The sequence below is a fragment of the Carettochelys insculpta genome, chromosome 28 (genome assembly GCF_033958435.1).
Source record: "Carettochelys insculpta isolate YL-2023 chromosome 28, ASM3395843v1, whole genome shotgun sequence".
NCBI lineage: Eukaryota > Metazoa > Chordata > Testudines > Carettochelyidae > Carettochelys > Carettochelys insculpta.
Window position 1 is genome coordinate 14,966,043 of NC_134164.1, and position 140,240 is coordinate 15,106,282.

General features: G+C 55.0%; 2 protein-coding genes across 8 annotated transcripts; one reads left to right on the forward strand and one right to left on the reverse strand.

Annotated features, from left to right (window-relative positions):
- Window positions 1–7,532: 7,532 nt before the first annotated feature.
- Window positions 7,533–49,136, reverse strand: NMT1 (N-myristoyltransferase 1). Of its 4 annotated transcripts, XM_074978692.1 has the most exons (13): window positions 48,946–49,132; window positions 48,384–48,676; window positions 35,206–35,317; window positions 33,711–33,855; window positions 16,005–16,123; window positions 14,060–14,151; window positions 12,948–13,064; window positions 11,922–12,092; window positions 11,073–11,181; window positions 9,644–9,814; window positions 9,185–9,352; window positions 8,637–8,774; window positions 7,533–7,865 (listed from the first exon to the last, which is right to left on the reverse strand). In XM_074978692.1, exons 2-13 carry the CDS (start codon window positions 48,509–48,511, stop codon window positions 7,845–7,847), a joined length of 1,491 nt encoding a protein of 496 aa, XP_074834793.1. In that variant the 5' UTR covers window positions 48,512–48,676; window positions 48,946–49,132; the 3' UTR covers window positions 7,533–7,844. The 4 variants fall into 4 exon arrangements, with proteins under 4 accessions (XP_074834793.1, XP_074834796.1, XP_074834794.1 ...); XM_074978695.1 differs by lacking the exon at window positions 9,644–9,814 and having other exon boundaries at window positions 48,946–49,123; XM_074978693.1 differs by lacking the exon at window positions 48,946–49,132 and having other exon boundaries at window positions 48,384–48,784.
- Window positions 49,137–53,769: 4,633 nt separating this feature from the next.
- On the forward strand, window positions 53,770–82,677 carry DCAKD (dephospho-CoA kinase domain containing). 4 transcript variants are annotated; one of them, XM_074978696.1, is made up of 6 exons: window positions 53,770–53,799; window positions 60,550–60,638; window positions 70,753–70,870; window positions 74,388–74,591; window positions 79,291–79,378; window positions 80,452–82,677. In XM_074978696.1, exons 3-6 carry the CDS (start codon window positions 70,759–70,761, stop codon window positions 80,732–80,734), a joined length of 687 nt encoding a protein of 228 aa, XP_074834797.1. In that variant the 5' UTR covers window positions 53,770–53,799; window positions 60,550–60,638; window positions 70,753–70,758; the 3' UTR covers window positions 80,735–82,677. The 4 variants fall into 4 exon arrangements, with proteins under 4 accessions (XP_074834797.1, XP_074834799.1, XP_074834798.1 ...); XM_074978698.1 differs by having other exon boundaries at window positions 53,782–53,799; window positions 70,758–70,870; XM_074978697.1 differs by lacking the exon at window positions 53,770–53,799 and adding an exon at window positions 53,814–56,306.
- Window positions 82,678–140,240: the final 57,563 nt, after the last annotated feature.

Genomic DNA, 140,240 nt, shown 5'->3' on the forward strand with positions numbered 1-140,240 from the left:
CTTGAGTAGAACCCTCTCCCTCGGAGTTGCTCCGGCACTCTTTCCACTGCCCCTATAAGCATAAGATGGTCTACCTCCCGCTTGAGTCTCGCTTCGTGGGAGGCATCCTTTAGGTGGGGTCTGGGTGGAGGTCGTGGCGGTGGGAGCGACTGGAAGGGAATCGCGTAACCCGTGGCAGTACCCATTTGTCTGTGGTGATCTTTTGCCACTGGTCGTAGAATGGTTGGAGGCGACGGTGGAACAGTAGCTTCGGATGACATTGCGCGATGGTAGCGATAGTGCAGCCCTCGATCTGTGTGTCAAACTTGTGGCCTTCGGCCCTGCCCCGAGGACGCATGGCTCTGTTGAGAACATCGCCTGGGAGTTCTGTACTGTTGGTGCTGTTGATGTCGCGCTTGCTTGTAGCCCCTGTGGTACTGGGGACGCTGTGGTTGATGCTGCAAACAGCTTGTGTGTGTCAAAGGGGAGATCAACGATCTTCGCCTGCAGATCCCTCAGGATACCCAATGTCTGGAGCCAGGACTCCCTGCGTATGACCACTGCCGTAGCTGTTGAGCGTGCTGCCGTATCCACTACGTCTAGGGCAATCTGAACTCCTGTCCTCGAGGCTGCGTAGCCTTCCTGCATGATGGCCTTGAGCACCGGCTTCGTGTCCTCTGGAAGCGAGTACATGAGGGAAGTCAACCTGGAGTAGTTGTCGAAATTATGGTTCGCTAGATGCGCTGCGTAATTCGCCATTCTCAACAGTAGGGTAGAGGAGGAGTAGACCTTTCTGCCGAACAACTCTAGTTTCTTGGCATCTTGTCTGTTCCCCCTGTCTTGTACTGAGAAGTTTTCGACCTCTGTTGAGACGATTCCACCAGCAGAGAATTTGGCTGCAGGTGGCTGAACAGGAACTCCATGCCCTTCGTCGGGACGAAGTACTTCTTACCCGCTCTCTTGTTTATAGGTGGAGGGGACGCAGGGGTCTGCCATATTGTGGTGGCGGATTCCATGATTGCTTCATCAGCAGAATAGCTATTTTGGAAGAGGCCGGAGGTCTCAGGTTTTTAAGGAGCTTATGGTGTTTCTCCTGCACCTCTGCTGTTTGGATGCCTTGCGTGAAGGCCACCCTTTTAAACAGCTCTTGGAACTGTTTGAGATCGTCCGGAGGATGGACGTCCCCTGGGGCCATGGCCTCGTCAGGGGAAGACAGCGAGGAACTGCTAGGGTAAACCTCTCTGGACCCCTCTGGGTCCTGTTGACGGTAATACATCCTCTCGCTAGATACTTGCGAGGGAAAATCTCGGGGTTCCAGAATCAACTCCCCCTGAGATCTGCGTTTCCATCCCCGTCTGCGATTGCCCTCGGGGATATTGAACCATCTGGGGGGATCTGTCCCTGGGAGTATGCCGATGGTATCTATGCCCCGCGTGATAGGGGCAACCATGGCAACACGGGCACTGTTCCTGAGATGGAGACCTGGACCACTCTAGAGGCGCATACCCCCTGCGTCTGGGGGAGCGAGATCGTCTGGGTGATTGAGATAATGGAGAGACTGATTTGTGGCAGTACTCCAGGGGTTCAAAGCCCAGGAAGGGCGAAGGTGGTCCGAGCCATGGTGATGCTGGCTGTAGGAACGGGGATGGGGGCTCAGGGTATACTGGAAGTGACCCCTGCCGCCTCGTTGGAGTCCGCAGCATAAGTGGAGGGCTTAGAGCGAGTAGCCCTGCAGCCCTGTCTGGAGAAGGGCTGCGGTGCTGGGTTTTCTGTGCTGCCTTTCCCCTCCCCTGTGGGGCTGGCTCCGCCCCTTTCCACGTCGGGGATCTCGGCCCCGCTGTCTGTGCCGCGCTCAGCACGCTCCGCTGTGGTGCCGCGCAGGTGGTCTCCCCTGGTGCCTGCAGGCCGCGTGCCTGCAAGCTCTGCACCGCCGGTTCCCCGGGGGTCGGTGCCGCTAGCTGCGGTGCCGCCGGTTCTGGCGCTTGCCTGGCTGCCGCCCTGCCCTTGGTGCGGGGAGGCTGTTTGATTATCGGAGGCTCAGCCTCCGCCACGTGCGTCTCCGCGCCGCCGCCGCTCAGCTGTGACTGCGGCTGGGGGCTATGCGCTCCACCCGTCCCGCTCGCTGTGGCTGCTGGCAGGGATCGCGTTGGTGGAAGCTTCCTCCGTTTTTGTGCTGATGGGGTTAGGGAAGCAGCTTTCCTTTTATGGGCCCCTGCGGGTCCCTCCTGCTGCAGCCGCTCCGGCGCGTCTGGCTGGAGGGCCTTGTCAAAGAGCAGCATTTTCAGCGGCATCTCCCTGTCCTTCCTTGCTCTGGCGGTGAGCTTTGCGCAGAAGGAGCATTACTGTGCCCATCGGAGGCCGGCATCGCTTTGCGGCATGACTCACACTTTTTGAATCCTGAAGAGGACATTGCGGTGAGTCTTTGAGTTGTTAATAGGGTACTTAGCACCTTCTCTGTGCCTGTTCCCCTCTCGGACTCAGCCTGCCGTGGCAGGAGGCCTAATGGCCTTACGTCCCCAGGCCTCCACTGCTCCGCTTGCTACTAAGGCTGTAAAACTTTACTTTTTACTCTCTTTTCTTTTCTTTTTTTTTGTTTTTTTGAAAACAATAACAAGCTAACTTAAGCTAAAGACTGAAAAAGAAGCTCTAAACACTTTAAAAACATTGAATACGCTAACTCTGGCCGTAGCCTGAACGGATTCCGTCTGCAGCCGATGGCGGTTAAAGAGGAACTGGCGGGGACCGGACTGCGCACGCGGCCGGGAGCGGCGCGCGCCGGCACATGCACGGTCCGGCAGAAACTGCTGAAAAGATCCGACCTGCGGCGCCGGGGCGAGCCCGACACCTATTGTGGAGAACCCACGGGAACACTCGAGGAAGAATCAGCGTTTCATTAGCGTGCGGGCGGCCGCGGCACTTCGAAATTGACACGCCTTGCCGCCGCGCAGCTCATCCAGACGGGGCTCCTTTTTGAAAGGACCCCACCAACTTCGAAGTCCTCTTATTCCCATGAGCTGATGGGAATAAGGAGACTTCGAAGTAGGTGGGGTCCTTTCGAAAAGGAGCCCCATCTGGACGAGACACGTGGCAGCGAGGCGCGTCAATTTTGAAGTGCCGCGGCCGCCCACATGCGAATGAAGTGCTGAATATGCATTTCAGCACTTCATTAGTAAACTTCGAAATGGCCATTTGCGTGGCAATTTCAAAGTTTGGGGCACGTGTAGATGTAGCTTCTATGTCCTGAGCCGTCTTCCCTGTGGCTCTGAACGGCACACGCTCGGTAGGGGTGTGGGTGCCTGTCTCTATTCGGTGGACAGCCAGGTCAGTGCGTCCAGGTCTGTCAGAGAACAGCTGTTGGTGTGAATGCAGCACCTCCTTGATCTCCGTCTGCTGGGCAGGGGTCAGCTGGTCTGAGAGGGGAATAGACTCCAGCAAGGAGCTGGCTCTAGTCCCTTTGAGCAAATCCACCAAGGGATCATCCCCCTGCCCCTCCCAGTGTCTGCACACGGCCAGCACCAAGTTCTCCCTGTCCCAGTAAGGTTTCATCATGTTCACATGATAGACCCGGTGGCTGTGGGCCCGGTTCGACAGTTCCACCACATAGTTCACCACATTTAGCTGTTTGACGACCTTGAAGGGGCCATCCCAGGCCACTTGCAGCTTGTTCCGCTGCACGGGTACAAGAACCATCACTTGGTCCCCGGTGGCATAGGCTCAGGCCCAGGCGTTACGGTCATAGCAGACCTTTTGCTTCCTTTGGGACATGGAGAGGTTCTCCCTGGCCAGGCCCATGAGCTCAGTGAGTTTTAACCCGGAAGGTCAGTACACACTGTACCACTGACTCCCCTTCAGGAGAGGCCGTCCCCTCCCACTCTTCTCTGAGCAAGTCGAAGGGTCCCCGTGCTCTCCTTCCATACAGCAGCTCAAATGGGGAGAACCCTGTGGATTCCTGGGGCACCTTCCTGTATGCAAACAGCAGGTGGGGTAAGTACTTGTCCCAGTCTTGGGGTGCTGGTTCATGAAGGTTTTCAGCATCTGCTTCAGAGTCCCATTGAACCTCTCCACCAGCCCATTGGTCTGCGGGTGGTAGGCTGTGGCCCACATGTGCCGGACCCCACACTTGTCCCACAAGCTTTGCAGCAGGGCCGACATGAAGTTGGACCCCTGATCCGTGAGGACCTCCTTGGGGAACCCCACTCTGCTGAAAATGGACAGCAGCGCATCCGCCACGGTGTCAACTTTGACAGAGGTCAAGGCCACTGCTACTGGGTATCGTGTGGCAAAATCTACCACCACCAAAATATATTTCTTCCCAGAACACGTTGCCTTACTGAAGGGTCCCAATATGTCCATAGCCACTTTCTGGAAAGGCTCCTCTATGATGGGCAGTGGCCTCAGGGCAGCTTTCCCGTTGTCCCGGGTCTTCTCCACCCTCTGGCAGGGATCACAGGACAGGCAATATTGATGGACAGCTGCAAATACCCCCCACCAGAAAAAGTTCTGTAACAACCTTCTCCTGGTGCGGTGGATCCCCTGGTGTCCTGCGAGCGGGACATCATGGGCTAGGTACAGCAACCTGCGCCGGTACTTTTGGGGAACCACCAGTTGCTGCTGGACCTCCCATGGCTCCGCTTTGCATCTGGGAGCCCACTCCCGGTGCAGGAATCCCTTTTCCCACAGGAATCTCTCCCTGCAGCCCTCCCCCAGTGGTGGAGCTGGGCTGAGACTGGCCAGTTCCCTCAGCTTCTGCAAGGAGGGGTCTCTCTGCAGCTCTGCCTGGAACTCTTCGGTCGGGGCAGAGGCAGAAGCCACTTCCCCTTCCCTGCCTGGCTCCAGGACCACCGGCCTGTGAGACCTGGTTTTTGGGTGCCCCCTTTCTCCCAAGGTCAGCCCCTGAGGCTTCCGTGGCTTTGGCTGGGTATCTACCCCCGAACCTGGGGAGAGCCCCCTCGTTTTCTTTGGCTACGGGTCAAGACCAGGGCACGACGGTGTTCACTTGGCCAGTGCTCCAGATCACCCCCCATCAGTACATCCGCCGGCAAATGGCTGTGCACGCCCACCTCCTTGGGGCCTTCCTTCTTCCACCATTTCAGGTGCACCCTCGCCATGGGCACCTTGAAAGGGGTCCCGTCGATTCCCGTTACGGGAAGGTGGGAACTGAGCATCATCCGGCCCGGTGCCACCACCCCAGGCCGGGCCAGCGTCGCGTCCACGCCTGTTTCCCAGAACCCCGTAGCCTTTCTGCCATCCACCTCGAGGGGTGTGAGACACTCGCTCCGCAGAGGCAGCGCCGCCCCCACTCTGTAAACTGAGCCCTGTGCATTTGGCCCCGAGGAGCTGGTCTGGGGGGTGAGCTCGGCTCAAGCTGAGGACATGCTGTCGGTACCACCTGCCTTGGCCACCAGCCCCTCTGGCTTCTGGGACTCCCAGTTGACTCCACAACCCCCCGACCTGCTCAACCTGTCTGGGAACTTTGGGCACTGGGGTGATCTATGCCCCTTCCGCCCACAGTGATAACAGCCCGGGTCTTGCTGTGTCTCGCAGGCCGGCTGCTCTGTCCAGGCCCTGGCTGGCCCTGTGGGGGGGTGGGCATCCGGCCCCTCTTTCCTGAGCTTGCCCCATAGGTGATCACATCTGTCATACAGCCAGGAACCGGTCTCTCCGGGACTCCCTTTCAAACCTGGCCTGGCTGTTTGTGAAGTCATCCGCTAGCTTCCCTGCACTGTGTGGATCCCTGGGTGTCCGGTCCTTGAGCCACACCCTCAGGTCAGGTGAGCAAATCTCGTAGAATCGCTCCAGGACCGTCAGCTTGACCAGGTCCTTTACGCACTGGGCTCCCTTCCCGAACACCCACTTTTGGTGTATTGTGTCAGGTGGGAGGCCACATCTGCATAGGTTTCCTCTGGCCTCTTCTGCGCCTCCTGGAACAACTTCTTGTACATCTCCAGAGTCAGCCCGAACTTATGCAGCAGGGCCTGTGGTGCTCACGCTCGTCCTCCCGTTCCGGGGCCTCCAGTTCCCTCAGTCGCACCTCGAGCTCCAGCTGATGCAGCTCTGTGGCGGGGGACTCTGCCTGGGATGGACCACCGCTAGCTGAGTGTGACCTGGTGGGCACCACGTCTGTCTGACGGCGCTGAGCCCCTGCTCCTGTCAGAATCTGAAACACTCCCGGGGGTGACCAGCAACTTCCTGCTGGGACAGGCTCTGGCCCCCTGGATCGGACACTCTCTTCCAGCTGGGCAATCAGCTGGGCCTCGGTCGCCTTCCCTGCGGTCAGGCCCCTCTCTGCACAGCCCGGCAAGGTCTGCCTTCAGGAGTTGGGTATCCACCCACCGGCAGAAGCTGCAGCAGTGCAAGGTTCCCAAAAATCGCTTTGTTCCACCTCTGGCTCTTATGAGGCTCCTTCATTCTACTGAGCTCAGTCGGTCACTTCTTGGAGCTCACCTGTGGGTGCAGTGCATCCCACTCCTGACACCAGTGTGATGGAGTTCAGGGGTCCCAAGCTCTGCACCCCGTCTGCAGGCAGCGGTGACTCTCACTTAGCAGGAGAACAGGAAGTTTATGAGTCGACAGAGGCCCAGCTCAGCACAGGGGTGTCAGTACAGCCAGCAGAGACAGTCCTTCCAACCCGTCCTGGGGAGAGGAGCCCGAGGGGTGCCCCTCTGGGGTGTAGCTTCCCCCCTTGCCAGGCTGGCTGCCTTCCAACTCCCTCTCCCCCCAGCTTCTAACTGCCGCCTCTGATTCAAACCCAGCTCGGCTCCTCCCTGCTCTGCGTTCAGGGCAGAGGTGTTACCTGCCAGCTTAGGTTACAGCCCCAGGGGTCCTCCTTAGCCGCTGGCAGCTGCTCTGCCTGTCACACACACCCACCCTGAGTCTCAAAGGCACTCCCCCCACTCCATCACACACAGCAAGTCCAAAAGCTGATTCTTTGGGCAGCTCTGCAAACAGCTGCTTCAGGCAGGCCCAGGCTCAGAGGCTAACGTCTCCAAGGTGCAGTGGAGGCTGGAGGCCCAGGCCTGCCCTGCTCAGACACAGCTGGTCCTCAGCTGTGAGCAGCCAGTTACCTCCTGGCAGGCCGGCAGACCAAGCTGCCCCCCTGTCAGTGCAGGCCCCAGGCCAGGGCTAGACTGGGAAGAGACGAGCTCTGCTGGGCCAGTTCGGCCGTCTCACAGCAGCACCTCGCCATGGCTGGGCCTTCCGACGGCAAGTCATTTCTCCAGCCCTTGGCTGTCGCCACCCTCAGGTCCCGGACACGCAGGCCCAGCTGCACAGCATGGTGGGAGGGACTGGGGCCTTCAGGGATGGGGGGGCCCTGGAGACCGCAGGACGACTCTGGAGCCCTCCCCTATGCCCAGCCCCACTGCTCCTGCCCACACATCATCAAGCAGCAGGTTCCTTAGGGGCGACCGCCACCAAACTCATCCACACGGTGACCCTCAGCAGGATTGGAGCCCGGCCTGCAGAGTGGTCCCCTCCTGAACCCACTTTGTGAAGAGACGGGCCAGGAGAAGGGTCCTCAGGGGCAGGCAGCAAGAGGAAAGCGATTTCCCGTGTCTAGAATATAGACTTTTACTATTCACCCGTTAACTCCAGCATTTGCCAATCATGAGCTCGTTTGCAGCAGTTACATTCCCTTGATCGCGTCTGTAGGAGGGTGCAATTCACTGACACACAGGAGCCCAGGGCCGCTGCCCAGCGTGTGGGCTGGCGCCCCGGGATACAATCATTAAAATCAGGTGGTGGTTCAGTCCCAGCCCCTCTGCAGGAGGCTCCCGCGTCCAGGGAGCCCCAAGTGCCACTGGCAGGCAACCTTTGCTTCCTGGCCCAGCCTCTCAGAGGTGTCGCCGCTCCCCTCTGGGGATTGGTTACTGCAGCACCAGTCCAACCTGGGAGAGCCAATGGGAAGAGGTTAGGGAGTGCTAACGCGACAGATCTCCCTTTCAGAGCCCGCCTCGGGGCCCTGGTGCATGTTCCCCAGCACTGCCCACGCTGCCAGGATGCAACAGCGACCTGCTTCGCACAGGGGAGTCCAGCCGCGGCCTGGAGCGGACACAGGCTGGGAGACCCATGCAATGCGCCACAGCCCCCAGGGAACCTCAGCAGAAGCCTGACCCAGCAAGCACAGCGCAGGGCTGAGACCAGCCCCTGCTCCGCGACGGGGGGCAGACGTCCCCGTCCCCGTCCCCGTCCCCGTGTGGGAGAGCCAGGTGAGACACTGCTCCTGACACCTCCCCAACCAACCACAATTCCCTTCCTCCGACTGCACCTCCAGCACCACCGAGCGGCAGCCCGGCCGAGACACCGCGACAGCGTCTCAGGTGTCTTCCTTCGCCAGTGCCGTCCTGCTCTGCTGGGTGCCTGCTTTAAAGAGCCTGGGGGGACAGCACTTCTAGTCGCCCGGCCGCGGCCACAGGGGAGCGACTGGGATGGACGAAAACCTCCCCGCACAGGTGGCATCGGAGGGCCCAGCGACGCCTGTGGCACGTCCGGGTGCTAATTCCCAGGGGACCTGCCCGGGCTGGGCTCAGGAACAAGCGCGTTGCCGGCGGTTCTCCCGTCTGTTGCGGCTTCCAGGCGGTCAGCGCCCGGTGAGCTGCCTCAGGATATCTGCGAGGGCACCACTCCGGCGCCCGCCCAGCCGCGACTCAGGTACTCACCTTCTCTGCCCCCATGCTGGGGCACTTCCAATTGTACAGGTAATACTGCAGATTCCCATCCCCGATCCCAAACTTCAGCTTCTCCAGGAAGGTTTTGTTCTCCATGAGATCCAGTGCATTGAACACATCGAACCCCTTCTGCAGCGGGACAACGGGGGGCATCAGCTCAACTGCCCTGGCTGCGCTGCCCTCCTCTGCCCCCCGCCCAGCACTCTGCCAGGACAGCCAGGTAAAAGACCGCCCCCCCTCCCACTGGGTGAGAGCTGCTCAGGTGCTCCTGTTCTCCGGCTCTGGGCCTCTCCGGCCAGCACCACTCCCCAGCAGCTGGGCTGCAGCAGGCCACGTGGCTGTTCGTGGTCCCCCACAGGGCAGGTTCGTACAGCCCCGTGCACACAGCCGAGGCCTGTCTCAAGCCCCGGTGCCTGGTAACGGACGGATGGGAGGCCTGGGAGATCACCACCTGGGCAGAGCACATGCTCCTCTCAGCCGCAACCCCGCAGGGGCCCACATCTGGGCTCCCCCGGCCGCTCTGCCCCGTGCCCGCTCACCGCCTTGGCCAGGATGAGGGCGTCACTCATGAGGTCCAGCAAGGGGGTGCGGGTGTGGACGTTGTAGAAGGAGTAGGCGGCTTTCAGGCTCTTGTGAGTGGGGTGGTTCATGATGGTGGAGGGCAGAGTGTAGAAGCTCAGGAAGTCCGTCACCTCGCCGGCAGGGCTCTGCAAGCACAGGCAGCAGTATAGCCCCAGCCTGGGCAGGGCCGCACTACAGGCTGACACCTCGGCCTGGGGAGGGGCCGCCCGGGCGCGCGGCAGGGCCGCGCCACAAGCAGGCACCTCAGCACAGGGACAGGCTGGCGCCAAGACAACACAGCGACAATCATAATAACCCAGCCTGGAGAGCAGGCCCATGAGCCTGGCCCTGGCCTCTGCCCTCCCACACTTGCACAGCTCTGGGCCGAGACCCCCAGCTGGGCCTTCCGAAGGGACAGGGAAGGCCCTGGGGCTCACCTCCACCACAAAGGTGTCGATGATGTTCTCCTGAGGTAAGAACCAGTGCTCCACCTCCTCGCGGCTCATGACCGGGGTCAGGTGGAACTGCTTCAGGTACTCGGACAGGAGCTTGTGCACAGCAGCGACGTCTCTGTGCTCCATCGGCCGCAGGCCCGACGTCTTTGGAGTCTGGAGATGGGGAGCAGCTGTCCGCCCGGGCTCTAGAGCACCTTATTCCACACCCCAAGGGCCAGGACTGCCAATGAGAGGGACCCCCCGACACAGCTGCCTACAGGCACCCCACGCTGCTGCTTCTGCTCGTGGGGAGAGCCAGGGCGACGGTCGCTTCTCAGGGTGCCAAGTGCTCTGGGACCCGCTGGTGGACAGGGGCAGCGTCCCGTATACTGTGCTCCACCCCGACCTCCCAACGGGGTTCCCCGCCCCGAGGGGCCGAGCCCCGTGCTCCACCCTGACCTCCCGATGGGGTTCCCCGCCCCGCGGGGCCGAGCGCGGCCCGACCTCCTGAGGGGCCGAGCCCCGTGCTCCACCCCGACCTCCCGAGGGGCCGAGCCCCGTGCTCCACCCCGACCTCCCGATGGGGTTCCCCGCCCCGCGGGGCCGAGCGCGGCCCGACCTCCCGAGGGGCCGAGCCCCGTGCTCCACCCCGACCTCCCGAGGGGCCGAGCCCCGTGCTCCACCCCGACCTCCCGAGGGGCCGAGCCCCGTGCTCCACCCCGACCTCCCGAGGGGGTTCCCCGCCCCGCGGGGCCGAGTGCGGCCCGACCTCCCGAGGGGCTGAGCCCCGTGCTCCACCCCAACCTCCCGAGGGGGGTTCCCCGCCCCAGGGGGCCAAGCCCCGTGCTCCACTCCTACCTGCTGAGGAGGTTCCCTGCACCGTGGGGCCAGAGCCAAGAAATTGAGCTGCATCCCTGGGACCTCCCACACACACAAGGAGCACAGCGCCTGGCCTGGCGGGCCCAGAGCAGGGGGCTGGCTCGGCTCAGCGGCCCCCAGACAGCAGTGCCTGGGCAGACCCTGTCTGGGTCTCAGCTTCTATTGCAACGAGGGCATCCTAGGGTGGCTCGGAGCAGGGCAGCCAGACGTGAGCGCCCCACAGGCTGGGCGAGCGCTGGAGCAGAACACGCAGGCTCCGGGAAGGGAGCAGCAAGCCAGGGCAGGGAACAGACTGCTGGGGATTGCCCTGCTCTATAACTGCTAAAGCCGCCCCTTGCACAACGCTGTACTCTAAAGGCAGGGCCGGTCTCATCCTTGGGCTCAGCCCTCGGGAGCCAGCAAGCCCCGTTCCCAAGCAGCTTGCAAAGCGCAAGGGGTACGCTGCCCACGGTGGGGGGGAAGAGACAGCCTCAGCAATTTGCTTCGGCACAGGCAGCGCAGGCGGGAGCAGCCTGAGCCCCGCGGGTACCCTGCTCCATTTCTGAGCACACACCTCCGGTAGCCGGTAGAGCTTCATGGTGCGCTGCATAGTCATGTTCCTGCTCAGGTGGGAAAACTTGACCTCGATCAGCTTCCGAGGGTTGAGGGACCGGTGCCAGTACCTGCAGAAGCACAAGCCTAGGTCACTGGGGCAGGCGGCTCGTGCCAAGGCTGCCAGGCACACGCAGGTCTGCTCAGTGCCAGAGGCACAACCTTCTCCTGCCCATCTGTGGATCTGTCTCAGCCAGCCAGGGCCTGCCCCACTCCACCCATCCACGCCTGCCTCGAGGAGTGCAGCCCACCACCTGCCTCTGCAAGCCGCCCAGACCAGCTCCTCACCCGCCTGCCAATCCCTCCCTGGCTGAGATGCCTACACGACCGCCCAGCCCACGGCCCACGCCTGCAGCACCGGCTCCTGGAGCTCCGTCTCTAGCCACCAGCTGCCTCCTGCTCTGAGCAGGGACGGTCGCTGTTGTTCTGTCTGTGCAGCCCCAGTGCTGTGTCCACACTGGGGGCTCCTTAGGAACTATAAGACACCCACCTAGGGCAATGTGGGGCGCATGTGCCGGAGAGTCCTCCATACTGTATTGCTTCCTGCCTTCCGAGAGCCAGCCGCCCCCACCCCACCCCTCGCCCCGCTCCTGCCCCCACCCCCGCCCTGCCCTCCCACCCCGACCCTGACCTGCCCTGCTCTCCTGCCCTCGCCCCACTCCCGCCCCCACCCCCAGCTGCCCTCTCGCCCCCACCCCGAGCCACCCGCTGGTCGCCCGGAAGGACAGCCCCAGAGGTGGAGCCCCGGGACTGGCGGGTACGTCCGAGGGCTCTGCTAGCGCGCAGTGCTGCCTGCTGGAGCATCACTCACCTGCAGGTCCCCACAGGTTTGGGCAGCACAACCCCTGCAGTGTAAACAGCCTGGAAAATCCCCTCCAGGTGAACCCGCCGGGTGATCTCCCGGATCAGGACCGGGGCCACCCGCTTCGAGCGCAGCTTCTTGTGCACGCACAGGAAGTTTATCTCCACCATCTTCTTCTCTCTGGAGAGGGTGGCGCAAAGGGCCCATCAGACAGGGCTGCTGCAACCGTGCAGCCTCCTGGCAGGCCGGGGGCAGCCGGGGTCACCCTACGCCCCACAGGAGGGAGCTGGCACCTCCCAGGCACAGGCCACGCCGGGGGCAGCTTTCCCCAGCACCCACTACTCTCCCGTCTCCACCGCACGCAATGCACCAGCTGCCAGTGCTTGGGAGCCACACGGCCAGGCGTGTCTCCAACCTCTGAGCTGCACCAGCCCAGCCTCGGGCAGCTAGGGGGGGCGCAGCTGCTTAGGTGCTTTTGAGAACCTCACCCCGAACACACCAGGGAACGAGGAGCTCGGGTGTTCCCGCCAGTGCCCCTTCCTGCACCTGAGCGGCCGCTGGCCTCCTGAGGAGGTACCGACACGGCTGGCCTCGCTGTTTCTCGCCTGAGCCGGACGGGACAAGGAGCAACGGGCTTAAATTGCAGCAAGTTTAACTTAGGTTGGACATGATGAAAAACCTCCCAGCGGTCTGGGCGGTTAACCACTGGAATCAGGTACCGAGGGAGGCTGTGGAATCTCATCGCTGGAGGGAGGTAGACACCGGTTAGATCCCAGACACCTGTCGGGGATGGTCTAGATGGGGCTTGGTCCTGCCAGGGGGCAGGGGCTGGACTCGATGACCTCTCAAGTCCCTTCCAGTTCTCGTGCTCTATGATTCTTCCACGCACTGCACTTACCCACCCGCTCTCCCTCTGGAATAAGAGCTCTCCCAGAGCCCCCGGGGAGCAGGCCAGGCCGGCCCCCACGCAGCTCCTGCGACCCAGAGCCCAAGCCTCGGACCGCCCAGCAGGGGAACTGAGAACGAGACACGTACGAATCGTAGATGTGGATCGTTGCTGGAATGGCGCTGATGAATCCTACCAGCTTCTTGCTAGAAATGACTCGGACGCCACAGTGCCACTGGGGCAGCCAGCCAGGGGGACGCAAAGCCCTGGGGAAGGGACAAGCCTCTGTTAGGCCTAGCAAGAGGCGCTAGTTTGGAGCGTGCTGCTATCCCTGAAGAGAACAAGGGGCTTCCCTGGTCCCCATGGGGCTCTGCAGCCTTGGCCTGCAGCCAGGCAGATCCGGGACTTTCTACAGCTCCATCCGGCATTTCTAGGCTGCAGTAAGTTTCTCCCAGGGTCCTCCGTGGGGCCGACGTCTGCATCTCATTGGGCCCCAAAGGTAGGGGGGGAGCAGACAGCCAGAGACTCCCTCAGTGCCCAGGCATCCCACGCCAGCCCTAGAGAGTAAGAGGGTGAGACGTGGGAGTGCCCATGTTCCCCAATGGCTGGTGCTCAGTGCCCCACAGACTTCCAGGCGGGGCCAGGAGCCCATGGGACAGGAGACCCCTGCCCCGACTCACTTCTGCCATTCAGAGGCGACCCAGGCGTACAATGCCAAGGGCCCTGCTGGTCTCTGGCCAGGCCCCTCCCAGCAGCAGGGAATGCACGGAGCCGGGGGAGAGGAACCTGGCCGGGTGGGGGCAGCGGGGGCCCAGGCCAATCTCGGATCAATCACCAGCATTTACGCCAACTTGCTGAGTCATCTGTGACACTCTGCCCTCCCCTGGGACCACCGGGGCCTGGGGCTGAGGCACTGTGACGCCCCATGCAGCTGGCACGCCAGAAACACCCCCTCAGCCTTGTCAGCCAAGAGCAGGTGAACACTCACCTGTCTTCACCCGGCAGTGCCAGGGCAGTGGGGCACAGGCCAGGCCAGGCCAAGCCGCGCCCCCCCCCCCAGGTAGTCAGAGGCACCACGAGCTCAGAGTTGGGGTGTTTGGCCCTCCCCAGGCTCAGAGCACGCTGGAGACGCCGACCTTCCCGCCACAGTGCATGTGCCAGGATGGGGGCAGCAAGAGAGTGGTAGGGCAGGAGGTGAGAGACAGGACCGAGCTGCAGCAGCAGCTACTCAGGGGAGCCAGGCTGGCTCCCTGCTCCTCACCACAGAAGAAACTCGGGTGAGTAGTCGAACCGGAACATGTTGTCATCGTCTTCCACGTAGTTCTCGTTCAGCAGCGTGTACAGCTCCTTCAGCTGAGGGAGAGAGGAGGCGGCTGAGGCGAAGCCAGCTAGGCGACACCTGCCCCCTCGCCAGGCCCCAGCTGGGGAGCAGCACCGACAAGGCGACGTCCCATACGCTGGGGAAAAAAGACACCTGAGCAGGCCAAGCTAACGCCACCGGGACTCCACTGGGGGCCACCTCCTCCACCAGGAGACAGCTGCTGCCTGACGGCCATGGCGCACGTCCCTCTAACGGGCCTTCCCTCAGCCTACGCCCCTGCAACAGGAGCTGGGGAGTCCCTGGCCAGCTACTGCCATTGCTGGCACATGCCCACTGCTCCCTGGGGGAGAGATCGCTTTCCTCAGGGGGCCACGCCGACCGTTTGTAAGTGACCAAGGGCCGCACTTTCCTAATCCAGTCATTCTTCCGCTCTGCTCAGCGCAGACTAGACCTCAGCTGGAGTACTGGGCCCAGTTCTGGGCACCACGTCTCAGGAAAGATGTGGAGAAATTGGAGATGGTCCAGAGAAGAGCAGCAAGAATAATGAACTGTCTAGAGCACGTGAGCTGTGAGGGAAGAGTGAAAGAACTGGGCTTGTTTAGGCTGGAGAAGAGACGACCGAGAGGGGACGTGACAGCGGTTTTCAAGTACCTCAAAGGTTGTTACGAGGAGGAGGAGAAAACTTGTTCTCTTGGCCTCTGAGGGCAGGACAAGGAGCAATGGGCTTAGCCTGCAGCTGGGAGGTTTAGGCTGGAATTAGGAAAAACTCCCACCTGTCAGGGCGGTTCAGCAGTGCAGTAAATGGCCGAGGGGGTGTGGAATCTCCATGGCTGGAGACGTTTCAGAGCAGTTGGACACACGCCTGTCAGGGCGGTTCAGCAGTGCAGTAAATGGCCGAAGGGGTGTGGAATCTCCACAGCTGGAGGCGTTTCAGAGCAGGTTAGACAGACACCCATCAGGGATGGTCCAGACGGTGCCTGGTGCTGCTGTGAGGGGCGACTGGAGTCGATGACCTCTCGAGGTCCCTTCCAGTTCCAGTGTTCTGTGATTGTACAGTCGATGATGGGAGCTGGGGGGCAGGCCTGGGAGTGGGTCTGGTGCAGGAGGGGGGGTTGTATGCTGGGAGGGAGGCTGTGACCGGGGGCAGGCGTGCCAGGTGCAGGCTCTGGTGGGGAGGCGCTCACCCCAGGCAGCCGTGCCACGGCCCTATGAGCAGCTGCTGCTGTGTGCACACTCCATGGAGTGGGCAGCAGTTCTCTGCGTGCCGCCACACCCACAAGCACCATCCCTGCAGCTCCCATTGGCTGGTTTCGGGCCCATGGGAGCTATAAGGAGGGCAATGGGGTGGGAGCATCACATGGAGACCTGCTGCCCCCCGACCAAGAGACATATGCAGAGACACGCTGGCTCCAGCAACTGGCCACTGGGAGCGGCTGTGGGGCCACAGCAGGGTGGGTGCCCTGCCGGACCACGGGACACCAGTGGCCCAGAGGGTTGGGGTGGGCTGGATGCAGCCCACAGGCTGCATTTTGCCCACTGCAATGCAGGAGTAACCTCTTAGTTCCCATCGCATGTGCGGTGCCATCCGGGCTCTGGATTGCTGGGAACAGACACTCCTGCCACGGCTCCAGGCGCAGGTCAGACCCTAGGCAGAGGCCTGCTGGGTCACCCAGCCCCGAGCGAATGCAGCCGGCTCGAGCTGGCAAGGCGCAGAGGACACGGACACTGAAAGAGGCCGGACTGCTGGCCACAGGAAGCTGGGGACGTTGGGCAGAGAGTGGACTCCATAGCCCCAAGAACAACTCCATTAGCTCCTTCCTTAGGCCCACAACAGGGGCTCGCCACCTGCCCCCCAGACGGCTGGTCCTGCCTGCCCCCTGCTTACCACGCCTCGGTCCCCCAGGTCCAGGGCATCCCAGGTGAAGCCCGGGGGCAAGCTGTAGGGCTCCTGACGGATATTGTCTTTGTCTGGTTCCACCGGCCCATGAGTGTTCACCACTTCTCCTGGGGAGGAGAGAGGAGCAATGAGAGAGTCCCTCAGCCATTGGGACCCAACGCTCGCACGTTCCCAGAGCACTTTTCACCCCAAGGGGCCCCCAGCGTCACTGTGGTGCAGAGTGGGGGCGTTTCTCCATTAACCAAAAGCAGCCAGCTCCCGGGGGGAGCACAACAGCTGTAGAACAGAACGCAGCAACTCTGTGCTGGGGGTCCGAGGAGCTCGGTCGCGTGAGGCTGCAGGGTCAGGGTGCAGCGCCATGCTGCGCCTGGGTCCAGGCCAGCAGCCCGTTGCTTTCTGACCCTAGGTTATAACGTACTCTGCGGCATCCTGCCCTGCTCCCTGCAGAGGCTGGGCTCTTGCTCAGTTCCTCACCCAATCTCTGACCAAAGCCAACCTCCTGCAGGAGACAGATCTCACAGTCACAGCCTGAACTGGGGTTAGCTGGAAGCCATAAATAGCAGCTCTCTCCTTTGAAGTTTTGTACCATCCCCGTCCTTGTCCTACCGGCCAGCGCTTTCCCGAAACCCCCATTATCTGCAAGACCATCCGGGAAGGAGCAGTTCTCCCTGCCAGCTCCGGCCTCTGCCATCTGGCAAAGGTGGGGATTTCCCACCCCTTGGGCTTTAAATGCAGCTGAAATTAACAAGGCTACCTTTGTCTAACTAGCCTGACTCCTAAAGCACTTTATGGAGCCAAGGGACCTTGGCTTGGGCACCAGCTGTCCTGGGAGGTTAGGAGAGCTCAGGAAGTGGTGGTGTTAATTAAGTGCTGCTGAAAAGAAAACACAACACACTGTCTTCCTGCCTCCCCAACAAAAGACTTTAAACCTTTTCCATTAAAGAGCTGAACAAAGCGACAGAGAATTAATTACCCCAGAACCTCAGGGCCCAACACGCAGCTGGAGAAGCGCCCCCTGCTCTCAATGGATGCTGTGCGCCAGAAAACCTCGCCCCTCGCACCCAGACCACCTTTGTTTCCTGGATGCTAAGTAGCATCGGGCAGGTCATGCTGCATGTCTGACACTGTCCTTGAACCAGGGGAGACGGCCCGGGCTAGTTCTGAGAGCCAGAGTTGGGGGTGCCAAGTTCCTCTGAGCTGTCCCCAAGCTCTGAAGCAGCTGTGGCCAGCTGACACCAGCAGCAAGGTGCCCCAGGCAGGGGAAAGGGGCCCCTGCAGTCCTCAGCAAGGAGCAGCCCACACAAGCTCCCCCACTGACCTGAGCACCCTCCTGCATCCCTAAGTCCTCACCTCTGGTCCCACCCCAAAGCCCCCTTCCACATCCCTCAGCCCCACGCCTGCCACATGCACCAGTCTGAAGGTGATGCTTTGTCCGGCCCCTCGGCAGCGCTCAGTCCCGCCACATTAGGGAGCATAAAAGGGGTGGGGAAAAGGAAATGGACACTGCCCTGGAGCTCCAGTACTGATACCACCCCGGTCCCCGCTTTGCTCCCTGGACCAGCCCCGGGCCATGGTGTGCATCTGTGGGGATAACACCCTCCCCCTGCTTCCCAGGGATCTGAGACACTTCACTGACATTCACGAAGCCCTTTGGGACCCTCCCTGGCTGGGGGATGGGATTCCCACGCCCACGACGCTGGTACACGACAGCCCCCCGGGAGCCAGAGAAAGCCTGCGCTGGGCTGGTGAGGTGCCAGTGCTGACAAACGGCTCCAGAGCTAGCCAGACATGACCAGGGGAGTTGCACAAAGGCCTCTTCAGAGGAGCGCTGGCAGGAGCCAATTTCCCAGTCCTGTGGAGGGCTTAGGGACAAGCCCGGTCACTTGGGAAAGCTAGCAGTTTGGCCGCTGTGGTTGGGCTGGGAGCTGCCAGAGGCAGAGACAGATGCAGCACTGCAATCACGCAGACACCAGGGGTTTGTGCAGGGAGCGGCTCTGCTTCCTCTGGGACACAACGCCCTCCCCGAGACACCGCTCTGCACCACAGAGCGTCTCGTCCTTCCGCCAGCTAAGCCTTCTAGCTGGGTGTGATGGGGTTCAGGGTTCCCCAAGCTCTGCACCCTGCCCGCAGGCAGGAGTGACTCTCACTCAGCAGGAGAACAGAGGGTTTATTAGCTCACAGGACACAGCGTCGTACAGAAGTGTCAGGGCAGCTGGCAGAGACAGCCTGTTCAACCCATCTTGGGGAGAGGAGAACCTGAGGGCCCCCCCGGAACCAGGGCCTTGACCACTCCTTTGTCCCTCCCTCTCCAAGCCCAGACTCAGTGCTTCTAACTCCCAGTTCCAATTCAAACCCCTCAGGCTCCACCCCCTCCTTTGTCTGCAGCCCAGAGGTGTCACCTGGTCACCTCAGTTACCCCCAGCAGGAGCCTGGCACCCTCAGACACACACACACCTACCCCCACTCCATCACATCTCTCCCCTCTTCCAGAAGGAACTGAGCGAGGTCACTCAGCCGGTGACCTGGGGAAGCTCGGGACCCTCCCCATGTGATAGGGCACTGGCTGTACCATCGGTGTTCCCCTCGATGTGTACCACCTCCAGGTCATAATCCGGCAGGGGAGGCTCTACAACAGGAGCTTGGCATTGGCCCCTTTCATGTGATGCAGCCGGGCAACTTCCTTTAGTTGCCTTGGGTTGGTTGGTCTCCCTGCTACGGCCTCCGGTCCATCAGCCACATTCTCAAGTCGGGCAGGCAGAGCCTATACAGGTGCTGCAGCACCAGCAGATCAAACAGGTCCTCTCTGGTCTGGGCCCTGCCCCGTCTGCCCACCACTCCATACAGCTGCTCCAGCACATGTCTGGAATTCAGTCACTGTCTGGTAAAGGAAGGTACAAATGCTTTCCACCCTTGGCATTTAGCCAGACCACCAAAATGTTTGTGTGCCTCAGTTTCCCCTTCCATGCCACACAATAGGTTTGGAATGTTCCTGCTCATGTGAGAGGTTGCCAGACTAGTTACAGGGAACAACGGTGACATTTCAGAATTACAAACTCCTTCAACACACAGTTCATGCTTCTACATCAATGTCAACTCATCACATGGCTCTTTCCAAACATTCAGTACATGGCCCAATTCCACAGCTTCTGGCAGCAGCACCCATTGCTTACAGCAGTCAGCGTGAGTAACAAGAACAAACCCGCTGCCATCGTACATTTACGTTGCTCTTAGGTAGACCACAACCTTTGTGTAACATCCTTGAGAATCCGGCCTTCTGGGGCTAAACGGCTGAGGCCTTTCTTTGCACCACCAAGTTCTAATCTTCTCCCTTGCCCCGTGGGGTGGAAATCTGATCTCTCTGGGTGTGGCCTGCTTCCAGCAATAGCTGGGCCATTGCTGATCCTCGGGAAGACCTCCTCCTCCCAGCCCGTCTGGAAATTTGCAAACCAAACTGCTTTCTGAAAGTTGCTTTGTGAGTCCCAGACTCAGAATCCACATGAAGGGATCCCTGTTTATCCCTTACTGGTCCACCAGGCCCACAGCTCCTTTGTCCTTCCACCTCCAACTTCTGCCTGCCCATGGACTCAGAAGTGGAGTTCGTTACCAGGATACAAGTGTTCCCAGCATCTGGAGACGGGGAATTCCTGGTGCTCTGCGGCAAGTGACCTGGAACAGGACCACACTCCCAGTACGCTGGTCACAACCAGCCACTTGGTCATTACAGGGCTGCTCAAATTCCCTTCTAGCTTTCACTTTACTTGGACCAACTTCCTGGAAACCTTTACCCTGCCTGCTTTGGACCCTTGCAGAGCACAGCCAGTGGCTTCACACTCAGGCAGGTCCTGACCATCAGGAACTGAAACAAACTTCTCCCGAGGCAAAGGGCTGCTCTGGCTCCTGCAGACAAGCACCTTTCCTGTTCACTCTCCTACACCTCACTCCCATTTTCCACCGTCCCCACAGACTGCTCAGGAAAAGTTTCAGGGAAATTCTCTTCCTCAAATGCTCCCTCAAACAACAACTCACTCTCCTCTGGCTCCACAGGGGCACTGCTCCCTTATGACACAACCATTTCCAGGATCATTTCTGGCTCATAAGGTGGATTCCCACATAATCCCCACGCAGGCAGACAGCTAGTACCACCACTAGACCAAAACAAAAAGCAGTCAAGTAGCACTTTAAAGACTAGCAAAATAGTTTATTAGGTGAGCTTTTGTGGGACAGACCCACTTCTTCAGACCATAGCCAGACCAGAACAGACTCAATATTTAAGACACAGAGAACCAAAAACAGTAAACAAGGAGGACAAATCAGAAAAAGATAATCAAGGTGAGCAAATCAGAGAGTGGAGGGCTGGGGGGAAAGATCAAGAATTAGATTGAGCCAAGTATGCAGATGAGCCCCTACAGGGACTCAGGAAGTTCCCATCACGATTTAAACCATGTGTTAATGTGCCGAATTTGAATATAAAAGTCAGCTCGTCCACTTCTCTCTCCAAATAGGAGCGATAATGTCTCTTCAGTAACACACATACCTTGAGGTCGCTGACAGAATGCCCCAGTCCATTAAAATGTTCACTAACTGGTTTGTGGATCTGGAGTGTTTTGATGTCTGTTTTGTGCCCATTGACCCTTTGTCTAAGGGAGTTAGAAGTCTGTCCAATATACAAAGCACCTGGGCATCGCTGGCACATCATGGCACATATGATGTTAGTAGAGGAGCACGAGAAAGTGCCCGTGATTCTGTGAGTAACCTGGTTAGGTCCAGTGATGGTATTTCCAGAGAAGATATGTGGACAAAGCCGGCAGTGGGCTTTGTTGCAGGGAAAGGTTCCAGGACTGGTGTTCCTGGGGTATAGACTGTGGCTGTTAGTAAGGATCCTCATGAGGTTGGGAGGTTGTCTGTGGGAGAGAACAGGCCTGTCACCCAGGGCCTTCTGGAGTGTAGCATCCTGATTAAGAATAGGTTGTAGGTCTTTAATAATTCGTTGCAGTGGTCTGAGTTGGGGGCTGTAAGTGATGACCAGTGGTGTTCTGTTCTTGGCTTTTTTGGGCCGATCTTGGAGTAGCTGGTCTCTGGGTATGCGTCTGGCCCTGTCGATTTGTTTTTTTACTTCTCCTGGTGGGTAATTCAGGTTTATGAATATTTGGTAAAGTTCTTGTAGTTTTTGGTCTCTGTCAGTTGGATCAGAGCAAATGCGATTGTACCTAAGAGCTTGACTGTAAAGAATGGATCTAGTCACGTGTGCAGGATGGAAACTAGAAGGGTGTAGCTAAGTATAGCGATCAGTAGGTTTTCGGTACAGTGTGGTACTGATCAGGCCATCCCTGATTATTACTGTAGCGTCCAGGAATGTATCTCTTGCATGTTGTAATCGAGGCATAAGTTGATGGTGGGGGTGTAGATTGTTAAAGTCTCTGTGGAATTCTTCTAGAGCCTCTGTACCATGGGTCCAAATCATAAAGATGTCATCAATGCATCTTAAGCAGAGGAGGGGTAATAGGGGACGAGAGCTGAGGAACTGTTGTTCCAGGTCAGGCATAAATATATTAGCATATTGTGGGGCCATGCGGGTGCCCAGAGCAGTTCCACTAATCTGGAGGTATAAATTGTCCCCAAAACGGAAATGATTGTGTGTGAGAACAAAGTTACAGAGGTCAGACACCAGATTGGCTGTGGTGGCATCAGGGATGGTATTCCTGATTGCTTGTAATCCGTCTGTATGTGGAATATTAGTGTACAGAGCCTCTACATCCATTGTGGCAAGGATGGCGTTATCAGGAACTTTTCTGATGTTTTGTAATTTCCTCAGGAAGTCGGTGGTACCTCGGATATAGCTGGGAGTGTTGGTGGCATAGGGTTTGAGGGGGGAGTCCACGTAACTGGATAGTCCGGTGGTAAGGGTGCCAATACCTGAAATGATAGGGCATCCAGGGTTTCCAGGTTTGTGGATTTTGGGAAGTAAATAAAATAATCCAGGCTGCGGTTCAGATGGTGTGTCTGAGTTAATGAGGTCCCGAGTAGCAGCAGGGAGTTCCTTCAGTAGTTGTTGTAATATCCCTTGGAATTCCAAAGTGGGATCAGCGGAGAGAGGTCTGTAAAATGTGGCGTTGGAGAGTTGTTTGGCTGCCTCCTGTTCATTGTCTGACTTATTCAGGATGACAACTGCAGCCCCCTTGTCAGCTGGTTTGATTATGATGTCTTGGTTATTTTTGAGACTCTGGACAGCATAGCGCTCAGCATAGTTGAGACTGTGTCTCAAAGGATATTACAACAACTACTGAAGGAACTCCCTGCTGCTACTCGGGACCTCATTAACTCAGACACACCATCTGAACCGCAGCCTGGATTATTTTATTTACTTCCCAAAATCCACAAACCTGGAAACCCTGGACGCCCTATCATTTCAGGTATTGGCACCCTTACCACCGGACTATCCAGTTACGTGGACTCCCCCCTCAAACCCTATGCCACCAACGCTCCCAGCTATATCCGAGGTACCACCGACTTCCTGAGGAAATTACAAAACATCAGAAAAGTTCCTGATAACGCCATCCTTGCCACAATGGATGTAGAGGCTCTGTACACTAATATTCCACATACAGACGGATTACAAGCAATCAGGAACACCATCCCTGATGCCACCACAGCCAATCTGGTGTCTGACCACTGTAACTTTGTTCTCACACACAATCATTTCCGTTTTGGGGACAATTTATACCTCCAGATTAGTGGAACTGCTCTGGGCACCTGCATGGCCCCACAATATGCTAATATATTTATGCCTGACCTGGAACAACGATTCCCCAGCTCTCGTCCCCTATTACCACTCCTCTACTTAAGATACACTGATGACATCTTTATGATTTGGACCCATGGTACAGAGGCTCTAGAAGAATTCCACAGAGACTTTAACAATCTACACCCCCACCATCAACTTATGCCTCGATTACAACATGCAAGAGATACATTTCCTGGACGCTACAGTACTAATCAAGGATGGCCTGATCAGTACCACACTGTACCGAAAACCTACTGATCGCTATACTTAGCTACACCCTTCTAGTTTCCATCCTGCACACGTGACTAGATCCATTCTTTACAGTCAAGCTCTGAGATACAATCGCATTTGCTCTGATCCAACTGACAGAGACCAAAAACTACAAGAACTTTGCCAAATATTCATAAACCTGAATTACCCACCAGGAGAAGTAAAAAACCAAAATTGACAGGGCCAGACGCATACCCAGAGACCAGCTACTCCAAGATCGGCCCAAAAAAGCCAAGAACAGAACACCACTGGTCATCACTTACAGCCCCCAACTCAGACCACTGCAACGAATTATTAAAGACCTACAACCTATCCTTAATCAGGATGCCACACTCCAGAAGGCCCTGGGTGACAGGCCTGTTCTCTCCCACAGACAACCTCCCAACCTCATGAGGATCCTTACTAACAGCCACAGTCTATACCCCAGGAACACCAGTCCTGGAACCTTTCCCTGCAACAAAGCCCACTGCCAGCTTTGTCCACATATCTTCTCTGGAAATACCATCACTGGACCTAACCAGGTTACTCACAGAATCACGGGCACTTTCTCGTGCTCCTCTACTAACATCATATATGCCATCATGTGCCAACAATGCCCAGATGCTTTGTATATTGGACAGACTTCTAACTCCCTTAGACAAAGGGTCAATGGGCACAAAACAGACATCAAAACACTCCAGATCCACAAACCAGTTAGTCAACATTTTAATGGACTGGGGCATTCTGTCAATGACCTCAAGGTATGTGTGTTACTGAAGAGACATTATCGCTCCTATTTGGAGAGAGAAGTGGACGAGCTGACTTTTATATTCAAATTCGGCACATTAACACATGGTTTAAATCGTGATGGGAACTTCCTGAGTCACTGTAGGAGCTCGTCTGCATACTTGGCTCAATCTAATTCTTGATCTTCCCCCCCACCCCTCCACTCTCTGATTTGCTCACCTTGATTATCTTTTTCTGATTTGTCCTCCTTGTTTACTGTTTTTGGTTCTCTGTGTCTTAAATATTGAGTCTGTTCTGGTCTGGCTATGGTCTGAAGAAGTGGGTCTGTCCCACAAAAGCTCACCTAATAAACTATTTTGCTAGTCTTTAAAGTGCTACTTGACTGCTTTTTGTTTTGATAGTGTATAGACTAGCACGGCTTCCTCTCTGTTACTTGCCATTCCCAGTGGACAAGCTGCTTTCCTGTACAGGCACCTTCCTCGGCCCAGGCCTGGAAAGCTCTTTGCAGATCTGTCTTGGCTACTAGTAGACGCTGGGTTGGAATCACTCTCTCTCTCCTTGAGCTGCGGCAGGCCACTCGGTTCAGAGCTTCATGCAGTCCAGGGTTCCCTGCCCTGATCTGGGCTCACCTCTGCAGGAGTTCCCTTAACCCTCAGCTCTGCCATTGCACATCCACGCTGCCTTGTCCAGCTCCTTTAACCTCGATTCAGTTTCCAGGTGCTGCTGCTTCACAGCGGAGTTGCTGAGCGTGGTTGCAGGCTCACAGGCCGATGCCCTCTGCACCCCACGATTCCTGGAAGAATCCTTCAGTGTGCCAGGCTCCTTGCAGGTCACAAGCTCCCTGGGGTTGGGCCGTAGGCCCCTCCGCCATCTGGGACCGATTCCAGCAGACTCCCAGAGGAACCCCTTCTTCAGTGTGACACCTGCTCCCAAGGACCACGACCACACTCTCCTGGGAAGAACGTATCCAGCGTGTCAGCCTCCTCACAGGTCACTTGCCCTGGGGGCTAGGCCCTCGGCCCCTCCGCCCTTTGGGACCGATTCCGACGGACTCTCAGGAGCCACCCCTTCTCGAGGACCACGACTGCAGTTGCTCGGGTTCAGCCACGGACCCCTCCACCTTGGGGAACCACACCTCACTGCCCCTCAGCACACCTGGGTCTCACTGGCCCCCCTTCTTCCTTCTGCGCCCCCATCACTTACTGCTGGATGCTCCATCCTCGAGGTGCAGTACACCAGAGTGATGGGGTTGAGGGGTCCCCATGCTCTGCACCCGACCGCAGGCAGGAGTGACTCTCACTCAGCAGGAGAACAGCAGATTTATTAGATGACAGGACACAGCGTCTTACAGAAGAGTCAGTCCAGCAGGCAGGGACAGTCAGTCCAATCCATGCTGGGGAGAGGAGGCCCTGAGGGGCCCCCAGAGCCAGGGCCTTGCTCCCTCCTTTTGTCTCTCCCTCTCCCAGTCCAGACTCTCTGCTTCCAACTCCCAGTTCCAATTCAAACCCCTCAGGCTCCACCTCCCCTTTGTCTGCAGCCCAGAGGTGTCACCTGGGCACCAGGTTACCCTCAGCACGAGCCCCACACACTCTGGCCACTCTCATATCCCCCAGCACATCACACCAGGCCACAGAAGTGGCTTGTTACTGATGACAATCACTGCGGTCTGACCCCCTCAGTAGCACGTTAGCGCGAGGCCCTCACCAGACAGCGCCGGCTGGGGACGGTGCTGCTTTCCCACACCACTGGCATGGCCAGCTGACCTACGAGCACACGGGAGCCTGCCCTGCTGCAGAGAAGACTGACCGCTCTCCCCTTCTGTAGGGAGACAGAGGGCAGACTGGTGGGCATCAGGGTTCCTGGATTTGCCAGCACGGCTGTGACGCTTCCCAGCTGTTGTGCAAGGAAGCAGTCTCATGAGTACATACAGAGATCCCGGCACTTTCAGAGGTACGCGGTGCTACTGATTTATACCCTTCTAGCGAGACCTCTTAACCCAGCCTGCAAACGCTGCAGCTGAACACATGGCCACCTAGCCCAAGTGATCAGCAAAGAAGCAAGCAGGCATGTCATGATCATGAGGGTTAGCCAGCAGCCTGGGAGTAAAAGGGTTAACCTCCTTAGCCAGGTGGGGTTGGCCTATAGGAATGTAGGTAAGAATTGAACTTTTTGGTTGCTCCCTTTTTCTGTCCTCTGTTGCTGCCGCTTCTTTCCAGCCATGAGGGAGACAGGCACAGAATATCTCCCTCCAATCTTCTGTAAGTGGGGTAAAGTTTAGATAGATCCGTTAGCCTTTATTGTTTTATGGCTGGGAAGTGGGATCTGACGTCTGGGCACTTTTTAGAAATGTTCCTTTACTCTCCTTATAACTAAGTTCTAGGCCCATGGTGGAGACTCCCCACGTGTTTTACAATGCGACTCTTCCATCTAGTCCTGAGGCTTGCAACACGAATGGTGTTGTAATAATAAAAGTTCTCTCTTCTTCTTTTTATTAACCTCGTATTAAGAACATGAGAACGGCCATACTGGGTCAGACCAAAGGTCCATCTAGCCCAGTACCCCGTCTGCCGACAGTAGCCAATGCCAGGTGCCCCAGAGGAGATGAACCGAAGACAATGATCAAGCGATTTGTCTCCTGCCATCCATCTCCCGCCTTCGACAAAAGGCGAGGCACCATACCTTACCCCTTGCTAATAGCCATCTATGGACCTAACCTCCAAACATTTATCGAGCTCTTTTTTAAACTCTGTTAGAGTCCTGGCCTTTACAGTGTCCTCTGGCAAGGAGTTCCACAGGTTGACTGTGCGCTGTGTGAAGAAAAACTTTCTTTTATTAGTTTTGAACTTCCTACCCATTAATTTCATTTGGTGTCTTCTAGTTCCTATATTATGGGAACAAGTAAATAACTTTTCTGTATTCACTTTCTCCACACCATTCATGATTTTATATACCTCTATCATATCACCCCTCAGTCTCCTCTTTTCTAGACTGAAAAGTCCCAGTCTCTCTAGCCTCTCCTCATCTGGGACCCATTCCAAACCCTTAATCATTTTAGTTGCCCTTTTCTGAACCTTTTCTAATGCGAATATATCTTTTCTGAGGTGAGGAGACCACATCTGTACGCAGTACTCAAGATGTGGGCGTACCATAGTTTTATACAGGGGAAGTAAGATATCCTTTGTCTTAAGAACATAAGAATGGCCATACTGGGTCGGACCAAAGGTCCATCCAGCCCAGTATCCCGTCTGCCGACAGTGGCCAATGCCAGGTGCCCCAGAGAAGGAGAACAGAAGACAATGATCAACTGATTTATCTCCTGCCATCCATCTCCTGCCCTTGTACTGAAGGCGAGGGCACCATACTTTACCCCTGGCTAATAGCCATTTATGGACCTAACCTGCAAAAATTTATCGAGCTCTTTTTTAAACCCTAAGGCTACGTCTACACGTGCACGCTACATCGAAATAGCTAATTTCGAAGTAGCGACATCGAAATAGCCTATTTCGATGAATAACGTCTACATGTCCTCCAGGGCTGGCAACGTCGATGTTCAACTTCGACGTTGCTCAGCCCAACATCGAAATAGGCGCAGCGAGGGAACGTCTACACGCCAAAGTAGCACACATCGAAATAAGGGAGCCAGGCACAGCTGCAGACAGGGTCACGGGGCAGACTCAACAGCAAGTCGCTCCCTTAAAGGGCCCCTCCCAGACACACTTTCATTAAACAGTGCAAGATACACAGAGCCAACAACTAGTTGCAGACCCTGTATATGCAGCACGGACCCCCAGCTGCAGCAGCAGCAGCCAGAAGCCCTGGGCTAAGGGCTGCTGCACACGGTGACCACAGAGCCCCGCAAGGGCTGGAGAGAGAGTATCTCTCAACCCCCCAGCTGATGGCCGCCATGGAGGACCCCGCTATTTCGATGTTGCGGGACACGGATCGTCTACACGTCCCTACTTCGATGTTGAACGTCGAAGTAGGGCGCTATTCCCATCCCCTCATGGGGTTAGCGACTTCGACGTCTCGCCGCCTAACGTCGATTTCAACTTCGAAATAGCGCCCAACACGTGTAGCCGCGACGGGCACTATTTCGAAGTTACTGCCACTACTTCGAAGTAGCGTGCACGTGTAGACGCAGCTCATGAGTCCTGGCCTTCACAGCCTCCTCCGGCAAGGAGTTCCACAGGTTGACTGTGTGCTGTGTGAAGAAAAATTTCCTTTTATTAGTTTTGAACCTACTACCCATCAATTTCATTTGGTGTCCCCTAGTTCTTATATTATGGGAAAAGGTAAATAATTTTTCTATATTCACTTTCTCCACACCATTCATGATTTTATATACCTCTATCATATCGCCCCTCAATTGCCTCTTTTCCAGACTGAAAAGTCCCAGTCTCTCTAGCCTCTCCCCATATGGGACCCGTTCCAAGCCCCTAATCATCTTAGTCGCCCTTTTCTGAACCTTTTCTAATGCCAATATATCTTTTTTGAGATGAGGAGACCACATCTGCACACAGTACTCAAGATGTGGGCGTACCATAGTTTTATATAGGGGAAGTATGATATCTTTTGTCTTCTTATCTATCCCTTTTTTAATAATTCCTAACATCCTATTTGCTGTACTAACTGCGTGGATGTCTTCAGAGAACTATCCACTATAACTCCAAGATCCCTTTCCTGATCTGTCGTAGCTAAATTTGACCCTATCATGTTGTACGTGTAATTTGGGTTATTTTTTCCAATGTGCATTACCTTACACTTACCCACATTAAATTTCATTTGCCATTTTGCTGCCCAATCACTCAGTTTGCTGAGATCTTTTTGTAGTTCTTCACAATCCCTTTTGGTTTTGACTGTCCTGAACAACTTGGTGTCACCTGCAAACTTTGCCACCTCACTGCTTACCTCATTTTCTAGATCATTGATGAACAAGTTGAACAGGATCGGTCCCAGGACTGACCCCCTGGGGAACAACACTAGTTACCCCCCTCCATTGTGAAAATTTACCATTAATTCCAACCCTTTGTTTTCTGTCTTTTAACCAATTCCCGATCCATGAAAGGATCTTTCCTCCTATCCCATGACCGCCTAATTTACATAAAAGCCTTTGGTGTGGGACCGTGTCAAAGGCTTTCTGGAAATCTAGGTATATTATGTCCACTGGGTGCCCCTTGTCTGCATGTTTATTAACCCCTTCAAAGAATTCTAATAGATTAGTTAGACACGACTTCCCTCTGCAGAAAACATGCTGACTTTTGCCCAACAATTCGTGCTCTTCTACATGCCTTGCAATTTTATTCTTTACTATTGTTTCTATTAATTTGCCTGGTACTGATGTTAGACTTATCGGTGTATAATTGCCAGGGTCTCTTCTGGAGCCTTTTTTAAATATTGGCGTTATATTGGCCCTCTTCCAGTCATTGGGTGCCGAAGCGGATTTAAAGGATAGGTTACAAACCACTGTTAATAACTCCGCAATTTCACATTTGAGTTCTTTCAGAACCCTTGGGTGAATGCCGTCTGGTCCTGGAGACTTGTTACTATTCAGCTTATCAATTAACTCCAAAACCTCCTCTAATGTCACTTCAATCTGAGTGAGTTCCTCAGATTTGTCACCTAAAAAGGCTGGCTCAGATTTAGGAACCTCTGTAACATCCTCAGCCGTGAAGACTGAAGCAAAGAAATCATTTAATCGCTCCGCAATGGCACTGTCTTCCTTGATCGCTCCTTTTGTATCTTTATCGTCCAAGGGCCCCACTGCTTTTTTAGCGGGCTTCCTGCTTCTAATGTATTTTAAAACATTTTACTATCATTTTTTGAATGTTTGGCTAGCTGTTCCTCAAAATCTTTTTTGGCTTTTCTTACTACATTATGACACTTAATGTGGGAGTGTTTATGTTCCTTTCTATTTTCCTCACTAGGATTTGACTTCCACTTTTTAAAAGCTGCCCTTTTCTCTCTCACTGCCTTTTTAACATGGCTGTTAAGCCATGGTGGTTCTTTGTTAGGTCTCTTACTGCGTTTTTTTATTTGGGGTATACATTTAAGTTGGGCCTCTAGTATGGTGTCTTTAAACAGTTTCCATGCAGCTCCCAGGGATTTTAGTTTAGTTACTCTACCTTTTAGTTTCTGTTTAACTAGCTTCCTCATTTTAGTGTAATTCCCCTTTTTGAAATTAAATGCCAGAGTGTTTGAGCGCTGCGGTGTTCTTCCCAACACAGGAATATTAAAAGTTATTATATTGTGGTCACTATTTCCAAGCGGTCCAGTAACAGTTACCTCTTGGACCAGATCCTGCGTTCCAGTCAAGACTAGATCGAGAATCGACTCTCCCCTTGTGGGTTCCTGTACTAGCTGCTCCAAGAAGCCGTCATTTAAGGCATCAAGAAATTTAATCTCTGAATCCCGTCCTGAGGTGACATGTACCCAATCAATATGGGGATAATTGAAATCTCCTATTATTACTGTGTTTTTCATTGTAATAGCCTCTCTAATCTCCCTTAACATTTCAGCATCACTATCACTGTCCTGGTTAGGTGGTCGGTAATATATTCCTAATGCCATATTCATATTAGAGGAATGAATTGTTATCCATAATGATTCTATGGAACATTTTGATTCCTTTAGGATTTTTGTTTCATTTGATTCTATATTATCCTTCACATATAGTACCACTCCGCCACCCGCACGACCTGTTCTGTCTTTCCGATATAATTTATATCCCGGTATGATAGTGTCCCACTGATTGTCCTCATTCCACCATGTTTCTGTGATGCCTATTATGTTAACTTCCTCCTTTGATATGAGGTACTCCAGTTCATCCATCTTATTAGACACACTCCGAGCATTTGTGTAAAAGCACTTTAAAAAATTACCACTATTTATATGTCCGCCTTTCACAGACGCCTTGGATTTTTTTATATGCGATTGTTTCACATCTGATCTTGCCCATATATTATTTCCCACGCTCCCTATCTGACTAACTTCTAGGGCATCCCTATCTATGGAGCCTCGTGTAAGAGAAGTCTCCGTCCGATCCACGTGCTCCCCCGCACCAATCGGCTTTCCCCCACCTCTTAGTTTAAAAACTGCTCTACGACCTTTTTAATGTTTAATGCCAGCAGTCTGGATCCACCTTGATTTAGGTGGAGCCCATCATTCCTGTATAGGCTCCCCCTACCCCAAAAGTGTCCCCAGTTCCTAATAAATCTAAACCCCTCTTCCCTACACCATCGTCTCATCCATGCATTGAGACTCTGAAGCTCTGCCTGTCTATCTGGCCCTGCGCATGGAACTGGAAGCATTTCAGAGAATGCCACCATAGACGTTCTGGATTTCAGTCTCTTTCCTAGTAACCTAAATTTGGCCTCCAGAACATCTCTTCTACCCTTCCCTATGTCATTGGTACCGACATGTACCACGACCACCGGCTCTTCCCCAGCACTGCCCATAAGTCTGTCTAGATGCCTCGAGAGATCCGCAACCTTCGCACCAGGCAGGCAAGTCACCATACGGTTCTCCCGGTCATCACAGACCCAACTATCTATATTTCTAATGATCGAATCCCCCACTACTAAAACCTGCTTCTTCCTAACAGCTGGCGCTCCCTCCCCTGGAGAAGTATCCTCGGCGCGAGAGGATACCATAGCACCCTCTGGAAGGAGGGTCCCAACTATGGGATGGTTTCCCTCTGCTCCCATTGACTGCTCTCCTTCCCTGAGCCTTTCATCCTCCGTAACAGCATCAGGACTGTCGGATTGGAGGTGGGACAGCCCTTATGTCTTATTTTCTATCCCTTTTTTAACTATTCCTAACATCCTATTTGCTTTACTGACTGCCGCTGCACACTGCGTGGATGTTTTCAGAGAACTATCCACTATAATTCCAAGATCCCTTTCCTGATCTGTTGTAGCTAAATTTGCCCCCATCATATTGTATGTATAATTGGGGTTATTTTTCCCAATGTGCATTACCTTACACTTACCCACATTAAATTTCATTTGCCATTTTGCTGCCCAATCACTGTTTGCTGAGATCTTTTTGAAGTTCTTCACAGTCTGCTTTGGTTTTGACTGTCCTGAACAGTTTGGTGTCATCTGCAAACTTTGCCACCTCACTGCTTACCCCTTTCTCCATATCATTGACGAATAAGTTGAACAAGATTGGCCCCAGGACTCACCCTTGGGGAACGCCACTACTTACCCTCCTCCATTGTGAAAATTTACCATTTATTCCTATTGGTTAATGTTCATGTCCAGTTTTTACTTTTGGGGCTGAGGTTTCCCAAGTCGTCTCTCCCTGGTTTCCTCATTATTACTTGGGTGGTGGCAGCGAATTTCATCCCCAAAATCGAAGGTTTTTAGGATTTTTTGGGCAGGAGTTTATACCAAAACCTGGTAAAGAAGGTTTTGGAGGTACTTTTGCCTTTGTCTTGCGAGCGTGGGGAAGGAGCCATGACAAGGCATGACCTCCAGGAGGGTGGAGCCACTCGCTCAGCCATGGGAACAGCAGGGCGACTCATCCCACTGCCGTTCACCTCCTAAACAAGGACCATAACCAGTACCGCAGCCAGCTTCCCCGATGGGCAGCACTGGCTCAGGCTCACTGCCACACAAGGGATTTACAGTCACACACTAGGGAAGAAGACAAATCCAGCCTGACTCACCCAGCTGTAAGAGCAGCCACACTGGCTCAGACCAGTGACCAGCTAGCTCGGAGCCCTCTCATCCAACTGTGGCTGGTGCCAGATGCTTTCCAGAGAGTGACCCAAACAAGGGTTTTTCTTGAGTGACCCGTCTCGGTTGTCTGGTCCCAGTCACTGGCAGCCAGAGCTCTAGGGACACCCCAAGGGCTGTGTCCCCAGCCAGCTTAGTTAACAGCCCTCAATGGACCCGTCCTGTACGGGCCCACCTAACTCTTTTATGAGCCCAGAGAGGAGCCTTTGGAGCCTACAGCATCCCCTGGCCAGGAGTTCCACCGGCTGACGGGGCATTTGGGAAGAGGGGATTCCTTTTGCTTGTTTTAAACCTGCTGCCCTTTCCTTGTGCTGGGTGACCCTGGCTCAGGTGTAATGTGATGGGATAAATCTCACCCCCTGGCTCAGGTATTCCAATGGGAAAAGAGGGGACTGAAATGGCACGAAGAGGCTGTGGAGATTCAGCCGCCTTCCTTCAAATGCAGGCCCTCACTTGGTGGGTAAAGGCAGAACTCACCAAATGCTGGTTGGCTTCCCTATTACAGGAGCTGGCTGTTTCCACCGGCCCAGCAAAGAGAAGACAAGCACAAGCAAATGCTGCAGCCCTGAATCTTTTAGTTATTACCTCTACTGAAGCCAGGCCTTTGGGATCTCGGGTACCAACAGTTCTCCTGGGCTGGGGGACACTGTTATTAGGGCAACACACCAGAAAAAAAATCCGTCTCGGCCAGCCCAGACTCTGCAGTGATGAGTCCAGAAGGAGAATCTCAACAGAGACCTGCTAGCAAGTTATGCTGCCTTCACCTGTGTCTGGGTGAAGGGATCTCTTTGGGGAACACAGGGACACCCCTGTGCCGTGACAACAGTGCAAAACAAGGGAAGGAAGGACGGTCCAGAGGATCAGGCACTAGAGTGGCAGGCAGAACACCGGGGTTCGGGTCCTGACTCTGTCACAGACCCTCCATGTGAGCTTGGGCCAGCCATTTAGACCTACCACGGCTCAGTTTCTTCAACCTGTAGCCCAGGGATCAGGTTTCCCTCCCTTGGGCGCTGGGAGGACACGGCAGATGGACCCAAAGAGACTGGCCAAAAGCCCTCTGGAGGCAAGGCTGGTTGGTGGGCTCTGGCTGCAGCGTTTCGGGGTTTCCTGCTACCCAGAGCAGAGCCCGGGCCTCTCTGGGACACATAGGCCTAGGATGGGTGACCAGAAGGGACATACCTAGTTTGGGTACGGGCTGCGTGTCCCAGAACTGGTAGCTGCGCTTGCTGGCCTCCTCCATGGTCTTGGCGGGTCCCTGACCTACAGAGAACAGCTCGATGGCTTTCTGAATCTCCTGGATCCTCTCGGCTGGCAGCGCGTTCACCTGAGAGCAGAGAGCGGGGTGTAAGAAGGCAGGCTAGTGAGAGCCACACCACAGCCAGGAAGGGCAGGGCGGCAGGTCCCAGCACCTGGGCTGACCTTGCTCAGGGCCTCTGAAGGAGGGCTGAGCCCGGGGCGAGGGGGGTGGTGTTAGGAGGTGCAGGGAGCACACAGGATCTCGCCCCTCCTGCGTGGGAGGGAGTCTGCATGACGCCCTGTGGAATGACGTCAGCACTGCCCACCCCAGCCCGGATGCCAGCTGTGCCTGAGGCATGGCCGAGGGACATGCAGGCAGTGGGAGCCCGGTGTGCGAGGGCCGCGAGCCCTTCCCATGGAGAAGCAGCCAGCAGACCCCCACCCCCCGCATTCAGCGGTGATGGTGAGACCTGGCTGGGGCCCAGTTTACACCTCACATCAGGCCAGGGCTTCGCAAGCCGGGAAGCCCGCTGCCAGCTGGGCTGCTCCGCCATGCAAATGGCAGCAGACCACACTGGCCGCAAGCGCCACAGGAAAGGAGCGCGGCTGCCTGACCCTCTCCCTCCTCACCTTGCCCTGCCCCGCCCCACCTCCTCTCCAGCTGCGCGGAATGTGTGTTTGGGTGGTGCCTAGAGGCTCCAGCTGAGCAGATGACCCCACTGCGCTCGGAGCTGTACGCGCACACAGTGCCCGAAGACTAGACAGGGCAGAGCCATTATGTGCTCCAGGTCAGTGACAGGGCTGCGAACAGAACATGGGTTTCCCAGTCCCAGCCCAGTGCCCTACCCTTCCTTGTGCTACTGCCCGCCCCATCCCTGGCAGGGCCCAGCGCAAGCCCAGGGTAGGGAGAGAGCAGCCCAGCCAGCAGCAGCACTGTCCTATTGCCTCACCCGCACGACCCCCCCGCCGTACTCCACACAGCCCTGGAGGGACCAGCGCTCACTGCTCTGGGGCACAGACACTGTGAAGCCCTCGGAACCGTCCCAGCGGCAGAAAACGCTGTCACTGTCTGCACTGGGGGAAGGGAAGGACCTGCCAGCTGGGGGAAGCCTCTGGCTGGTGCAGAGCAGCGAGCCTCCCCTGGGCACAAGCGCCAGCCTGGGCATGCTTGTTACCGCGCTGGCACGAGGGGGGATTCCCTAGCAAAGGGCGGCCTCAGATCTGCCCCCAGAGGTCTCCGAACAGCACACGGAGACAGGCTGGGAGAGGGCCCTGAACTTCAGCACTCAGAGTGACAGGACACCAGCAAACCAGGGCATGCGTCAGCACCAACAGCCACTCTCCCTCCCCACATCCTCCAGGAGACAGGAGTGTGCACCATAGCCGTGGAGGGCAGGCTTCCAGCCAGGAGGTGACGCCCCAGCCAGGGGCCATTTACCTTCACTGGCAGGTCCTGCGCCGGATCCAGCTGTTCCCCTCCCTTCTCCTTCTTCCGCTTCTGTTTCTTTTTCTTCTTCTTGGCTCCGCTGTCGTCCACTGGACTCAGGCCCCTGGGGAACAAAGCGAGTATCACTGGGGGCTCTCTGGGGACATCTACCCAGTCGGTGCAAAAGGGCCCGGTTCCGAGTCGGGCCTGAAGGCGCAGCGCATCGGCTCTGGAAGCCCACCCAGATGCGGAACGCAGCCAAGAGTGCACTGCACAGGCTAGCTCCAGGCCCACTCCTGAGCACCAGCACTTCCTGGTTAGAAAGCCACCCTGCTGCAGGCTGGCACTGCCACCCAGCAAGGCAGGGCCTGGGCGCCTGCTGCCCAACACAGCCTGGCAAGAGAGAGTCCCTAAGCACCTTAGGCACTTCTCTGGGACCCACTGCCATAGACTCAGAGGCCCTCACATGCCTGGGGACTAAGGCAGAGGCTGACTGGCTGTCCACAGTCACAGGGAGTCTGAGGCAGAGCAGGAACTAAACACAGGGCTTTTGAGCCAAGGCTGGAGCCAAATCACACAGCCCAGCTTGTGCCAGGGCATGACTCCTGCAGCTAGGCGGGCTGGTACGGTTCACAGGCTCTGTGCACGAGGCAGAGAGGCAGGCGGTGCCTGGAGTGGGAAGGGGAGAAACCGATTCCCTTTGACTGCAACCTTGTGGGTGCTGCCTGGGGCTACGTCTACACTACGCGATACATTCAAATGTAAGGCACTTAGCTTGATGTTACCACGTGAGTGTCTTCACCATAAGCCCCATTAGCGCAGCTGAGGGAGCACTAGTATTGATTTCACAATACCATCGGTACCTCCTGGGTGCAGCGTCAAGCTCAAATTCAAACATTCGATTAAAGTGCCCCATCCTGAAATCGAGTTCCTTGGTCTCCAGCGGTGTCCCGTATGTACCCCCCAAAGCCCTCAGTGCTCCGCTCTGGCCACCGCTCTCCAGGTGCGCAGGAATTAGGTAGCAGGAAGACTGTGAATTTCAAATCAGGACGAGGAAGCCTGTGGCTGTGAGGTCATGTTTGTAGGAGAGGCTGTTGAAAAACGTCTCTTTCTTTGCTACCGGTGCTATGAGCGCATCCCCCCATTACAAACAGCCCCTGCAGGGAGTTCGTGGTTCTGCCTCTACACTTGGTATGTTTTCCTGCACTGCCTGGCACCAGCCGCTGCCCCGCCGCACCACGTGGCAACAAGGCTGTTGTGGGGGTCGCGCTGGCACAAGAGGCCGAGAAACTTCTTCTCAACAGTTGACATTTGTGAGCGAATCCCCCTCCCTCCCCCACAGGCGCCACGCAGTCAGGGTCATTCCCACGCTCAGCCACATCACATGGGTAGCGCCCAACCCAATGAAAGGATGTGCCTGCCGTTCGGTGCTGACCATGCTGCCAGGCAGAGCCGTCTCCTGGCTTGCATGGGTGTAGCGCTCCAACAGCGGAAAAGATTTTTGGGGGCTCCTAGCTGCTGGGGGGAAGTGTCCCCTGGAGACTAAGACTTTCAGGGCCTTTCTGATGCTAGGTGGAAGTCTCCCCCAGCAGCCAAGATTTCCAGGTGCTTGCTGCTGCCACCGGCCAGGCTGGGGGGCGGGATGTCCCCCAGCAGCTCAGATTTTCAGGGGCTTGCTGCTGCCGGCCAGGCGGGGGGGGCGGGATGGTCCCCAGCAGCTCAGATTCCCAGGGGCTTGCTGCTGCCGGCCAGGCGGGGGGGCGGGATGGTCCCCAGCAGCTCAGATTCCCAGGGGCTTGCCGCCACACGGGGGAACTACTTCAACTGTCCCCTCCCCCACCAAGGGCTCAGGGTCTATTTCTCCCCCGGGGGGCAACGACCTTTGGGGCACTGCTGCGATCCCCCGTGTTGGCAGTGTCTGTAGCGAAGAGGGAAGACGGAAAGCTTTTTCCTGGCCTTTCCTATCCTCTTCTACCTTTGCACGCTTCACGCAGGGGGAGAGTGGAGGGCCAGCTGAGAACACAGACTGTGCACAGAACCTTTATAATGAACTGGGAAGCCAAATACCCTCCCCTCAGCAACTCTCTTTTTTTCCAAAACTTCACTATCAACTCTTTTCTGTGTACTTTCCACTGCCCCTGTGTTATTTTCAGGGCTCAGATGCAATCAAAGGAGGGGGACAGTCAGTGGCCAGCCAGGTGAGAAGACGCACACCTGCTGACTTTTACAAAACCTTTGATAATTCCGTGACAAAAGAAAGACTGCGGTTAACTTTGCCATCTTTGTCGAGGCCCCATTTTTTCTTCCTTCCGACTGGAAAACCAGAGGTTTGCTTAACACGGGAGGGGAATGAGCGCAGTGCAATGCGGGACGATGGTGTCAGACACCAGCGAACATACCCACAATGCAATGGAGCTGAGGGAACCGTGGGACAGGCTGCAACAGCTGACATTTGCCGCTTGAGTGTGGCAGCAAAATGCGGACTTTGCGAGGAGCACGTGGGGAGGGGAGGAGAGTCACCCTGAATTTACAAAATCCAACGCTACAAACTCGGCATTAATACAGTTACGTTTACCTCGTGGTGTTGACGTAGCCTGAATCACTGAACTGACAGTCGTGAGAAGGGCACTGCTGTGAGGCTGAGACTGCTGTTCCACACCAAACACCTCCCCCTCTCCCCTACCCCGTCAGCCCAGTGACAAGAGCAAGGCAATGCGGGCACGTGGCTCGACCTGTACGCAGCGTGGTGCTGGGTAACCGAGGTGCTGACACACAGGAAAGGAGAAGTCAGTGAAGCAAGACTGGCCCAGGCCGGGTGTCTGGGGGACTGGAGCCAGGCAGGAGACTGCACGAATACAGCCAGAGGGGTGCAGTAATCGGCACTTTCAAAACTGGAGAGGGGGTTGAAAGCGCACTCCAGTAAACACAGCACCAGCTGGATTCCGACTCTCACCGCCGGGACTCGGCGTGGTTTCACTGCTGCCCCCGGGATGTCCAACAGCGGCAGTGAAACAGGACTAGACTGATCAGCTGTCACTACTGCAGCCGGGCAGGGCTCTGATAAGCAGCAGCCAGGCACAGGAACCCTGCAGCCCTGGAGAGACAGTGCTGCTCCAGCACGCGCCTGCTCCGCGTCTGGGAGAGTTTCGTCACACACTAAGAGCAGCTCCCTGATGAAAGCCTGCAGTCAGCAGAAGCTGCTGGCACTTGCCTGGGAAAGACTCTTACTCTGCTACCCCTGCTTGGCCCGTAGTGCCTCTGTGCCTCACAAGTCCAAGCCAGAGGTTCTGGGTCACTTCTTTTCTGGACTGCTAGGAGATTTGAAAGCAGGTTGCTAGGCCAAGAGCTGGGGCAGGTGGAACCAGCTCTTCCTTGGCAAACCGCACACTTCATGCAGAAATCATTTGGACACAACATGCGCCCCAACCATCAGACCACATGCCAAGTGGAACTGCCCTTCGCCAGGACGGGACAGAACAAGGGCCCTCAGGGCACATCTACACTTACTGGAAGATGGACGGGGTGGCAGGTGATCTTCTGGGGTTTGATTCAGTGCACCTCATGGGGCCATGCTAAACCAAACCATCAGGGCTCTACCACCAAACCGCCAGTGCTCCTCAATGTCGCTGCTGCGAGGAGTAAGAGAAATTGACAGGAGAGATTCTCCCTCCGACCTCCTGCCGTGGAGACAGCAGGAAAAAAAATCAATTTAGGGTACACTGGCTCCAGCTCCGCAATTTACATAGCTGGAGTTGCACATCTTAAATTGATTTTTTCCTTGTAGTGTAGTCCTGTCCTGATACTGGCCAAAACACAGGGGCTATGTACCCCAACTCCTGCAATAATCAACCTGCGGTACCTTGAGTAATGGCTCGGCCCAGGTTCAGGGTGCTCACATCTGGAGGTTTAAACGGGGATTGCCTCAGTTTCACCACTGGGCAACTGAGAGCCAGATTGAGAGCTGTGCTTTGAGGCCATCCTGGGCAGAGGGGCACCACTGCAGGTTACGGCCGATTTACAAACCAGTTATTTTAAATGCAGTCCATTTCCCTCAAGCCGCCTGAGACACCTCAAACGACAGAGCCGCTCCCAGGCCTCAGCATATTACCCCAGAAGATGTCTGAATGAATAGATGGGCGAAGCAGCAAGGAGTCAACCTATTGCTGTACAGTGCAGGACAAGTACAGATCACTCGCTTCACCCTGTTACTATAAGCCAGGCACGTCCTGGGCCACGTCAGCACCGCACAGGCCGAGGCGCTGTAGCTAGTACAGTGACAACGGGCTTTCTCGGTCGGCGCAGGAACCCTGCCCCTGGAGCGACAGCTGCATTCTTCCCTTCACCTGGCTCACTGACGCCGGGGAGAGGCCCGCAGAGCTGCTGGGCTCAGTTTCTTCACATTACGCAGGGCTGTTCCTGGGTCAGCCTAAATTTTAAGCACAGACCAAGCCTCAGAGATGCTGGAGCAGCCCCTTGCTCCTGCCCAGGCCTAGGCAGTGTGCACCTCTGCTTGTTTCACAGCAACACCTGCGCAGAAGACAACTGGCTCTCCAAGTAGTCTCATGACTCAAGCTACGGGGCAAGGGCGGGCTCTGCAGCGCTGACTCCAGAGGGTGGTTGGCTGAGACGCACCAAGCAGAAACAGACAGCTTGATTTTCTCGCTGGGTTTTTGGGTGGAAGCAGGTCCTGCCCTGACCTGCAAATGGAGCAAACGTGACAGAGACAGGCAGAGGGCACTGCTGCAGGTTACACCCAATTTAAAACCCAGTTATTTTAAATGCACACAGTGAAGCAGAGCTGGAGACCTGCCTTTCCAGTGCACCCACGTACTGCGGCCCAGGGAGACAGCCTGCAGTCTGGGGCGAGACATGACAGCCCTGGGGTTCAAAGGTACGACCGCCTGTGACTAAGCTCCTCCTCTTGCTGGGTGGGTCCCACCTTTTTGGTGGATTGTTTTCCTCAAAAGGTCACAGCGGCTCTTAGGTTGGACACACCAGTGGCAGCACAGGGCAAAGAGGAGAGCAAATTCCTAGTCTCTGCTGTCCCTCCAAGTGGTTCAGGCAGGACAAACCCCTCCCCGAACATCCGTCTTTCTCCTGTGCTGGCGAGGGGACGGGCGACTGGGCAGAACCTGGCCCACGCTCTACTCCGGGCCCCTGTGACAGCAGCTGCCAGCAGTGTCTCAAGGTCCAGCTGCTTGACAGCGATGATTCCCTACGCCACTTCCCCAAAGTGGTCCCCAGCACTCTGCTTACCACAACCTCTTCCCTCTGGGACCTGCTTATACTTGTTCCTCTCAGATTCTCTACAGCTCCTTTTCTGCTCTACTCCTCACACACACTGAGCCAACAGAAGAGGAGCCTTTTTAGAACCAGACTCAGCTGGTTCTTCACTGGTTCCAGGTGTCATGATTAGCCTGGCTCCCTTGAGTCTGGAAGCCTCCTAATTAGCTCCAGGTGTTTTAACTGGCTAGAATCAGTCAGGTCAATCAGGCAAGTTCCTGCTGGTTCTGGATGAGTTCTTGCTAGTTTGCTCTGGAAAAGGAACTGGTTTAATTTAGGGCTAATATATTTCCCTCCTCTCACTCTTTTGCAGTCCTCTGGCCTGACCCTGTCATATGCCCCATGTGGCAGACAGCAACAAGAAGTCCTGTGGCACCTTACAGACTAACAGATAATTTGAAGCATAAACGTTCATGGGCAAAGACCCACTTTGTCAGATGCATGAGTGGAGGGGGGTATCCAAGTAGGGTATAAAGAGGAAGTGGAGCCTCAGTCAAGGAGAGGACCAGAGTCGACAAGGTCTGTTCAGTTACGGAGGATGTGGCCCATTATAAGCAGTTCATGTGGAGCTGTGAACATCAAGGGAGGAGAAATCAAGTCAGTTCAGTCAGGGAGGATGTGGCCCATTGTCAGTAGCTAATGTGGAGGTGTGAACTTCAAGAGCAGAGAAACAGCTTTTGTGATGGGCCAACCACTCCCAGCCTCTGTTCAATGCTTGGTTGATGGAGTCAAATTTGCAAATGAATTGCAGCTCTGAAGTCTCTCTTTGGAGTTTATTTTTTTAAGTTTTTTCCCTTGTAGGACTATTTTAAATCTGTTACTGAGCATCCAGGGAGACTGACATGTTCTTCTATGTTACCGTTCCTGATGTCAGATTTATGTCCATTTATTCTTTTAAGTAGAGACTGTCCAGTTTGGTCAATGTCAGTTGCAGTGGGGCGTTGCTGGCACATAGTATATTCGTAGATGTGCAGGTGAAAGAGCCCCTGATGGTGTGGTTGATGTGGTTAGGTCCCGTGATGATACCACTAGTGTAGATTTGTGAGCAGAATTGGCAGCGAGGTTTGTTGCAGGCATTGGTTCCAGGTTTAGAGTTACTGTGGTGTGGTCTATAGCGGCTGCTGAGGATTTGTTTAAGGTTGGCAGGCTGTCTGTAGGCGAAGACAGGCCGACCTCCCACGGTCTGTGAGAGTGAAGGATTGTTGCCCAGGATGGGCTGTAGATCACTGATGATGCATTGGAGAGGCTTTAGCTGGGGGCTGTCTGTGATGGCCAGTGGTGTTCTCCTGTTTTCCTTGTTGGGCCTGTCTTGTAGCAGGTGGTTTCTAGGTACAAGCCTGAGTCTGTCAATCTGTTTCCTCACTTCTTTAGGTGGGTATTGCAGTTTGAGGAAAGCTTGGTAAAGGTCTTGAAGGTGTTTGTCTCTGCCTGAGGGACTGGAGCAAATGCAGTTGTACCTCAGCTTCTGGCTGTATAACCCCCGCACCCCTATTCATGCATCTGATGAAGTGGGTCTTTGCCCACGAAAGCTTATGCTCCAAATTACCTTTTAGTCTACAACGTACCACGGGACTTCTTGTTGTTTGTGAAGATACAGGCTAATTCTGCCACCTCTCCGATACTTGGCAACTTTGAGGTGTTCAGGGCTTTCACACGGCAGCTTCAGGAACTAAGGGCAAAACTAATCAAGAGATACAGGACTCCTAGGCCAAGAGAAAGCACAACATGAGCCCTGATCTGCCACAGAATTTAGCAAGGGAAAGAAAACGACTAAAACCCCCAGGTTCTTCTTTCTCCACCTGGGTGCTGGAGAACAGATAGGGCATTGTCTGCATGAGAGACATTTAACATCTTCAGACCCACGTGCTTGCCATGCGCACAAACAAGCCCCTCAACTCTCACTCAGATGAGCACTGTGGACAGGTGCCAACGACCATTTCTGTGCCAATGCAGCTGGAGGCTGATGGTGTAAGAGCAAAAGAATAGTACCACAGAACACCTGCAACCTCTCGTGAGCTCCCTGGACCCCATCTAACGGGCCAGAAAAGTGTCAATGCAGTCATGGGGCAGATCTGCCCTCACTGCATCTGTCTGAAGCACCGGGCTAAGAATACAAGAACAGCCATACAAAGGTCCACCTAGCCCAGCACCTGTCTGCCAACAGCGTCCAACGCCAGGTACCTCAGAGGGAGTGGACCAAACAGGTAACAATCAAACCATCTCTTCCCTGTCATCCATCTCTAGCCTCCGACAAACAGAGACTAGGGACACCATTTCTTACCCATCCTGGCTAATAGCCATTAATGGACCTAACTGCCATGAACAGATCTAGCTCCTTTTGAAACCCTGTTATAGCCCAAACCTTCACGGCCTCCTCTGGGGAGGAGCTGCACGGGCTGACTGTGCGCTGTATGAAGAAGAACTTCCTTTTATTGATTTTAAGCATGCGGCCCATTAATTTCATTTGGTGTCCCTAGTTCTTATATTATGGGAACAAGTTCACTTTCCCCACACCACTCAGAATTTCATATACCTCTGTCTACTCCTAAGAGGAGAAGAGGAGACTGGGGGGTATGACAGAGGTATACAAGGTCTTTAGTCTCTCTCCATATGGGTCCTGGTCCAAACCCCTCATCATTTTAGTTGCTCTTTTCTGAGCCTTCTCTAATGCCAATGTATCTTTTTTGAGACGAGGAGACCCCACCTGTACGCGACATCCAAGCTGGGGGCGCACCATGGTGCTTTTATAGAAGGGCAATAAGATATTCTCCATCTTGTTCTCCACCCCTTTTTTAATGATCGATTCCTGGCATCCTGTTCGCTTTTCCGACTGCTGCTGCGCACTGCGCGGATCTTTTCAGAGAACTGTCCACGATAACCCCCAAGATCTCCTTCCTGATTGGTTGTAACTAAATTAGCCCCCATCACACTGTATGTGTAGTTGGGCTCTCTTTTCCATTGTGCATTACTTTACATTTATCCTCATTAAATTTAATTTGCCACTTTACTGCCCGATCACTCAGTTCTGTAAGATCCTTTCAAAGTTCTTACCTTTGGTCTTAACTATCTGGAGCAGTTTGGTACCATCTGCAAACTTTGCCACTTCCCAGTTTACCCCTTTCTTCAGATCGTTTACGAATAAGTTGAATAGGATTCGTGCTGGGACTGACCTTTGGGAAACACCACGAACTACCCCTCTCCATTCTGAAAATTTACCATTTATTCCTACCCTGATCCCACAGAATTCCGTTTCCTCATCCCACCTCAAAACGAGGGATGTTAACTGGTTAACCGGTAAGCATAAGGCTTCCTGGCATGCTTAGCATTCACCCAGCCCTTGCCAGTTAACTCAGAGTACAGTCCCAACAGTCCCTGCTGTGCCAAGCGGGACCTAGATCAAGATGGTTAACCAGTGAAGTGCTAGAGTGTAGCTGGTTAACCATGTTACCATCTTTACTTAAAACCCCGAGACTCTCCACCTGATGGGGTGGGTAGGAAGCACATTTTGATCATGTTAGTGCAGGACACTTGCAACTTTCCAGACTAGCCAGCAGATATAAGCAGAAGCCGCCACTCCTCCCAGTGAAATTAATTCACCCCAATCAGGCTTTTAAGCTTTCTGCCTGGAAATTAAATCAGGTTCTCTCCCCTGAATGTTCCAGGCAATGGAAAGAGCAGCAAAGGCTGTGACTGAAAGAGCTGGCTCCTCCCACCCCACAGGCCCCCTACACACATACATCCCATGCGCACAGCAGGGAGAGGAAAGGAGCTGAAACCTCTACCTTGGAACAGACAATCAGACAAAGCCAGAGATATGATTTAAGTGAACAATCCAGGCGGGTTCCCAGGCTAGATTGACCCCGATGCAGCAGCACTCACTGAAAGGGGCATAATCAACCTTAATTGAAACCTGACTGAAGTGCCCAAAGCAACCCAAATCTAGAAACACACAGTCACCTAAGTGCCTGGGTGCAGAGTCAGGGCTGGAACGTCACGAGATTCCATGTTCACATCCCCCGCAACACCCTGAGTTTTGGAGAACGCGTGTTGGGAACAGAATCTTTCCAACTGCCATCACTGCCAACCCAAGCGGGATCATTAGGCCCCGGCTCAGCTGACTCTTGAGCTGATGTAGGGTGCAGAGCAGACTCCAGCTTACTCCCCCACTTGATTTTGTCAGCTCCTACCAGAAGGAACACTTTGCACCCATGAAGGCAAAGGGTGCGACGCAGACGCAGACAGAACAGATTGGGGAAATAGGGAGTTATTTTTTATAATCACTTTCTGACTCTAACCTGAAATGCAAACTGAAGTTCCCGGAGTTTATTAGAGTGAAAAAGAAAAAAAAAATAAATTCAGCAAGTAGAGGAAAGGAAACAGCACCAGACTCGGTCAGCCCTCCTCCAACCCTCCACACCCAAAAGCTTAAAAGGCAGCTGTAGAAGCTGATATAGGAGAGTGACGAACCAACATAACCTGTCCCAGCAGAACTGAGTGTCTTGGTCAAAAGCTGCCAGTCAGTCAGTCACATCATCCTCTGTCCCATATTTAGATACCTGAAAAATCTTACTGGCTAATCCGGCCTAATGCTTACACAGGTAATCTCATCAGCACGCAGAGGGCTAGGAGAAGGCAGGCTGAATGCTCTTTGTAAGAGGCTGTCCAGCTAGCCAATTACACGGTGTGGGGCAGAAAGCAAGAGAACGCCAGTATACCGCTAAGCACCGTGGTGCTCTGTACCAGTGCCTCTTGCGGGCCAGCCCAAGACCTCCCTGACACAGCTGAGAGCACTGTTCTGTGCCATTTAGAACCTACCTTCCAGAGCACGCGCCTTCATGGTGCAAGCCAAGGGGCTGGCCTACAAAAATCAGAGCAGCTGTAGGCTCCTGCCTGTCACCACTCCCTGCTGCTTCTACACCACCCACGCTTCACTAATGGCTTGCCAACCAGTTGTGGGACCCCTAGTACAGCCGTTCAGGAGGAGTTGTGCAAGGTTCCTCTCCCTGCAGCCAGAGCAGCACACCCTGCTTTTCACACCCACAATGGTGGCTGATCACACTGCTGCACCACAGCTCACTGGGAGGTGTGAATCCAAGGTCCCTAGAAGTGACCATCACCACCACCGTGTTTCCTCTTAAAGCCTCCACTTCTGGTCTGCTCAGCAGCCACCCAACGTCAAGATAAAAGACACCATCCAAATGCAGACATTTCGGGTGTGGAGAGTGGCAGTCAGCTGGCACACAGCACAAGAGAAGGGAGGGAGGACACTGTGCCAAGGCTCAAGTCTTCAGTGGCTCACAGGCTTCCGACAGATGACAGCACAGTCAAGCATATGACTCGTGTTCTTTCTAAAAAGAGATTTGTTTAAAACTAAACAGCGGTCAGAGGAAAGATTAAATGACACAATCAGGGAGAGAAAACCTTATCGCAGACTCTCTGCTACAGGCACTGAGGCACCAGCAAATCAGACCCACCTCAATTCTTCTCCTTCCTACCCTTGAAATCCAGACCAGCAGCACTCTTGCAAACAAAGTTAGGCCTGTTTTTTTCAGTCTTGTAGCACAAACACCAGGGCCCTTTGACAGGATATGATGGGCTCTGAAGAGAGAGGATCTGCCCAGCTGTGAAACAGGCAACACATTAAGGGTAACTTCAAAATGCTTGTCCCTACCCGTCTGGTGAATGATGAAGTGAATCGTGAGCAGCCCAAGTAACTAGATGCGTGAATTGTGTCACGTTAGCTTAATAACCGAACGCATCCACTGCCATCAATGAGACCACTCCAACGGGTTTCTGGAACTTTTTGTTTCCCTTCTCTTTGGGTGAAGGGCACTTAGGGGAGACTGATAGCAAAGACGTGCCTGGAAGACTATCTACGGACTCCGCTTTCAAACTGCACTGGCCCATCAAAACGAGTTTTAAAGTATCTAGCACATCCCTCGTGGAGGCAAGTTGGGACGCTCCCAGACGTCGGTTCCACACGACACGTTAGCCTAAGAAACGTCAATTTCCCCACTACTGCTGTAACACAGATGCTTTTTACATCCATTCGCACAGCGACTCCAGTGCCAAGTAGCAGCTAAGTCAACAGAAGACAATCCGTCCATCTAGACACGTCGACTCCATAGGTGAGATTGAGCTAACTATGGCAAAATTCTGCTCAGCCCTGAACGATGTAGCTAGGCTGACTTGAGTTTTCAGTGTAGACCAGGCCTTAACCTGTTAATTTTCACGAGCTAAATTCTAGTGCAGCCAAGGTAATTGTAGGGTTTAAACCAGCAGTTGCTTGCACATAGGCTAAAATAGGTTAAAAGATACCTTCCCCGCAGTGAATACAAGGGCTGAAAGTTTAAAACTCAGTTTGTCTGGGAAATGCCACTAGACAGCACGAAGGAGAGTCAGCAGTTGTGATCATGCCACACTTCTAATTTCTGCTTGGATCTGGTTTTACAAACCGAATCACGTCAGAGGAGAAGGAAATTAAAGGTCCCAGCCAGAGCAGAGCTAACTCTATTAAATGAAGGTGCAACATCCCGTCCAAGAGGCACATGAAATATTGCAGCAAGGAGTATTGCAGGAAAGCTTCTTTAATATTTCCAATGTGACTTTTTATTACCTTTGGTTTCTTCACAAGTGAAATTGCCTAATAAAAGCTGCTCCTTTAAATCTACTAGCACAACCACCCACCCAATGGGCTGAAGATATGAAAAGCAGACCCAGTTGCTCCACTGATGCACAGCACAAGGCAGGAACCTCTGGGAATACATGTGACCATCAGCATCACAGTGTAAATTCAAACACACTCTCCTTTAAGCTACAGACATTAGGGAAGTATCGGAGAGGTAGCCGTGTTAGTCTGTACCTTCGAGAACAACAAGAAGTCCTGTGACATCTTACAGACTAACAGATATTTTGGAGCATAAGCTTTCGTGGGCAAAGACCAGCTTCATCAGGGAAGTGTTCTGTACCTTACTATAGCCAGCAATGGGAAAAGGGTGGCAAACAACTGCCCCATCACAGGTGCTGTAAGAACCCTTTTATTACCAGGGACATTACAATTGCATTTCACAGCATTGTTCAAACCAGCCTGCCTTACTCCAAACACAGAGACGAGCAAACCAGATGATTCTATCCCTCAACCAGCTTCTCCAAGTGCTGCCATTTAAATACCAAAACAGCAAAGACAGATTGGATGGGGTAAGATGTCCAGCGTAAATAGTGCATAAAAATGGGTCATTACAACCCCCAGCAAAAAGGAGGCTGGAATCAGAAGCATATTCTCTACTACTGTACAGACAGCGTGGGTGTAGCAGAAGTCTGGCCTCGTTTCCCTGATCTATGGGGCTAAACAAGGCCCAGGGAGATAGTCAGCATCATACGTCACAGGAAAAAATCCTGGTTAACACTAACCAGGAAAACAATACTAAAAACCTGTCTGCACCAACATGTTTAATCCCTAACCACTACAGTGGCTTCACAGGGGATGGAGGAACGTCTGGCAGCTGGAAAAGAGTTTAAAGACATCACGGGGTCAGCACAGATCTGGACTACTCAGTGCTTTGAGGTTTCCCCACCGTGAGAGGATTCATGCCCTGAGCCATCCAGCAGACGCCTCCCCCTAAGCCCCATAGCAGCCCGCAGCTCCCTATCGCAGGCTCGCACCCCGGCCCACAGGTCTCCCATCCACGCCCTGCTCCGGCCTGGCCCTGCTTAGCTTGCAAGACATGCGGCTGCCAGCTCCGGGCTCCTCCCCGTGGACTGGCACAGAGCTTGGCCATTCCCAGAGCGAACAGCCGCATTGCGGCCAATCAGGACGCGAGAGGGGCGGAGCCAGACGCACTTCCCGGCCAAGGCCCCGCTCAATGAGCCGGGCCAGCGAGCTCGACGGGGCCTAGGGTCGCTCTTACCCCCGGTTGTAGCTGTGCTCGTCCTCGTTCTCGCAGTCGCTGCAGTGCTCGTGATCGTTCTCCTCCCCGGGCGGCCGCTGGGGCCGCGGCGACGGCCTCTTCACCGCTGTCTCACTGTCGTCCGCCATCTTGGAACGCGGCCTCGCCGGCTGCCACGCCCCCACATCTAGGCGCGGCGGGATTGGGCCGCAACGCGTGGTGCATGATGGAACTTGTAGGCTTCAAGCGGATGAACCCGGAAGAGCGCCTTAAAGCGCACGGGACTACAATTCCCACAATGCTCTGGCAGGAGACTGCGGAGGGAGACTAGCCTGTAGGTGGCCAGGAGCATTCTGGGACGTGTAGTACTTTTTTTCTCAGTAGCCCCTTATTGACGATTCCCTCTGTACTCCCTCCCTCATTGGTGACCTTCTGCATCCATCCTGTTCTCAGCATTTTCCTATAACAACTCCTCTCGAACCCCAGAACCCTTCTCATCGAATCCTTCGTTCTCACCCATGTCTCACAGCCACATCACATGCTGCTCCATACACAGCTAATCCCTTTGTAGTCCACATCTTACCCATCGCCTTCAAACTCGCTCTTGCTTTCGCTGTTCCAGTTGCTCTCTGAGGGGTCCAGGCAGAGGTCATCAAATCCTGGCAGCGTTTATGTTGCGTAATTGCATTTAGAAATGCGTAATGGCGAAGGTGGTGTCAGAGAGAGGGCTTTGGTTTCTTCCACCATGGGATTCTACTTTGGGAACAAAGCCTGCTAGAAGAGATGGGATCCACCTAACAAAGAGAGGAAAGAGGATATTTGCAGGCAGGCTTGCAATCTTAGTGAGGAGGGCCTTAAACTAGGTTAATTGGGGGACGGTAACACAAGGCCTAAGGTAAGTGGAGAAGCAGGAAGAGCAACACAGGAGAACACCTGATTCAAAAGGAGAAGGTAGGCCAATTAGCTAACTATCTAAGGTGTTTGTACACAAATGCCACAAGCCTGGGAAACAAACAGGAAGAATTAAAGGTCCTGGCATGTACGAGGAGGTATGAGGTGGTTGGAATAATTGAGACTTAGTGGCATGACTTGCATAACTGGAGCACGGTCATAGAAGGGTATAAACTGTTCAGGAAGGACAGGCAGGGGAGAAATGGAGGAGGAGCTGCGCTCTATGTGAGGGAGAAGTATGATTGCTCAGAGCTCCAATATATGGGTGGAGAAAAGCCAGTTGAGAGTCTTTGGGTTAAGCTTAGAGGTGGAAGCAACAGAGGGGATGTTGTGTTTGGTGTCTGCTATAGACCACCAGATTAGGGAGATGAGGTAGATGAGCATTTCTTTAGACAACTAAGGGCTTGTCTACACTACCACCTTCCTTCGAAGGAAGGATGGTAATTAGGGTGCTGGGAATTTACCAATGACGTGCTGCAGTGCATACGCAGCTCTTCGTTAAGCAAATCCTGCTCCCTCCCCGCGGCAACTTCGAAGTACCGGCACGCGTCTAGTCGTGGCTCACCAGCTGGTACTTTGAAGTGCTGGGGCAACTTTGAAGTCCCTTTACTCCTCAAAACTTTGAAGTTGCCACGAGGGAGGAGATTTGCACCTCAGCACTTCATTAGTAAACTCCCAACACCCTAATTAACCATCCTTCCTTCAAAGGAAGGTGGTAGTGTACACAAGCCCTAAGAGAAGCTTCCAATTCACAAGCCCTAGTTCTCATAGGAGACTTTATACAGCCAGATATGAAGGCGAAAGGTGTTCAGGAGACCTGGCAGTATTTTAAAGAAGTCTCTTTGAAGGCACAGGAACAAACCATCCCGATTCACAGTAAGAAGAGCAAACGTGGTAGGCAACCAGCTTGGCTTAACAGGGAAATCCTTGGTGAGCTGAAACTCAAGAGATGCAAATAAGAAATGGAAACTTGGACAGATGACTGAGGAGGAGTATAAATATATGGCTGGAAAATGCAGGGAAGTAATCAGGAAAGCAAAAGCACAACAGGAAATGCAGCTAGCAAGGAATGTGAAGGGCAACAAGAAGGGTTACTACATGCATGTTAACAATACGAGGGTGACCAAAGAAGGTGTGGGGTCGTTACTGGATGAGAGAAGTAACCTAGTGACAGATGATGCAGGAAAAGCTGTAGTACTCAATGCTTTTTTTGCCTCAGTCTTCACAGACAAGATCAGTTCCCAAACTACGGCACTAGGCAATGCAGTATGGGAAGGAGGTGGGCAGCCGTTAGTGGGAAAAGAACAGATTAAGAGCTACTTAGAAAAGTTAGTGGTATACAAAGCCGTGGGTCTGGATTTAACGCATCAAAGTACTGAGGAAATTTGGAGCCTTTGGCTGTTATATTTGTAGGAGATCAGGAGAGATCTTGAATAACTGGAAAAAGGCAAATGTAGTGCCCAGCTTTAAAAAAGGAAAGAAGGACAATCCAGGGAACTATAGACTGGTCAGCCTTACCTCAGTCCCTGGAAAATCATGGAGGCGATCCTCAAAGAATCCATTTTGTAGCACTTGGAAGAGAGGAAGTGATCAAGAGCAGTCAACATTGATCCCACAAGGGCAAGTCGTGCCTGACCAATCTGATTACCTTCTATGATGAGGTAAGTGCCCCTGTGAACATGGGGAAGTCTGTGGATGTGATACACCTTGACTTTAGCAAAGCTTTTGATACAGTGTCCTACGACATTCTTGCCCATAAACTGAGGAATTATGGATTGGGTCCATGGACTGTAAGATGGATAGAAAGCTGGCGAGATGGTCAGGCCCAATGTGGACTGATAAATGGCTCAGTGTCTGGTTGGTTTCAAGTGGAGTGCATTAAGGACTGATTCTGAGGCCAGTATTATTCAACACCTTTATCAATGAGCTAGATGAGGGAACGGTTTACACCCTCAGCAAATTTGGGGCAGTGGGGGGGCTACGGGACAGGTAGGTATGCTTGAGGGTATGAATAAGGTCCAGAGATAAACTGGAGGATTGGGCCAAAAGTAATCTGATGAGGTTCAACAAGGACAAGTGCAGAGTCCTGCATTTCGGATGGAAGAATCCTAAGCATTATTAGAAGCTGGGGACCAACTGGCTAAGTAACAGTACTTCAGAAAAGGACCTGGGGATTGCAGTAGATGAGAGGGTGGATATGAGTCAGCAGTGTGCCCTTGTAGCCAAAAAGGCCAATGGCATATTGGGGTGCATTAGGAGGCGCATTTAAAGCACACCTAGAGAAGTTATTATTCCCCTCTAATTGGCACTGATGAGGCCATATCTGGAATATCGCGTCCACTTCTGGACACTGCCCCCCAACCTCTTATAGAAAGGATGTGGATGCCCTGGACAGGGTCCAGCAGAGGGCAATGAAAATGATTAAGGGGCTGGAGCACATGACCTCTGAGGAGCGGCTGAGGGGGATTGGGCTTATTTAGTTTGCAGAAGAAAAGACTGTGGGGCAATTTGGTAGTAACCTTCAACTACCTGAAAGGGGGTTCTAAAGAAGACGGTGAGATGCTGTTCTCAGTAGTGAGTGATGGCAGAACAAGGAGTAAAGGTTAGATGCAGGTTGGATATTAGGAAAAACTGTTTCCCCAGGGCTACGTCTACACGTGCACGCTACATCGAAATAGTCTATTTCGATGAACATCATCTACGTGTCCTCCAGGGCTGGCAACGTCGACGTTGGGCAGCACCACATCAAAATAGGTGCTGCGAGGGAACGTCTACACGCCAAAGTAGCACACATCGAAATAAGGGTGCCAGGCACAGCTGCAGACAGGGTCACAGGGCGGACTCAACAGCAAGCCGCTCCCTTAAAGGGCCCCTCCCAGACACGGTTGCACTAAACAGCACAAGATCCACAGAGCCGACAACTGGTTGCAGACCCTGTGCATGCAGCATGGATCCCCAGCTGCCGCAGCAGCAGCCAGAAGCCCTGGGCTAAGGGCTGCTGCCCACGGTGACCCTAGAGCCCCGCAGGGGCTGGAGAGAGAGCGTCTCTCAACCCCTCAGCTGACGGCCGCCATGGCGGACCCCGCTATTTCGATGTTGCGGGACGCGGATCGGCTACACGGTCCCTACTTCGACGTTCAACTTCAAAGTAGGGCGCTGTTCCCATCCCCTCATGGGGTTAGCGACTTCGACGTCACGTCGATTTCAACTTCGAAATAGCGCCCAACACGTGTAGCCGTGACGGGCGCTATTTCGAAGTTGGCGCCGCTAGTTCAAAGTAGCGTGCGCGTGTAGACGCGGCCCAGGTGGGTGGTGAAGCACTGGGATGCGTTACCCAGAGAGGTGGCAGGAGGTTTTTAAGTCCCGGCTGGGATGATTCAGCTGGGGCTGATCCTGCTGGGGGCAGGGAGCTGGACTCCACGACCTCCCGAGGTCCCCTCCCGCGCTTCGCTTCTGTTTCTATTTTCAGGGGGCTGCAGTACGGCCACGCTTACTGCTGTGCCGCTGCCAGAGCGGGGGGCCGCCGCGCAGCAGCCGCGGAGCGCGCAGCTCTGCACAGTGCACGGGAGTTGGCGCGAGGACCCCACGCCAGGCCGCGAGCTGACGCCTTCCCGCCGGCCGCTGCGCGAAATCGCCGACCGCCGCCGCGCGGGCGCCTCCCGACCGCTTCCCGCACCACGAGTCTCATCGCCCCAAGCCCGCGAGCCGCCAGCGGCCAATGGCCGCGCTCACGCCGCTTCCCGCTCCGCAAGGCTCATGCTAAGGCTGCGGCCGCACTCGCGGGGCCCGGGGCGGGCAGGGCGGAAGTGAGCGGCAGGAAGGGGGCGGGGCGGAGGGGCGGGACAGGAAGGGCGGAAGTGAGGGAAGGGGGCGGGGCGGCAGTGAGCGGAGGGAAGGGGGCGGGGCGGAGGGGCGGGACAGGAAGGGCGGAAGTGAGGGAAGGGGGAAGGGCGGCAGTGAGCGGAGGGAAGGGGGCGGGGCGGAGGGGCGGGACAGGAAGGGCGGAAGTGAGGGAAGGGGGCGGGGCGGCAGTGAGCGGAGGGAAGGGGGCGGGGCGGAGGGGCGGGACAGGAAGGGCGGAAGTGAGGGAAGGGGGCGGGGCGCGGGGCGCGAAGGGCGGCACTGAGCGGAAGGAAGGGGGCGGGGCGGGGCAGGGCGCTGGGGGCGGCTCAGCAGTTAGTGCCGGAGCCGGGCTGGGAGCTCGGCCGCGCGGGGCCCGGGGAGGTCCCATCGGCGGGGCAGGACTCGGTGCCCTCCCGCGGTCCGGGCCGGCTCTCCGGCGTGTTTGCCCCGTGTCCGAGCTCAGCCAGCGGCGGCCTTGGCCGCGCTGGGACTTCAAATCCCACCGCCAGCCGGGCGCTGCCCCGGGGCGGGGCCAGCCCAGTAAGGGCGGCGCTGATTGGGGGAGCCGGGTTGCTCTTGGCCAATGAAAGGGCGGGACAGGGTGGAGTGGCTGCTGCGGGGTCGGGGGTGCGGGAGCTGCCGGGTGAGAGCCCCGGGTCGCTGGGGGGACGCGGCTCGGTGCGTGCGGGGCTGTGGCGCAGGGCGGGGGAGGCCCCGGCCCTGGCCCTGCTGGGGCGCGCGGCGTCGTTACCGTGGATTGGCCTCCCCGTGTCCCTCTTCTCGGCCCCCAGGGCCCTGCGCGCCGCCTGCTGGGGCGCGGCCGGGGGCTGCCGGCGCTGCGCAGGGAGCCGCCCGGGTGCCTCTTCCTCCCGCGGCGCGTCGCTGCTGCTCCCCTCCGGTCCAGCGGGCCAGGCGCCTGCGCCCGCGGCGCCCTCAGTTCAGGGTGTTCCTTCCCCAGCGGCAGGGACGAGAGACGCTGCCCGGGCCTGGCTGTGCCGCGCTCGCGTCTTGCGCCGCCTGCACGTGCAGCTCCGGCGTTTGGTTTGGCTGGGCCCGGCCGCCCACGTGTTATGTGGCGGGGGCCGTGGGGCGTAGTCATCAGTGCCGCGATTTCCAGATCCCCGGCGGTCAGAACCGTCCCTTTCTGTGGCGGCGGTTCTCCAGGCTGCCTGCCTGAATGAGCACAGGCCCTGCTATCTCCAGCACGACCTCCTGCCCGCGGCGCAGAACTTCTGTGGGACTCTGTCCTCACCCGCGGCTATTTCAGAGCTGAGGACAATTTATACTTTCAAATCAGTGGCCCTGCTATGGGCACCCCCTGGCCCCACAGTCTGCCAGCGTTCCTACGGCTGGCTTGGAACAGCGCTTCCTCCGTTCTCGTTCCCTGGCGCCCTTCCCCTATTTGCTGTACGTTGGTGACATCAGCATCACCTGGACCCATGGGAAAGAGGCTCTGGAACAGCTCCGCTGTGATTTCAACAGTTTTCACCCCACCAGCAACCTCAGCCTGGACTAGTCCACAGAAGAGATCCATTTCCTGGACGCTAGTAGATAGTCCGTCGTGTCTGACGATGACGTCTTGAGTTTGCACAGGCTCGTTGTTTGTGGACTCGCATGTGGCTGAGGAGTCCAAGGTTTGAACAGCAGGGGCGTTCACAGTGGGGCAAGGGAAATGTCCTGGCTCTGTTGGTGTGGGTGCTGCTGTTGCTTTCTTCCTCTCATGAGCATCAATGAGGTGTACACATCGCTGCTCTTCAGAGGTGTCATAAGTGTGTTGTACAAGAGCACACTGCACATAAATGATGGTCACGTGAATACCATCATATACCGAAAACTCACGGACTGCTGTGCTTAACTAAACGTCTCCAGTTTCCATCCAGGGCACACTACACAATCTATTGTTTACAGCCGGGCACCAAGGTACAGCTGCATTTGCTCCAATTGGTCAGACAGGCAAACAGCTACAAGACCTTTACCAAGGTTTCCTCAAACTACAATACCCACCTAAGGTAGTGAAGAAACAAATGGACAGAGCCAGACATACACAAAAGCCACCTGCTACAAGACAAGCACAACAAGGAAAACGAGAACACCACTGGCCATCACATGCAGCCCCCACTAAAGCCTACCCTGTGCATCATCAGTGATCGACAGCCCATCCTGGACAGTAGTCGTCCTCTCCCTAACCTTGGGAGGCTGGTCTGTCCTTGCCTACAGACTGCCGGTCAACCTTAAACAAATTCTAATCAGCAACTATAGACCATAACGTGGTAACTCTAAACCTGGAACCAATCCCTGTAACAAACCTCGCTGCCAACTCTGCTCACATATCTACACCAGCGATATCATCACAGGACCTAACATCAACCACCCCATCAGGGGCTCTTTCATCTGCATATCTACTAATATAATATATGCCATCATGTGTCAGCAATGCCCCACTGCAACTTACATTGGCCAAACTGGACAGTCTCTACATAAAAGAATAAATGGACATAAATCAGACATCAGGAACAGTAACATACAAAAACCTGTAGGAGAGCACTTCAATCTTCCTGGACACTTGGTAATAGATTTAAAAGTAGTAATCCTACAACAAAAAAATTTCAAAAGTAAAATGCAAACAGAAATTTCAGAGCTGCAATTCATTTGCAAATTTGACTCCATCAACCAAGGGCTGAACAGAGACTGGGAGTGGTTGGCCCATTACAAAAGCGGTTTCTCCGCTTGTGAGGTTCACACCTCCACATTAGCAACTGACAATGGGCCACATCCCCCCCTGGCTGAACTGACTCGATTTCTCCTCACTTCATGTTCACAATTCCACATTAACTGCTGTTAATGGGCCACATCCACCCTGACTGAATAGACCTTATCAGCTCTAGCCCTCCCCTTTACTGAGCCTCTGTCTTTAAATTGTCTTTTGAAGCCCCCCTACTCATGCATCTGGTGGAGCGGGTCTTTGCCCACGAAAGCTTATGCTCCAAAATATCTGTTAGTCTGTAAGGTGCCACAGGACTTCTTGTTTTTGAAGATACAGACTAACTCGGCTCCTTCTCTGATACTTGTGTGCACTGTAACATACTTTTAAAGAAACATATCAAGTCTAGAGTTAGACTTCACATAATGGAGAATCCACTGCATCCCTAGGTAAGTGATTCCAATGACTAATTATCTTCCCTGTTAAAACTGCATGTGTTATTTATAGTCTGAATTGCATCCAGAGCATCTTGTTATGCGTTTTTTGGTAGATCATAGGGCAGCTTATGTTCGGAAATCTCTTCCCTATTGGTACGCTTGTCCACCATTGTCAAATCATCTCTTAGCATCTCTTGGATATGCGAAATAGATGGCGCTCCTCCAGTCTCTCACTAAAAGGCAGGCTTTCCTGACCTCAGACCATTCAGGTAGCTCTATTCTGAATGTCCTCTAGTTTTCAGCATCCTCCTTGAAATGTGGACGCTACAAATGGATGCACCTTTCCACTAAGTGCTTATCAAATGCTATGCTGAGCTGATAACCTAGGGATGGGCAACAATTTGATAGGGGGCCACTTCAAGAGTTGGGTAAGTAGTCAAGGGCCGCACTTTTCTGTGGAGAGATTGCAGGGTCTGGGGTGGAGGTTGCATTTGGAAGGGAGCTTGGGTAGGGGTCTGGGAGGGACTTTGAGTGAAGGAGGGGGTCGTGATCTGAGGCAGGTGATTGGGGTTCAGGGTTGGGGAGGGGATATGGGCGCAGGAGAGCAGTCTGATCTCTGGGAGAGGGTGGGGTAGGGTCTGGTAGGGAGGTGGGGTGGGAGGGTTGTAGGGGGTTTGGGTGGTGACCTGGGGCAGGATTGGGAGAGGGTCTTTGTGCAGAAGAGGATGCTGCCCATGGGGAGGGGTTATAGGAGGTGTAGGGTCCTGCAGGGAGTTGTGATCTGGAGGAGGGAGGGGACGGGGGTTTGGGTGATGTCCATGTACCATATCCCCCAAGTCCCCCTCTGTGCTGGCATGTTTCAGCATGCTGCTGTTTGTTTTATGTGTGACCTACACTTCGTTCCTCAGCATGTGACCTTAACCTGACTTGTATTAAAACATGCTCATGAGATCCCACAATCTGACTAAAAATTCAAATTAGCATGTGTAACTGACTTGTCCCCATCCTTACTTAAGTCTCCCAGTTTTTATTTGTTCATTTGATTAACAGTGTTTTAATTATTTTTTTCCAAATAATGAAGATATTAATAGATTCTGGGGCCAGAAGGAGTGATCACACAGGTCAGAGAACTTCTCAGGTAATTCCTACAACAGATGTCTTCAAAGTATTTTGAAGAGCATTGGGCTGAGAACAGATCCCTGCAGGACCCTGCCAGAAACACTGTAGGACTGTGATTTTCCCATCTATGATTTTTTTCAGTTAATCAGTTATTAATCCATTTAAAATTGCCTACATCGTTTCATGGGGTGGTAATAATTTAATCAGGACCCCAAGAAGCATTAAATCAAATTTTAGAACTTTGGAAATCTAAAAGGTTACTGTTGATACAGTCCATTATCCACCAAACTTGAAGAGAGTTTGAAGAATGGTTAAGATGAAAGTCGTGGCACTGCAGAAGCAAAGATTATTTTGTTTTTGATAAACGAAAACTTACCATGGCATAGAGACTCTAGAAGAAATCCACAGAGATTTTAACAATCGACACCCCACCATCAACTTATGCCTCAATTGCTCCATGCAAGAGGGACATTTCCTGGACACTACAGTACTAATCAAGGATGGCCTGATCAGTACCACATTGTACCAAAAACCTAGTGATCACTATGCTTACCTACAGCCTTCTATCTTCCATCCTGCACACATAACTCGATCCGTTGTTTACAGTCAAGCTCTTAGATGCAATCGCATTTGCTCTGATCCAACTGACAGAGACCAAAAACTACAAGAACTTTACCAAATATTCATAAACCTGAATTACCCACCAGGAGAAGTAAAAAGAACAAATCGACAGGGCCAGACGCATACCCAGAGACCAGCTACTCCAAGATCGGCCCAAAAAAGCCAAGAACAGAACACCACTGGTCATCACCTACAGCCCCCAACTCAGACCACTGCAACAAATTATTAAAGACCTACAACCTATCCTTAATCAGGATGCCACACTCCAGAACGCCCTGGGTGACAGGCCTGTTCTCTCCTACAGACAACCTCCCAGCCTCATGAGGATCCTCACCAACAGCCACAGCCTACACCCCAGGAACACCAGTCCTGGAACCTTTCCTTGCAGCAAAGCCCACTGCCAGCTTTGTCCACATATCTTCTCTGGAAATACCATCACTGGACCTAACCAGGTTATTCACAGAATCACAGGCACTTTCTCGTGCTACTCTACTAACATCATATGTGCCAACAATGCCCAGATGCTTTGTATATTGGACAGACTTCTAACTCCCTCAGACAAAGAGTTAATGGGCACAAAACTGACATCAAAACACTCCAGATCCGCAAACCAGTTAGTCAACATTTTAATGGACTGGGGCATTCTGTTAATGACATAAGAGTATGCGTGTTACTGAAAAAAATTTTCGCACCGCTATTCAAAGGGAAACAGCCGAGCTGTCGTTTATATTCAAATTTGGCACATTAACACGTGGTTTGAACCAGGATGGGACTTTTCTGAGTCACTATAGGGGCTCGTCTGCATACTTGGCTTAATCTGATTCTTGACCGTTCTCCGCCACCCCTCCACTCTCTGACTTGCTCACCTTGATCATTTTTTTTCTGATTTGTCCTCCTTGCTTACTGTTTTTGGTTCTGTGCCTTAAATATCGAGTCTGTTCTGGTCTGGCTATGGTCTGAAGAAGTGGGTCTGTCCCACAAAAGCTCACCTAATAAATTATTTTGTCAGTCTTTAAAGTGCTACTTGACTGCTTTTTATCATGATACCCAGAGCTATTAAAACCCATTTTTGTGGTTCTCGCCCTGTGCTGCTCTAACTGAACCTCAAGGGTAACACTTGTCCCACTTACAGGACTGTGTGCTCTTCAGGTCCTGACTTTACTCCCATTCCCATCCCTCTGATTCTTCTTAGACTAAATGGCTAGTCCAACACAAACCACCTAAATTTTGCCTTACAAATGGTTTTGTTTTCCAGATTATATACCTACAGGTGATATCATCTGTGAGTCACTAAAAGAATTATAACCATGATAGCAATTGATATCCCATTTTTGTATCAATTGATTGCACAAAATAGAAGGTCAGTGAAGTAAAGATCTTTTTAGTGTATCTACTTCTGTTGCTGAGAGACACAAGCTCTCACCAGCAGAAATTGTTCCACAGAAAGATATTGCCTCACCTACCTTGTCTCTGATGGGTTCACAATTACACTATGTGAATAGTATAGACACCTGCTTTCTCTGAAATATTTGTTTTAGATGGCAACAAGGATTAGTTCCTTAATCTTGCTCTTGGAAAATTTCTGTGTGTGTCTACGTGATGGTAGGCATGACCCGGATACCGTGAGCAGTGGGCTCATCCCTAACTCATTCATGTGCAGTACATTACATCATGCTCTCATGAGAGCAACCCAGATACTACTTGGTAACATGTTCAACACCAGTCCTTCAGTCTGGTCTCTTTCCCAATAGCACACATTAGGGTGTTTGTGCAGTAAAAAGTGTGTCCACTGAGAACACAAAAGCCAGAAGCCTACCTCTAAGGGTTAGCAACAGCATTAGAGATTGTATTTACTCTACACAGCAGGGGGAAATTTTGGGAAATAGACAAGCACGAGCCCCTCCACCTCTAAACGAGAGGTACTTGCCAAGGGACAGATTCTTTTCTATTTCGCACCAGGTGTCTTTATTTGCACCAGCGCAAAGTGAGTAAAAATGGCACCCATCTAGTCTGGACTTAGCTTTGGTCTAACTGAGGAGACTGCCCCTTTCATGTCCTGACCCAAAGCCCTTGGAGGTAGGAAAGTAAGGCTCAGTCTTGCTCATTTGGCAACAAGGTGACTTGTCAGTCTTGTGAAAAACTGACTTGGCTATTAGTCTTTCTGTCTCTGAGATCCTTATTGAGCCCGCTTGTGACCCTGGAACTGCCTGGCCTGCTCTCCTGGGCCTTTGGGAAGAACAATTAGTGACATGCACTTGCCTCTCTTTCCAGGCAGCAGCAGCCTACCTGGGTACCTTGGATACTGGCAGCAGCAGAGCTAGTGAGTTTGTGTGGTAGCTGTGCAGGACATGTGGCCTTGGCCTCCATGTCAGAGCCTGGCACAGTGACTTTAGGTTAGCTGCCCATTTCCGCCTTCCATAAGTTGCTGCCAACTGCCACAGAATCTTCTGGAACCCTCCTATGAGAGCTTTGTCGTCAGCATCTCACAGCCTGCCTCTGTCTGTCCCACTTACAGGACTATGATATTGTATCTATGTGATAGATACACATACGGGTCATCAGCAAGAAAGGAAAGGAAGCCTGTGTGGTGCCACCCTTTCACAGGTAAGTAGCCAAGACTTGCAGGTGAGATGAGACCCTCTAGCTTTTCTTGCACAAGAAGTTAATGTGCCTTGGATAACTAGATTTTGCTTTTAAAGTAATTCTTGAGGTTTCTTTTGGGTCTTAGTTTTCAGAGTCGTTTGTGCTGGTGCACATGCCTCTTGAGAGGTGGCTGCATTTCAGCGATAGACAAAGCAGTGTCTGTGTGTGTTTGAGTGTGCACGCGTGTGCATACATCTGTAATGTTTGGAGATGGCTAGTAAAGTTTGAAAACAATCGTAGTGAGCTCTGTGGATGAAAGGTGCCACACAACTGTAAGCTTCTTAGGTATATGGGAGTGGTAGGAAATTTGTGGCATGCAGACCCATCGTGTGGTCTTTGAGACATTTTGGTTTCTGTTGCCTATGCACATGGTTGCCAGATTCTGTTGGTTTCTGTCCATGTAACTTTTTCCTATTGGTATGCACGTAAACTTGGAGTGAGCTGTGTGCTGATTGCACAGGTGAGGGCTGTGTGCTCCCTCTGCATCCAGTCGAAGCACTGCTATAGTTCAGTCAGCACACACCACAAATTCTGGGTATGCAAGCACGGTTAGTAAAAGTACCCTGTTCCGAGAGACTGTCTTGGTTACCACAGTCTTGGGGCCCATTGAGATGGAGGGCCACTCATCTAACCTCAGTTGCCTATTGGTGGTTTGATGGCAGTCACTCATTGCCAAGTATGATCTCTTTCACTGGGAGCTGTGGCACCTCAGGTGGCTGGTAAGGCCTATCTTTGAACCACAAGTGCTGTTACAGTGAGGACAGATGTTTCCAGGCACGGCAGGAGGCTGTTGACCATGAACGGAAGCCAATCTCTCTTTCCTCCTGCGCCTCTTGCCCTCCTCAGCTGGTTGACAGCGAGCTCAAAATGCAGGAGACCATTATGCAGTACTGCTCTTCGTTTTAAGCAACCCTTTGTGAGTGTCTCCAAGTGTAAATGTCACAGAATCACAGGGCTGGAAGGGACCTCAGGAGGTCATCTAGTCCAGCCCCCTGCTTCAAGCAGAATCAACCCCCACTAAGTCATCCCAGCCAGGACCTTGTCCAGCCGGGACTTAAAAACCTCAAGGGATGGAGAATCCACCACCTCTCTAGTCAACGCATTCCAGTGCTTCAGCACCCTCCTGGTGAAGTAGTTTTTCCTAATATCCAGCCTACACCTTTCCCTCTTCAACTTCAGACCATTACTCCTTGTTCTGCCATCTGACACCACTGAGAACAGTTTCTCACCCTCCTTTTTAGAGCTCCCCTTCAGGAAGTTGAAGGCTGCTATTAAATCACCTCTAAGTCTTTTCTTCTGTAAACTAAACAAGCCCAAATCCCTCAGCCTCTCCTCATAGATCTTGTGCTCCAGACACTTAATCATTTTTGTTGCCTTTCACTGAACCTGCTCCAGCAAATCCACATCCTTTTTATGTTGGGAGGCCCAAAACAGGACACAATATTCCAGATGTGGCCTCACCAGCGCCGAATAAAGAGGAATAACTACTACTCTAGATCTGCTCGAAATGATCCTCCTAATGCACCCTAGTATGCCGTTAGCCTTCTTGGCTACAAGGGCACACTGTTTCCTCATATGCAGCCTTTCATCCACCATAACCCCTAGGTTCCTTTCCATCCTACTGCTGCGGAGCCAGTCGGTCCCCAGCCTGTAACAGTGCTTGAGATTCTTCCGCCCCAGGTGCAGGACTCTACACTTCTCCTTATTGAACCGCATCAGATTTCTTCTGGCCCAGTCCTCCAATTTATCCAGGTTCCTGTGGATTTTCTCTCTATCCTCCAACGTTATCTACCTCTCCCCCTAGTTTTGTGTCATCCGCAAACTTTCTGAGGGTGCAATCCGGTCCCTCATCCAGGTCGTTAATAAAGAGGTCGAATATCAGTGTTGCTGTCAATGTTGCACTTATTTAAATTATCCTTCAGCAAGTCCTTATAATGCTTCCATTGTCGTCCTATGTTATAGTACCCTTTTCCTCAGATGGGAGGACAGGACCTGTTTTGGGAGGCGTCTGGCATGACCGGTGCAGCAGAGTTGTTAACTGGCATCATTGCCTTATACTGGTAGTCTGTGCCTTTTCCAGAACACTGATGTTGGTGTGTTTGTCTCCCCATTTGATCTTCAAGATCCTGTGGACGCAGCCTTGCTGATGCCTCTCAAGGGCTTTCAAGTGATACTTGTAGGTTGTCCAGGTTTCAAATCCATACAACAATGTTGGGGCAATAGTGGCTTGGTAAACAAGAAGCTTGGTGTCTGTGAATGTCACAATCTTCAAACACCCTGTGCTGTAAAGAAGCAAAGGCTGCTCTGGCACAGCTCAGGTGGTGTTGGGTTTCTGCATCAATAGCTGCCTTGGATGAGAGAGAAGCATTTCCTTTGTCTTGGAAGTGGACGGTCTCCAGTATCTCCGTTGATTTTTGATAGATGAAGCCTGTGGAAAGGGCTGATGGAGCACTGTGGTGATCTTGATGTTGAGTGTGAGACCAAGACGTGAAAGCCTCAGCAAACGTATTCAGGATAGTTTGAACATCTTTCTTAGAGTGGGCAAAACCTGCATTGTCGTCATCATACTGAATCAGAGAGGGAGCCAAATCAATCTGTATCTTCAAAAAGAAGTCCTGTGGCACCTTATAGACTAAGGTGTTTTGGAGAATAAGCTTTCGTGGACAAAGGCCTCCTTTGTCAGATGCATGAGTTGTGGGTTTCAGAAGAGGATTGAAAGAGGGAGTCTCAGTAAAGGCAGCGGGTGGGGCGGGGGGCAGAGCTGTTAGCTCTGGCCCTCCCCTTTACTGAGACTGTCCCTTTAAATCCTCTTCTGAAACCCGCCCCCACCCCCACTCATGCGTCATAACTGAAGTTCCACGATAGATGTGGTGGAAGTCTTGCTGATAGCTTTCAACTGCTAAATTTTCCATTCATTATGTAAGTAATTTCTCCTGCAGCTGGAAGCTCCCCAGTAATTAGGGAAAGAAAACAGCAATAAAAAGTACAAACATGGTTGGAGTGGCGATGCAGCCCTGTTTGCAGGATTCACTCTAGGAGCCAGTATTACTGAGAACAGTCACTTCCATGTTGTCGTGAAGCAGCTTTAGGACACTGATATGTATATCAGGACATGCAGTTGTCCAAAGTGCAGTATGGTCTCGCCGTTCCCGAGTGCCACATTCGCGAATTCAATTAGTTGCAAGTGGCTTTGCTTCCCCGGGTCTCTGGGTCCTGGAGCGCTGGTGGCTGCTGCGGCTTCTCTGGGGCTAGAGCGCCTGCAGCTGCTCTTCCCCAGGGCTCCAGGACAGCAAGCACCTGCGCTGCTGCTTCTCGGGGCTCTGAGCTCCACCCCCCTCTTCATAAAGATCAACATTCAGGAAGGTTCTGAACCCAGAACCCTGGCAAATGTTGAGACCTACTGTACAGCCCAGAGGGCTCAGTGATTCACTGAATGAGAAATGAAAGCCCTGTACAGTGGTCAGTTTTTCTCCTCAGTGTTCTTGCAGCTGCCATGCTGTGAAGATATCACAGCCGCAGTTCTGGGACATGGTCGGAACCACTCTGTGACTCTGGTAAAATTTCTTCCAAGAAGGGCGGCAGGTGAGTTACAAGGATCCACGCCACAGCTTTGCCTCCAGTGGCGAGGAGAGAGATACCATGATCGTTTCCACGGTCTTTTTTATCTGCTTCCTTGAAAAGAATGACAGTCAACATCCTTCATTTCACTGGGTGTCTCCTCCTTTATCCAGATTTTGAGGGTGAGCAGGTAAAGCTGCTAAATCAGCTCTGGACTTCCATCTTTAAAGATTTCAGCAGGAATCTCCTCTCAACCTGTTGCTTTGTTGTTGATCTGCTTAATGGCTTTGTGTACCTCATGCCAATTGGGAAGGTCTCCAAGCTTATCCCTGGGAGGTCACTGGGGGATTCGTTCAAGAACTTGATCAGCAACCATGGAGTTATGCTTAAGAAGATATTCACAATGTTCTCTACAGTGGAAATTGTTGGCTTCCTTGCCCTTCCGAAGTGTGGTTCCATCCTTAGCATGAATGTGATCATGCCATAACAAGCTGGCTCACAGACATCTTTAGTGGGCCTGGAGAAACCATGTGTTATGGAAGTGCAAGAACTCCAACATTTCATGAACATTCTCCGTCCACCATTTGTTCTTGAGTTCCCTGATTTTTTCACTGGACGTCTGCCCTTGCTTTGGCATGAGCTAGTCTCTTTGTGTTACACCTTGTCATTCTGCCAAGCTCAAAATGCCATTCTCGTCTGACTGATGAGTTGCTTGATTTCAGCATCATTCTCGTCATACCAGTGCTGACGTTTCCTGGTTTGGAAGTGTATGGTTTCCTCACAGGCACTGATTATTGATTTCATCTGGCTCCACTGTTCCTCGATTTCTTCTGGAAACTTTTCTTCTATGTCTGCTTGAAAGTGGTCATGCTTAATGGGGTCCTTCAGATCTTGAACCTTCAGCTTGTGCCTAAGCTCCTTCTTTTGCAGCTGCCATTTGGGGGTGATCTTATTTTCATTGTGGAGCTAATGAGGTGAAGATCAGTCCAGAAATCATGGGCACTTGTCATTGCTCTTGTGCAAAGTACGTCACTGCGATCATTGCACAAACTATGACATAGTCAGGAAGATGCCGGTGCTTTGCCTGTGTGCGTCCCCCAAGACGTGTTAAACTTTTCTTGTGTCAGAAAAGGGTGTTCGTGATAAGTTCATGCTCAGCACACTTGATCAAGAGCTGAATTGCATTTGAGTTACTCTTGCCAACTCCTTCTTTCCCGATTGTTCCTTTCCACGGGTCTGAGTCTTATCCAACACGTGCATTGAAATTCCCCAGAAGGATGATCTTACCTTCTTTAGGGGTCTCCAATAAAATGATTCCCAGGTGAGAGTCAAAAATCTTCCTTTACGTCTTCCTCGACATCCTGAGTTGGTGCGTAAGTGCTCACGATAGTTGCCTGTTTTTTTGTGAGCCTCAGTCGGAGTGTCATGAACTGCTTATTGATGCCAACTGGTAACTCACAGAGGCACCTTAGGAGCTTGTTCTTTAGCAAAGCCCACTCCACGCAATCAAGGCTCATCCAAAGATTTTCCCTCCCAGAAGTAGGTGTATCCTCCTTTCTCCTCCGTCACCTGTCCTCCATCAGCTTTGTTGCTGGTTTATAGGCCTAGCTTGATGGAGGGAAGAGTGACATCTAAGGGCCACCAACTCCACTTCCAGTAGCAGTCTTATAATAGTTAGCAGTTATTAGGCATTAACCAGATGGTCATTTAATGGTGAGTTATTTGAGGTAGTGCTGTGGCTCCATCTCATTTAAATAGCTGCTTCTCAGTAATAATTTAAAAGAATCACTACAGTACGCCGATCCGCTGTACAGCCAACCCTGTCTTGGGGCTGCACTCCCAGCGGCCTGGCGAGTCCCTTCTTAGGCTGGTCTCCTGCGGGGATCTGGGGGTAGGTACAGCCCCAGCCCCAGGAGGAGGCGGGTGCCGAGGTGGCATCCGATATCACTGGTGTGGTGTCCTAACAAGTATGTTGTTCTGTCCATTGATGATAACCGTTTGGCTGCATGCACGTGCTCCTCCTGTGTACTGCACTGGAAGCCATCATAGCAGAGTGCAGGAGAGCTCCCAAAGACCACAAAATCAGATGAAGATCAAGACACCCAGGATCAAGCAAAGTAGTGTAATAGCTGTCAGCAGACTCTACCAAACAAGTACACTGCGCACTCCCTGCTGATGGACTCAGCTTCGTCACTGGCACAGGATCCTTCATTGCTCCCCTAGGCTGGACAAAGAAGGCCCTCCAAGACGCTTCTTTATACCCAGGTACAAACAAGTTACACATCACTCCTGATGTATCAGTGTGCCACCCGCTGACACTACATAGATTCTACCCATCTCCTTTCACCTGGTGGTTTAATCAAAACCTCTCTATCCATCATGCTGCCGCTTTAGACCCAGTCGCAAACCTTTGTCCGTGTGTCCCTGTTTTCTGTAGAATGTGTGTTGGTACCATGATGTTTCTTAATGAGGTGGTGTTACCATCCCTCTGAGATGTGCTGACTGCCTGTGCCTAGTGCCAGTTAGGGTTTCTGCACTATCAGCCTTATTTGTGCCAAGTTCTGAGAGAAGGCGCCTGCTTCTTTTACTCACTACTTCACTTCGCTCTGTTAGCGGTTGTTACCTGGCCATTGTTGGGTCAGGTCTCAGGGCTGTCATATGTGGGCTTATGTTTCAGGCCTTCGTCTTACTACACACAGCACAAAGAATGCATTGTACTTATCATTTACTGGAAGTAATATACTTCTATACCTTCTGCTGCTGTATGGCGGGAGGCAGGAGAAGTGGTTCCTGGGGGTGACTTAGTTCTTGTATGATGAGAATAGCGGGAAGTGGCTTCAGACATTAATATATTTTACTGTCTTTGTGCTGGAAGGAGTTTTTAAAACACTTTGAACAAATAAGTGTCAGTTGCAAAACCGTTGGATTAAGATTCACTTACTTTTTGCCCCCAGTGCTGCATTTGGAACAAGAGTTTTCTTCTGTGGAAAAGAGGAGCTCTGATGCTGAATAGGGATGTCAGCAGTTAGCTGCTGAGCTTCACCCTAAATGGATGAGGCGTACCCATCATGGGTAACCAGTGAGGGCTGGAGCAGTCAGTCCCCTGCCTGCTGCAGGCGGGCAGGGGTTATGTATGCTCCAGTGTGTCTCGAGCAGGCCTTGTCCCCAGTAGCCCAGGTTTGGTTGAGGGTGGGGGTGTTCTAGCAGCCCCTGTCCATGCTGGGGAGGGGCCTCTGCAGTCCAGCCAGGCTGGAGCAGCCTCCCCAGTCATCTCACAGCCATTGAATTGGTTGATGGATTAAACCTAACATTTAACTGGTTAACTAATTAAATGGAACTTGAACCTTGTCACCCTTAGGGATGTAGAACGCTTGTTTATAAGGCAGATCAGCCTCTCCAAAATAGGGAAAGTTTGAAGCATTTGAGATTTTGACATCTGCTTGTCGGTGGGTGAGAGGGAATCACTAACCTCTGAATAGGGCATTGGGGAGACCATTCCTGCCACAGGGGGTCCATTTCTGGTGTCTGTGCTTCACAAAGCGTGTTGACAGTTGGAAAAGAATTTCGAGAAGAGCTGTGAGAATGGTTGTGGGGAACATGCTTTATGTCAAGAGACCAGAGAGCACTAAGCCTGACATGCTGAGCAAGAGAGAGGTACAAGGTGGTTTGCTCGCATTGCAGTCCCTAGAGGCTGACAGGGAAGAGTATTTCTGATAGTGTGTGCGTCTTTAACCTGGAATTCAGAGGCATAAGCTGATCCAGTGGAAGCTGAAACTAGACAAATTCAGATTAAAAATTAGGCACATCTTGTTTACAACGAGTGTAATGAGTCATTAGAATGTAGGGATATATAGCAGATTCTCCACCTTTTTAAATCAAGACTCTGTGGTTTTCACAAAAAATGTTCTAGTTTACCTGGAAGAAATGGGTGAAGTACTGATTTGTGCAAAGCAGGCATGTGGATGAAGTGGTAAGAACGGCGCTGTTCTGGTCCTGAAGTCTATTAATCTTAACTTGCAAAGGCAAACTGAATCCTTGACTGTTTAATGTGTTAGCAAAGTCACATGGGAGCTAATGAGATTCATAGGTCGGAGTCTGCATTCCTCTGGGTAACTATAGTGACAGAGAGATAGCTGTGTTAATCTGTATACTATCAAAGCAAAAAGTAATCAAGTAGCACTTTAAAGACTAACAAAACACTTCATTAAGGTGATGAGTTTTCGTGGGAGGGGAGCCACTTCTTCAGATCATAGCCATACCAGAACAGTCTGTACAGCTATGATCTGAAGAAGTGGGTCCCCTCCCACGAAAGGTCATCACCTTAATAAAGTGTTTTGTTAGTCCTTAAAGTGCTACTTGACTGCTTTTCTGGGTGACTATGTAATTTATATAGTCATCTTCAGTAAGTGCAGAACATGGCAGTCTGCTTCCCTAGTACAGCATTGTCTTGCTCAGAGAGCGCATTGCTTATTTGCCATAGACAGCACTGACTTGATGTTAGATGCTGGTGCAATGTAACTTTTCTTCGTAAGGCTCAATGGTGTGTGGGTGCTGACTGCCAGAGGAGCGTCTCTGCCGTTGCACTCATCTTTTTGAGATCAGGTGGAGCGCTCTCACTGACCATCCATTAAATGTGTTGTCTGGAGGACAGGTGCAGTGAGAGGGGATGGGATATGTTCTCTTCCCTTTTCTGTCACTGGATTTTGTGGTAACACTGGAAAAGTCAATGAAGGCCAAAATTTTCAGAAGCATCTACTAATTTGGGGGTCATCATTTGAGAGTTAGCATCTGCCGTATGGAGGTGCTGAGCATCCACAGTTCCAGTGTATCTGCTAAATGCTTCTGCAGACACTCTGGTCTTCTGAACGTTGAATGCTGTTTGATGCAGACTGTTAGAGCCTGGCGTTGGATATAAAATTGTTGTCTGCATCCACATCTGCAAGAATGAGCTGTGGATATTCGTGGATTTGCAGAGCTCTACGGACTTGTCCAGTCAAAACCGGTGGCCATTAAAAGATCTTGGCATTAATCTTTGTCTCAGTTCCCCAGTGTGTAAAATGGGTTTTGTAGCTCAGAGAGCTCATCATCTTGTCCTTGACACCTACTGGCATGTAGGGCAGCAACTAAGGTCCTCCACTTCTGTCTGTCACTGGCCAGCCCCTCGATAGTGCCCCGAGTGTGATTCATACTCTTCATTTCTACTTCAGCAGTCCAGTGTCATGTTGTTGGCCTCATTTCTGGTTCTCTTCAGGGGCCCAGTGCATAGCAGTATGTGTGAATGGAGCTTCCATCTTTCCTGAGCGCGTGTGCAATCCATCTCCAGCGTCTTTTCATAATGATGGTGGCCAGATCATCTTGCTTGTACCATGCAATCCTGTCCTGATTTGAAATTATTCTTGGCCAAAAAATACAGAGGGTCTGTGAAAGGTCGACAGTTCACCAAGGTCATACTCTGTCATCCACCAGCATTCTGATCCATATAATAATGCACATTTCTGATACAACTTCAGTTTATGGATGCTGTACTGTGAGTTGTATACAGACTTGTGAAGACATTCTGGCTTTACTGAGTCTGCTCTGAACATCGCTTCTGACACTTCCATCTTGTCTGATGATGCTACCCAAGTATGTAAAGCTCTCTGTGGCAGGTAGGTCATGGCCATTGATCTTGACTCATGCTGGTGCCTCAATGCTTAGGATCATGAGTTCTGACTTCTTCTGGCTAGCTCTTCGTTTGACCTGTTTTTCCATGTGGCGGGGCTGATTTGTCTTCTCTTGCATATGAGAGAGCAACATGAGGTCACCAGCAAAATCGAGGTCCTCTAGTGTGGACAAGACAGACCATCTGATGCCTCTTGGCTCATCTTCTGTTGTACACCACGTAACACAGTCAGTGACGAAGTTAAAAAGCATGGGAGACGTGATGCATCCCTGCCTGACTCCAGTCTTTACTTCCGAAGTGCAGATTGTTTCCCACGCTACATGTGAAATTGTTGTAAAAACTCTTGCTGAGCTGCACTGCTTGTTGTGGTATTCCAGTGCTCTCAAAATATGCCAAAGACTCACCCCATGAATGCTGTGGAAGGCTTTTTCACAATCAATAAAATTAATGAATGGCTTCTGCCATTCGATGTCTTGCTCAATGGTGTCATGCAGTACGAAATTTGATCTGCACCCCCCTTTCTTTTCGAAAGCCAGCTTGTTCTTTCCTCAGGGATTTGTCAACAGCATTTGAGAGCTGCTGAATAACGATCTTAGTGAGGCTGTTGCTTGGCAGTGAGAGGAGAGTAATGCTGCGCCTGTTCTTAGTCATTGAGTGCTCCTTTCTTGGGCATCTTAACAATAAAGGGAAGGTGGGGGGCGGTTAATGCTCAGGAAGGTTTTTGAGCTCTGTAATGAAAACACGCCATAGAAATGAAGGTTCGGTTCTCTTTGAATGAGGACGAATGTGTGCATGGACAGAGTTCATTAAACCCAGACTTGTTTTGTTGTGTTCTAAGCTTTCTTTCCTTTCCAGAGCAGGATGTTCCTGGTTGGCCTGTCGGGTGGAATTGCTTCAGGAAAAAGCACAGTAGTGGCCGTATTCCGGGAACTGGGCTGTGCCGTGATTGATGCCGATGTCATTGCCAGACAGGGTTAGTTTTGCATTGTTGATCTCTTAATCTTCCTGACAGTCTGGAGTCGGTCTCTGTTGTGGTGTTGCAGTTTAGACAGCAGAGGGGGCTCTGTGCTCAGTCAGTAACTGTTACCTTTTGCATCCCCACTTGAAGTGCGGACTGGCTGTCTTTGGGCTTTGGAAACAGGATACGTTTTTGATCCAAGTCACGTCTGCGACACGCATTGTGAAGAGATTTCACTCTGGGTGTTGTGCTCCTTGAGCGTAGTGCAGTGAACACAGCGTGTGGAGCAGCTGTCTGTAAAGGAGCAGCGTAAAGTTCTCTCTGCAGTTTGGTGAACCACCCTCATTCCAGCCACCGCTAGATTGCCATGACACAGCTCCCTAGCAGTCCAGAGCTCTTGGTGGCGCTCCAGTGACTGCCTGATGAGTGTCACAAATGCCATCCCTTGTACGGGTGGGCTTTTTTGTTAAGCTCCATGATTGTGTCACCCTCAAAATTTAATTCTCACTTTAAAAATGTGTTCCTAATAGAGAAAGGGAAAAAGCCCAGAGGAAAGGCTGCAGTTATACTCAAGCCACAGTTTTATTTGGTGCTGGTTGAAAATGCACATGCCTGGCAGTCCACCACTCAGGCTGTGGCCACACTAGCCCCTCCTTTCCGAAGGGCTATGGTAATGTGGCACTCGGGAATATGCTAATGAGGCACTGCCATGAATAGTCAGCGTCTCAATAGCGTAATGGCAGCTGTGCGCACTTTGAAACTGCCGGTTTCGAAACACACACCACCCGTGTAGCCGGGGGGCCTTTCGAAACGGCCCCCTGATCTTGAAGGCCCTTTATTCCCAGAGCTAGATGGGAATAAGGGGCTTTCAAAATCGGGGCCGTTTCAAAAGGCCTCTGGCTACATGGGTGGCGTGCATTTCAAAGCGCGCGGCAGCCATTATGCTCTTGAGGCAGTGCATATTCATGGCAGTGCCTCGTTAGTGTCACATTACCATAGGCAGGGCTAGTGTGGCACAGCCTCAGTGTGTTTCTGTTCTTGGGAGGGAAGCAACCAACCAAACACAGCCCAAAGCTGGGCGTATGGGGTTCAGGAGATCTGAGTTCATTTCTGTGTGACCTAGGTGAACCCTTTATTTTTCCATTCCCTCTGTAAAATGGGCATGGACTTGAACCTCATCAGCGTCATGTGAGGTTTAATTGTAATTCCTCCCTTGTCAGGCTTGCTGGTAAAACAGCACTCCACGTGGAGAATATCATTAATGAGATAGCAATGACACTTGGGTGGCTTCATTTTTAAGTACCTCCATTTTTCCATTCATTGAAGACCTTATTCAGGAGCTGCCTTAAAGCTGTGTTGTTGTTTTGACATTTTATTCCAATGTAATGCCTCCTGAGGTGCAGAAAACTGGCTAGCAGTGCTAACTAACCTTGGAAAGGCTGGGATGCCATTTAGAAAAACTGTACACGTTCAATACCACTTTGCTAGCAAGCCGTGTATTTGTGTTTTTATTTACTACTTAAATGTCCTCGTTAACTGAAACGTGATGAATTAGAAGTTACAATTCACAGAATCACAGGACTGGAAGGGACCTCAGGAGGTCATCTAGTCCAGCCCCCTGCTTCAAGCAGGATCAACCCCCACTAAGTCATCCCAGCCAGGACCTTGTCCAGCCGGGACTTAAAAACCTCAAGGGATGGAGAATCCACCACCTCTGTAGGCAACACATTCCAGTGCTTCACCACCTGCCTGGTGAAGTAGTTTTTCCTAATATCTAACCTACACCTTTCCCTCTTCAACTTCTGACCATTACTCCTTGTTCTGCCGTCTGACACCACTGAGAACAGTTTCTCACCGTCCTTTTTAGAGCTCCCCTTCAGGAAGTTGAAGGCTGCTATTAAATCACCTCCAAGTCTTGTCTTCTGTAAACTAAACAAGCCCAAATCCCTCAGCCTCTCCTCATAGGTCTTGTGCTCCAGACCTTAAGCATTTTTGTTGCCCTTTGCTGAACCTGCTCCAGCAAATCCACATCCTTTTTATACTGGGAGGCCCAAAACTGGACACAATATTCCAGATGTGGCCTCACCAGTGCCGAATAAAGAGAAATAATTACTTCTCTAGATCTGCTCAAAATGCTCCTCCTAATGCACCCTAGTATGCCATTAGCCTTCTTGGCTGCAAGGACACGCTGTTTACTCATATCCAGCCTTTCATCCACCATAACCCCTAGGTCCCTTTCCATCTTACTGCTGCTGAGCCAGTCGGTCCCCAGCCTGTAACAATGCCTGGGATTCTTCCACCCCAGGTGCAGGACTCTACACTTCTCCTTACTGAACCGCATCAGATTTCTTTTGGCCCAGTCCTCCAATTTATCCAGGTCCCTCTGGATTCTCTCTCTCTACCCTCCAAAGAATCTACCTCTCCTCTTAGTTTTGTGTCATCCGCAAACTTGCTGAGGGTGCAATCCAGTCCCTCATCCAGGTCATTAATAAAGATGAATAGTTGAATGAATAGATAAAGAATGAATAGATAAAGTTGAATAACACCGGCCCAAGTAAGAGATTCATCTTAGAAGTGTCTAACTTGCTCTGAGCCTTAATCAAGTGAAAATGTGTGTATCATTACAGAAAATTATATATGCTGTGTATTTTTCCCACATCCGTTTATGTCCTCTGGGTGGCAGTTTTGATGCTTTTTATTAAAATGACACATTTTCTTGGTATCACATTAGTCTATAGAAAGCTCTGAACAAGTCTTGGGAATTGGCTTAAGCTGTCTGGCATCACCACTTGGCCCCCCGCCCCCCACCTCAATCCTGAACCTTCCTCGATGCCCCTCTAGGGGGTGTATGGAACACACGCGTGTTGAAAGGTCTGTTCAAATGTAAACTGGCCATGGAGAGCTGCACATTTTATGAAGATTTTATTTCAACTATGCTCATTGCGAGGTTTTCTATTTTCAAAAGAAACAAACTGAAACAATGTGGATCATTACTGAGCACGCCTAGCGCTTCCATGAGAAGCGGGGAACTGTGGCCTTAGAACCTTCCAAAAGAGAATCCTTGGAGACCTAGTTATTAGAGCAAGAAAGCACGATTCTGCAGTGCTTTTCCCAGTTTTGGTACTGATTTGCTGTGTACCCTTAGGTAAATTCTTTCTCCCAGATTACTGGTCTGTGACATGGGGTTAATGCTGCCTTGTAGGAGAATCATGAGGCTCATTAATGTCTGCAAAGTGCTTTGATCTCTAGGGTGCCTGGCACCAGAGAACTTTAAAGTGTTGTTGGAACAAAAGTTCAGTCAACTTATTTCTGCGGCATGAGATTCAGGTTGGTTCTCCTATAGATTTTAGACCCCTGGGTGAAATGTTCCAGAGCCTCGCCTCAGTGCGTGCCGATCGGTAGATGTGTTCTCCCTTGAAAAGAATGGACCTCAGTTGTTCAATGGTTAGGATTCATTTTTAATGCTTTGCTGATGTAAGGACTTTCTTTTATGAAAATGTGATGCTAACCTCCAGCTGTGTTGTTTTATCAGTGGTTCAGCCTCACTTCTTAGCCTATCAGCAGATAGTGCATAACTTTGGAAGTGAAATCCTCTTGGAGAGTGGGGAGATAAACCGGGAGGCCCTGGGAAACATCATCTTCTCCCACCCAGAGAAACGGCAGCTGCTGAACTCCATCACTCACCCTATGATCCAAAGAGAGATGCTGAAACAGATCTTTAAATACTTTGTGTTAGGTAAGAAACAAAGCAGTTATGGAATCCTAGGGCATCAGGGGCTCTGGTCACACGGGCAACCCACCATACGGGGTTGGTTGATTTGTTTAATGAGGAAATGGACTAGAGGAAAAAGCAGGAGCTGAAATGTTGGCTGCCTTTGTGCTGTGTCACTAGTGGCCTTTACCAATGTGGCTATCCTTTCGTTGTGAGTGTTCTGAGAATTTTGCCTTTCAGTTTTGCCCTTCATATTTTCCTCCCTAATATGGTTTAAAGTACATCTGTAGGGCCTGAAAGAAGCATTGTATGGCTTCTTCTGAGATTGCTGCTTAGATAACGTCACACCTTCTGAAATGTTCTGATTTTATTCCCTGCCACCCCCAGCTTCCCTGAAAGACATAAAGCTCTTTTAAACTCGATAAGGTGAAAAATAGGTTGACAGCTGTGGTTTCTGAAGTCCTGCGTTTCCTTCTGATAAATATAACAAATACAGCTGTCAAACTTGGTCTAATCAAATGCCAGATAAGATCACCAGCTGTTTTGGAGGTCTCAGTGTAGACAGAAGGATGTCTTAATAGAGTCAGCCTCATTTGCAGAGCTTATCATGGGTGAGCTATGTGACAGCTGAATAGCCCTTTGCTTGGGAGCTGCAGAGGCCAAGCTCTCCTGAGACAGATGCCAGGGGAGAAAGTAAGGCAGAGAGGAAGGTGACAAGAAAGCCGAGGAAATAGACAAAGGAACTATGAGCTCTTGGCAGTCACTGGGGGAGCTGTCCTGCTTCTTACCCACTGCTCCAGCTAACATTTTGCAAATTATTTTCTCTTAATTAGTTTTCAGCAACTGACTTGGGGTGTTCATTTTCAGCATCTGGGCCAATGGCTTTAGCTGAGGTTTTGTGTTTGTGAACATATTGTTTCCCCTCCCTGCCCCAAGATCCACTGGTCTGAAGCCCAGTCCTGGGGCAGCTGATGCGTTTAAAGCTTTATAAATTGCAGGTTTGCAGAGCTGGACAAAGGAATGTTTGTGTCACTGGAGCGGGTTTTCCCAGCAGAACCAGCAGCCCTCCCTTCTGCCTTCCAAGAGATCAGAGTTTAAAGCCAGGACTCTGTGTGCAGGAAAGCTATTTTATTTCATTTTTAGGCTATTTATTTTCTTGCTCTCTCTTCGTTGGTGTCCTTGGTAACACAACCTTCCTTTCCATCCAGAGGGGATCTAAAACAGCATCTTGGTGAAGAAATACATAAAATAGATCTCTGCCTCTAGATGCTTTTTTTTTTTTTTTCCTTTAAACCAAAATGACCAAACATCTTCCTGAGTGGCTTTTTTATAGATGGGAACTTTTTAATGGTGTGAAGGTTTTATAGCCCCTCGTATGGGATGGCACACAACCCGTACAGGTTTAATAACCCTTTAGTTCGCTGCACAGCATTATGGGACTTCTTTCTCACTTTACAGCTATCGGGTGTTTTTTTTTTAAGTTTCCTCCTGTGAAGCCAGGTGGCTTCCCACCATGAGTGCCACTGTACTGGCCATAGAAGGGGACAATGTTATAACTCACTCTGGTGGGAACTGGCAATGTGGGGTTAAGGAAGTTCCTGTGGGCCTGGGTGACCCTGCAGCCAACGTCTGGGATGGAGAACAGAGTTAAAGCCCAGTTGAGAGTGACCAGGGAGGGCAGCAGAGTTCTGCTGCTACTTTGTTGGCAGACGCCTGGTATCAGCCCAGAGCCCGAGGCAGCTTGCTACCTGGCCAAGCTGTTTGATGGAGGAACAGAGCCGGGAAGATTGGCAAAAAGGGATAAATCACATGGAGATAATCCCGGGGCAGAAGGATCCCCCCAGTTAATCTGCAGTCCAGCTTGATTTTTTGGCTCGCTGTTTCCCTTTTTTTGTTTGGGACTCTTGTGAAGGGTGACACCTGAGAGCAGAGGGCCTGCAGCAGGGTTGAGTGGCGCATAGTAGCCACAAGGGAGCATTACCTAGACAACTTGGTAACACTCATTCACTTGAGAATCACCTAAAATTGTTTTAAAATAGCTTTTCTGTGCATTAATGTTGCAAGACAGTAGGTCTTAATGCAGCAACTAGTCCTGGCGAGAAACCCTGCATTGTGGTGGCGGATTAGACTTAGATGATCGTTGCAGTCCCTCCTAACCCTGCAGTTAAGTAAGGCCTGTCTTCCACTTCTCAAAGGAGCGTCACTGCTCTTAATGGGGTCAAGTTATCAGCTCTAGCCCTGATGATTCGAGAGGGCTTAAACCTGCCACAAGTCCAGGATTCAGTGTTACTCCTGCTGCTCCTTAAACCAGTGTACTCTTCAGGGTTGGGGGCAGTAGTGGAAGGTTCAACATCTGGAATGAAATAAGAAACACTTTTGTGGCAAGTTGGTTTTCATATAACAAACAGAAAAGGTGGCTCTTGGAAGCTGCTCTGAAGTTTGGTGTGTTAATAATCATGGAGGAGAGAGGTGAATGAGCAAAGTACAGGAGAAATCTACTATAAATTTGAGGGCTTATTTTGTTTAACTCCTAAACTGTCAGATCTTGGAGCATCAAATTTGGTATACAGCTTCCTCCTAAAATGACTTAACAGCAACGTATGGGTTTGATTGTGCCAGGAAAATGGGATTCCTTCTCATAAAACAAAACAGAATCACCAAATCAAGTACATTCCTTAAAAGTGACTGAAGCAAGATGAACCAGAAAAATAGGATGAACCTGGAATAGGAGTGCTTCTAAAAAACCCCTACATAAAAGGGATAACATGGAGAAAATTTGGAGTAGATCTCTGTTTTGGTGTGGCCAAATCAGTGCTTAAGGTTTGAAAACCAGAAGACAATGTTATTGGAAACTAAATTGACTATACTCCTTTTTTGTTAAAACTTAGTGAATGATGAGCCTTTATAGGGATGAAGAGGGAAAAAATACACTTGATGTAATTCCTATTTTAAAAGAATGTACTAAAAATTAAACAGAATATAAACAATCCCCTTTTTAAAGAAATCACATAAAACGTAACTTCATAAAAATAACACTGATTTAAAGAAAATGAAATGCTGAAATGCTTGTCATTTAAGTATTTTTGGTTATGGGATTAATATGTAAAATATGAAACATATGCGCCCTGCAGGTAACATACATATAAATATGCCTGGTATGCAAAAAGCAAAGCAAGGGGGCAGTCCTTCAGAACTGCATGGTAGATTTGAGAATGAATTGCTTTGGACACGGGCAACTGTGTTTTGCTACCTTGGGAGTGGGGAGAAAAACTGTCCTGGCAAAAGATGTTAAAACTGGAAATACTGTTTACCAACAATCACTGTCTAATATTTGGATAATTTTAATTCTTTTATTAATGCCAACTTATTTTAAAAAAATGCACTCATTTAAATAAAGCATGTACACATTTGTTGTTTTCCGGGGAGAGAACATAAACCTTACTTGAGTTAAGGACTTGAGCATGCAGGGTAAATCTGCAAGTGTTTATAAAAACAAAACAGTTGGTCGTGTCACTGATTAGTTGTAACTGGCAGGGACATCTGTTGTTAGTTGCCCATAATTGTGCCCCATTAGAAGTCCCTGTGATTGGTTGCTTATAACTTGAACCCTTTCAATGCAGTTGTCCACACAGATACCTGGTCCAGGCTGGCACCTGGAAAAACAAGTTTCAACAAAAAGTGTTTAGAACATCCAGCAGTAAGGTTAAGGAGAAGTACCCTGTGATATTCTTCTTAAACCCTTACAAAAGCTTTAAGGAGCTGCAGTTCCCTTCATGTCTGAAACAGAAACTTTGTTTAACCCTCTGGAAATTGCCAGTTGCAGATTCTCAGCTGCGCTTTGTTACAGGCAGGCAGCAAAATTTTTCCATCTGTACTGAGCATATACTGTCCTCATGGATTCCCTGAGCATGCTCCAACCGGTGACTGAGCTGGATTTGCCTGGAAGGTGCTCTTCCAGATGCTGCAGGTCACTGTGGCACTGGGCATGAGAACTGAGAGCAAGGAGACTCACTGTCTCCCCTGCTTTCAGCCCATTCCTGCTGGCATCCAGGGAACGGGGAGGAAAGAGACAAAGCTCACTGATTTGAATGCAGAGGAATGAGAGGCAGAGAGGGTCAGGGTGGGAATAAAAGGAGGAAGAACAAGCACAGATTGTCACGAGGGCAAAGGGTACATCCCTGTCACAGAGTGACCTCAGCCAGTCTCCAGTCTGCATGTCAAAAAGCAGAGGCATTGCAGCTTCTCAGCCAAACAGCTGTGCATGTTTTAACAATATTGTCCTCTGACCTCATTCTCAGAAACAGCTGAACCAGTTTTGCTAAAACTTGCCAAAAAACTGGCTGGAGGCAGACACCCGGCATGGGGAAATTCCAGCCTGTGTGGCCAGTGGTGGGCAGCTCAGCCCAGCTCCATCTCTAATACTGTAGCAAAGTGGCAGTGCTGCTTTCTAGGCTTCCAGCTGAAAGCAAGTTGCACCTCTAGTCTGAAAGTGTCCAGGGTTGGAAAGCTTGAGCAAAACCACTTCTGCTTTTGAGAGGCGCAAATGGAAGTGTTCCGCTTTCCTCAGGGTGGCAGCTGCAGCTGTGCACTCTGTGCAGACCTTTACTGGCGAGTCTGGCTATGTTTCATGTGCCGCCTGGAGGTGTAAGATGTCTGATGAGTAGCAGTGTTTCCATATTGTATGTACACACTGTTTATGGCTTTTGTTGGTTTGTTCGCTCAGGCTATCGCTATGTTATTCTGGATATTCCTCTGCTGTTTGAGACCAATATGCTAACCAAGTTCATGAAACACACAGTCTTGGTTTACAGGTAAGTGCCTCAGTGTGGCAAGGAAACTGGAGAATGAGGGTCATTTTGGAACCTGTCATTAATGCAGCCTTGTAGTTAAATGACCCCATCGCGCAGTGAGCGCTGGCTTGGCTGGCTTTTAAGGAAAAATAGGCCAGTTACTTGGTCCCTGCTGGTTCTGCAGGTTCCGTAGGAAAGGAGCTGCTTGACCTGGAAGGTTCTGGGGCACATGTGAGCTGTGTCTACACGTGCACGCTACTTTGAAGTAGCGGCACCAACTTCGAAATAGCGCCCGTCGCGGCTACACGCGTCGGGCGCTATTTCGAAGTTAACTTCCACGTTAGGCGGCAAGACGTCGAAGTCGCTAACCTCATGAGGGGATCGGAATAGAGCCCTACTTCGACGTTCAACGTCGAAGTAGGGACTGTGTAGACGATCCGCGTCCCGCAACGTCAAAATTGCCGGGTCCTCCATGGCGGCCATCAGCTGGGGGGTTGAGAGATGCTCCCTCTCCAGCCCCTGCGGGGCTCTATGGTCACCGTGGGCAGCAGCCCTTAGCCCAGGGCTTCTGGCTGCTGCTGCGGCAGCTGGGGATCCATGCTGCAGGCACAGGGTCTGCAACCAGTTGTCGGCTCTGTGTATCTTGTGTTGTTTAGTGCAACTGTGTCTGGGAGGGGCCCTTTAAGGGAGCGGCTTGCTGTTGAGTCCGCCCTGTGACCCTGTCTGCAGCTGTGCCTGGCACCCTTATTTCGATGTGTGCTACTTTGGTGTGTAGACGTTCCCTCGCAGCGTCTATTTCGATCTGGTGCCGCGCAACGTCGAAGTTGAACATTGACGTTGCCAGCCCTGGAGGACGTGTAGACGTTGGCTTCACGTGTAGACGTAGCCGTGCTGAGCTAAAGTAGTCTCTGACTGGAGAATGGGAAGGTGTCGTCCCCACCTGTGTGTTGGCTGGGACAGGGCTAGGAAGATCCTGTTGCTCTGAAGCACTGAGCATGCTCGGTTTCCAGTACTTGCAATGTGGAGGCATTGGAGGGCTTTGTTTCTTTCCAAACTCTTCTCTGATGCCGAGTCTCTCATTCCCACCCTGGTAGCGATCCGCAGACACAGCTGTCACGGCTGATGAAGAGGAATGGCCTGGCCCAGGCAGAGGCTGAAGCGCGCATCGCCTCCCAGCTGCCTCTTGATGAGAAGCGCAAATTAGCTGACCATGTGATTGACAACTCTGGGGACTGGGAGAGCACGCGGAAGCAGGTCCTGAGGCTGCACTCTCAGCTGGAGGACTCGCTGGATTTCCTCTTGGTGCGCTTAGTGACCGTCACAACAGTTGCTGGAATTGGTGGGCTGTTGTACTTCCTCCTCAAGCATTTTCTCTAGGTCACCTTTTTATTTGTAAGGGGCGCAAGCTGCCTGGAATTTCCAAGTCTGCAAAAGGCAGTGATGGCCCTGAGCCTTAGTCTGTGCAGACAGCAAGATGAGGAGGGTCTCTCCTTGTAACCTTCTCCAGGTGAAGCATGGGTGCCCTGCCAGTGCATTGCCTCTTGGCTTCTTTCTTTTAACTTTAGCCTGTTATTGAGCAGCGACTGCTGCAGGAGAGGGGGAGGGGGTCTGTCTTAGATGGCGAATCTCCATCTGCCGTATGGCTATGAGTTACTTATGTGGTTTGGCCGGACGTATTTTAGGCCAGCTCATTGAAGTGCTAGCCTACAGGGTGAGAGGCAGCTTTATGTTGCTCCAACCCTGGATGGAATGTGGTTCCTCTCAGCACCTCATGACAGTCTGGTCCAGGAGTCCGGACTGTGGGGTTCTCGTCCCCCATTTTGGAGCATCCTCAGCTCCCAAGAGCCAAGCCCTGAATGTTCACGTTGACCCTAAATGAGTCGTTTCACCTCTGTTCTATGGTTGTGAGTGTTAATGAATGTTTGCAAAGTACCTTAAAACACAGCAATGCAGGGCACTGTAAAACTGAACATGTCACTGGAAAAGGTCAGTCTCCTGCTATCATTGCACAAGGTGTTTTGTTTTACCTGTGGCTGCAATTTCCAGGCTCCCGGGAACCTCCTGCCTAAGCAATATTTTAATTTACCTATGTGTCAAGTGAGCAAAGCCACACGGCAGAGGGTGTAGCTAAAGCAGCACCACGTACACCTCCAGGTGCTGCCTTTGCCTGCGTGTGCTTGGGAGAACCGCACTCAGCAAGGCCATGCGTAGTTTGGCCATTGCACCTGTTAGCCAGAGGGACGAGAGCAGCAGGAGGTCTTGCAGCTGCAGGGTTCTCACCCAGCCTGCAGAAGGGCTCCCCTGGAACTTTATGGTGTGAGCAGAACATTTTCCCTGCCCCAGTTCAGTCTATCCAGGTCTAGTGCAGGGCCTACAAGGGCAGGATTTGGTTCTTAAATGCCACAAGACTAATTTAAGGCTTTGGAATCCTTCAGCTTGAGCTGGGCCTGGTTTACAAGCCCCGAGGCTGTATTGAACCCGCTTGGATTTTTGGACCAGGGAGTGGCTCATTGCTGATATCTCACAAAATCTCTATGCACCCATCCACTTATGCAGTTCTCTAATTGATTCTGGTGCCTTCTTGCCACCCGCCCCCCGGCCCCAAGACAGTGGGTTCCTTCCACCTGTTTCAACATTGCCCCTTGTGTTCTCCACATTGCAGCGCCTTGCAAGCGCCAGAGCATGTCCTGGAGCTAGCTGCCCTTTTCAGCAGGATGTTCAGAGAAGAGACTGTCATTAGGTGAGCCCTGCACACTAGTGTGATATTGCATAGCTACTGAGTCAGTTCCTGTCCCCTGGGCTCTGCTCCAAGCCTGCATCTTTCTCAGGCACAAAAAAATGAGTGGTAGTGACCCAAGCTGTGTGGGCAATATTGAGGTCTCTTCCTGGTGCCAGCATGTCCATGTGGGACACAAGATGCTATGTTATCAGAGGGCTTCCTTGGAATTTGGCTCCACCCTTACTAAGTGGCTCTAGAGCAGAGAGGATGAGGCAAAGGGAAAGTGGGGAGGCTGGTTTCAATATTTCAACAAGTGATAAAAATCCAGACACAGAGCTGCTGCTGCACATTCTGCTGTCCGGTCACCTTTACCCCACTGTGGGGCTGCTCTAGAAAGCTGGCTGCTCAGAAGCCACCTCTGTAAAATTAGTATGACATGTTCTAGAGCATGGCTGCTCAGTTCCCAAAGTGAAATTCCTGAAACCACCGTGCCTCTAGTTTTTCCCACTCGGGGCAGAATGAATTTTCTTACGTGTGTCAGTGTCATGGTGATGTGCAACCCATCACCTCCATATTGGTACACACAACAAAATTGCTGTGGTGGGAGAGGGCCCAGGGGGTTTGGGGTGCGGGGGCTCAGGCCTGGGACAGAGAGTTAGAGTGCAAGCTCTTGGGTGATGCTGCGGGGTGGGGCTCAACATGGTGTGGGGTATTCGGGCTGAGGCTTAGGAGGGCGGTGCTCTGCTGAGGAGGGCGAGGAGGGTTCTCTTTCCTCAGCAGTTTGGTGTTGGAGCTGACAGGCTCCTGTACACCAGCTGTGGCAGCTTTAGGGCTTGGGGAGCAAAATCTCTTCCCTCTGCAGCCCTGAGCTTATTAGCAGCTGTGAAGGGCTTACTGAGAGGCTACACGGCCACACATTTAGGAGGAGCTTACCCTTCAAGCTGTATGGAAGCTTTGTAAAGACACCATAATAGAAGCTCCACTCAAATGTATACCCTAAATTGAAATCATAGTAAAGAGAACCAAAAAGTGCAACCACAGCTGAACAAAGTGAAAAAGGAGGGAGCGGTCAAAGGGCATTTGAATCAGGTTCTGTACCAGATGTCTGGAAGACAGCAAATGTGATACCAATTTTTAAAAAGGGTTCCAAAGGTGATCCCGACAATTACAAGTTTAATTTCAGTACCAGGCCAATATGGTGAAACTATAGTAAAGAACAGAATTGTCAGACACATAGATGAATGTAACTTGTTGGAAAAGAGTGTTTGTAAAGTAAAGGGAAATCATGACTCACCAAGCTACTAGAATTCCTGGAGAATGTCAGCAAGCATGGAGCTAAGAGTGAGCCGGGGTTAGAATGTACTTACATTTTGAGAAATCCTTTGAGAAGGTTCCTCAACAAAGACTTTTAAGGAAAGTAAATTGTCATGGGATAAGAGGGAAGTTCTTCTCCAGGATCAATAACTAGTTAAGGAGAGGAAACAAAGGATAGGAACAAATAGTCTGTTCTTCTTTGAGTGGGCCCCATGGGTGCTCCACAGTAGGTGTCGGGCTCGCCCGGCGCCGCAGATGGGAATTCTTCTAGCAGTTTCCATTGGATCGCGCATGCGCCGATGCACGCCACTCCCTTGCGCGCCCTCGGTCACGTGCGCGATCCAATCCCCGCCAGTTCCTTCTCAACCGCCATCGGCTGCAGACGGAATCCGCTCCGGCTCTAAAGCCTGAGACAGATAAGATAGTTGTTTTTACTTGTTAGCTCGTTGTTCTTACTATTATACAAAAAAAAAAAAAAAAAAGTGAAAAAAAAACATATAAAATAGTAGGAGGGAAGGGGAGCGGACAAAGGCTGGTTAAGCCGTCCGCTACCCTGAAGGCCGTGAATGTTATTTGGGTTGTAGAACACACTGATTAGCGGCTAAGTACCCAATTAACAGTAAAGACTCACCACAATATCTTCCTCGGGGTTTAAGAAGTGTGAGTCATGCCGTGAGGCTATGCCGGCCTCTGATGGGCATAGTAAGTGCATTCGCTGCTTGGGGGAGTCCCGTGTTACCCAGAAGCGTTCGCACTGTGCTAAGCTTACAGCCAGGGCCAGGAAGGACAGAGAGATGAGGCTCAAAATGCTCTTGTTTGATAAGGCCCTTCAGCCTGAGCCGCCAGAGAAGCCTCACACAGAAGGGCCCTCTGGGTCGCATAAAAGGAAGGCGGCTTCTTTGCCCCCCTCTGTGCAAAAGAATAGGAAACTCTCCCCGGCTCGACCCTTGCCGGCGGCTTCAGCGAGCAGGACGAGCGGAACGCAGAGCCCTGAGCCGCGGGCTGATGAAAGCGGCAGTGCGGTCGCGCATGTGGCCGGGGCCGCGCCTCCGGCTATTCAGCAGTTGACACTGAGGGCGCCGCGGGCGCCAGCGCGGCAAGCGCCGGAATTGGCGGCGCTGCCTCACGCGGCACCGGCTGTCACGGCACCGATGGCGCAGGGGCACCCAGCACGGGGCCCGGCAGCGCCGGAGGAAGCTACCCGCGTGGCACCGACAGCGGGGCCGAGATCCCTGGCACGGGAGGGGGCGGCGCCCACCCTGCAGGGGCGGGGGAAAGCTAGAGCCAAAACCCGGCACCTCAGTCCATCTCCAGGCAGGGCTGCGATGCCGTTATTACCCAGCCCCCCTCCCCCCCCGCCAGAGATACACACGCCGCATCTCAGGGCAGCAACTCCACCGGCCTATTTCGGACCTCCCTCTCCGTTCCTCCAACCACCTTCGCCTCGGCTCAGGCCACCTTCACCCTTTTTGGGCATGGATCCCTATGAGTACTATCACATACTAGCTTCACCATTATCAATGTCGTCACAGAGATCCCGCTCTCCCAGACATCATGGGTACACACTCCGATCATGGTCCAGGTCTCCATCACTGGGCCCTTGTCCATGTTGTTATGGCCGTCCTCATCATACTGAACACCGACATCGGAGGTCTAGATCCAGGGGCAGATCCCCTCCCACTCCTCGCCAATACCCCCGTGTACACTCTCGCTCTGGGAGAGGAACGCAGCTGTCCCAGGGGGAATTCGGTCCGGAGTCCCGAGACTTTCCTTCACAGCCACAAGGGAGCAAGCATACCAGCGAACTCGGGAGCCAGAGGACTTGGGGGAGGTTTATGCTAGTGGCTCCTCCTCATCCTCCCCGGATGAGGCAGTTGTCCCCGGGGATGTCTCCCCTCCGCATGATCTTAATCAATTCCAAGAGCTGTTCAAAAGAGTAGCTTTCACGCAGGACATTCAAATAGCAGAGGTGCAGGAGAAGCATCATAAACTCCTGAAAAATTTGAGACCCCCGGCTTCATCTAAAATCGCTATTCCACTGGACGAAGCCATTATGGAGTCAGCCACTAACATATGGCAGACTCCGACCTCTATTCCGCCTACAAATAAAAGGGCAGATAAGAAATACTTCGTCCCAGCCAAGGGCATGGAATTCCTCTTTAGCCACCCACAGCCCAATTGTTTGGTGGTCGAATCGTCCCAGCAGAGGTTGAAGACGCCTCAGTACAAATCAGGGGGGTCAGATAAAGATGCTAAGAAATTAGAGCTGTTCGGCAGGAAGGTCTACTCCTCCTCTACCTTATTACTGAGAATGGCAAACTACGCGGCACATTTATCAAACCATAACTTTGACAACTACTCTAGACTTACCTCTCTCATGGATTCCCTCCCGGAGGACAAGAAGCCGGTGTTAAAGGCAATCGTCCAGGAGGGCTACGCGGCCTCGCGAACGGGAGTTCAGATTGCCCTGGACGTGGCGGACACAGCGGCACGCTCAACAGCTGCAGCAGTGGTAATGTGTAGGGATTCCTGGCTCCTGACGTCTGGTATCCCCAGAGATCTACAGGCGAAGATCATGGATCTTCCCTTCGACAAGCAAAAGCTGCTTGCAGAATCAACCGACTCGGTCCTACACTCTAGCAAAGATTCGAGGGCCACACTTAAGACCTTGGGTATCTACACTCCTCCATACAAGAAAAAGAAATTCTATCTTCAGCAAAGGCGCTATGCTTACCAACCACAACGCGCACAATATCAGCGAGGCTATGACCAAGGGCGCCATCAACAGCAGCAACAGTACAGGGCCCCCAGGCGACGTTCTCAACAAAGTCGCACAACCTCGGGGCAAGCCCAGATGCAGCAAGTTTGACAGGTATGTCGAGGACTGCACTATCAACACCATCGCTCAATGCCACTCTCACCTCATGTTCCATCATCGCCTCAAACCGTTCTACTCCCAATGGCAAAATATCACAACAGACAAATGGGTGCTGGAAATTATAGCCACGGGTTACACGATCCCCTTCCAGTCACTACCACCAATGAAACCTCCCACCCGGCCTCTTCTCAGGGACCCTTCTCACGAGGCGAGGCTGAAGCAGGAGGTAGATCACCTCATGTTCATAGGGGCGGTGGAAGGAGTACCGGAACAATTCCAAGGGAAAGGTTTTTACTCACGATATTTCCTAACAGAGGAGAAAACAGGAGGCTGGAGACCGATTTTGGACCTACGGGGCCTCAACAGATACTTGCGCAAGCAGCGCTTCCGGATGATTACAGTTGCCTCCATACTTACAGCACTGGACGATGGAGACTGGTTTGCAGCCCTCGACTTACAAGACGCTTACTTTCATATAACAATCCACCCGGCACACAGACGCTTCCTCCGCTTCACGGTCGGCGGGGAGCATTTCCAATACAGGGTTCTTCCATTCGGCCTATCCCCGGCACCCAGAGTCTTTACCAAAACCCTGGCAGTGGTATCAGCTTACCTGCACAGGCAGGGCGTGTTTATTTTTCCATACCTGGACGACTGCCTAGTGAAAGGGGCCTAAAAGGCAGAGGTCCTACTCATGATACGCGTTACCGCGAACACGTTTACTTCGCTGGGCCTAGTTATCAACCTCACAAAGTCAAAGACCGAACCCACGCAAGATATAGAGTTCATAGGGGCACGCATAAACTCTATCGCATCAAGAGTACACCTGCCCGATGCCCGCTTCCGCACCATCAGATCCTTGGTGCAAGTCATGATGTACAGCCCCGTGGTGCCGATCCTAACATGCCTGCAACTGTTGGGGCACATGGCGGCTGCCATATTTGTGGTACAGAATGCCAGGTTACACATGCGAAGCCTGCAGCATTGGCTGGCGAGCATTTACAGACCAGCAGCCCATACCGTCCACAGGGTAGTATCGCCCACAACGGAGGTACGGAAGTCGCTCGCGTGGTGGGCAGATCCGAAGAACCTGCTAGTGGGAGTGCCCTTCCACCAACCACAAATTTCCATTTTTCTTACAACCGACGCCTCCCACATAGGATGGGGAGCGCACATTGGCAGCAAGGTGACGCAAGGGCTATGGTCCCCCGTGGAACAGACACTGCACATAAACGTACTGGAGCTCAGAGCAGTGTTCAATGCGTGCAGACATTTTCGGAAATACCTGCATGGCAAAGTAGTCGGGATCAATACCGACAATACCTCCACCATGTTCTACATCAATCGACAAGGAGGGGCACAGTCCCGTGCGCTATGCGCAGAAGCAGTCCGATTGTGGAATTGGTGCATTGCCAACAACATAACGTTGAAAGCCTCGTACTTGCCGGGTGCCCACAACGTGAAGGCAGATCAACTGAGCAGGCGCTTTGCACTCACGCACGAATGGCAGATCCGCTCCTACCTGCTATGATGCATATTTCGCACCTGGGGGTTTCCCCAAGTCAATTTGTTTGCCACCCAGCGCAACAAGAAATGCCCTCAGTACTGCTCCAGAGCAGGAATAGGGCAGGGGTCCCTGGGGGACGCCTTCATGATCTCATGGAAGGGCCCTCTACTCTACGCGTTTCCCCCCACAACACTTATCCACAAGGTTCTGCAGAAAGCCAGAAGGGAGAGCGCTCGCATGATACTCGTAGTTCCAACTTGGGACCGACAACAATGGTCTCCCCTGCTTCTGCGCATGATGGATTGTCCACCACTCCCCCTACCGGTAGCGCCGGACTTACTCACGCAGGCTCAGGGGTCCATAGTGCACCCGCACCCTCAGGGACTGCGCCTACAAGCATGGTTAATCCATGGCTCAGCGCCTTAGAGAGCACGTGTACGGAGGGAGTAAGACCAGTCTTAGAGTGTAGCCGAAGGACCTCCACCAGGAGGACTTATGAACAGAAATGGACACGCTTTACCGCCTGGTGCTCTGCCAAACAGTTAGCTCCTCTGGACGTCCCTATAATTGTAATTCTAGAATACCTGCTGGACCTCAAACGAGATGGGCTCTCTCTACCCTCGCTAAAAGTCCACCTCGGAGCTATATCAGCTTTTCGGCACAAAGAGGAAGGGCCCACTGTATTCGCCCATCCTATCGTCGCAAGGTTCTTGAAGGGGCTGGTAAACCTGTACCCTCCTCGAAAACCGCTACCACTGTCGTGGAGTTTGGACTTGGTACTCCACACGCTATCGGGACCACCCTTCGAACCATTAGCCACAGTACCCCTCCGACTACTTACCATGAAAATGACCCCTTCCTTCTTGCGATTACGTCAGCCCACAGGGTGAGTGAGCTCGCAGCGGTGATGGCAACGCCGCCCTGCACAGTATTCTCAAAGGGGGCGGTGATCTTACGGTTACACCCAGCCTTCGTTCCGAAAGTTTCCTCGGAGTTCCACATTAATGAACCAATAGTATTACCCTCGTTTTACCAGAAGCCTCACAGCTCCAGCAAGGAGGCGCGCCTGCACCTCCTAGATGTGTGGAGGATGTTGGCCTTTTACATAGACAGAACTAAGCCCTTCCGGAAGACGGACAGGCTTCTGGTGTCTCTCGCTCCCAGGTCGAAAGGGGAAGGCCTCTCTTCCCAGAGAATTTCAAATCACATTGTGTCCTGTATAAAACTGTGCTACGAGCTTCGAAAGACCCCCTTGCTAGCCCTGCCCAGGGCTCACTCCACCAGAGCGGTGGCGGCATCAATGGCCTTCTTCAATGGAATCGCGTTGAAGGACGTTTGCAGAGCAGCGACTTGGTCATCCTACAACACCTTCGCCAAGCATTACGCCCTGCATCGGGTGTTCGATGAGGATACCCATCTGTCGACAGCAGTCCTCTCGAGGTCAAGCTGCACATGAGTCGAGTACCCGCCTCCTTACTTGGGGTTACTGCTGGGTAGTCACCTACTGTGGAGCACCCACAGGGACCACTCAAAGAAGAAAGAGAAGTTACTCACTTGTAGTAACAATGGTTCTTCTAGATGTGTCCCCGTGGGTGCTCCACTACCTGCCCATCCTCCCCGCTTCGGATCTCTGTCCGGTGTTTTTCAGGAGCATCCGGGGCAGTTGGTCAAGGAACTGGCAGGGACCGGATCGCGCACATGACCGGGGGCGCGCAAGGGAGCGGCGCGTGTCGGCGCATGCGCGATCCAGTGGAAACTGCTAGAAGAATTCCGATCTGCGGCGCCGGGCGAGCCCGACACCTACTGCGGAGCACCCAGGGGACACATCTCGAAGAACCATCGTTACTACAAGTGAGTAACTTCTCTTTTTTTCCAAAGGGAGAAAGGTAAATAGTGGTGTCCCCTGGGACTCTACACAGGGGATATTTCTACTCATAAATTATGTGGGGGTGGGGGGACATCAACAGTGAGGTGGCAAAATTTGCAGGTAATGCACAGCTATTCAAGGTAGCTCAGTCCCAAGAAGACTGCAAAGAGCTACAAATGGGTCTTACAAAACTTGGTTGCTGGACAGCACCATGGCAGATGCATTTCAGTGTTGATAAATGAAGAGCAGTGCATACTGGAAAACAGAATCCCAGCTATAGGAATAAAATGGTGGGATCTAAATTAGCTGTTACTGCTAGAGAGAGAGATGTTGGAGTCGTGGTGGGCAATTCTCTGAGCCCATCCACTCATGGTGCAGCAGTGGTCAAAGTAGTGTTGGAAATCAGTGAGAGGGCTCGCTAGATGAGACCGAGCATATCTCATTGCATCTCTAGAAGACCATGGTACGCCCACACCTTAAATCCTGAGTGCAGATGTGGGAGGTGACAGAAAAGATCTACTGGAATTAGAAACGGTTCAGAAGAGGGCAACAAAATGATTAGAGGTTTGGAACAGCTGCTGTAGGAGGAGAGATTAATAAACTGGGTCTTTTCAGCTTGGAAAGGAGACGGCTAAGGGGATGATGTGATAGTGGTCTATGAAATCATGCCTGGTGTGGAGAAAGTAGAAAAAGAAATGTAATTTACTCCTCACGACCCAAGAAGCAGAGGTCACTCATGTTCCCGCTCGTTTTTTCCATCCGTGTACAGAATGCGTTTTGTCCTGCCCCATTCTGAGGTGATGTGCACCACCAGCAGAATCAGAAAAACTAGGTACAATACATATTTCTTAAAAGTTCCCATGGGGGTCGTTACTTGTGCCAGGGCAGTGGTGTCAGTTTTGAACTCGCTGCTCCGAGGATGACATGGAAGCATAAGAAATAAAGATGAGGCTGTGCACAGACCAGTCCAACTACACCACCACGGTTTGGAAGACTCGAGTAGCAGCGACGATGTGAGAGGGAGAGAGGAGCATCGCCCCTCTCATTATGCTGAACCCATGCTTGGAGCGGAGATCCGATTTACATCTACCCCCTTTCGAGAAGAGCGGCTCGTTCAGCCGCTGCAGCAGCTGCCACCAAGCTCCCTCCGGCCTGACTCATTCCAGCCCTGCTGGGTGGAGATGGGGTGCATCCTCCCCTGCTCCGCACAGCAAGCAGGAGGCTCCTGGAAGCGGCTCCCAGGCAGAGGGCAGGGGGACACCTGAACTGCCGGCCATTGAAGGAGCCTGTGGAGCAGCTGCCCAGCAATGCAGTTGACAGGGAACATAGCACACCTTTAAAACAAGCGGAGGGAAGCACTTCACACAACACAGCCGGTTTGCATGTGGAGCTCCTTGCCCGCGGCTGTTGTGAAGGCTAAGACGGTAACCAGGATGAGAAATGACAGCGAGGTCGCTGTGTCAGTCTGTATCCTGTCAAAACAAAGCAGCGGTCATGCAGCGCTTTGGAACCAGCGAACTGCTTTGTTATGTGATGAGCTCTCGTGGGACAGACCCACTTCTTCAGATCAGAAAAGAACAGCTTGAGTCATGTGGAACAGTACCAGAGAAGTAGCCCTCAGTCTGTGTCCTGACCAAACAAAGCAGCAGTCATGCAGCGCTTTGAAGACTGACCAACTGATTTGTTAGGTGAAGAAGTGGGTGTCCCACGAAAGCTCATCACCAGATGAATCATTTTGCTACATGACTGTTGCTTTGTTTTGTTGGATAAGTTCATGGCGGTTAGGTCCCTCGATGGCTGTGAGCCAGGCTGGGTAGGAAGGAGGCCGGGGCCTCTGTTTCTCAGAAACTGGGACTGGGCGACAGGGAATGGGTCACGTGACGATTCCCTGTTCTCTTCACTCCCTCTGGGGCGCCTGGCGTTGGCAGCTGCCGGAAGATGGGAGACTGGGCTAGGTGGACCTTAGCTCTGCCCCAGTAGGGCTGTTCTTGGTGCGCCGGAGCAGCTGTCTTTCAGTCTGGGCCCTCTGCCAAAAGTCACTGCCTCGCTTGCTTGGGGACGTGGCTCTCCCATCCGCCCCCAAGAGTGTCACAAGTAAAGTCCAATTAGTAACGTCAGGAACCTGTGTCAGGTCTCAGGGCCCAGTGACCCCCTTTGCCGTGCCTGATGTGCAACTCACTCCGTCCACGCGGGCTTCCAGCTGCAGACCCTGTGCCCCAGGCTCCTCTGGGCATCTCCCAACCCAGCCTGCTCAGGCTTTCTTCCCCACGCATCCTCTGGCTTGACCCCTCTGTCCGGTCAGACGAGATCACGATGGTCCCTTTTGGTTAAAGCCTGTGAGTCCGAGATCCCAGGTGTGATTCCCCCTCCCCTCACCTCCAAGAGTGACTGCAAACTTCCTCCCTGCACATGGTGGCCGTATTTCCCGAAAGGAAAATCCTGTCTCGGGCTATTGCCTAGGTGCGTCTTCACCCCTGCCCTGCCCCCCCTTGGGTCTGACCCAAGCCCAGTGCCCTGCCCAGCCCCATGCTGCCACGCAGAGGGGGCTGGTCCAAGCCACTTGCCTGTGCAGGGCGCCTGAGCCATTCAAGCTGCTTGGCTCCCCTGCCTGCGTGGGATTCACCCAGCACTAGCTGCTCCCCTGAGCCCTCCCTCCGCCCACAGAGGGCTGGTGCTGCTTGCTCTGCACGTTTCTCTGGGCCCCCCGGGGCCATGCTCCCCATCAGCAAACCGGCTCTTCCCACTGGGTCAGCAGCTGGCTGGAGCGAATGGGAGAAAGGGCCGGTTTTGCCAAAGGGGGCTTTGGAAAGGGACTGTCCTAGCAAAATAGGGCACGTGGTCGCCTATCTCTGCAGCCAGCCCCTTTGTTTTCTTGGCACGGCAGTGTAATGTTGGAGGTTTCTCCCGGCACAGCTGAGGGCCAAATCAGGGCAAATTGCTTAAAACAGGGCTACTTACAGCCGCAGATGGGATCCGCACTATAAGGCACCAAACCAAACTAAACCCACACAAGCAAGTCCCTCAATCACTCCAGCCTCCCTTGGTCACAGCCTGTCCGCTCCTCACGCAGGTGTGAGGTTATGAAACCCAATTGCACCGAACCCAAACAGCTTCTTCCTGTCCCAAAAGACCAGCCACATCCTCAGGTCAGTATATGCTTAGGTCTTACCCAAACCAGCCCCCGGGCTGGTCCTTTAGAAACTAATGCCTAAAGGTTTATTAATTAAAAGAAAGAAAGATGAGGGCAAGTGTGTGATTGTTAAAGCAACCACGTGACATCAGTCGCAAAGCTCTTGATGCAGGCTTGCGGCTGTGGTGGAATAAGCTGCTTAAAAGTCTGCAGGACATCCTTTGTTAGGGTGTGCCAGCAGTCCTTCCAGCCTCAGTTCACAGCTCCTGAGGTGATGAGCTGGGCTGAAGACTGGAGACGAGATGGAGGAATCTCAGGGCCCCTGTACCCTTGCCCATGGGGAGGGAATTCCATTGTTCCTGCCTGGGTGGGAGCGGTCTGAGATGGAGCCTGTCATATGAGCAGATCACCTGTCCGTGTCCTTTTCTGGGCGTTCTGCTATTGCCCGGCTGCTGGGCTACATGTCCACAGCCGAGTTCCTCGGATGTGGATTGGAACTGAGCATGGCTTCACCTGACTACAAACCCTTTCACGATAGGTCGCTACACCTCCTGCCATGGTCCCCCAGGAACGAAGATTTCAGCTACAAGCACAGAGCCAATACTTAACTCCACAGGTAAAAATCAGACAAACATACAAGCAACATCAGTGGATTCAGTGACAGCAGCTTCCATCTGACACCTCACTTGGCCCACTTGACAGAAGACTTGGCACAGACTTAGGAGAGCGGTTGCAATAATGGTTTGCATGTTCATTTTCAATCCAGCATCATAAATCCAATGCCAAGCAGCCTTGCCTTGCCCCGTCCCGCGTTCCTTTCACTCAATCGACTTGAAGAAGCTCAACTGGAGAGAGGTGCGGGTTTCCCCTTGACGGTGCTTCTGATTTTCTTCATAGTTCCTTTAGAAGAAAATCTGTAATTCCTAGTTGACTTTTCATAAGGACCCTCTCTCTCCATGGACTATTACCCACGAACACGGCTGGCTGCTTTAGTTTCACATGCATTACCCAGCTCATCTTTGGTTTTTTACCACGTTTTGCCTATCCTGTGCATCCCAATGACCTGTTAACACTAAGAATGAACATCACTTTTTTGGTCATGACTCTCCAATTCGTATGATCGCTGATTTTTGAGCATAGATGCTAAGAGCCTGTGTCCCTTTGTTTCCTGGGGGTGTAGTTCTTGCTGTTCCTTTGCATATTCTGCTATGCAAGTGGCCTCACTTAAACTCTTGTCCCCTTAAGGATATCTTCACATCCACCTCCTCCTCCTCTAGAGCTTGTTTGGCTGCTTTGTCAGCCCTTCATACTGCGGTGTTCCGATCGATAAGAACCAGAATCCACCTTACTTTTACACAGATACTTGCTGGCAGGACCTCTGGAAGCTGGCACTCCCTTCGCTCGTCGTTTCTGCTTTCCCAAGCCCCTGCTCTGAGTGCAGTGATGCCTCACAAGCAAACCGATCAGATTTCTGCTGGGGCTGGTCTCACACCTTACCCGGGCTGACGCTGGCATTCTCCCCAGCAGCTCAGCCTGCAGAAGGCTCACGCAATTCGGTGGCCTTTGACGTTTCTGCATCCCAAGGCGAGGAGCACAGGAGGTGAGTCCCACTCTCCCCAGGCTGCCGTCTCTGAGCCAGCTTGTAGACTTGAGAGCTGGCCCCTGGCTAGCACGCAGCTTGCAGGGACCTGAGGTAACCAGCCCTTGGCAGAGCAACACAGACACAGATTCAGCTCAGCTCTGGCACGGCTCAGTTACAGGGCCTTTGGCAGCACCCAGGAAACCAACCTCGCGAAGGGTCACTGCGGGCCGGGGTGCAGAGTGGAAGGATGAGGGGGCTCAGGGTGCTGGGACCATGCAGTGGAGTGGAGGCAGGGAATTTGGCTGGCAAGGCCAGATGGCAGGGTAGGGGGCTGGGAGACTGGGGCCTCTGGGGCCAGGCAGTGGAGTCAGTCAGGGAAGGGTCAGGTGCCAGGAAGTGGAGCAGGGGCTGGAGGACCAAAGGATTAGACCTCCAGGGCTGGGAGCTGGATCAGGGTCTGAAGGGCCAGGGGACTGGGGTGCTGGGGGCGGGAGGCAGCCAGAGACTGGGGTGCTGGGGGTGGGAGGTGGCAGGGGGCCAGGGGACTGGGGTGCTGGGGGCGGGAGGCGGTGCGAGGGGACTGGGGTGCCAGGGGCGGGAGGCGGTGGGGAGCTTGGGGGGCTGGGGTGCCGGGGGCAGGAGGCGGCCGGGGGACTGGGGTGTCGGGGGCGGGATGTGGCCAGGGGTGCTGGGGACAGGAGGCCAGGGGACTGGGGTGCCGGGGTGGGAGGCGGCGGGAGGGGCCGGGGGACTGGGGTGCTGGGGGCAGGATGTGGCCGGGGGTGCTGGGGTGGGAGGCGGCGGGGGGCCGGGGGACTGGGGTACCTGGGGCGGGGGGAGGCGGTGGGGGCAGGAGGTGGTGGGGGGGGCTGGGGGACTGGCGTGGCTGGGGGCTGGGGGCGGGAGGCGGCAGGGGGGCCAGGGGACTGGGATGCCTGGGGTGGGGGCAGGAGGTGGTGGGGGGGCAGGGTGGCTGGGGTGCCGAGGGTGGTTGGTGGCGGGGGGGGCCGGGGGTGGGAGGCGGTGAGGGGCTGGGGGACTGGAGTGCCTGGGGCGGGAGGCGGTGGGGGACTGGGGTGCTGGGGGCAGGAGGCCGTGGGGGGGGCCAGGGGACTGGGGTGCTGGGGGACGGAAAGGCCTGGGATGAGCAGCCCTAGGGATAGGGGTTCTACAACCTCCAACCCCGCAGATAAGATGGGCAGTGGTAGTCAGAGACGCCCTCCTAAGAGGGACGGAGTCATCCGTGTGCCGTCCAGACCTGAAATCTCTGGAAGTTTGCTGCCTACCAGGAGCCAGAACCCAGGAAGTAACAGAGGCCTCCAGAGATCATCAGACCTGTGGATTATTACCTCTTCCTACTTCTCCATGTAAGAACCACTGACACAGCAAAGAACGACCTTGAGCAGATCATGGCGGACTGTGGACCTTTGGGAAGGAAGACGAAGGAATATGGAGCACAAGTGATGTTCTCGTCCATCAGCCCTGTTGGGGGAAGGGGCTCGTTGTCAAATTGTGGAGGTGAGGGGGTGGTTGTGCAGGTGGTGTTGGAGAGAGGGGTTTGGTTTCTTCGACCGTGGGATTGTTTCGGTAACGAGGATTGCTGGAAAGAGATGGGAACCACCTACCGAAGAGAGGGAAGAGGATCTTTGCAGCAGGCTTGCAAACCTAGTGAGGAGGGCTTTAAACGAGGCTCCTCAGGACAGTGACACAAGCCCTGAGGTAAGTGGGGAAGGAGGAAGGTGCTACCAAGGAGGACCCCTCGTTCGAAAGGAGAAAGTAGCAAACCAGCTAATTAACTAAGGTGTTTGTACACAAGTGTGAGAAGCCTGGGAACAAACGAAGAATTGGAGGCCCTGGCCCAGTCAAAGGAGTAGGAGCGGATTGGAATAGGCTCCGCTCGTTAACGAGAACTTCACCTGCGAGTGCTCGCTACGAGGGACGCGTGCGCCTGCCCTTGTTCACTGGATGAGTAAAGGGATGAAATCGAGAGGGGGCTCCCGCAGTGCAGACCGGTCTCATATTTGCCATTTAGGTCAATACCCTGCCGTCCCCGGAGCTCGTTGTGACGGCACGTTCGGAGCTGGTTCTTGGCATTAGTAACTCGCTTCGGTCGCTCGTGGGTTGCGGTTCTCAATCTGCGGAAGCGGCTTTGTTCTCAGCATGTTCAAAGCTTAGTTCTGCACATCCATTTCAAAGCAACCAAGTTCCTCTGTTGAGGGGCATGGAGCGCTGCACCCCGAGGCTCACCCGTCTGAAGTGCGGCCAGCCCAGGCCCAGGCCCAGGCCCAGGCCCCTGATGGGAAGTCGATGTATTCGCCCGGTGTCTGATGCACCTGTTACATCAGGTGTTTCCTCCGCTTCAGGCTTTGTGCGTTTCAAAGCTGGCTGGGGTCCCTCTTCCCGCCACCATGCTTGGCCCCTGCCCCCCACCTTTTCCTACGTCCCGCTGCTGTCCATCACTCGCTTCGGCCAACCCTCTCTCACTTTCCCCGGGCTTCGGGGTGCAGGCTCTGGGCCGGCGGGGGTCTGGCACGTGGGAGGAGGCTAGTTGGGGTAGCGGGTTGGGTCAGGGGAGGGGCAGAGGTGTTTGGGATGTGGAGGGGGCTCTGGTGTGGGGCAAGGAGTTGGGGTTCAGGCCCAGATGGCTGTCTGAAAACCCTGTCCATGCATCGCCAGCCTGTGCACATTCCCACGGGCTGGCCATGTTGTTTAAGCGCCTTCTTTTCAGAGGGAGCGAAGCGGCTGCTGGGGCCCCGTCTGGCTGCAGAATTTTCGGCCACATTCCCAGGGCAATGGGGCGGTGCCAGTGGAGACCAGGCCAGAGGGACCCATGGGAAAAGCAGTGTGGGCCCCATGCTGTGAGAAGTGAAAACCGACCCAACGCCCCCAGGAAGCTCACAGGTGTGACCCCCAACAGACGAGAGAGAGGCGCTCACCTGGCGCCTGCAGCGTTCCCAGTGCTCCAGCTGTGGAGGGGCGGCGCCGAGGCTCAGGGCTGCCCCCAGGGGCCCAGGTCCAGCAGATTTTGTGGGCCCCTCAGGCTCGGGAGCAGGGCCAAACGTGAGAGGTTCGGGGTGTGGGAGGGAGCTGCCGGGAGCTGGCTGGGGTAGGGGTGCAGGGGCCTGAGGGTGGGGTGCAGCCAGGGATTAGGGAGGGGGGCACCTACTTGGAACAGCTCCCAAGGTGCAGGTGGCTCCCTGCAGCCCTTACCTTGCCGGGAAGCCCCACTCCCATTGCCGGTGGTTGCAGCCAGGTGAGGGCAGGGACAGTGCAGAGCCACTTCCTTCCCCTGCTGCGGGGTAGGGGCGTGCCGGGCCCAGCCGAGCCGAGCTGCAGGGGCTGCACCAAGGCCCCAGAGGCTCCAGATTCCTGTGCTATACCGTGGGGGCCCCAGCTCTCCTCCCTGGGGCAGACCTGTGGCCTCGCCCAGCGTGGGAGGTATCTGCCGAAGGAAGAGGTGAGTCGGTGCGGCGCGGGTGCCGGAGAGCCGCGCTGTGGGAGTTCGCTAGGCCGAGCTGCGGGCTTGGGAGGTGCTGCACAGGGACGGGAGGGGGGCAGGCCTCTAGCGCTCCCATCACCAGAATGGGACCCCGGCGCGGTGCCCACCCACAGCAGCGTGCAGTGGGACTCGTGTGTGCCACGCGCAGGGAGCAGATGTACACACAAAACACAGGGGCCTTTCTCCCTCTCCCAGCACTGCAGCCACTGGAGGGTCAAGGCTGAAATCTGCGTATTGAAGACTGCGGTGGGGTGAGAAAAACCATTTAATGTGGTTGTTGCCCAGGCTGGCAGGGCCGTAGCTGAGACTGCGTGTGGATACAGGTTGGACACCCGAAGCTGGCGCTCTCAGCCAGCCACACCCGGAGCCCGGCATGGTTTGAGCTAGCCGGATGACGGCTTCTCATGGGTGTGGCCGTCTCCCGCACTCCCAGACAGTTTGTGTGTAGCCGCCAGTCCCGGCTGTCAGTGTTCTGCGCTGTTTAGCTGTAATTTACCCCCAGTGTCCTCGAAGAGCCCAGTGAGCAGTGGAGGTGTTGGTAACGCTGCTAGGCAACATTGACTTCCCATGGTCGTCCAGCACCAGTCAGGTCCCAAGCGCTCCGGACAGGAGAGGTTCAACCCATCTTTTATGTTCTGCTCTGACTTTTTGCCTATCACTCGCAGTCACTTAAAATTGTATTTTGTAATCAATAAATGTCCTTTACTGGTTAGCGGTTCCCAAGAGTTCGGGGGAAGCGTTTGGCAAACCTGTTCAGGGTTTGCAAGGGCTGTGTAAGTCCACGTCCATGCGTGAGGTTGTGAACCAACCAATAAATTAGCATGTTCCTGGGGTGTGAGGCTGGGAGCTGAGGATTTGGCTGGTGCCTCTTGCTGTGTGATTCAGGGGTGGTGCTGGGATCGTTCATGCATCCTAGCTGGGTGTGGGATGTCACATGCTGGGGGGCTGAGTGATAGCAGCTCCTGGAGGCGTTTGCTGCCAGTCACAAGCAAGGTGTTGTGAGAGACAGACCAGACTAGGGAGTTGGGGGGGTGGGGGCACAGCTGTCCCACAGCTCCAGGCTCCAAGTCAGGGCAGGGGGATCCCATCACAGGGGCACCAGCCCCTCTCCTGCCACATAGTCTCTCCACCATCCAAGTGACAGACTAGAGCAAGGAGCTGGCACTGGGGCAACCCGCTGGCTCCCTGCCTGGCTCTCTGGCACGGGCTGATCTGCATGTGCCCTGCAGGCCCCATGTGCCCCTTGTCTCCCAGGGTGACTGGGTGGTTTTCCCCGCCCCCAGACAGCCGCAGCCGCTCAGGTCCTGGGACGCGCTCAGCCAGGACCAGCCGCCCAGTGTCTGTTGCTTTGACATCGGCCTCTCAGGGAAATGCCAGTGCATGGCCCGGCGCATCCCTCTGCCAGTCAGGGCTCAGCCCCGAACACCCCGGTGCTGCACACGGTGCCAGACACACACATTTCAGCCTGCCCTGTACACTGCAGCTAAGCCCAGAGGTCCTTGGGAGCAGAACTGTGACTGGCTCCAGCTTCTTGCTTGGGGACCTCCAGCATGGAACAAACACGGATGCATTTAGCTGTTCTCACAAGGCACAACGCCTGCTGGTAAAGGTTGTGCAGGGCAGTGACACTGACACACCCTGCGTGAGCTCCCCCCGCCGGCTGTGCAGGGCAGTGACACTGACACACACTGTGCGAGCTTCCCCCGCCGGCTGTGCCGGGCAGTGACACTGACACACTCTGTGCGAGCTCCCCCCGCCGGCTGTGCCGGGCAGTGACACTGACACACCCTGTGCGAGCTCCCCCCGCCGGCTGTGCAGGGCAGTGACACTGACACACTGTGTGAGCTCCCCCCGCCGGCTGTGCCGGGCAGTGACACTGACACACACACACCCTGTGCGAGCTCCCCCCGCCGGCTGTGCAGGGCAGTGACACTGACACACACTGTGCGAGCTCCCCCCGCCGGCTGTGCAGGGCAGTGACACTGACACACCCTGTGCGAGCTCCCCCCCGCCGGCTGTGCGGGGCAGGGACACGCGGTAGTTTGCTGAGGGCGGCCAACACCCGCTGCGTGACTTGCACGGGTGCGATGATCAGTTTCCTCCGAGCACATCCCCGGCCGCGCATCGGCAGCGGCGTCAGCCCGCTCGGGGAGGGCGTCCGGGCAGGGTGACTCGTGCGCGGGTTGCATGAGGTGCACCCGCCCTGTGCCACGCGGCCCCCGGGTGGAACATTGTCTCGTCTCCGGGCTCCTGGCGCTGCTCTCGGCTGTGCAGCAGCTCCTCACGCCCCCCGCAGGGAGCCCACAGTGCGGTGGCGGGCGGGCCCAAAGGGCGGCGTGCGCCTGGGGGTCCCCAGGGCCCTGGGCTCTTTGCTTCGTGGCCCTGGGCCGAGCACTCGCGGCCCTGGGCCTCCCTCGCCCGAGGAGCGCTGTGAGGTGTAACGCAGCTGCGGCACGAAGCGCCCTGGAGCCCTTTAGCCACAGCCGAAGCCTCCGCCGGCCGCCGTGCGCTGCGAGAAGCAAACCCGCCCAGGCCGGGGCCCGCAGCGCCCCGCCGAGAGGAAGGGCCCCCGGGCACTGGCCTGCCCAGGCGCAATGAGCTGCGCGGAGGTGTCCCATTGGAATCCCGGCCCCGCCTGGCCCTGCCGGCGATGCGCCGCGGTGGGAGGGGGGAGACGCCAGGCGGGGGCTGCCGAGGGACCGATCGGGCGGCCGATCTGCAGCAGCTCAACGTTTGCCGTGTGCGCTGGGCTGGGGCCGCTGCGGCTCAGACACACTGCGAGGGCAGCGGCCGGCGGGAGGGAGGGCGCAGCCGCCCCCGCGCCATCGATCGCCCGCAGGGCCCCGGCCCGCCCGGCCGCGGGCGCAGCTCCCCCAGGCAGCGGGGAATGTGCTCTGGCCGGCGGGCCGGGCCGGGCCGGGCCGGGCTGGGGCGCGCGGCGGGAGGCCTTGGCCCCGGGTGAGCGGGGGCAGCTCATTCACCCAGCTGCTGAATGCGGGCTCAGGCACCGGCTCTGACCCGCTTCCTCTGCCGGGTGAGTGATGGGCCCCCGCAGCCTGGCCTGCCTCGGCACATCGGGCCCAAGGCCTCCCCCCCACAGGGCAAACCCCATCTGCCCCGGCCACCAGCCTCAGCCCCAGCTCGCTGGGCGGGGCTGCAAACCAGGGCGAGGGCGCGTCCCCCGTCCACCGGCGCCAGCCTGGGATCACTCACCCCAGGGCAGCCTGAGCAGCCCAAGGGAAACCTGCTGAAACAGCTGGGAGCTCCCACAGTGTGTGTGTCAGTGTCACTGCCCTGCACAGCCGGCGGGGGGAGCTCCCACAGTGTGTGTGTCAGTGTCACTGCCCTGCACAGCCGGCAGGGGGGGCTCACACAGGGTGTGTCAGTGTCACTGCCCTGCACAGCCAGTGGGGGGAGCTCACACAGTGTGTCAGTGTCACTGCCCTGCACAGCCGGCGGGGGGAGCTCACACAGTGTGTCAGTGTCACTGCCCTGCACAGCCGGTGGGGGGGGAGCTCACACAGTGTGTGTCAGTGTCACTGCCCTGCACAGCCGGCGGGGGGAGCTCACACAGTGTGTCAGTGTCACTGCCCTGCACAGCCGGCGGGGGGAGCTCCCACAGTGTGTGTCAGTGTCACTGCCCTGCACCACCGGCGGGGGGGAGCTCCCACAGTGTGTGTCAGTGTCACTGCCCTGCACCGCCGGCGGGGGGGAGCTCCCACAGTGTGTGTCAGTGTCACTGCCCTGCACAGCTGGTGGGGGGGGAGCTCACACAGCCGGCAAGGGGGGCTCACACTCAGCCCTGCCCTCAGCTCTGTGCTGGGCCTGGGCTTGGCTCCTGTTGCTCTGCCTCTGGGCCAGGCCCTTTGGCCTTTCATCCTTGCTCAGGCCCTGCAGGGCCAGGCAGGAGTTCCCTCAGGGCTCCCAGCGCTCTGCCCGGTGAGGTGCGGCAGGGCCAGACAGCAGGGAGAGGTGGGCCTGAGTCTGGCCTGCCGGGGGATGTGTCCTCTGAGAACGAGGGCCACGGCCGGGCACCTCTGCCACTGGCTCCACGCACAGGCTAGTCTGGAGTGGCGTTTCCAGCACAGCCTCGTGCCCCGTCTCCCTCTGCCGGGGGCTGCCGAACCTCTCCAGACCCCCCAGGTCTGTGCCCAGGCACGTCGCCTGTGGCCGTCTGCTGCTGGTGCCATGAGCTCCTTGTGCTGCAGGCAGAGCTGGGCCAGATCAGATCAGCTCCGGCTCTGCCGCCAGGCGTCCGTAGCACGCCGGCACCAGCCAGGCCACAGAGCAGGTCAGGGGGCTGCTCTGCTGCCAGAGCTGGCTCCTTCGTGGGTGCAGCTGGGCTCTCCCACGGAGTTGAGGCTGGTCCTGCCTGGCCAGCTCCCTGAAGCCTGCTGCTGTCTCACACGCCCGTGGCCTGGGGGCGCTGGGGCCCTCCCTGGGCTGGGCCGCACCGAGCAGAGCAGCCAGCTTCCGTCAGCCCCTGGCTCCGAAGCTGAGGCCTGTGCGCGCAGACCCGGCGGATGGTCTGCGGGCGAGCGACAGCCTCTGCTGGGGTGAAAGTGACCTGGGGGCTTTGAAGGGGGGAGAGAGCTGACGTGGGGGTGGGGAGGGAGTCCGGCAGCAGGTCAGGCCCTCGACCTGGCCCTGGAGGCATTCGGCAGGCTGAGGAAACAGCACAGTCAGGGCAGCCGGAGATCTCTGCCTCCCCGCTCACAGCAGCCACCTGCCCAACCCAGAACCACTGCTTGTGTCCCTCACGCCCTCCAGATAGCGCAGCTGGTTACATGTGGGGCATGAACTCTGGTGCCCGGGCAAACCCTGCGGATAGCGCCATCCCCACAGGCCGCCCCTGCTGTTTCACTAGGAGTTATCCTTCCCCTGCCTGCACTCAGCTGCCGGGCAGTTTTGCTGTGCTCTGTTGAGCAGCTGCCTTGTCTTGCCCCAGAAGTGACTGCATTCTAGCAGGGAGAACGTGCCTCTGTCGTGTGCCTGCCTCAGGAGAACCTCGTGGGGCTAATGTTTTTAGTTTTAACAATCTCCTTCCACTTCGTGTCCTATCCAAGATGACTTTTAATCAAAAGTCTTTTGGTCTGAAGCAAAATTGTGGGCTTGGGTATTTTTAAACACCTCCCAAAGTCATTTGCAGCTTTATGTTTTACTCCCAGGCAGGTTGCTCTTGATTAATTTTAAAAATAAAAACTTACAATCAATGGGAAAGAGGGGAAGTGGATAGCATTGAGGATAACTCGGCAGTTAGGAAATGCAGACAAATGATTAGGGAAGCTAAAGGGATCAATGACTAACCTATGCTCGGGAGAAGGAATTCTTCCAGCATTCCAGGAACTAGAAAAATCTTTCCAATGGTTTAGTTCCCATATCAGATAAAGGTGGTAAAATGGTTAATTGTGACGAAGCAAAGGCGGATGAGAACATGAAATATCGCTATCCTCTAGTTGGAAAGAAGTGGGATGGTATATGAGCAGCCTACAGTTATACTCAAATATTGGGAAGAATGTCAAACAGCAGTTATCGAAGAACTGCATACTTGCGGCTGAGAGTATTAAAGGAATTGGCCGAGAAGCTCTTAGAACCCCGATGTTGCTTTTGAAGAACTCTTGGAACGCCAGGGGCGCTTCAGGGGACTGGGAATAAACAAATGTTGCACTAATTTTGACAGAGGGTAAATGGGATGAGCCGGACCCTCTAGGCCTGTCAGACTGCTGCCAGCTCTTGCCGGTAGCGGAACCGCTGTCGTGGGATGCGATCAGTGAAGACGGAGAGGATGGTGGCGCGGCTGAGGCCAGTCAGCAGGGATTTGTGGCAGCTAGGTCTGTGAAGTGGGGTGGAGCGAGGTCGCTGAGCGGTGGCCCATTTGGGCCAGAAAGCCAACACTGCGGTGGAACCGACTGACGCGTGGACGACACTGGGCAGGAAATTCCATTGTGGATGAACTGGCCGTTTGCCGCTGACTCACCCGGCTGTCTTCACAGAGGGAGGCTGGTGGGAGAAACGCTCGTGCCCACCTGCCTTCCCCTCGCGACGCAGCGGTCTCTGTCGAGCCCCTGCTAGTTCAATGTCGGGCGTCCCGGCCAGGCACGCGATTGGGCGCTGGAAGATTTGCCCTGACGGGGTCGGTCTGCTGCGTAGTCCAGACGTGCCCATTAGACGCTTTGGAGCATTCGGCTGAATCCCAGGAGATTCTGGTTTAAAATGAGCACCAGGCACCATGAGTGTAGCCCACTAGCTGCCTAACAGGCAAGCGCCAGTGGGGTCTGTCAAGAGGCGGTTCCTGGCCCGGTGCTACTCAGCACCTTCCCAAGGACCTGGGAATGTCGGAAATCGCTGCTGGTGCAGTGGGGCAGTGACAAGGCCGCCAGGGCGCGGGAGCTAGAGTGGGGCACGGAGTCAGGCCCCAGAGCCAGCTGCATCACGTGGTACAACGGGCTCACCTGCCTGAGTGTCTGAATACAGCCCAACTCCAAGCTGCATCCGGAACCACTGAGCGTGTGCCAGGCGGCAATCCAGGAGCCAGTGGCACAGAGCTTCCCAGTGCAATGCTGCAGCTGAGGGAGCAGCTGCGACCCCAGGATGCGAGCAGGGGCCATCAAGGAGGAGGCAGGAGATGGGGTTGCCTCTGGCCACAGCCCTGCCTGGGCCTTCACCAATACAGCCGTCCCGCCCTTCAGGAAGGGCACCGACAGCTGGGAAAGGTGGGAGAAGTGATTCGAGGTCTGCAAAATGCTGCTTTTGCGGGGTGGGGCCAAGGATGCTCTGTCTCACTGGTGTTGTATGACCAAGAGTGACTCGCTCCCCGTCTGTAAGCGCTGCCTTGTGGTGCTGAGACCACGTACTGCCAGGACGAGGAGTCCCCTCGGCAGCCAGCTGGCTGGTAGCTCATGCGGTACAGGCCCAGCACTGAGCTCAGAGGTCCCTGCTCAGTTCTGCCCCCAGGTAGCCGGTGACCCTGACACAGGGAGGCCATTTCTGAGAGCAGCAAAGAGAGACTGAGACCCGCTGGCTTGAGCCTAGCAAAAGCAGAGGAGGCTGAGGGGTGTGTGGGAAGCTGCCCGCTGCTGACCAGGAGGGTAACCGACTGTGCCGGGCTCCCTGGCTGTGCTCGGGGAGTTACACTCAGCACAACCACATGTGAAGGCCCAGGCCTGGCGAGAGCCACTCAGGAATCACACGGCGAGAGGCACCAGGCCAGTCCCCCTGGCTCCCGGCCGTGTGCCTCAGGGACACGCCGTTCAGTGCTTCACAAGCCAACCAGAGAGCCTCTACCCGGCTCACCACGCCCTGAGTGGAGAATGGCCATGGCCCAGCCTGTGACACCGGAGCAGAGCTGCCAGCGCTTGAGGCCAGCTCCCCCCCAGCTACTGGCTGCAGGAGACAGAGTTTGGCTCGTTCACTGTGAGCGGCGCGAGCTCTCCGTGGCACCCAGGGCAGCCCCCAGCTCGCATCACACTGGGTAGCAGTCAGATGAAGCAACGGTCCCACCCCTGCATCTTCCAGGCCTTCACGTGCAGGTCTGTCCGCCAGGCCTGGGCCAGCCTCCTCCGCTGGCGCCCTGGCAGTCGTCAGTGCCCTTGTGGTTGCAGCACAGGCGGGAGCTGGAGAAAGGCCACTCCTGGGGCTCCTGCCTGCTTGAAGATCATGAGTCCAGGCACATGTGAGGTGCTGCAGAGCCCCGGGCTCTGGCTTTCTGCAAGTCCAGCGCCCCAGCTGGCTGATGGCTGGCGACAGCTGTCTCACAGCCTCCCCGGCTTATTGTTGTTGAGGAATGAGTAGCTAGGCATGTCCCAAGCCCACGGTATGTTTTAAGGACAGGCCCACAACTCAATCTCATAAGCACACAGGCAGCATTAACGAGGCACATCTCAGCTGGCCCCGTGGCTGTGCCCCCAACACCGCCCTGGCCTGCTCCATCAGCCCTCTCCCCCGTATAGGCAAACGCTGCCCACGGGGGCTCCAGGCGCTGCTAGCTGGGGGCGGATTCTGGGCGTCTGTAAGGTCCAGCTCTTTCCCCCAGACGTTCTCTGGCCGGGGTCGGATCAAGTGACCGCGGGCCCCTGGGGCTGGGAGTCAGGGGGGCTGGGATCTGTAAGGCACTTGGGATGAACGAAAGGGGCCAGAACTCCCTTAGGTTGCTGTCCGTCGCTCAGTCCCTTTGGGGTGTTTCCACAGCAGGCTTGTTCCAGGGACCAGCCCCCACTTCCCAGCCCAGCCCAGCCAAAGCCGCTCTGCAGGATGGACTGATTTCCCCCCGGCTTTGTTTGACGTCAGGAAGAGCAGCTTTCGGCAGCGCCTGCAACCCACGTGCAGCCCAGGCACATAGTGATCCCCCAGGCCTGAGCCCCTTTCCCCTGCGCGGGTGTACAAAGGATGTTGGAGCTGACATTTAAATGCCAGGTGTGTTTAAAAGCAGTGCCCCAGAGGGGCCGGGCGGAGGAAGCTGCTGGCGAGAAGCGAGATGCTCTCGGATAGATGCGTCTGTCTGTTGCTGGGGAAGAGTGGCTGGGAGGAGGATGAGGTGCCTGCACACATAAATCAATGGGTGAGTTTAATAGATGTGCGCTCCGTGCTGCGGGCTGCCACAGGACGCGGCGTGACCTTGATTCTGGGCGCGGTGTCTGTGTGCGGCTGCAGGCTCTGGGCCCCCAGGGGAGGGCACTGAAATTAGGAAGCCCAGTTCTCCAGCTGATTGACACCTGGGTAAACACTCGCAGAGCAGAAGGCAGGAAAATAAAGCGCGATGGATGTTGTGTATGTTCCTCACGTTTCAGGGCTGAAACGGCGTTTTCGAAAAGTGCAGAGCTGCCATCCCGGAGCCGGAGCCGGAGCCGGCCCTGGGTCCGAGCAAATGGAAGGAGCAACAGTGGACGAGCAGAGTGCTGACGTGCAGATGAGACCGAGCTGGAGGCAGCCATGCTGAGCACTGAGCGGAGCGTGCGAAAAGGCCCCATCGACGCTCACGGTGTCAGCAGACGGTGGGTGGACGTCGCCCAGCCAGTCAGCAGCAGAGCCAGGCACGGGTGTGAGTGCGCTGAGGCCCAGTGGATGTCCTAGCCCCCAGCCAGCTCGAGCTTCTCAGGGGCTGCACCGGCACAACAAATGAGCCCTGGCCCTTCAGCACCAGGGGCCTTGAGCTCCGGATCTAAGAGCAACTCCTTTAGCTGGCAGCAGTTGTGGGTTGTTATCTGCAGTGAACCGGCCGCTGGTGGGGTCACACGGGCGGGATGGTCCTTCTCTCCCGCCGCAGGCTCCACTACTGGGGTGCCCCTGGGCTGGGCCTGGTTCTCATGCATTCTGCTGCAGCGGGAGAGGAAGGTTGGCCCATCCTGGAAAGAGGCCAGGCTGCAAGGACCCAGGCCGGCCGCCCTGCACGCAGCCTCATTGCTGGGACGCTGGGCTCAGCTGCAGAACCCTGCCGAAGAACCCTGAGTGCCCTGCCCAGCTGTGCCACTTCCCCAGGCAGAGCCAGGCTCAGGAGCCTCATCCCTGGGTCCCGCTGCTGTGCCCCCCGCCCCGGGCTCCCTCCCTCACCTGGGCCTGCACGCGGCAGCTCAGGGCCAGGTTCCCTGACGGGGACGCTGCCTGGGGCGCAGGCACTAACACAGCGAGCAGATGGCTCTGCTCATTTCCGTACAGGCTGAGCCACGGGAGTGGGGGACCCCGGGAGGTGCCCGGGCTGTCTGGGGCTGACACGGCGGAGCTCAGCTGCTGGGGATGGTGAATGGCATTGGCTCGCCCGGGGCAGACGGCCTTGGCTGAGGCTGGTGGAAGGCCCCGGAGCAGAGCAAAGTTTGTGGCGAAAGTCTCGCACGTCCCTGGGTTTTGCTGCGGGGCAGTGGAAATGGGGGTGGGGTGGGGGGCTGGAGGGTTGGTCCTTTCGGCCGTGGAGCCCCTGGTTGGGAGCAAGCAGTGGCTTTGTGCAGGGAGCACTCCCAGTGATTCCCAGTGTCTGACGGGGGCACAAGGGCTGCAGCTCTGAGCCAGGGCAGGGTACGGGGCTAACTGGGGCCCTTGTCCCACAGCCCTGGGCTGCAGAGCACTTGGGTGGGGCGGGAGAGTCTGCTGCAGGGTCCATCTCCAGTGGGTTGGAGGAGGAGCAGCCTCCCGGCTCCGTGTGAAGTTGCTGAGGGACAAAATGAAGTCAGAGCCTGGTGGTCTTTGTCGCTGCCAAGGCCCTGCCTGGGCAACCTGCTCCTTAACCGTGGGCTGAAGCGTGAATCTGGGAAGGGCTTCCCTGCTGTTTCCACCCTGGGGGAGTCTCTTGCTCACTGTGGCCGTGCGTCTGGGCGAGGGCTGGCGCAAGGGGCTGCATACGCCCCCAGGAAATCACTTTGGGTGGTAGGACACCCGCCAACCACCATCAGGATTTGGCCGACGCAGCCGGCCCACAGCCAGCCCTGGCACCTCTGGGCTGGTGCGAGGCGCGTGAGTTCACGCCTGGGGGAGAACGCAGCCTCAGCAGCGACCTAGGAATGGGCGGTAGCTGTGGGGCCAGCACACATGGGGGAAGAGGCCCCGGGAAACCAGGGAGCTGGAAGCCGCGTGCCCCCGGCTGTGCCTTGGCAATGGAGCGTCTTAAGAAATCGCCAGCTTGTCTGGGAACAGTGCAAAGAGCCACAGTGGACCTGCCCATGCAGCCACCTGCTCCCAGGTGTGACAGAGCCACGTGGCCGAGGGCAAAGCTCGGGGGCAGGCATCTGGCCGTGGGGGGCAGCCCCCCCGAACAGGCTGCGGTGGCTGCTGTCCCCACCCCGCTGAGCTCTGCTGAGCAAGAGGCAGCGGCTGGCATGTTACCAGGTCCCCTGGCCCGGAAGGAACATGGGTATCGCCCCCCTGCGGCCAGGACGGGGCCCGTTGTGGTAACACGCCTGGGGACGGGTCCGGACGAGGGCACCGATGGCTACGCTGAGCCCGGGAACAGGCGCCGGTGGACGGCGCCCCGGGAGGAGCAGCTGCGCGGAAGAACCAGCCAAAGTCTGTCCCGGCCCAGGGGCGCGTGGAAGCGATTTGAGGGCGGTGAGGGACGTGCATGCGCCAGCCTTGGGGCGCCGGGTGCGAGGCCAAGGGGGGGCAGGGCTAGACCAGCCCTGCGTTGGGGGGCCGAAACGAGCGTGGGGGTGTAAGAACTGGCAGACAGTGGCTACTGAAGCACGTGTCACCAGCACGGCTGCCCCTCTGCCCTCTCCTGGCCCTGCAGCCACGTGGTGCTGCTCCTCGGGCCTCCCAGCCCAGGGCCAGAGCCGGAAGGGAGCTCACGAGGTGACTGAGCCCAGCCCCGGCCCTCGCGTCCAGGCCGTCCCTGCTCGACATCCATCCAACCTGCCCTGAAGCACCTCCAGCGACCGAGATTCCACAACCTCCCCACCAGGCCACTTCCAACCCCAGCACCAGCTCCAGCCTCTCAGCCGAGGTTTTCTGGGCCCAGGGCCGTTGTCTCCATCGCCGGTGGCACCCCAGGCATCAGACGGGGCTCTGCCTCCCGAGGGCTCCCCCGCCAAGGGTGGGGAGCCGGGCACGGCTCTCACGAAGCCTCTTCAGCCCTCCCACGCCAGGCGCCTGAGCGGGCTCCCGGCCCGAGCCCGCCATGAAAGGCTGAGGCCGGCTAACGGGGGCTGGCTGTGCTGCTGCGTGGCCCAGGGCTCCAGCCCCGGCCCTGGCCCTTGTTTATCACCAGGCAGTGCTGGGCAGGGACCAGGTCCCGTAACCCCAGCAGGGCAGATACTTTGTGTGTATTCGTACAACAGCAGCACCAGTTTCTTTCTGTCCCCCCTGCGAGTTACAAGCTGCTTCTTGTTCTCCTGTCGGGTGGGGGGTCCCCGGGCTGGGCAGGGCTGCCAGGTCCCAGCCATGCGCCTCGGCACCAGCACCAGCCATCTCCCCTAGGCGCACACAGCCAAGCCCCAGAACAAGCCCCACGCAGCGTGGCCAAGGGCAGACCCAGGCCAGGGCCGCTACCAGGGGCTATACAGGCTCCCTCCCTTGCCAGCAGCATACACAGCCCCCCTGCCTGACACACGCAGACCCTGTCCCTGGCCAATGTGGCCTCTCCTTGTGGGTCCTTACAAGCAAGCCGGCCGTCAGGCCTGGTGCCGGCAGGTGAGGGGAGGTGAGGGGAGCTCCGAATGGGGGGTCAGTTACATGGCCTCAGCTCCAGGCTGCAAGTGCAGCCAGCACCTCCAAGGAGTTTCCTCCCTCCCCAGCTCCGGGCTCTGCTCTTGTTCTTCGCTAAGTTTCTGAATTTCCTGGGCTCATCCCCATCCCCATCACTCATTCGCTCGGACTATCCCATGGGTCAGAGTTCAGCCCCTGTGCTGGGCTGGCATTCAACGCTCACCTCTGGAGTAGGGGTGACAGGTGTGGTGCAAAGGGGTCACACTCATCCCCTGTGCCACGCTGTTTCCGGGGAGTGGGCCACGTCTCACCGCTGTCCTGGGGCAGCGCGACCCACAGGCTCTCCAGCCATGCAGCTCCCAGCCGGGCACAGGGTAAAATTGCTAAGGCTCTGTGGCTTGGGGGATTTCCCAACACCTCTGGAACCCAAAGATGTGCCCTGATCCTGGGGGGAGCACTGAGTTTGCCAGGCCCTGCCCACTGGCTGGCTGCACGGTGTAATGGTTGGCACTCTGCATTCAGCAGTCTGAGTTCAGAGCTCAGGGGCCCTAGCAGCTCTCTGCCTTTTCTTTTGAGGAAATTGGAGAGGGTCCAGAGAAGAGCGACTAAAATGATTAAAGGGCTAGAACACCAGCCCCAGGAGGGAAGACTGAACCAACTGCATTTATTTAGTCTGGAGAAGAGAAGCCTGAGAGGGGACATGAGAGAGGTTTTCAAGAACCTTAAAGGGAGTTACAAGGAGGAGGAGAAAACTTGTTCCCTTGGCCTCTGAGGACAGGACAAGGCGCAATGGGCTTAACCTGCAGCTGGGAGGTTTAGGCTGGACACAGTGAAAAACTTCCTGCCTGTCAGGGTGGTGAAGCGCTGCAATAAGTTACCTGGGGAGGTTGTGGACTCTCCGTCCCTGGAGAGCAGGTTGGACAGACACCTGTCGGGGATGGTCCAGACGGTGCCTGGTGCTGTCGAGAGGGGGACTGGACTTGGTAACTCTCGAGGTCCCTTCCAGCTCCAGCGCTCTGTGACTCTGTGATACAGGGCTGCTCTGAGGCCCATTGCCGGCAGGCCGAGGGCAGTGACTATTCGCCCCTATTTGGCACCAGTGGGGCCGCACCTGCAATATTGCGTCCAGTTAAAGTCTCCCTGTCACAGAGTGGGGGGGGGGGTCCTCAGGCCCTGCCCCCACCCGCAGGCAGAGGCGACTCTCGCCCAGCAGGGAGAGCAGCCGGGTTCTGGGGCGACAGGGACACAGCGCAGACCAGACGTGTCAGCACAGAACCAGGAGCCGTCGGTACCATCCAGCTGGGGAGACGGGCCCAGAGGGAACCCTGAGCCGGGCCCTGGTCCCCTTCCTCCCTCCCCAGCCAGGCCAGACTGCCCCATTCCCAGCTGCCCAGTTCCAATTCCAGCCGGCCAGGCCCCTCCTCCCGCCTCTGGGCTGTTTCCGGGGAAGAAAAGTGTCACCTGGTTGCCTGGGTCACAAAAGGCCATGGAGGCCCATTGTGTATGTGGAAGAAGTCATCACACTGAAACTTCCATCCCCACCATGTGCTGGTGCTGGGCCTAGGGAAACTGAGGCACCCACCTCTGGTTACTGCAGGACAGTAAGAAACACCTGCAACCGAACCAGGGGAATCAAACCCTCACACGCACACTGAGTCACGCACCCCCCCCCCACAACCGACACACTGCAGAGGGTCCCTGGAGGACAGCAAAAATGATGAGGGGCCAGGGCACATGACCTGTGCGGAGAGGCTGAGGGATCTGGGCTTATTTCGTTTGCAGAAGAGAAGACTGAGGAGTGATTTAATAGCAGCCTTCCACTTCCTGAGGGGAGCTCTGATGAGGCTGGCCCCAGGCTATTCTCAGCGGCGGCAGGTGGCGGAACAAGCAGCGATGGTTGCAGGTTCCAGCTGGGGAGGTGTAGGTGGGATTTTAGGGAAACCAGTTTCCCCAGGCGGGAGGTGAAGCGCTGGAAGGCGTTACCGGGAGAGCTGGTGGAGACTCCATCCCGAGAGGTTTTTAAGTCCCGCCTTGACAAGGTCCTGGCCAGCATGATTAAGTGGAGGTTGGTCCTGCTTGAAGCAGGGTTTGACTGGATGACCTCCTGTCATGATCATGAGGGTTAGCCAGCAGCCTGGGGGTAAAAGGGTTAACCTGCTTAGCCAGGTGGGGTTGGCCTATAGGAATGTAGGTAAGAATTGAACTTTTTGGTTGCTCCCTTTTGATGTCCTCTGTTGCTGCTGCTTCTTTCCAGCCATGAGGGAGACAGGCACAGAATATCTCCCTCCAATCTTCTGCACGTAGGATAAAGTTTAGATAGATCCGTTAGCCTTTATTGTTTTACGGCTGGGAAGTGGGATCTGACGTCTGGGCACTTTTTAGAAATGTTCCTTTACTCTCCTTGTAACTAAGTTCTAGGCCCCTGCTGGAGACTCCCCACGTGTTTTACGATGCGACTCTTCCATCTAGTCCTGAGGCTCCCAGCACGAATGGTGTCGTAATAATAGAAGTTCTCTCTTCTTCTTTTTACTAACCTGGTTTTGGTTAATGTTTGTCTCCTGGTTTTTACTTTTGGGGCTGAGATTTCCCATGTCGTCTCTCCCTGGTTTCCTTATTATTACTTGGGTGGTGGCAGCGAATTTTATCCCCCAACTCTAAGGTTTTTAGGATTTTTTGGGGGGAAGTTTATACCAAAACCTGGTAAACAAGGTTTTGAAGGTGCTTTTGCTGGCCCCCACTGCTGCATTTATCTTGCTAGAGTGGGGAAGGAGCCATAACACCTCCTGAGGTCCCTTCCAGCCCTAATCTTTTATGACTCTCTGATATCTGGTCTTAGGATCAATGATGAACCCTAAAGTCACTTTACGCGTATGTGAAGGGTTGTTATGGCAACCGGCAAAGTCCTTTGGTCCAAGCCATCTTCACACCAGCCAGTTCCCCAAAAGCAGGATAAATCGCATCAGGTCCCTCCCAGGGGCTCTCTGGCTTTCATGTACATCCACCAGTGAACTCCCTGGTCACCACAACTGCACTTCTAGGCTGAGATCAAGTTTTCAGCCTCTCCTCCAGCGGAGGAAGGAGAAAGAGCGATGCTCTGGTGAGAGAGGATGTCCTGCTGCATCATCGTACATGTTTAACCAGCTGCCAAGCAGTGATGGCCGGAGACCAGTTTCCATGGAAGGAGAAGATGGCCCCTGTCACCAAACACCTGCCAAAGGCCCAAAGGAGGGTGACAACTGCTTTTTACTCCAGCAGGCTAAACCGTGGCTCCACTTGCCCTGGGGGCACCACTTGAGATGTCGGATACTCTAGCACCAGCGGCGCTTCTGTGCAGACGTGCCTGGCTACACATCTCTCCCCTCCCATGGGATACCTGGACCAAAGCCCAGGATCTGCCCTTCAGAGGAGATGATCTGTTCAGCTGTAGGACCAGGCAAGTGGAAGGGGAGGTGGTCCACAGCCAGGCCTCTGAGGGTTAGGCCACCATACAGGGAAGAGCTTTGACCCTGGTATTTAGATGTGATAGGCAGCACCACCACCTTCTCCATCCGTCTCTGATCAGGGAGGTACCCACAACATCAGCAGAGCTATCGCTCCAGACAGACACCCCTGAAATCTTGTCCAGGGTCCCCCAGCCACAACACCTCACGTAAGCGGGGAGCTTTGAGCCCGTGCTGGGACCTTGGGAGCCATCTGTCCACATTGTCCAGTGCCTGGACAGTTAGCAGCTCGGCCAGCTGGGTTTGGAGAAGATAATGGAGGTCACACCACCAGGTTCAGATCACTCCCTCAGTATCATGGCCCCCCTCCCTCTTTGGGGGTGCAGCTGGAGTGGGTGGGGGCTACAGCAGAGCTCCCAAGCGAGTCTGCTCCTGGGACTTCCTAACGTCCCCCAAGCTGAGGCCGCCGAGTTAAGGCAATCGGTCGGGAGGGTTCTGAGCTGGGTGCTGTCCTGGGGACAAATCCTCTCCCTCACCCTGGCCACGCTAGGTGGGTTCTGGATCTTCAGCCTTTGCCACCGACAGGATCCGCATTTTGTCCTTGGCTGACCCCATGGTCGGTGCAGAGACTCCCCACTGCCATGGCGTATTTGCTCCATGGCAGCTCAGTGGAAAGCCGGGCTGCATTGGGTTGGCCTTGCAGGGCCAGGCCACAGAATGAGCAGCAGTGCAGCTTTCCGAGCACTTCTCCTCCACGAGCAACTCGGGGCTCATCTTAAACAACCCAAGGCTCACCCTCTCCCCAGTGGCTCCGGCTCTGGCTCTGGAAGGGCTGTGCCAGGGCTCAGACATGTGCTGGGGGTACAGCTGGGCCAAAGCTGCTGAGGCGGCATCAGAGGCAGCCACACGATGCCCTCGAGGGAAGAATATGCATCAGCTGGTGTGCACCCTGGAGGCAGCCAGGCTCCAGCTCCGAAGTTCAAGGAGCTCCGGGTTTCTGGGGCTGGAGTGGGTGTGTCCCAGAGGGAGCGTCAGGCCCTAGGGCACGTTAGCAGATCGGTGCGGAGCTCGTCTACAGAAACTATGCCACGCTGCACTGGACAGGGAAAGATGGGAGGAAACAGCGAGGGAGGGATTGGATCCCGATGGGCGCGGAGGCCATGCTTGCTGTTGGCGATGATGTTGGTAAGTACCAGAGGGATAGTTGCGTTAGTCTGTATCCACAAAACCAAGAAGTCCTGTAAAAGCAACACGAAGTTCTGCGGCACCTCACAGACTAAGGGATATTTTGGAAAAAAACAAACGAGCAGTCATGGAGCACTTTAAAGATGAACAAAATAATTTATTAGGTGATGCGCTTTCGTGGGGCAGACCCATTTCCTCAGATGTGGAGATATAACCAAGCTTTCGGTGGCAAAGGCCCGCCCACCATGATGACGCTGATGCTGATGCTGATGATCATGTTAGGTATAGTTTCAGTTAGGTATTGTTGTAGTTCTTCCATAACTGCGCAATTGTTGGTGTGTCTTCTCTGTCTGATGCAGACACCAGATATCCCATCCCCAGGTGCAGATAGTAAGGTTTAAACGTAGCAATGACGCCTTGAGCTGTTGGTTGAAGGATGGAAGTGGTATTTGGGAGCAAAAAACCCACTCAAATGTTACCACCATATTCTTCGACGTTGGTAGGGTGCCTGGGAGCATTATCGAGGATCAGCAGACATGCAGATTATTTTCAGACATGCAGGTTATTTTCAGCACAATGGAGATGAATGATAAAAATTAGCTTGTCATATAATCAGCACAAACCTGCTTTGTCATGCATGCATTTCGCGTAGAACACCAGACTACATGTAATGAGGTCTGGTTTAAGCCTTTAAGCACCCTCGGATTTTACAAATGTAACCCTTCTGTTAATGCCAGATGCCTGCCAGAAGGGCCGGGTGTGATGGGGTTCTGGGGTCCCCCAAGCTCTGCACCCTGTCCACAGGCAGGAGAGTCTCTCACTCAGCAGGAAAACAGCAGGTTTATTAGCCAACAGGACACAGCATCATACAGAGGAGTCAGTACAGCCGGCAGAGACAGCCAGTCCAATCCATGTTGGGGAGAGGAGGCCCCGAGGGGCCCCCAGAGCTGGGGCCTTGCCCCCTCCTTTGTCTTTCTCTCCCTCAGCCCAGACTAACCGCTTCCAACTCCCAGTTCCAATTCAAACCCCTCAGGCTCCACCTCCTCCTTTGTCTGCCATACAAAGGTGTTACCTGGTCGTCAGGGTTACCCTCAGCAGGAGCCCCACACCCTGTGTGAGCCCCACACACACACACAGAGGTATCCCCCACTCCATCACATCTTTCCCCCCTTCTAGACCGAACTGAGCGGGGTCACTCAGCCAGTGACCTGGGGAAGTTCGGGGCCCTCCCCTCGTGATCGGGCATCGGCTGCACCCTTAGTGCTCCCCTTGATGTGCACCACCTCCATGTCATAATGATGCTGGAGGAGGCTCCAACTCAGGAGCTTGGTATTGGCCCTTTTCATGTGATCCAGCCGGACAAGTCCCTTTAGTTCCCTTGGGTTGGTTGGTCTCCCTGCTTCTATCTCTGGTCCATCAGCCACGTTCTCAAGTCGGGCAGGCAGAGCCCATACAGCTGCTCCGGCCAATGTTTGGAATTCAGTTACAGTCCAGTAAAAGAAGGTGCAAATGCTTCCACCCTTGGCATTTAGCCAGACCACCAGAATGGTTGTGTGCCTCAGTTTCCCCTTCCATGCCACACAATAGGTTTGGAATGTTTCTCCTCATGTGAGAGGTTGCAAGACTAGTTACAGGGAACAATGGTGACATTTTAGAGTTACAGACTCCTTCAACATACAATTCATGCTTCTACATCAATGTCATCATGTCACATGGCTCTTTTTAAACATTTAGTGCATGGTACAATTTTACAGCTTTTGGTAGCAGCACCCCTTGGTTACAGCAGTTAGCGTGAGTAACAGAACAAACCCATTGCAACTGTACATTTATGTTGCTCTTTGGTAGACCACAACTTTTGTGTAACCTCCTTGAGAATCTGTATTTTGGGGCTAAGTGGCTGAGGCCTTTCTTAGCACCATCAAGTTCTAATCTTCTCTCTTGCCCCCTGGGGTGGAAATTTGATCTCTCTGGCTGTGCCCTCTCTTCTAACAAGAGCTGGGCCATTGATGATCTCAGGGAGATGGCCCCCCCCACCAGTCTGGAAATTTGCAAACCAAACTGCTTTCTGAGAGTTGTTTTGTGAGTCCCAGACGCAGAATCCACATGAAGGAATCCCTGTTTATCCCTTACTGGCCCACCAGGCCCACAGCTCCTTTGTCCTTTTACCTCCAACTTTTGCCTCCCCGTGGAATCAGAATTGGAGTCCAGTGTGAGAATACAAGTGTTTCTAGCATCTGGAGATGGGGAATTGCTGAACCTCTCCTGCATCCTACAGAGATTGGCTGTGCAGCTCTTTTACTTGGTTCTCACAGGGCTGCTCACACTATTTGATAGTTTTTACTTTACTTGCATTAACTTTCAATTCCTGAGAAACCTTTACACTGCCTGCTTTGGACCCTTCCAGAGCACAGCCAGTGGTTTTACACTCAGGCAGGTCCTGGCCATCAGGAGCTGAAACAAACTTCTCCCCAGGCAAAGGGCTGCTCCGGCTCTCACAGACAAGCACCTTTCCTGTTCACTCTTCTTCACCTCACTCTCATTTTCTGCAGTCCCCACAGATGGGTCAGGAAAAGTTTCAGGGAAATTCTCTTCCTTAAGAGCTCCCCCAAACAATAACTCACCCCTGTCTGGCTCCACAGGGGCACTGCTCCCTTGAGCCACAACCAGCTCCTGGGTTTCACCTACACCCAGGATCACTTCTGGCCCATTAGGCAGATTCCCACGTAATCCCCCTCCAGGCAGACAGCCAGTACCACCGGACAGAAGGTTAGGATCCCTTTCCTCCCTTCTGCTACCAGCTCCTTTATCTTCATCAGTCAGCGTAACTTCATTGCCCATCTGTTCTTGTGTCCTGGCGAGAGGATGACTCTGGTAGGACAGAGTCCTCTCACCCTCTCCCAGTAACACCTCAGCATCAGGCAAAGAACAAGTACCAGGATCGTCTGGTCTCTGGGATTCCCTGATGATACTAACTGGATTATACCGAGTTAAAGCATCATCCCCCCTGAGAGACACAGAGGCAGGCCCACTTCCCATATGGGCTTCAGCTGCCCTCAGATCCAGCTCTGGGATCTTGGCCCCATCTCGAGCCCCCACAGGCTCAGGCAAAGGATTCATTCCCCAGAAGCAGAAGCACTTTTCTTGCATCAAGGACCAGTGTCCTTAGCAGGGACACCACTGCCCATCCCGGAGCCATTCCCTCTGCTCCAGCCCCCATGGCTGGATTCAGAGACACACCTGGAATGCTCTTTTCTGGTGGTTCCTTCTCCAGCCATCCTAGGCTGGGGAATCTTCCTCAGACAATGGGCTAGTTTCCTCATTGGCACCTTTTCCAAACGCAGGCTCTGCTCTCTCCCCAGGCTGCTGCTGCTGCTGTTCAACACAGACAGACAATGGGAGACACTTTCTCCTTTGTCCCAGCCCCCCGGCTGGTCTCCACACACACACAGAAGGTGAAGCAGCTTCTCTCACAGACAACTTGCCATTCCCAGTGGATCAGCTGCTTTCCTGCACAGACACACAGGGACCTTCCTTGGCCCAGGCCTGGAAAACTTTTTGCAGGTCTGTCTTGGCCACTAGTAGATGATGGGTTGGAATTGCTCCTTCCCTCCTTGAGCTGTGGCAGGCCACTCGGTTCAGAGCTCCATGCAGTCCAGGGTTCCCTGCCCCGATCCGGGCTCACCTCTGCAGGATTTTCCTTAACCCTCAGCTCTGCCACTGCACATCCACGCTGCCTTGTCCAGCTCCTTTAATCTCGATTCGGTTTCCAGGTGCTGCCACTTCACAGCGGAGTTGCTCAGTGTGGTTGCAGGCTCTCAGGCTGATGCCCTCTGCACCCCACGATTCCTGGAAGAATCCCTTCAGTGTGCCAGGCTCCTTGCGGGTCACAAGCTGCCCGGGGTTAGGCCGTAGGCCCCTCTGCCCTCTGGGACCGACTCCAACAGACTCCCAGCGGAACCCCTTCTTCAGTGTGACACCCGCTCTCAGGGACCATGAGCACCCTGTCTTGGGAAGAACTCATTCAGCGTCAGCCTCCTCAGGGGTCACTTGTTCCTGGGGGTTGGGCTCTCGGCCCCTCCACCTTCTGGGACCGACTCCAACTGACTCCCAGGAGTAACCCCTCCTCGGGTGTGACACCCCCTCTCGAGGACCACAACCGCAGTTGCTTGGGTTCGGCCGCAGGCCCCTCCGCCTTGGGGAGCTGCACCTCACTGCCTGTCAGCACACCAGGGTCTCGCAGGCCCCACTCCTTCCGGGGCCCCGGTCACTTACTGCTGGATGCTCCATCCTCGGGGTGCAGAACATCCCACTTCTGACACCAGTGTGATGGGGTTCTGGGGTCCCCCAAGCTCTGCACCCTGTCCGCAGGCAGGAGAGTCTCTCACTCAGCAGGAAAACAGCAGGTTTATTAGCCGACAGGACACAGCATCGTACAGAGGAGTCAGTACAGCCGGCAGAGACAGCCAGTCCAATCCATGTTGGGGAGAGGAGGCCCCGAGGGGCCCCCAGAGCTGGGGCCTTGCCCCCTCCTTTGTCTTTCTCTCCCTCAGCCCAGACTAACCGCTTCCAACTCCCAGTTCCAATTCAAACCCCTCAGGCTCCACCTCCTCCTTTGTCTGCCATACAAAGGTGTTACCTGGTCGTCAGGGTTACCCTCAGCAGGAGCCCCACACCCTGTGTGAGCCCCACACACACACACAGAGGTATCCCCCACTCCATCACACCGGGTTCAACTCTTGTGGGGTTTTCCTGTCAAGGATACAACCAACCGGCTCGAGCCCCCATCCAGTGGCCTGGGACAATTTCACCCCCGTGCTGGGTGCCTGTAAGGCGGTTCTCCCCCCTCGCAAGCACAGAGTCTGAGATAGAAATGGCTTGTTTGATGACCATAACCTACCCCAAGGTTACAGTGACAGATGCAGTGTATCTAAGCAAAGAAGAGACAAACCCCCTTTACCCAGATACGATCCCCATTTGCAGCAGAACCCAGTCTCTTGCTGGGGCTCTTGGCCCTTTACCCCACACACAGTTACAGGATGTACCCTCTGCGGTGCAGTCCCAAACCCAAAGCCCGCAGATACATCACCAGGGCAGTACTAGCTGTCCACTTGTCTGCAGCCTCCCCTTGCTGCCACCAGCCATCCGCCGTAGCCCACCAGTCGCCGTCGTCCACCGCTCCTCCTACCAGCCGCCCGCCAGTCACCATCACCCGCCACCACTCCTACCAGCTGCCTGCCAGTCACCATGGTGGCTCCCAACCCCACTGCTTGGGATCACCCTAAGGCAGAACCCTGTGATTTCAGCTCTGCATGGCCTCAGCTGCCACTCTGTGATTTTAGCTCCTGGTATCTCTCATATGGGGTTTCACAAACACCCTAGTACCCAGCTCTACCTTTCAACAGGTGGGGGGAGGAGTGTTAGTCAAGCCAGGCTTATAGTTATATAGCTAAGGAATAGGCAGGGCCATGGCACTCAGCAAGGAAGCTCAACCACTGCCCCTCCCCTCCTTTTCTACAATGCTTTAAACCAGGGAGCCCTGTGTAATCAATGTCTTAGACGGCTACGGCGACTGCCCTGACCCCCACAACAACCCAGAGCATTGGTGAGATCTATTAGAATTCTTTGAAGGGGTTAATAAATATGTGGACAAGGGGCACCCAGTGGACATAATATACCTAGATTTCCAGAAAGCCTTTGACAAGGTCCCACACCAAAGGCTTTTATGTAAATTAGGAGGTCATGGGATAGGAGGAAAGATCCTTTCATGGATTGGGAATTGGTTAAAAGACAGAAAACAAAGGGTTGGAATAAATGGTAAATTTTCACAATGGAGGGGGGTAACTAGTGGTGTTCCCCAGGGGTCAGTCCTGGGACCGATCCTGTTCAACTTGTTCGTCAATGATCTAGAAAATGAGGTAAGCAGTGAGGTGGCAAAGTTTGCAGATGACACCAAGTTGTTCAGGACAGTCGAAACCAGAAGGGATTGTGAAGAACTACAAAAAGATCTCAGCAAACTGAGTGATTGGGCAGCAAAATGGCAAATGAAATTTAATGTGGGTAAGTGTAAGGTAATGCACATTGGAAAAAATAACCCAAATTACATGTACAACATGATGGGGTCAAATTTAGCTATGACAGATCAGGAAAGGGATCTTGGAGTTATAGTGGATAGTTCTCTGAAGACATCCACGCAGTGTGCAGCGACAGTTAGTAAAGCAAATAGGATATTAGGAATTATTAAAAAAGGGATAGATAATAAGACAAAAGATATCATACTTCCCCTATATAAAACTATGGTACGCCCACATCTTGAGTACTGTGTGCAGATGTGGTCTCCTCATCTCAAAAAAGATATATTGGCATTAGAAAAGGTACAGAAAAGGGCGACTAAGATGATTAGGGGCTTGGAACGGGTCCCATATGGGGAGAGGCTAGAGAGACTGGGACTTTTCAGTTTGGAAAAGAGGCGATTGAGGGGCGATATGATAGAGGTATATAAAATCATGAATGGTGTGGAGAAAGTGAATGTAGAAAAATTATTTACCTTTTCCCATAATACAAGAACTAGGGGACACCAAATGAAATTGATGGGTAGTAGGTTCAAAACTAATAAAAGGAAATTTTTCTTCACACAGCGCACAGTCAACCTGTGGAACTCCTTGCCCGAGGAGGCTGTGAAGGCCAGGACTCTATTAGGGTTTAAAAAAGAGCTCGATAAATTTTTGCAGGTTAGGTCCATAAATGGCTATTAGCCAGGGGTAAAGTATGGTGCCCTAGCCTTCAGTACAAGGGCAGGAGATGGATGGCAGGAGATAAATCAGTTGATCATTGTCTTCTGTTCTCCTTCTCTGGGGCACCTGGCATTGGCCACTGTCGGCAGATGGGATACTGGGCTGGATGGACCTTTGGTCTGACCCAGTATGGCCATTCTTATGTTCTTATGTTCTTATGTGATTTTACAACTCCATGTTTACAATAGACCAAATCTCATGGCTTACTTGCTACCCATTAGGCTTTGCCTGAAAAGGTATCACACATGCACACCTTTGCATTCTTATGCAAATGATCTCTGGGAGACACATTCCTCCCAGCCTTCAGCAGCACTGCGTTCCTTCTGCCACATTCCCTACACAAATGCTAAACAAGGAGAGGCTTCAGTTTCATGTCTCCTTCCAGATTTCCACCAAGAAGTAATGTGAGTCAATCCTTCAAGGCCTTGAAACCTGGTGCTTGTGTTTTATCCCGTGAACGAAAGGCTGGAGAAGGCGCTCTTCTCCAGAAAAGCTGCATTTCCTCAACATTAAAGGTTTGTTTTGGAGACTATCCCCCTTCATCAATTATTCATTGCAATGTGGCTGGGAAAACAGTAGCTGCCTGACTACCAGCAGATGCTGCTTCACGTCTAACAAGTAGAGTACGATAATGTGAACGCACTTTAAAGCACTGAAACCAAACGTGACTTGCTTTGAACGTTGCTTCGGTGGGGCCCAATGGCCTCTCTTCCTCAGCTTTCTTCTTCAGGTCCTCACCCAAAGACAGGATTTTCCCCTTTGTGATGAGGAAGCTCAAAGGCCTGTTGCTTTCATTATGGCTCTTGATTCAATGTATTAGAAGTCTTTCAAGTTTACCCATGATTGCACCCTTGGCCTTTGTTATTCAATGGAACTTTTAGCTCCACCAACGTACGTTTCTGCCATTTCCTTTATCTTTCCTTTCTGCACAACGATTGCACACACTGTTGATGCCGCCAAGTTCCTTGCTGAACATGTGCCTTTTGATGGTTCTCCCTCTTCACTCCTTTTAATAACTTCAAGTTTGGTAGCTACAGATGTCACTTTTCTTAGTTTCTTGGCATCAGTGACAGCTCCCGAAGAAAGTTTTTTACATCTAGGACCCATAATGATCACAAATAACAAAGATATTTGAAGATTAATATCACTCACAGTCAAGATGACATGAACACAATGAAGGGCGCGACCCAACTGGGAAGAGTGGAGCGGCTGAGGGAAAGGAGTCAGCCTGGCACTGCATCTGCTGTATTCCTCCGCGTTCGTCACTTACGAAGCAGGCGCTTGGACGAAGGCTGGTTCTTCTGTGTAGCGAAAATATGTTCGGAAATTGAAAAATGGGCAAAAATTTACATTGTTTGTTGTAGCGAAAATTCATAAATTGCAAGTTTGTAAATCGAGGGAAAGGGGTAAATAAACTTGTTAGTCTTTAAGGTGTGACAGAACTGCTTGTCCTCTAGTTATTGTTCCCCCCCGGAGGACATGGCTGCCGCATGGTATCTGCTGAGCTCTATAGCACATGGGGAGCGGCTGATCCCTTGGGATTAAGAGAATAGACGTAGGAGAAATCTGGTTTTCAGTGACCTGGGACTGGACCGCCAAGGGGAGAGCCTGCGTTCCTCCTTGTTACCCAGCCTGGCACGGCAAGTGCTCCTGGTTATTCATGCCTTGCCGAGCTCAGTGAGAAGAGGTGGAACGTGCCCTGGTGGGCATCAGGCTGTCCTGGTGAGAGCAGGTGGAAGGTGCCCTGGTGGGTATCAGGCTGTCCTGGTGAGAGCAGGTGGAAGGTGCCCTGGTGGGTATCAGGCTGTCCTGGTGAGAGCAGGTGGAAGGTGCCCTGGTGGGCATCTGGCTGTCCTGGTGAGAGCAGGTGGAAGGTGCCCTGGTGGGCATCAGGCTGCCCTGGTGAGAGCAGGTGGAAGGTGCCCTGGTGGACATCTGGCTGTCCTGGTGTGATGGAGTGGGGGATACCTGTGTGTATGTGAGGGGCTCACAGAGGGTGTGGGGCTCCTGCTGAGGGTAACCTTGATGACCAGGTAGTGGAGCCTGAGGGGTTTGAATTGGAACTGGGATTTGGGAAGCAGTGAGTCTGGGCTGAGGGAGAGCGAGACAAAGGAGGGGGCCAGGCCCCAGCTCTGGGGGCCCCTCGGGGCCTCCTCTCCTCAACATGGATGGGACTGGCTGTCTCTGCCTGCTGTACTGACTCCTCCGTACGATGCTGTGTCCTGTCGGCTAATAAACCCCCTGTTCTCCTGCTGAGTGAGAGACTCTCCTGCCTGCGGACAGGGTGCAGAGCTTGGGGGACCCGAGAACCCCATCACACCTGGTGAGAACAGGTGGAAGGTGCCCTGCTGGACATCTGGCTGTCCTGGTGAGAACAGGTGGAAGGTGCCCTGGTGGGTATCAGGCTGTCCTGGTGAGAGCAGGTGGAAGGTGCCCTGGTGGGTATCAGGCTGTCCTGGTGAGAGCAGGTGGAAGGTGCCCTGGTGGACATCAGGCTGTCCTGGTGAGAGCAGGTGGAAGGTGCCCTGGTGGGTATCAGGCTGTCCTGGTGAGAGCAGGTGGAAGGTGCCCTGGTGGGCATCAGGCTGTCCTGATGAGAGCAGGAGGAAGGTGCCCTGGTGGACATCTGGCTGTCCTGGTGAGAGCAGGTGGAAGGTGCCCTGGTGGGCATCAGGCTGTCCTGGTGAGAGCAGGTGGAAGGTGCCCTGGTGGGCATCAGGCTGTCCTGGTGAGAGCAGGTGGAAGGTGCCCTGGTGGGTATCAGGCTGTCCTGATGAGAGCAGGAGGAAGGTGCCCTGGTGGACATCAGGCTGTCCTGGTGAGAACAGGTGGAAGGTGCCCTGGTGGGCATCAGGCTGTCCTGGTGAGAGCAGGTGGAAGGTGCCCTGGTGGGCATCTGGCTGTCCTGGTGAGAGCAGGTGGAAGGTGCCCTGGTGGGCATCAGGCTGTCCTGGTGAGAGCAGGTGGAAGGTGCCCTGGTGGGCATCAGGCTGTCCTGGTGAGAGCAGGTGGAAGGTGCCCTGGTGGGTATCAGGCTGTCCTGGTGAGAGCAGGTGGAAGGTGCCCTGGTGGGTATCAGGCTGTCCTGGTGAGAGCAGGTGGAAGGTGCCCTGGTGTGTATCAGGCTGTCCTGGTGAGAACAGGTGGAAGGTGCCCTGGTGGACATCAGGCTGTCCTGGTGAGAGCAGGTGGAAGGTGCCCTGGTGGACTTCAGGCTGTCCTGGTGAGAGGAGGTGGAAGGTGCCCTGGTGGGCATCAGGCTGTCCTGATGAGAGCAGGAGGAAGGTGCCCTGGTGGACATCAGGCTGTCCTGGTGAGAACAGGTGGAAGGTGCCCTGGTGGGTATCAGGCTGTCCTGGTGAGAGCAGGTGGAAGGTGCCCTGGTGGGTATCAGGCTGTCCTGGTGAGAACAGGTGGAAGGTGCCCTGGTGGGTATCAGGCTGTCCTGGTGAGAGCAGGTGGAAGGTGCCCTGGTGGGCATCAGTCTGTCCTGGTGAGAGCAGGTGGAAGGTGCCCTGGTGGGCATCAGGCTGTCCTGGTGAGAGCAGGTGGAAGGTGCCCTGGTGGGTATCAGGCTGTCCTGGTGAGAGCAGATGGAAGGTGCCCTGGTGGGCATCTGGCTGTCCTGGTGAGAGCAGGTGGAAGGTGCCCTGGTGGACATCAGGCTGTCCTGGTGAGAACAGGTGGAAGGTGCCCTGGTGGGTATCAGGCTGTCCTGGTGAGAGCAGATGGAAGGTGCCCTGGTGGGCATCTGGCTGTCCTGGTGAGAGCAGGTGGAAGGTGCCCTGGTGGGCATCAGGCTGTCCTCGTGAGAGCAGGTGGAAGGTGCCCTGGTGGGCATCAGGCTGTCCTGGTGAGAGCAGGTGGAAGGTGCCCTGGTGGGCATCAGGCTGTCCTGGTGAGAGCAGGTGGAAGGTGCCCTGGTGGGTATCAGGCTGTCCTGGTGAGAGCAGGTGGAAGGTGCCCTGGTGGGCATCAGGCTGTCCTGGTGAGAGCAGGTGGAAGGTGCCCTGGTGGGCATCAGGCTGTCCTGGTGAGAGCAGGTGGAAGGTGCCCTGGTGGGCATCTGGCTGTCCTGGTGAGAGCAGGTGGAAGGTGCCCTGGTGGACTTCAGGCTGTCCTGGTGAGAGGAGGTGGAAGGTGCCCTGGTGGGCATCAGGCTGCCCTGATGAGAGCAGGAGGAAGGTGCCCTGGTGGACATCAGGCTGTCCTGGTGAGAACAGGTGGAAGGTGCCCTGGTGGGTATCAGGCTGTCCTGGTGAGAGCAGGTGGAAGGTGCCCTGGTGGGTATCAGGCTGTCCTGGTGAGAGCAGGTGGAAGGTGCCCTGGTGGGCATCTGGCTGTCCTGGTGAGAGCAGGTGGAAGGTGCCCTGGAGGGTATCAGGCTGTCCTGGTGAGAGCAGGTGGAAGGTGCCCTGGTGGGTATCAGGCTGTCCTGGTGAGAGCAGGTGGAAGGTGCCCTGGTGGGCATCAGGCTGTCCTGGTGAGAGCAGGTGGAAGGTGCCCTGGTGGGCATCAGGCTGTCCTGGTGAGAGCAGGTGGAAGGTGCCCTGGTGGGCATCTGGCTGTCCTGGTGAGAGCAGGTGGAAGGTGCCCTGGTGGGCATCAGGCTGTCCTGGTGAGAGGAGGTGGAAGGTGCCCTGGTGGGCATCTGGCTGTCCTGGTGAGAACAGGTGGAAGGTGCCCTGGTGGGCATCAGGCTGTCCTGGTGAGAGCAGGTGGAAGGTGCCCTGGTGGGCATCTGGCTGTCCTGGTGAGAGCAGGTGGAAGGTGCCCTGGTGGGCATCAGGCTGTCCTGGTGAGAGCAGGTGGAAGGTGCCCTGGTGGGCATCAGGCTGTCCTGGTGAGAGCAGGTGGAAGGTGCCCTGGTGGGTATCAGGCTGTCCTGGTGAGAGCAGGTGGAAGGTGCCCTGGTGGGCATCAGGCTGTCCTGGTGAGAGCAGGTGGAAGGTGCCCTGGTGGGCATCAGGCTGTCCTGGTGAGAGCAGGTGGAAGGTGCCCTGGTGGGCATCAGGCTGTCCTGGTGAGAGCAGGTGGAAGGTGCCCTGGTAGGCATCAGGCTGTCCTGGTGAGAGCAGGTGGAAGGTGCCCTGGTGGGCATCTGGCTGTCCCGGTGAGAGCAGGTGGAAGGTGCCCTGGTGGGTATCAGGCTGTCCTGGTGAGAGCAGGTGGAAGGTGCCCTGGTGGGTATCAGGCTGTCCTGGTGAGAGCAGGTGGAAGGTGCCCTGGTGGGTATCAGGCTGTCCTGGTGAGAACAGGTGGAAGGTGCCCTGGTGGACATCAGGCTGTCCTGGTGAGAGCAGGTGGAAGGTGCCCTGGTAGGCATCAGGCTGTCCTGGTGAGAGCAGGTGGAAGGTGCCCTGGTGGGCATCAGGCTGTCCTGATGAGAGCAGGAGGAAGGTGCCCTGGTGGACATCAGGCTGTCCTGGTGAGAGCAGGTGGAAGGTGCCCTGGTGGACATCAGGCTGTCCTGGTGAGAGCAGGTGGAAGGTGCCCTGGTGGGCATCAGGCTGTCCTGGTGAGAGCAGGTGGAAGGTGCCCTGGTGGGTATCAGGCTGTCCTGGTGAGAGCAGGTGGAAGGTGCCCTGGTGGGCATCAGGCTGTCCTGGTGAGAGCAGGTGGAAGGTGCCCTGGTGGGCATCAGGCTGTCCTGGTGAGAGCAGGTGGAAGGTGCCCTGGTGGGCATCAGGCTGTCCTGGTGAGAGGAGGTGGAAGGTGCCCTGGTGGGCATCTGGCTGTCCTGGTGAGAACAGGTGGAAGGTGCCCTGGTGGGCATCAGGCTGTCCTGATGAGAGCAGGTGGAAGGTGCCCTGGTGGGCATCTGGCTGTCCTGGTGAGAGCAGGTGGAAGGTGCCCTGGTGGGCATCAGGCTGTCCTGGTGAGAGCAGGTGGAAGGTGCCCTGGTGGGCATCTGGCTGTCCTGGTGAGAGCAGGTGGAAGGTGCCCTGGTGGGTATCAGGCTGTCCTGGTGAGAGCAGTTGGAAGGTGCCCTGGTGGGCATCAGGCTGTCCTGGTGAGAACAGGTGGAAGGTGCCCTGGTGGGCATCAGGCTGTCCTGGTGAGAGCAGGTGGAAGGTGCCCTGGTGGGCATCTGGCTGTCCTGCCTTTGGCAAGCTCAGCGTGACCCAGGCTCGGCTCGGCTGCAGAGGGAGCTGCAGGAGCACCGCAGGGTCATGGTGCGCAGGAGGAAGCTCCTGAGCACTGGACCAGCTGCCTGTGCTGCAGGTGCTGCTGCGGGAGGGGCAGTGCAGAGCCCTGCACAGCTCCATCCCCCCCCGGTGCCGGAGTCTCTCCTGCCCTCAGACTTCGCCTGCGGCACTCGGGCGCCTTTGCACGGCCAGCGCTGCGCATGGCCGGCTCTGAGCATCGGGCACTGGCGACAGATGCAGCAGCTGTGCCACCCTCTGCGGGTCTGCTCCCGAGGCCAGGGAGCCTGCCCGGGTGTGCTGGGAAGCGCAGCCTCCGCAATGCTGAGCGGACAGTTTGGAGCCAGCCGAGGCGTGGGGACCCCCTTGGGGCAGCCTGAGGGAGGAAGCAAAGGCTCCCTCTCTCTCCTCTGTATGGCCCATGCACACCCAGGCTGCGTCTACACGTGCACGCTACTTCGAAGTAGCGGCAGTAACTTCGAAATAGCGCCCGTCACGTCTACACGTGTTGGGCGCTATTTCGAAGTTGAAATCGACGTTAGGCGGCGAGACGTCGAAGTCGCTAACCCCATGAGCGGATGGGAATAGCGCCCTACTTCGACGTTCAACATCGAAGTAGGGACGTGTAGACGATCCGCGTCCCGCAACATCGAAATAGCGGGGTCCTCCATGGCGGCCATCAGCTGGGGGGTTGAGAGATACTCTCTCTCCAGCCCTTGAGGGGCTCTGTGGTCACCGTGGGCAGCAGCCCTTAGCCCAGGGCTTCTGGCTGCTGCTGCTGCAGCTGGGGGTCCGTGCTGCATATACAGGGTCTGCAACTAGTTGTTGGCTCTGTGTATCTTGCACTGTTTAATGAAAGTGTGTCTGGGAGGGGCCCTTTAAGGGAGCGACTTGCTGTTGAGTCCGCCCCGTGACCCTGTCTGCAGCTGTGCCTGGCTCCCTTATTTCGATGTGTGCTACTTTGGCATGTAGACGTTCCCTCGCTGCGCCTATTTCGATGTTGGGCTGCGCAACGTCGAAGTTGAACATCGACGTTGCCGGCCCTGGAGGACGTGTAGACGTTATTCATCGAAATAGCCTATTTCGATGTCGCTACTTCGAAATTAGCTATTTCGATGTAGCGTGCACGTGTAGACGTAGCCCCATTGTCCCCTGGGCACCCCACTGCTGCGGCTGCTGGATGGAGGGCCAGCCCCATGGCAGCTCAATGGGCAGCAGCTGAATCAGGGCACCCCCGGGCACACCATGGCCAGCCAGCACCACCTGCCTCTTGGCAAGTCTCTTTCCGCGGAGCCTCTCGGGCTTGGAGGTGGCACCAGGACAGACCCAGCGCTCCCTGGGCCTGGAAACCTGGAGCAGACACAGCACTGAGCAGCAGAAGGGAGCTCACCTGCCCAGGCATGTCCAGACCTGGCTGGGACCCAGCCACGTGTGCTCCTGGGAGAAAGGGGAACGGCTGCTCCATGTAGAAGAGGCCTTGAGAGGTCAGGCACCATCCCAAGCAGGGGTCAGTAAACCTTCCAAGGAGGAGGGCCGACGTTTGACCTTTGAGCCCCAGGCACGCCCAGAGAGCTGGTGACGCTTTTTGAAGTCCCCAAGGCCACGTCTACCCGCTGAGCTAGTTCAGAATCTCTTGGTGTCCTGTCATAGCGGCTCCGGGGCTTCGACACGCGCCCGTGGTTTCCAGAGACTTTGCTGAAATAACGGGCGCACTGAAGTGCTCATTGCAGGAGGAGGAAGTATGCCTGGAAACGGCGCTTGACGTCGACATCTGTGCCCATGACGGGGGTTGCTGACCCCTAGACCATCCCTGGCAGGCGTGGGTCCAACCTGCTCATCAGTATCCCCAAGGAGGGAGATTCCACAGTTCTTCCAGGAGATGCCAATGGCCTCGGAAAGGGCTGGGTGTGCGGGGGCCCTGCTAGGAGCCAATATTGGGCGAGTGGTCCCAGCCCATCAGGGCTCTCGTGTGCCCGACCAGCTGGCCTGCAAAGTGCCGGGCGGTGAGCTGTCAGGGAAGCAGTGATTTTCCATTCATCAGAGCGCGTCCCCCACCAGTAGTGTAATTAAGTATTGGTGCTGCCAAGCCTTTGATTACAGACCATCCTGAGCATGCCCCCAGGAATTGTTAATTAGTGCAGGGATGTGGCTGGGAGCAGGGAGCCAGGGGAGGGATGCAGCATCCAGGGAGGGACCAAAGCCAGGCGCCCCGGGGGTCCATCACCCCCTAGGGCTGCCCCAGAGCTGGGGGTTCCATGGTGCGGGGGCCGTGGGGTCCTGTTGGGCAGGCCAAGGCTGGCAGCCCAGGGCAGGAGAAAGCAGGAGGGCAGACGCTGCTGAGTAAGGTCGGACACCACAGGCTTTCCACTGGGCTGGCTGGGGCTGATGCAGCCTGGCTCCCTTGGCAGCCTGGTTCTGGGCCGTGGTCTTGCCAGGCTGCCCAGCAGCATTCCCCGTCAGCTGGTGCTTGGGCGGCCGTCCAGCAGATTGAGGTGCCGTCCAGCCGGTTAGCAGAGCCCCTGCAGCCGGCGGCCTGCCTCTGTCGGTGGCACACAGCTGCCCAGGCCTCGGTGCACACGAGATTTACTCCACAGGCGAGAGGGGAGGTAGCTGCTGGGCGAGGCCGGCGCCCATGCGCTGGTGTCCTGCTGCCCCGGGGCAGGCTCCGAGCGGAGGGCGAATGAGCTGCTCTTAACTCAAGTCCGTGGAAGACGCCTGCTCTTCAGCTGGGTCATCGGCCCTTCACACCAGCTTCAGTTCAGGGCCAAGGTGCTGCAGAGGTGAGGAGTGGGACTGCAGCCCAAGGGAGGAGGCCCCGGGGCCTCTGCACTACCCCAGGCCCCGGGCAGGGACGCCCTGCCGCCTCGCTGTCGACAGCAGGGCCGAGGTGGAGCTGTCACCTGCCCGGTCACTAGTCTGTGCCTGACTCAGCCCTGCTCAGGCGCAGCCTCACCTCCTGTGCCCTGAGCTGGCAGGTAACACCTTTGCCCTGAACACAGAGCAGGGAGGAGCCGAGCTGGGTTTGAATCGGAGGGGGCAGTTAGGAGCTGGGGGGAGAGGGAGCTGGAGGGCAGCCAGCCTGCCAGGGGGAGGCTACACCCCAGAGGGGCACCCCTTGGGCTCCTCTCCCCAGGACAGGTTGGAATGACTGTCTCTGCCTGCTGTACTGACACCTCTGTGCTGAGCTGGGCCTCTGTCACCTAATGAACTTCCTGTTCTCCTGCTGAGTGAGAGTCACTCCTGCCTGCAGACGGGATGCAGCGCCTGGGGACCCTGAACCCCCTGACACCCTGTCACAAAGACAGGCTGAGCCCGTTGGGGTCTCCCACAAGCAAAGCTGATGCTCCTAACTGCGCACGCGTTGGCGACTCCTGCGTTGGAAGAGTGTGACCAGACCCGCACCTGACACCTGCCTTGCTCCACTTTGCACCCCCCCGCTGCAAGCAGAGCGGCGGTGGCGACCGCAGTGTGCCTGGCCACCGCTCAGTCCCACCCTGGATCCCCGGGGCGGCACCGCCTTGCAGCACGGTGGGCCGCATGCGCACGGACTTGCAGGAGGCGATGCCGGGGCCCTGCTCTGGGAGCCAGCCCGGACTCTGGCCAGCGTCTCTGGTCACGGTCCCCGGCCAGAAGCTCCTGCAGCTCTGTGCTCCCTGGGCGTGATCGCAGGGCCGTCACCGGCGTCCCTTCCATGCCCAGAGGGCCCTGCCCTCCCTCCGCAGCCAGCAGGGAGCAGCGTCATTAGACAGGAGCACGACACGAACGCCACTTGTGAGCACAGAAACCAGGACCGGTCAGGAAAGTCCATCCTGGGGGTCAGGAGTCCAGAGCCCGGCCCAGCCCCGCGCCCCAGGCCAGCCGAGACTGACTCGGTCCCAGCCACACCTGCCACCCACCCTCCAGCCTTGGGCTAATGACTCAGCTGGACGGGCTCATTACCAAGGCGCCGGCCAGTGCGCATGGTGGTGGCAGCTGGGCAGCCTCCTCTGTCCCCAGGGCCTCCGCACCTGATTCCCATCACCGTCTAGGCCTTGGCGCAGTCCCCAGGGAAACTGAGGCACGCCCTGCGTTAGCCTAGGACGGCGAGCCTTGCGCGCGACACACCGAGGTGAGTACAAGCCCAGTTCATCACATGCAGCCTCAGCTGTGCAGCCTCCCCTGTCCCCAGGGCCTCCGCACCTGATTCCCATCACTGTCTAGGCCTTGGCGCAGTCCCCAGGGAAACTGAGGCACGCCCTGCGTTAGCCTAGGACGGCGAGCCTTGCGCGCGACACACCGAGGTGAGTACAAGCCCAGTTCATCACATGCAGCCTCAGCTGTGCAGCCGGGCTCGGGGGCTGAGGAGCAGCCGGGGCTCGGCTCTGGGGTGAAATGCGGGAGGCCCTGGCGTAGGACGGGTTTCTGGGCACAGCTGGAGAAATCACCCAGGGCACCTTTGCTTAAACCCAACCACCTATAGCCCGGCTGGGATTCCCTTCTCACTCACTCAGAGCAAGGAGGGGCCAGTGGGCAGAGGTGCCTCTCTCCCAGCCGGGGCACCCCGAGCGTGGGCCGTTGGGCAGAGACCAAGCCACTACCTCGGCTGCAGAAGCTCCCGTTAGGGGCCAGATGGGAGATGCACTTCTGCCCTGGCTGCAGGAGCGCCAGGCCGGGAGAGAGCAGCACCTCTCCTCTGGCTGTGGCACTTCTGGTTAGGGGCTGCAGGGAGAGGCACCTCCAGATGGCTCCGGCAGCTCCCAGGTGTGGGAGAGGCACCTCCGGCAGCTCCGGCAGCTCCCAGGTGTGGGAGAGGCACCTCCGGCAGCTCCGGCAGCTCCCAGGTGTGGGAGAGGCACCTCCAGCAGCTCCGGCAGCTCCCAGGTGTGGGGAGAGGCACCTCCAGCAGCTCCGGCAGCTCCCAGGTGTGGGGAGAGGCACCTCCGGCAGCTCTGGAAGCTCCCAGGTGTGGGGAGAGGCACCTCCGGCAGCTCTGGAAGCTCCCAGGTGTGGGGAGAGGCACCTCCAGCAGCTCCGGCAGCTCCCAGGTGTGGGGAGAGGCACCTCCGGCAGCTCTGGCAGCTCCCAGGTGTGGGGAGAGGCACCTCCAGCAGCTCCGGCAGCTCCCAGGTGTGGGAGAGGCACCTCCGTCCAGCTCCGGCAGCTCCCAGGTGTGGGAGAGGCACCTCCAGCAGCTCCGGCAGCTCCCAGGTGTGGGAGAGGCACCTCCGGCAGCTCTGGAAGCTCCCAGGTGTGGGGAGAGGCACCTCCGGCAGCTCTGGCAGCTCCCAGGTGTGGGAGAGGCACCTCCGTCCAGCTCCGGCAGCTCCCAGGTGTGGGAGAGGCACCTCCAGCAGCTCTGGAAGCTCCCAGGTGTGGGGAGAGGCACCTCCGGCAGCTCTGGCAGCTCCCAGGTGTGGGAGAGGCACCTCCGGCAGCTCTGGAAGCTCCCAGGTGTGGGGAGAGGCACCTCCGGCAGCTCTGGCAGCTCCCAGGTGTGGGAGAGGCACCTCCGGCAGCTCTGGCAGCTCCCAGGTGTGGGGAGAGGCACCTCCGGCAGCTCCGGCAGCTCCCAGGTGTGGGAGAGGCACCTCCGGCAGCTCCGGCAGCTCCCAGGTATGGGAGAGGCACCTCCGGCAGCTCCGGCAGCTCCCAGGTGTGGGGAGAGGCACCTCCGGCAGCTCTGGAAGCTCCCAGGTGTGGGGAGAGGCACCTCCGGCAGCTCTGGCAGCTCCCAGGTGTGGGAGAGGCACCTCCGGCAGCTCCGGCAGCTCCCAGGTGTGGGGAGAGGCACCTCCGGCAGCTCTGGAAGCTCCCAGGTGTGGGAGAGGCACCTCCGGCAGCTCCGGCAGCTCCCAGGTGTGGGAGAGGCACCTCTGTCCAGCTCTGGCAGCTCCCAGGTGTGGGGAGAGGCACCTCCGGCAGCTCCGGCAGCTCCCAGGTGTGGGGAGAGGCACCTCTGTCCAGCTCCGGCAGCTCCCAGGTGTGGGGAGAGGCACCTCTGTCCAGCTCCGGCAGCTCCCAGGTGTGGGGAGAGGCACCTCCGGCAGCTCCGGCAGCTCCCAGGTGTGGGGAGAGGCACCTCCGGCAGCTCCGGCAGCTCCCAGGTGTGGGAGAGGCACCTCCGTCCAGCTCCGGCAGCTCCCAGGTGTGGGAGAGGCACCTCCGGCAGCTCCGGCAGCTCCCAGGTGTGGGGAGAGGCACCTCTGGCTGGCGTTACTCCCTTGTCTTACCCAGCTTTGGCGGGTGGCGGGAACCCTTTGTCTCCCAGCTCGGCTCCTATGCCAGCCAGTGGGGATGACTGGTATCCCAAGATGGGGTCCAGGGCCGCGTGACTCGGCCACATGGTCCCACAGCAGCCAGAGGCGGTCTGTGGCTGCCCCAGGGAGGCTGCTGGCTGGGAGATTAGCGCCTCCTGTGCCCTGTTCTCCCCCGCGGCCTCTTGTAGCCCCCATCAGGACTGGCGCCTGTTTGGCGAGTGGGCGTTTCCCAGGTGTGTCCGTTTGCGGCAGCCGCAGGGCAGGCGCCAGATGTCCCGCTCAGTGATCGGAACCGTGACAAGGGCACCTCGCATGACCCATCTGCTCACATGACCCTCTCTAGGGAGCGTGGGAGGCGGAATCCCCCCCCGCTTCCTGAGCCCACCCCGGCACGGGGCTCTGCCGGCAGCGCTGAGTGCCGGGCGGTGGCCGTGCGGCAGTCACCGGGCAGCCAGCACAGCTGAAAGGCTCCTCTCGGGTTGCCAGGGGCTCTGCCGGGACGGCTGACTCCTGCTTTGCCCCCAGCCCCCACCCCGAGGACAAGCAGCCAACGCCCCCAGCTGGACGCACGTGGGAGAGGCCGTCAGGGCGGCTGAGCATGGCGCGTTCCCTGCCAGCACCAGGACAGGATCAGTCCCTGTCCTTGCTCCTTCATCCTCCGACCTCAGTGGCGCCGCACCCTCCCAGCGGGCGAGGCATCAGCCGGGGTTTCTTCTGCTGCTGGGCGCCAGGACCTGAGTAATGGATCACCCTGGGCAGCTTATCTCCAGCCCGGATCAATCCACGCCTGCCTCTCCCGCTGGCCCCAGGCCCAATCTATCACTCCTGTCGCACTGTATCTGGGCACTGGGCTGCGGCCACGTCAATACCCTGCAGCAGGAGTCACTGATTCATTAGTGCTTCTCTCTGCGCTCGGTCGTTGTCCTTCTCTGCTGGCCATGGGGGCCTCCCACCAGCGCTGTACCACCGAGCACAGCCCTGGAGCCTGCGAGGTGCAGGGACCGAAGAGGAACCGAGTGCGGCAGCATCACAGAGCCCAGAACTTCCCCAAAGTCCAGAGCAGTTTGGGATCTACAGAGCCCCACGCAGCTGCAGGCTGGAGTGCAGCCCGGTGCTGAGCTCAGAGGCCCTGCACCAGGCTCAGCCCTGGCTCTCTCCTCAGCAGATGAGAAGAGCACATAGCAGCTGGTTCCTGCATCCCTGACTGGGGGAATCCTGCAGCTGCTGGGGTAGCACCCAGCATGTAGGCCTGTCCTTCCGCCTTTCCCAGGGAGCACCCAGCTGGAGGGACTGTCCTTACACCTTTCCCAGGGAGCACCCAGCACGTAGGCCTGTCCTTACGCCTTTCCCAGCTGTGATGGGGAGTGCATGTGAGTCAGGCTAGATGTGTGTGACAGGCAGAGCAGCTCCCAGGGCTAAGGATGACCCTGGGGCTACAACCTAGGTTTGAATCGGAGGTGGCAGTTAGGAGCTGGGGGAGAGGGAGCTGGAAGGCAGCCAGCCTCGTGAGGGGGGAGGCTACATCCCAGGGGGGCACCCCTTGGGCTCCTTTCCCCAGGACGGGTTGGAAGGACTGTCTCTGACTGCTGCACTGACTCTTCTGTGAGAAACTGGGCCTCTGTCGCCTAATAAACTTCCTGTTCCCCTGCTGAGTGAGAGTCACTCCTGCCAGCGGACGGGGTGCAGTGCAGGGGGACCCCTGAACCCCATCACACTGGTGTCAGGAGTGGGATGCACTGCAGCCGTGGAGGAGCTCCCAGCAATGTCTGACTGAGCACAGGAGAAAGAAGGAGCCTCACGAGAGCCGGAGGTGCTGGAGGTGGAACAGAGCAATTCCTGCAGCTTCTGCTGGTGAGTGGATACCCCGGAAGACAGTGGGGAGATGGATCACACCCGACTCCTGAAGGCAGAGCTAGTAGGCCTGTGCAGAGAGAGGGGCCTGACCATGGGGAAGGCGACCAAGGCCCAGCTGATTGCCCAGCTGGAAGAGACTGACCGATCCAGGGGGCCAGAGCCTGTCCCGGCAGGAAGTGGCCAGTCAGCCTGGGGAGAGTTTCGGATTCTCAGACAGACGCGGTGCCCACCAGGTCGCGCTCAGCTAGCGGTGGTCCATCGCGGGCAGAGTCCCCGGCCGCAGAGCTGTGACGGCTGGAGCTCAAAGTGCAATTAAAGGAACTGGAAGCCCAGGAACGGGAGAGAGAATGTGAGCACGAGCGCCAGGAATAGGAAAGAGAGCGTGAGCACGAGCACCAGCTACAAGAGAGACAGCGGGAGGAGAGAGCGCGAGAGCGGGAGCATGAGCGGGCCATGGAGGAGGCGAGACACCAAAAGGCCCCAGCTGCGGTAAGCGGGGAGAGGGCCAGGCAGCTCGGGGTGGCCAGTCACTTGGAGACGCGTGTGCTGGCCGAGTGTCAGAACCCAGGGGACATGGACAAGTTCCTTACCGCCTTTGAGCAAGCCTGTGAGTTGCACGAGGTTCCCCCAGCTGAGTGGCTCCGGCACCTCACCCCCTTGCTGGGCCAGAAGGGTGCAGCGGTGCTCAGCCAGCTGGAGGAGCTGCAGCCTGGGGACTATGAATGGGTCAAACAGGCCCTGCTACATAAGTTCAGGCTGACACCGGAGATGTACGAGAAGAAGTTCCAGGAGGCGCAGAAGAGGCCAGAGGAAACCCATGTAGATACAACCTCCCGCCTGAGGCAATACTACCAGAAGTGAGTGTTCGGGACAGGAGCCCAGTCCGTAAAGGACCTGGTCGAGCTGGTGGTCCTGGAGCGATTCTACGAGATGTGCTCACCTGACCTGAGGGTGTGGCTCGTGGACCGGAAGCCGGGGGACTCACACGATGCAGGGAAACTGGCAGATGACTTCACAAACAGCCAGGCCAGGTTTGAAAGTGAACCCCAGAAAGACAGGGAGTCCCAGAAATAGAGGGAGTCTCAGAGACTGGTTCCTGACTGTACGACAGAGGGGACCACCTCTTGGGCGAGCCCAGGAAAGAGGGGCCGGCCGCCCAGCCCCCGAGAAGGCCAGCCAGAGCCTGGACAGAGCAGCCAGCCCGAGGGACACAGTAAGACCCAGGCTGTTATCGCTGTGGGCGAAAGGGGCATAGAGCAGCCCAGTGCCCCAAGCTCCCAGACAGGTTGAGCAGGCCGGGGGGTCATGGAGTCAAGTGGGTGGGGTCCCAGAAGCCAGAGGGGCTGGCAGCCAAGGCGGGTGGTGCCGACAGTGTGTCCTTGGCTTGGGCCGAGTTGGCCCCACAGACCAGCTCCTCAGGGGGGCCAAATGCACAGGGCTGTTTACAGAGTGGGGGCGGCGCTGCCTCTGCGGAGCGAGTGTCTCACACCCCTCGAGGGGGATGGCAGAAAGGCAATGGGGTTCTGGGACACAGGCGCTGACGTGACGCTGGCCCGACCCGGGGTGGTGGCACCGGGCCGGATGATGCCCAATTCCCACCTGACTAACGGGAATCGACGGGACCCCTTTCAAGCTGCCCATGGCGAGGGTGCACCTGACATGGTGGAAGAAGGAAGGCCCCAGAGAGGTGGGTGTGCACAGCCATTTGCCGGCGGATGTACTGATGCGGGGTGAGCTGGAGCACTGGCCAGGTGAACACCCTCGTGCCCTGGTCCTGACCCGCAGCCAAAGGAGGCGAGGGGGCTCTCCCCAGGTTCGGGGGTGGATACCCAGCCAAAGCCACAGGAGCCGACCTTGGGAGAAAGGGGCCCCCCAAAAACCAGGTCTCACAGGCCGGTGGTCCTGGATCCAGGCAGGGATGGGGAAGTGGCTTCCGCCTCTGCCCCGGCCGAAGAGTTCCAGGCAGAGCAGCAGAGAGACCCCTCCTTGCAGAAGCTGAGGGAACTGGCCAGTCTCAGCCCAGCTCCACCACTGGGGGAGGGCTGCAGGGAGAGATTCCTGTGGGAGAAGGGATTCCTGTACCGGGAATGGGTTCCCAGACGCAAAGCGGAGCCATGGGAGGTCCAGAGGCAGCTGGTGGTTCCCCAAAAGTACCGGCGCAGGTTGCTGTACCTAGCCCATGATGTCCCGCTTGCAGGAGACCAGGGGATCCACCGCACCAGGAGAAGGTTGCTACAGAACTTTTTCTAGCCAGGGATCTTTGCGGTTGTCCGTCAATATTGCCTGTCCTGCGATCCCTGCCAGAGGTTGGGGAAGACCCGGGACAAGAGGAAAGCTGCCTTGAGGCCACTGCCCATCATAGAGAAGTGTGATGGGGTTTGGGGTTCCCCAAGCTCTGCACCCCATCTGCAGGCAGGAGTGACCCTCACTCAGCAGGAGAACAGAAGGTTTATTAGCCAACAGGACACAGCGTCGTACAGAGGAGTCAGTACAGCCAGCAGAGACAGCCAGTCCAATCCATGTCAGGGAGAGGAGGCCCTGAGGGGCCCCCAGAGCCGGGGCCTTGCCCCCTCCTGTGTCCTTCTCTCTCTTCCAGCCCAGACTCACTGCTTCCCAACTCCCAGTTCCAATTCAAACCCCTCAGGCTCCACCTCCTCCTTTGTCTCCAGTACAAAGGTGTTACCTGGTCATCATGGTTACCCTCAGCAGGAGACCCACACCCTCTGTGAGCCACTCACACACACACACAGGTATCTCCCACTCCATCACAAGGAGCCTTTTGAGAAAGTGGCTATGGACTTAGTGGGACCCTTCAGTAAGGCGACATGTTTTGGGAAGAAATATATCTTAGTGGTGGTAGATTTTGCCATGCGATACCCAGAAGCTGCGTTCACACCAACAGCTGTTTTCTGACAGACCCGGACACACTGACCTGGCTATCCAGCGAATAGAGACAGGCACCCACGCTCCTACCAAGTGTGTGCTGTTCAGAGCCACGACGAAGACGGCTCAGGACATAGAGCGGGAGGTTGAAGACATGCTGGCTCTGGGGGTGATCCAACCCTCCTCCAGCCCCTGGGCCTCTCCTGTGGTTTTAGTCCCTAAAAAAGATGGGTCTATTCGGTTTTGTGTGGACTATCGCAAGCTTAATGCCATCACTGTATTGGACGCCTACCCCATGCCCAGGCCTGATGACCTTTTAGACAAGCTGCGGGGAGCCCGTTACCTCACCACCATAGACCTCACCAAGGGGTACTTGGAAGTGCCATTAGACCAAGATGCCCAGCTCAAGTCGGCTTTCATCACCCCTGTGGGGCTCTACAAGTTCCTGGTCCTGCCCTTTGGCCTCAAGGGGGCACCCGCTACCTTCCAGCGCCTGGTGGACCAGCTACTGAAAGGGATGGAGAGCTTTGCCCTGGCTTACATGGACGACATTTGCATCTTCAGCCAAACGTGGGAGGACCATGTGTCCCAGGTCAAGCGGGTGCTGGACCGACTCCAGAAGGCCGAGCTGAATATCATCATCACCCCCTCTGCCCCTCCCAGTGCCTGCACATTGTCAGCACCAAGTTCTCCCTGTCATCATGTTCACAGAGCCCGTGTGGTACCAGCAGCGTGTCGAGGGCACAGAGCCCATGTGGTACCAGCAGCGTGTCAAGGGCACAGAGCCCGTGTGGTACCAGCAGCGTGTCGAGGGCACAGAGCCCATGTGGTACCAGCAGGGTGTTGAGGGCACAGTGCCCGTGTGGAACCAGCAGTGTGTCGAGAGCACAGAGCCCGTGTGGTACCAGCAGCGTTTCGAGGGCACAGTGCCCGTGTGGTACCAGCAGCGTGTTGAGGGCGCAGAGCCCGTGTGGTACCAGCAGCGTGTCGAGGGCGCAGAGCCCGTGTGGTACCAGCAGCGTGTCGAGGGCACAGAGCCTGTGTGGTACCAGCAGCGTGTCGAGGGCACAGAGCGCGTGTGGTACCAGCAGCGTGTCGAGGGCACAGTGCCCGTGTGGAACCAGCAGTGTGTCGAGAGCACAGAGCCCGTGTGGTACCAGCAGCGTGTCGAGGGCACAGAGCGCGTGTGGTACCAGCAGCGTGTCGAGGGCACAGTGCCCGTGTGGAACCAGCAGTGTGTCGAGAGCACAGAGCCCGTGTGGTACCAGCAGCGTGTCGAGGGCACAGTGCCCGTGTGGTACCAGCAGCGTTTCGAGGGCACATACCCCGTGTGGTACCAGCAGTGTGTCGAGGGCGCAGAGCCCGTGTGGTACCAGCAGCGTGTCGAGGGCACAGTGCCCGTCTGGTACCAGCAGCGTGTTGAGGGCACAGTGCCCGTGTGGTACCAGCAGTGTGTCGAGGGCGCAGAGCCCGTGTGGTACCAGCAGCCTGTCGAGGGCACAGAGCCCGTGTGGTACCAGCAGCGTGTCGAGGGCACAGAGCCCGTGTGGAACCAGCAGTGTGTCGAGAGCACAGAGCCCGTGTGGTACCAGCAGCGTTTCGAGGGCACAGTGCCCGTGTGGTACCAGCAGTGTGTCGAGGGCACAGTGCCCGTGTGGTACCAGCAGCGTGTCGAGGGCGCAGAGCCCGTGTGGTACCAGCAGCGTGTCGAGGGCACAGAGCGCGT

Coding starts and splice junctions, on each gene's coding strand:
- NMT1 (XM_074978692.1), bottom strand. CDS start 48,511: ATGGCGGACGACAGTGAGACAGCGGTGAAGAGGCCGTCGCCGCGGCCC. Junction 35,318..48,383: donor GAGCACAGCTACAACCGGGG/GTAAGAGCGACC, acceptor TTTGTTCCCCAG/GGGCCTGAGTCCAGTGGACG. Junction 16,124..33,710: donor GCAGCCCGTACCCAAACTAG/GTATGTCCCTTC, acceptor TCTCCTCCCCAG/GAGAAGTGGTGAACACTCAT.
- DCAKD (XM_074978696.1), top strand. CDS start 70,759: ATGTTCCTGGTTGGCCTGTCGGGTGGAATTGCTTCAGGAAAAAGCACA. Junction 74,592..79,290: donor CTTTAAATACTTTGTGTTAG/GTAAGAAACAAA, acceptor TTGTTCGCTCAG/GCTATCGCTATGTTATTCTG. Junction 79,379..80,451: donor CACACAGTCTTGGTTTACAG/GTAAGTGCCTCA, acceptor CCACCCTGGTAG/CGATCCGCAGACACAGCTGT.